The sequence below is a fragment of the Periophthalmus magnuspinnatus genome, chromosome 14 (assembly GCF_009829125.3).
Source record: "Periophthalmus magnuspinnatus isolate fPerMag1 chromosome 14, fPerMag1.2.pri, whole genome shotgun sequence".
Classification (NCBI taxonomy): Eukaryota; Metazoa; Chordata; class Actinopteri; order Gobiiformes; family Gobiidae; genus Periophthalmus; species Periophthalmus magnuspinnatus.
In genome coordinates, this window is record NC_047139.1 from 28,451,793 (window position 1) to 28,595,131 (window position 143,339).

General features: G+C 39.2%; 10 protein-coding genes across 11 annotated transcripts in view; 6 read left to right on the forward strand and 4 right to left on the reverse strand.

Moving 5' to 3' along the window:
* Positions 1 to 12,734: 12,734 nt before the first annotated feature.
* Positions 12,735 to 43,119, forward strand: zbtb20 (zinc finger and BTB domain containing 20). Of its 2 annotated transcripts, none has more exons than XM_033977914.2 (4): positions 12,735 to 13,426; positions 29,642 to 29,801; positions 30,653 to 32,134; positions 33,982 to 43,119. In XM_033977914.2, exons 3-4 carry the CDS (start codon positions 30,673 to 30,675, stop codon positions 34,521 to 34,523), a joined length of 2,004 nt encoding a protein of 667 aa, XP_033833805.1. In that variant the 5' UTR covers positions 12,735 to 13,426; positions 29,642 to 29,801; positions 30,653 to 30,672; the 3' UTR covers positions 34,524 to 43,119. The 2 variants fall into 2 exon arrangements, with proteins under 2 accessions (XP_033833805.1, XP_033833806.1); XM_033977915.2 differs by having other exon boundaries at positions 12,776 to 13,426; positions 29,650 to 29,801.
* Positions 43,120 to 45,071: 1,952 nt separating this feature from the next.
* Positions 45,072 to 47,312, reverse strand: si:dkey-251i10.1 (uncharacterized protein LOC100038774 homolog). The gene is made up of 4 exons (XM_033977916.2): positions 47,097 to 47,312; positions 45,830 to 46,316; positions 45,612 to 45,752; positions 45,072 to 45,509 (listed from the first exon to the last, which is right to left on the reverse strand). Exons 1-4 carry the CDS (start codon positions 47,205 to 47,207, stop codon positions 45,352 to 45,354), a joined length of 897 nt encoding a protein of 298 aa, XP_033833807.1. The 5' UTR covers positions 47,208 to 47,312; the 3' UTR covers positions 45,072 to 45,351.
* A 6,280-nt stretch (positions 47,313 to 53,592) lies between these two features.
* On the forward strand, positions 53,593 to 72,853 carry LOC117381458 (GDNF family receptor alpha-4-like). Its single transcript, XM_033978433.2, has 8 exons — positions 53,593 to 53,905; positions 62,824 to 63,090; positions 63,165 to 63,257; positions 63,325 to 63,694; positions 64,230 to 64,339; positions 64,752 to 64,886; positions 66,918 to 67,066; positions 70,661 to 72,853. The coding sequence occupies exons 1-8, from the start codon at positions 53,848 to 53,850 to the stop codon at positions 70,853 to 70,855; spliced, it is 1,377 nt and encodes a 458-aa protein (XP_033834324.1). The 5' UTR covers positions 53,593 to 53,847; the 3' UTR covers positions 70,856 to 72,853.
* Positions 72,854 to 98,002: 25,149 nt separating this feature from the next.
* Positions 98,003 to 101,177, forward strand: cdc23 (CDC23 (cell division cycle 23, yeast, homolog)). Its single transcript, XM_033978430.2, has 16 exons — positions 98,003 to 98,119; positions 98,421 to 98,493; positions 98,631 to 98,768; positions 98,841 to 98,883; positions 98,968 to 99,073; positions 99,158 to 99,290; positions 99,358 to 99,535; positions 99,604 to 99,701; positions 99,773 to 99,854; positions 99,943 to 100,096; positions 100,171 to 100,290; positions 100,362 to 100,437; positions 100,516 to 100,577; positions 100,667 to 100,745; positions 100,818 to 100,937; positions 101,016 to 101,177. The coding sequence occupies exons 1-16, from the start codon at positions 98,007 to 98,009 to the stop codon at positions 101,166 to 101,168; spliced, it is 1,728 nt and encodes a 575-aa protein (XP_033834321.1). The 5' UTR covers positions 98,003 to 98,006; the 3' UTR covers positions 101,169 to 101,177.
* A 472-nt stretch (positions 101,178 to 101,649) lies between these two features.
* On the reverse strand, positions 101,650 to 107,893 carry kif20a (kinesin family member 20A). Its single transcript, XM_033978448.2, has 19 exons — positions 107,673 to 107,893; positions 106,900 to 107,058; positions 106,706 to 106,831; positions 106,476 to 106,595; positions 106,217 to 106,355; positions 105,955 to 106,130; positions 105,544 to 105,643; positions 105,258 to 105,470; positions 105,001 to 105,112; positions 104,848 to 104,922; positions 104,624 to 104,767; positions 104,386 to 104,554; positions 104,155 to 104,307; positions 103,923 to 104,062; positions 103,125 to 103,227; positions 102,828 to 103,014; positions 102,620 to 102,711; positions 102,402 to 102,539; positions 101,650 to 102,030 (listed from the first exon to the last, which is right to left on the reverse strand). The coding sequence occupies exons 2-19, from the start codon at positions 107,056 to 107,058 to the stop codon at positions 101,662 to 101,664; spliced, it is 2,715 nt and encodes a 904-aa protein (XP_033834339.1). The 5' UTR covers positions 107,673 to 107,893; the 3' UTR covers positions 101,650 to 101,661.
* Positions 107,894 to 108,234: 341 nt separating this feature from the next.
* zgc:175280 (cationic amino acid transporter 2 family protein) lies at positions 108,235 to 111,068 on the reverse strand. The gene is made up of 11 exons (XM_055226901.1): positions 110,699 to 111,068; positions 110,457 to 110,612; positions 110,232 to 110,385; positions 110,001 to 110,134; positions 109,714 to 109,936; positions 109,271 to 109,407; positions 109,099 to 109,201; positions 108,875 to 109,008; positions 108,621 to 108,787; positions 108,455 to 108,563; positions 108,235 to 108,374 (listed from the first exon to the last, which is right to left on the reverse strand). The coding sequence occupies exons 1-11, from the start codon at positions 111,066 to 111,068 to the stop codon at positions 108,235 to 108,237; spliced, it is 1,827 nt and encodes a 608-aa protein (XP_055082876.1).
* Positions 111,069 to 113,495: 2,427 nt separating this feature from the next.
* On the forward strand, positions 113,496 to 116,765 carry casr (calcium-sensing receptor). The gene is made up of 6 exons (XM_033978424.2): positions 113,496 to 113,687; positions 113,753 to 114,059; positions 114,235 to 115,074; positions 115,146 to 115,376; positions 115,446 to 115,569; positions 115,639 to 116,765. The coding sequence occupies exons 1-6, from the start codon at positions 113,503 to 113,505 to the stop codon at positions 116,763 to 116,765; spliced, it is 2,814 nt and encodes a 937-aa protein (XP_033834315.1). The 5' UTR covers positions 113,496 to 113,502.
* Positions 116,766 to 119,533: 2,768 nt separating this feature from the next.
* On the forward strand, positions 119,534 to 122,116 carry b4galt4 (UDP-Gal:betaGlcNAc beta 1,4- galactosyltransferase, polypeptide 4). Its single transcript, XM_033978440.2, has 6 exons — positions 119,534 to 119,975; positions 120,808 to 121,040; positions 121,193 to 121,380; positions 121,464 to 121,586; positions 121,659 to 121,763; positions 121,840 to 122,116. Exons 1-6 carry the CDS (start codon positions 119,714 to 119,716, stop codon positions 121,970 to 121,972), a joined length of 1,044 nt encoding a protein of 347 aa, XP_033834331.1. The 5' UTR covers positions 119,534 to 119,713; the 3' UTR covers positions 121,973 to 122,116.
* Positions 122,117 to 127,842: 5,726 nt separating this feature from the next.
* arhgap31 (Rho GTPase activating protein 31) lies at positions 127,843 to 137,491 on the forward strand. Its single transcript, XM_033978422.2, has 12 exons — positions 127,843 to 128,242; positions 130,810 to 130,912; positions 131,880 to 132,024; positions 132,575 to 132,657; positions 132,765 to 132,872; positions 132,969 to 133,111; positions 133,190 to 133,388; positions 133,466 to 133,587; positions 133,792 to 133,848; positions 133,924 to 134,523; positions 134,593 to 134,720; positions 135,544 to 137,491. Exons 1-12 carry the CDS (start codon positions 128,143 to 128,145, stop codon positions 137,413 to 137,415), a joined length of 3,660 nt encoding a protein of 1,219 aa, XP_033834313.1. The 5' UTR covers positions 127,843 to 128,142; the 3' UTR covers positions 137,416 to 137,491.
* Positions 137,492 to 142,480: 4,989 nt separating this feature from the next.
* The window catches only part of gsx1 (GS homeobox 1), a 1,159-nt gene continuing 300 nt past the window's right edge, over positions 142,481 to 143,339 (reverse strand). The window contains exons 1-2 of the mRNA XM_033978443.2: positions 143,151 to 143,339; positions 142,481 to 143,040 (exon numbers count right to left, since the gene is read on the reverse strand). The exon at positions 143,151 to 143,339 is cut by the window's right edge and continues 300 nt beyond it. Coding sequence (XP_033834334.1) covers positions 142,697 to 143,040; positions 143,151 to 143,339 — 533 coding nt within the window. The 3' untranslated portion in view covers positions 142,481 to 142,696. The remainder of the gene's footprint in view (positions 143,041 to 143,150) is intronic.

Below are 143,339 nucleotides of genomic sequence, written 5' to 3' on the forward strand. Positions count from 1 at the left end.
AAAAAAAAACAACCTTCGGGTTATTTGCCAAATCAGTCATGACAACAAACTGTAAAACAGTCACCTTTCATTTCAACTCATCAAACTACATAATAATACAACAATACTGTAATTTAAAACAGTACAACTTGGAATCAGGCCATGAGCAAACTACAAGACAAATGTTTGATTGGAAAGGAGACCCTGCTTTTATTCATGGAAATAAATCAAACTGTGTTGGCAGTTTGGTGATACAATTTTATCTATTACAAAATTACAAACTAAATGCAGTTTTACCCAGTATGTAACAATAATACATTTCTCAGTGGATCTGTCTGTGGTCTAATGGTTTCAGGAAAAAATCGATGTGCTTTAGTTTTGTGTTTCTCATGGATGATAAATGATTTTCCCAAATGCAGTGTTACTGCAGAGTCCTGTTAGATTTGAGGACTGCATCATTTCTGAATGTTATTTGATTTGCACTTGTCCAGCTGCTGTTTCCTTCGCAAATGGTCGAGATAGTCGAATTAAATCAAATTGCTTTTTCTTTTTTTTTCTTTTTTTCTGGCAAGTATTGAGATTGTGATCAGATTTGGGGTTTATGTATAGAAATAAGGATTCAGAGTGTCCATTGTAAACAAGTACTGGGATATTAACAGTTGAGATATGCAAGAAGCCCATGCATTTCAGAACATGTTTGCAAAGGTCTAAACTACAGGTACAACAAGTTTTTTCAATACAAAGACAGGATATCTTGTTCTTTGAAGATGACTATCTACAAATAATTGCAGCCTTTGTGATTTGATTATTGCACTCAAATGTGAGTTTGATTCATTTGCAATAATACTGTGTATCGCCTGTGTAATCATATCAACTGTAATACAAATTCTGACAGTGAATGGGTGAGTCCACTTCTATTGTGCAGAGGAGATAGACTGTAGAGAGGAGGCTAAAACAAAGGTCTGTGTCTCCCAGGGGTGCTCTCTGATGGGGCAGACACACTCATTGACTCCTGCTATAGTTTTACAATGGCCGCATAGCACTGGCTCTACACACTAGTAATGTGGCACCATCAGATGTAGCTGTGTTGTTGAATCTGGCTTATGGCCCTGACTGGAAAATGTGAAGGCAATTTGAGCGCGCCTGCAGCTAGTGTTACAGCTGAGTGGCTCCGTGATGGTGGGGGCGCTGGAGAGCCGGGGCAGGATACTCACTGCCTCCCACCCCCCACTGCAGAGTCCTCACCAGCACCACGGCAACAGGAAGACTTCTAATGGGACTATGACTTTATTGACCATCATTAGTATATTTTAGAGTATGTAATCTTGTTACTACGGAAAGCAAAAAGAATAGGGCAATGTAGGGGCAGCTTGGTACTCAATAGTAAAAACACTCTTTACAAATTTAATGTCCTTTTCAATACAAAATACTAGTGGTTTATTTAATATTACTATGCAGTCCTGTAATGATTCTAATATGCTTTTTATGTAATTTGGTACGTATCAATACTTCAGATCTAGTTTTGATTCTGAGTTTAGTATCAATTACTATTTGGGTATTGGTTTTTGGACAACCGCAGGCTTACATATCATCATCTCTAATTTACTGTACACAATTGCTTTTATTAATAATACATTACATAAAATGAGATGCAGAGTAGCTGTTGAAATATTAGCACAGAAATAGTGCATATTTTCTTACTCCACCCTAATATACATCTCAGTATTTGTTGCAACTCTTCTTGCCTGAAACACTTAAATTATACATAGTAAAGTGTAGCAGCTTCATGCTAATGTGGCTGACCTGTAAAGATTATGTAATACTGCACTGGGGTTGGAAAGACAGCAGCGAACTACACTCAGTTATTCCCAAAGTAGGACTCGGATGCATGGACATGAGATATTGTCAGATTTGTGATTTTTACAGTGCACTGGCAGTGACAGGTAAAGCGTATACAGCAGAGATACAAAGAAGTGGAAACGTATTGATTATAATTATGTAAATGAGAGGAGAGTACATGATCATAAAGCTTGCCTCGGTGACACCCACACACACATGCTGTTAAAAATGCATCACATTCAGAGAGCTAAGAGAAGGCTCTCCCTGCGGACAGCACACAACATTTTCACCAATGTATAACTACACAACTCCATTATAATCATCTAGTAAAACTTCAAAAGGCACTTACCCACTGATATGCACTCTCCATCCCGTGTGCTGCTTTACATAAGAACTATAGACTTTGGCTTCTTCTAAGCTTCCCTCTGACCAGAAACTAGGCCAAGGACAAGTGCTGGTCATCTAAACAGGCTAAACCCAAGTGGAACAGATCAAGGGCTGAATACACACAGCAGGGCACATTTCAGCAACACTTCATAATAACAACAACTCTTAATAGCCTTAATAATGCATGAACAAAGACTGAATTCACAATGAAGAAATATTTTATTATGAATGATTCAGACAGTGACTACACTTAATTAATACCCTAACTCCTACCTCTTAATTACATAGTTACTAACCCTACATCATTCTTAATAACCTATGATCATTATGAATTAAGTCTAAAGCATTACTTAAATTTCTCTTCAATATTTATTCAATCTCAAGTAATTATTTTTTTGACACTATGAATGTAGTCATATTTATAAAAGGTGTGAATGGTGTTGTTTTTTAAATACATACACACCACGCTGCATTGTTTGTCACATATTCCAGGTGCTGCTAGTCGCGTTGGATTCTCTCTGTAGCCGAGACTCCCCTCTCGGGATCCAAATTTATTCTGCTGGCAAAGGTGCAAAGGCTTGAGGTTGTCAAGAATACCCACATTCTCTTGAGTAGGTGACACTTTATTTGCAGTTTTGGGACATGGTTATAAAAAAAAAAAAAAAAAACTAAAAAAAACTTGGTGGCTGCTCCATACAGTAACTGTCTCCCTGGTGCTTCACTCTTGCAGGGGAAGTTAATGCAGCTGCGCTTAACCAATGTGGGAACTTTAGCTTAGGCTTTAGTTTTATAAGGAATCACAGCACATTACCAAATATTCTTGTACATGAACACCCCTTTTAATATACTTGTAATATGCCTATTTTACATGTCAAACAAATATGCTTTAATTCACATTTTTTCCATGTAACCTGCCACTGCAGAGGACTGAAGGCTATTACTTGAGCTTTCTGTCTGTCCTTTAGTTGCAGGAGAGACAGAAATGGACATTGACAGACATTAAATAACTTCTGTATTAACTTTAGCTGTCAATGAATCACACAGAAGCAGATAGTGAAAGCCACAATAACGTGCCAGCTCTCCACACTGTCCTCCAATATGTTCTGTTGAACTGGACTAATCCTTTATTAATGTTTCTGTGTGGTACAATAGTCACTGAATCCTCCTTGTATGAAAGTGAATGAAAGGTATTTTTCTTGTACAGATGAAGTGTTATGTGCTATGTAGGCCATGTTCATGCAAACAGAGATGAGCTGGCAGTCCTGCTCTGTGCCACCACCGGACTGAAGGAGAGATGAAACTCATATTGGCCTGTGTCTCTCTGGCTCTCCACGTCACTGAACGGTAAACATCACAAAATCAGAGACTTGTGGGCGTTATGTCAGCATCGTGACTAATGCACAGAGCACAAATGTTCACATAACACAGGTAATTCTAGCTCTTTCTCAGGCTAATCTAATAATACCAACACATGAAGCACTTCTGCGTTTTCAAGGCTGTATACCACCTCTCTGCACTCTGTGGGCTATACTTAGCTCCTCTTCTCCACTCGCACCCGTCACGTCTCAGAGCGGCCTGTCTTCTTACAGGAGATAGAAAAATAACATTTGACATACTGATGAAGCCAGGCAACTTTACTGAATAAACAAGATCCTTCCCTCACAGCGCAAGCTATTTACCCTCCTGCTTGCAGTAACCTTATGATTATTCTCGACAGCACCCGGCCAGCTAATTAAAAAGCACCTTGGGACCTCCAGGCTTGGTAATGCATTCACTGGTTCACTGTAATGTGGGAAAATGCAGTGTTGCAGATCAGGCACAGTTATGGTAGAACTGATACAAAATAAATTCGTACCAAAAACCAGTCCTGAAAAAATATTTTTCTTTGACCAAAAATTTTAATCCTGGGTGGGAAACATCTCTAAACCAATGAGAGAGAAGGAAGGTAAAATGGTAATAAATGTAAATCTCAACACATGAGCAGATGATTTTCTGCGAAAAAGAAAAAAAATCTAAAAGAAATAATAAAAGAGAAATGTTAGACTAATCAGACTTACATAATGCAGGTCTGACATATCACATTTGGAAATTAAACACATTACACCTTCATTTACATAAAAGGCCACCACATCCTCTTTGATTACATAACTCAGTCTTGTTCTCTTGGTTTCACATTACATGGAGTTTACTGCCATCTCGTGGTCATATAATGTGTTACAGAAAATATGTAATATCAATTTTCAGCCCATTCAAGAGATCATCTTGTATTCTTTTGATTAATGTTAAAGTTGGGTTTGTGCCAACTTATCTGTTTTCAGTATTTGGTATTTGGTGATACCCGAACTCCCACTAAAAACACTGCTCAAGACTGTTGGTTTATTTATTTATTTTAATTTTTTTTAGCACTCAATCCACGTGTTTCATAAAGGTGAAAAAATATTGAATTTTGCTTAGATTTATTTGACAGGGACAGATATGTTTCATAAGCTCATACACCAACATTTTAGCCAAGGCAAACTCTCCATCCCTAGTTAAGCTTTTACATTAAACATAACATGGTAAAATATGCTCAGTGACACTACAAAAGGAAGTAAGGCAATACAGGTCAGACATGGTCATAAGTCTCACCTCTGTTTAAAAAGTCTAAGACTGTTGCCATAGCAATTAACAATTTAAAATAAAATATGATATATTTTAAATGTGTTTAACAGGACATCCATGAATATTTGTTTTACAATTGAGACATTTAACAGCAGAAGGGGGAAAGCAGACATGTTTTGTGATATACAGCAGTCTTTGACACAGTCAGAGTCTGCTCTTGATGGTTAGACACCTGCAGGGACTTGACAGATGTTGGTTCAACTTAACTGCCACTGTGAGTTCTTCATCTTCAGAGACATATGACAAAGATAGTTTAAAGTGTGTCAGCAGACGTAGTCTTTGTGTTTTTTTCCTGTACCCTAAATGGTGATAAATCAAGTGCCTCCTACACTGCAGTGCGAATGTAGTAGTTTTAAAAATAGTCAGTAAGTACTCTCTGCCTGGATAAAATATGCCCGCCACCTGCTAGGGCCTTGAATGCATGCCACTCACCTTTATGGTCATTCAAGGTCTTGGCTGAGCTTCTGATAGACCGTGTAATGAAGGATGAAGCCACTAACTGGGTAGAGCTGGTTGTGAAAATGGCTCAGATGGTTTTAACTGGCCCACTCCCAGAATACAGGCATGACGAGTCAAGTCATTGAGCAGACGATATATTCCCCAGGCTTTGGGACAAACCATCTGCTATTGGGTTAATATTGAGAAATGCTAATATTGATCTTTGTCTGCTTATTTCATGGTGTCATGGTGTCAAGAGTCTATCGCTGTATCAAAGGTTGGGTATATGATACGATATAATACAATAAATACACTTTATTGTACCCTTGTGAAATTTGTCTTGGACTTGTGCCAAATCTTAACATAGAAAAGCATCAGTAACAGTTCACTGTGCTGCCACTGGTGCCCTAGTACTTTCTAAGATCAGATGAAATGGGGCATTCTCAAGGTGGTTTGACCGGAAATGAGTTTTTTGGGCCTTTTCGGTTTACTTTGGGGGACCCTGTATCTCTTCCCTGAAGGTGGAGATCATTTGTATGCACTGGATAATCTACTCTCACAGGGCTGACACAAATGAACTGCCAAAAATATCCTCACATTCATGAACTATTTAACATTTACCAACTTACTGTATATTTGCACTTCTGTGGACAGTGGGAGTGAAGCTGTGGCACCTGATGAGAGCCCACCATAACAGGGAAAGGTCATGCCATGTGGACTCCACTCAGTCAGATTATGTGTCAGACCTCTGTACAAACTCTGTACAAACTCTGCACAACCAAGAAACACACTTTTGAGTATGAATATTGAAATAACAGCATTCAACAGGAGCTTTTTTTTTTGCTGTGGAGACCGACTGTAGAAAGAAATAACCCTATGGGCAGAAAAAATGTCTTTGTAATTCAAAGCATTTGCATGTAATTCTTGTGTATTTGCAAAGTTCAAAAGTGATTTAAATAAAATGAATGGTCATATTGTGTAGCTCTGAAAATAAAAGATAAGAACCTGAATGAGGCACAAACTGGGCAGCATGTTATTGTTATATCTGAATAGGAGGCTAACATAGGCTCGGGTCCTTATGGGGCTGAAAGACAAGTGGAGAGGCTTATTAATCATTCATAGGGCTGGAATGTGCTCCCAAAAAGACAGCAGAGATGACTCATTTATGTTACCTACAGTGGCTTCACATGGGGCTGGTACAAGGCAGAGACAGGGCTGAACTCACATTGCTCTCAGACACTATTACAGAATCCAGTTTGACTCCAAATGCTTTGATTTATTATTTAAAGTAGCGCTTTGAATGCCCCACATCTGAAACACCGTTTGAAACTGGCATTAATGAGACAACTTTATCTTCTGTATCAAAATAAAGTCACTGTGCAAAAATATGTGCACTGTGAAGGATACAGACTACACACATTATCAGAGCAGCAGCAATCTGATACATGTCACTATTGAACTTTTGGGCAGCATCAGGTTTTTGCCAATCAATGATTTTGGAGGAGTGTAATTTTAGCTTGGCTCATCCATAAAGAATCACATAATGTGCTATCAAACTGGATCTTGTACATTGTAGTTGAGGTCATTAGGATTGTGGTTGGACTCTACTCTGGTCAAATAAAACTGACATTATGCTATAATGAACTGCTATTGAACTTTTAATCAGGGTCACTAATACGTTTGACAAATTGTGTTTTGTTTCATTAGTGAATGTTAAGGTGATCTAACCAATTCAGGCTGTCTAGCTCTTCACAGCTCAAAACATCCAGGGTTAATACAGGAAGTCTTTTTTCCAATTTAAAGTCCATGAACATCCACTTGACTGTTTCTGATCATTGCAGTGCTCACATTTTCTTCACTGCTTGGCACTTTCAAAATCCAGGTCACGCTGTTTGTTATTTAGTTTTTATGTGTAATGTAGCTGTAGACATTATTGCACAGTAGTGCAGTATAAAAACAAGTCTAAAGTAATCAAAGTTTGTTTAGCAGCCTGAATAATGGCATGTTGCATGTGCCACTGCTTTACTAACTTGTGTAACTCAAAATATTAACCATATATAACACTCCTCTCCATATCCCAGTGTACACACTTGGCCTTTAGTAACCACTGATTCAGAATGAGCAGGAGATGAATTAATTTGTACCTTTGGTCATTGGTGTAGCTTTTATGGAACTAGTCCTTGGTCTATAGTTTTGATGGGCTGAAGCTGGGGCATAGTCCACTCCAAACTTTGACTGATATTATTTCATCACTGAACCTTGTGTGAGTGTTTGCTGGAGTAGTCACTGCTAATCTGCTCTGGTGTGGCAGAGCCAACTCCCTGACTGGTAGAAAGAGTCTTGTACTGGTGCCTGGTTTGAAAACGCTGGAGTTGCAGTCGTTGAGCCGGAGAGCTGAGAAAGCAACAGCTCTGTGTCGCCAACGGCAACTCGCTGCCCTCTGTTTACATCACCCTCAGCACTCCCTCCTCTTTCTCTCCTTAACCTCTGAGCGAGCATACGCTAACGTGGTGTGTGGAGTTAATGCTAGATAGCACACTAGATAGTGGTGCCAGTAATGCACTCACACGTTTGTAACAAAGAGCTAAAATAGAAGTGACTGTGTTATATAGTAAAGGCACTTGCTACAGCCCAGCCTCCATAAATTTCTTTGCTACTTAATTTTATCTTAATCTCAGTCGTGTGTGCAGTGTGTGGGTGTCATAGTATAAACCAAAATTTGGCTTGTAGATAATTGTGAATTACTAACCTAAACATTATATTCAGTTGTGCAAAATAAGATGCTATGATAATGTATAGGCTTAGTCCTATATCTAAGACATACAGTATGTACAGTGAGTGAGGACAGTAAGTACAGTAAGACATCCCAGCCTCACTGGGACATAGGGCATGTTCCATTTACTCCACTAGATGGTGTTGTGAGCACTCCACTCAATTGCCTTCAAAAAAGAGCACATCAAAAGCTACACCTCCCCTGTCTAGATTGTGTATCCTTAGAAATAACTTGCCCAAATATTCTTTTTATCTTCACCACTGTGTGATTTGTGAACAGATGACACCCTGTAGCAAACAGGAACTGAAGTTTTTGTCTAACCTCACAAAAAAAAATTAAGAAAAAAGTTCATTTTTACAGGTTGTGGATATTTGCTGCAATGATTCTGAGACAAAAAGGAGTCAATGCCCAAAAAGAAAAAGGGAGAAATGTGGCAGAAAGAGAAGGCTGCTGTCTTCTGTCACATCTCGTGTGGCTCTGATCACTTTTGGTGACTTCCAAAACAACATAATATTAATGTTGTCACTCACATACAGATACAGGGGACTAAAAGTTATTTAAAGACGAACAATTGACAAATTAAGAGCAAAGAACAAAAACTAAAAAGGAAAAGAAAAACAGCCGCTAAAGTCATGTTGCTGTCTGTACTTGTCATGTGTGTGTTTTGAAGCCGTCAGTGCTGCATACTTAAACTGTGCATTACTAAATGTTAGCACTTTACCTTTTGAATTGGCTGCATTTAGGTTTGTTTTTAACATCAAACACAAAGCAAAGACTTTTCACTGTAAAATGTGAAATTATTCCACAAAACTGGGACAGAGTACTTTACTTTGATTTGGACTAACTCACAGGCACCAGTGCATTTGTGGAATCGTCACCATAAATAATTCACAGAGCATGTATATATGTTATTTATGGTGTGCCACGTTGTCACCATTAGACCTGCCGGCACGTACGCTGAAATCATATCTACTTGTGAATCAGAGTAATGACGCGCCAAATTTAGTCTGTAGTATCAGGTTAGAGCTGGCTTTATTCATGCGTGCACAGTACACTATAGGGGATCTAGAGATGGGCTGTGGCTCTGCTGTGTGAATGTGTCCTCAGATACACTCTTTGTATACACGGCAACACATGCTCAAGGCATGGGCTGGTGTTATGTAAGTGACTGTCACCTCAGTGACCTCGTTCTGAGAGGCCTGGAGTCAACTCAGGTCAGATCTGCTGCACATACATGTCTGCTTTACTGATGAGATATGGGGCCAGGTATTTTTGTACATGTGTCAGTTCTTTTTTATTATACTATAGTTCTCATTCAGACTATATTATGTGCTTGTGATTTTTTTTCCTGTTCTTAGAAAAGCACCACTGATAATTGTTCATACCCAGGTCGTGGCATTGAACTAAAGTGCTTCAGTGTGCGAGGTAAGTCTGTTACCCGCTAATTATTACATATTTTGTCTTTAATAATTTTCTGATAAAGGTGTATTATATGCACTTACAAAAAAAGTGAAAATAACACATAAGTCATATGCGTAGAATAGACATTTAAACAAAACATTTGAGTCTGCTTCACAAATTATGATTACTGCCACAATTGTGTCCTTGCTTCTGTGACCAAACCTGAATGTGTGCAGCACATCTGCAAGTATTTACACAAAAAAAATAAAACATTCCAACATTTTTGCAATGCCCCTCTCTGCGGCTTTGTGGCAGGTGCATTTAAAGCAGAGCACAACTAACATTTTTAATTGCGCTGCAAATTGAATAAAAAGTCGTTTCTGCTGCCCCTCAACATTTGGTGCATTGTCAGTTGTCATCCAGACTGTAATGAGTTGTCTAGACGACAAAATGAATAAAGCGCCGTGGGCCATTCACTATTAGCACGAAATAATCAAACAGCCCAAGAAGGACAAGGACTCACAAGTGGATCTGCACAGTGTTACAGTATAGTACACCACAAACTATTCACAAACTTAATCTGTTTGGAGGATAATACTGCATTATTGAAAGCTCTGAGTCAGTCGTTATGTGTGCCTGGCCGTCTCCTGGTTGTAGTAATTAGTTTTAGTAAAATATTAAAATAATTAAAAAATATAAAGCACTATTCAAACATTTTGCTAAGGTGTGAATATGCTGTTTTCTTCAGCTTTAATAAATACAAAAATATATTTTTCAGTTTTGAAACGGTAATGGACCAAGGACAAATGTATTATGCATTGATGGATTCATTATGATTTTCTAATGTTTTATACTCTTCACTTAAAATTAAAGGAACACATTGTCCCTTGATTCATTTTTTGTTAGTTTATATATATATATATATATATATATATATATATATATATATATATATATATATATATATATATATATATATATATATATATATATATATATATATATATATATATATATATATAATAAACGCAGTATATTGTATTTATCATGTAAAGGTTTTGAAGTACAACTGGAAAACATGTACCCATTTGTATTTCTACTTTGTAAATTATACACAGTAGCATATGTTGGTTTTGTTTTTTGTTTTTTATGATTTAAAAGACATACACTTGACCAGGCTAGATAATGTATTGACCAACACGGTGTATGCCATACTGTAGCTCTTTCCCATGGGTACAGCAGGCGAGGAGCCACATAAAAAGACAGTTGACCCATTTATGAGTAAAAATACTAAAATTATTTCTGTTCTACAAAAGTCAAAATGCTGCCATCTGTTGGTTAGAGCTGTTGGGTGAGGAGGTGAAGAGGGTGCAGGCCATAGCTGACCTTTGACTGATCACAGTATTGTTTGTATTGTCACAGAATGATCTGTATATTTTTGAAAAGAAAAAAAAGACCTCAGATAAAAGTTGAGATCAGATGGGATCTTATTTAATTAAAATATTTTGTCAATAAACCAACTTCTGGGTTATTTTGACAATTCACAGTATTGAACTGCAATATGGTGTCAATAAGGCAGAACAAAATGTATAAATTAAACAAAACTGAAATAGAATTATGTGAAGAACTGGAGCAGATGAAAGACAACATTTGGAATTTAATATCACCCAAAGCCACAGAAGAAGAACACTTCTGATTCTGTGGCGTATTGTTCCTCCTTTAGCGCCTGAGTAACACAGGCTGTTAAAAAAAGAGACAATTGGCACAGCAGTCACTTTTAGGATTCAATGAAAAACAGTGTTAATAGTCGACAGAATGGGAGTTGTGCTGAGTCTGTACCAAGATTTTAAAAGTTCAAGTTTATGTATAACTCTCATTTGAGTTCTACTCCACTAGGCCCACTAACATTGACTAACATTCATGAATAATGTATTATCTGTAGTTACTTTTAAATTAAGTTCAGAATTAGATTTTAGACCATACTGTATGCCAGTAGTTTTCCACACAAGTGCTCCATGTGTTTTACGCACGTTTAAAACTGGTACATGACAAAGTGCTGGAGGCACATATTAAAGCCAACAGTTCTAAAGAAATCATAAATAAATCAGGCCTATTTGATGTATTTGTTCTATTCGTGGTGGCAGCATGAGCAGGCCGCGGCTCAGTGCAGCTCCTGTTACATATAAAGAGCCCTTCGTGCCACCCAACTCAAACAAAAAGCTTTGGTTGTACCCGCCCCGTGTGCGCACATGTGCCATCGGCTATGCATTCAACTCAAATATCCCATACAGGCCGCCCCAGCGCACAGGAGCTGAGCCTGTCCCTGAAAGAGCCGCGTTTCTCCCCGCTCAGCCTGTCTGCGAACAGCCGCGTGTGCAGCGGGCCTAGCCGGGTGCTTTAAGGCCGCCAGTGGTGTTCCTGGTTAATGTAGGTCAGAGTAGTGACGGAAGGGTGTCCTCCGTTGAACCCGCGGCTCTAATCCACAACACAGCCCTGCAGATGGCGCGCACAGGCAGCGCTCGGCTCAGTCCCTCTCACAAACACTAACGTATCCGTCCGAAACAACACTGGGAGAAGCTCACAGAGAGACGGCGAGTATTGTCTGAGGCGGTTTCGTGTCTCCTTATGAAAGCGGAGTTCAAGAGTGCAGTTACCCAAGGAGCCGTCCACGCAGCGCGCGCACTTGCTCACACATGATTTGTTGGGTTACAAAATACATTTTTGTGACAACAGCCCCGTATGAACCTCTGGCACAGTACGGCACATCATGGCACACACAGTAGCACCGTGCTTTATGATTATCCACTACTACAGACGAGCACACACCTGTCACTGTCTAGACGGGGAGGGGGCACTAAGGCGGTGGTGTGGGGGTCCCACATGACCCATTAGGTTTCATTCTATGCCAGCCAGGATATATCTCAAGGCGTTGGATAATAATGGCAAAAAATCAACAACAACACAAGAGAAAGGCAAACCCTCTCCTCATTCTGATTGGCCGCCTTGAACGACACCAATCCTTTCCCCCGCTCGCTAACTCGAGGTCAGCTCGGGACGATAAAAAATAAATAAATGAGAAAATAGAAATGCGTAGAAAGTAGAAGACACGGCAGACAATCTAGCATGTTGTTTGCCGGTGTTTGAGTGATGGCGACTGTGGCCAATGGGAAGCCGAGGAGAGGGGCGCGTGCAATAGTGGCAGCACGAACGTCCAATCAGAAGTTCACGTGTCTGACTGACACATAACTGACAATTCAGTGTGTGGCTTTGATCAGACGGTGCTTACAGTGAGTTCATTCACATTTATGGACGCTGTATTTTAAACTAAATACACAAAATTCACAGAGCAGAGTTGAGCAGCTCGCACTCAGAGCTCACTGACGGTGCTAATCTGCTGCTCCTCTCACAGTGAGCTTTATTTGTGAGCCTGTTATTACTCACACAGGGAGGTGAGTAGGAGAATTACTACTACTACTATCACAGGACTCCCACTAGAGCCATGATGGAGAGTGCGGCTTTCACCGTCCCAGTGAGCTCAGTGGGACTGGGGCACAGTGAGTGTTTGGCGGCGTGCTGATCCAAACCAAGACAGTGCACGGGCTCCTTCCAATAGCAGCTTTAAGTGAAAAGGCGTGCCTGTCCTCCCTGCCTTTTTGCCTGCTTCTCTGCCCCCCGTCCCTCGTCCTCCCCCCTCCACCCCTCAAAGTACTCGATGTATAGTTAAAAAATGGGAGGGCACACTTAAACCGAGCTGCTCTATGAAGGTAGGCTGCAGCGTGTGTTTATTGATGAGATGAAAAGAAGATGGAAGTGAGAAATGAAACAAAAGTAAGAGGAGCGTATTGAAATTGAAAAACTAGACGCGCAGTTTGACCAGGAGGAAAAACACACAGGAGGGAGTCTTGGAAACGCTGTCGCCACTTTTTTCAAAGCTTCGAAGAAGTGCAGGTAAGAAAAAATTAAAAAGTAGTAGCTAGAAAAGAGGATGGGTGCAAAAAATATTTTTTCGCTACTATATTTAATAAGGGGCTTTCCTAGGGCAGGGACTCACATGCTCGGAGGCTGACTTCAGGGTCAAATGCTAAAATGACTTCCATGTACAGTAGTTGTAGTTGCCTTTACCAAATCCAAATTATGAACTAAATCTCAAACTTCACGCCACACATAGGCTTAAAATAATAGTGATGCCGGTGCGTAACGAAAGGCAGCCCGTCGCGGAGTAGAGCCTACACATTTGGGGTTGTCAGTGCATTTTGTTGTCCATTTTATAATCGGGAATAAAATGCGCTGCTGGCCCTGGCATGACGCAATTTTCCCCATCTGTCATTATTCTCAGCGTGCCCCTTTTACCTTTAGCCCTTCACTTTGTGATCTGCGGCGGACACTTAAGGACAATGTGGCCAAAGTGTCTGTGCTGGTGAGCGATGTTCCCCCGGAACAACTGTGGCAGCCCGACGTGCGCATTTGGCTTTTAGGTCAGTTATGTGAATAAGGAGAAAACGCGGCGCTCTTATTACAATTAAATTACTCTACTGCTTTGGTGGAAAGGGTTTAGTTTGTTGAACTCAAAAGCTTAAACGTGTCAGCATAAGAGGCGACTCCTCCACAGGATCCTCCGCGCGTACAGCAGACAGATGTCTAGCCTACATTTTTTATGAATTAATATCAATACGGCGTGGCATTTTATGAGATGTGGCCATACGCAAGGATCGAGTCGCTGTCCTGTCTCACATTGTGTCCTGCTGAAAAACAACACCACAGCTTTAGTTTCACGGAGATAAATCTCTTCTCCATCCAGCGGGACTCGCTGCGCTCTGTGCCGTGTTTTTACTAAAAATGATTGATTACTTTCGTCGTCCTCACGCACTCCAGCGGTTCGCTGAAATTTAGGGGGTGTAGTGGCAAATGGTGGCATCTGGGCAACTGCTGAATGTAAACTTCCTTTAGAGGTTTTCTCTTTGCTTTTCAAACATTTTCGTTGCGAAGTATTTAGGGGACATCTCGTGATTTTCGTGCGCTTTTCTTATCGCACTTAACGGAGCTTGTTGTATAAAGTTAATATCTTAGTTATTTGCTAGAGCAAAAGGGCCCGTACACGGGCAGCTCATCCGGAGCAGCGTCAGTCCTTAGTTCTCCATATCTGTGCGTGCGCGTGGCTCAGAAGGGACAGAGACAGTGTGTGCCAACAGATGTTGTCCCAAAGCGACAGTAAACAGTGCGTCCGGTGACCACACACTGCACGTACCCTTTTCTCCTCGTGGATCTGGTAACAGGTTAGTCTTTATGGACGCACGGCACAGCTCTGCGTTAGTCATAGAGCCTATGTGGACTTGGATTTGACTTGTTCTGTGCATGTCTGTGTGCAGTGGATGCATGCGTAATGTTCCGTGCATGTAATGTTAAGGCCTTTTAGACAGTTTAAGTAAGATATCATTTCTATATTAAGTAATCTATAATATCTGGATAAATTAATCATAGAAAAATACCACTTTGTTTGACTTTTTCCAGTTTATTTGAGTTTCCATGTTCTTTGTGGTGTCTATTTTGGTGAGCTTTTGTTACTTTTAATACCAGTATTTCTGCCTTTTAATATCTGTTGTTGGTGTAATGTCCATATGCATTTTGAGAACACTCTGTTCTGTGGCCCCTACTTTGCTGGCCCCTCATTTGCTCTGTGTGTGGCGACACTCCTGTTAATGTCCCCTGTCTTTTTTCATGAAATAGTTGTATCAAATGCATGTAAGAGATATAGTAGACAGGTGGTTTATGTTGGAATGGAGTCATTTTCACTTTTCACTGTTACACATGTGAATTGTCCTCATGCAGGTTGAAAGGCTGATTTGGATTTTTGGGAACCTGGAGTGGATAGTGATTGACAGACTGATTGTGTGTGGGACCGAAGCAGTAAAGTCACATTATCACAAGTGGAAAGCTACCCATTTTAAAAAGCAACACGTGAAGTTCGCACCTATATTTTTGGGCACATCACTGTTGATGAGCCGAAAGATGCCCCTGAAAGCTATACAATTTACAGCCCTTTTTTCAAAATTCAAATTCTTTATTTAGATGAATATTAAGAGGGATTGAATCTCGTATTGCCCACTTTTTTTTTTTTCGTGCAAGCCTAAAAACCCACCCATGACTAATGAATATTTAAGAGCTTGTCTGCGGAATAGGGCAAGTCATTATTATATGAAGGAGAGCCAGCAGATAAAGGGGAGGGGTGGGGGCTGTAGAGGAGAGAGAGGGAGGGCGTGTGTGGTGGGGGGTAGGGGGGGCTGGTGCTCTAGACAGAAAGGTGTTCAATTAATCCATATCCAGCAATCAGACGTGCTTGTCACCCACCGCCTGTCCTCCCCTCTTTCACTTTCCAAATTTTTATTGTTGTTTGTTAAAAAATTCACAATTCTCCTCCAAAGTGTAACATGTGTCCAAATGTTTTGATGACCAATTCACACATCTCTCCCACCTTGGATTTCTCGGGACCAACGTGTATACAATATCCCCTTGTTGTTTTTCGATTATTTATTTATTTATTTTTTGGAAGTGAAATAAAAAAGAAGAAAAAAAAAAGATAAAACACAATCATCTCGTACTGTAAGCGCGACACACAGATGGTAGGTCACTTTTCCAAATAATTTTTTAAGCTGCCCAAGTAGACATGATAAGGGACATCTCTGTTGCCTCCGCATTGCCACATTTCACTAGTTTATTATTCACAGTCATTTTTTTCCAAACCAAATTTTAACTAGGTAGCACACTGTTTGAATTTTGAATTATTATAATGTGATTTTGTTTTCTCTGTGTCGGGCTCTGGAAATATTTTGTGTGTTGAAAACTGTGTACTGGAAAGAATTGGAAAAATACTGGAAATATAATATAGGACATGAGTGAATTCACATAATCCACTCAAGCATTGCGTTGGATTTATATTTTTGTCATGCACATTAGTCTTTTTTTTTTTTTTTTTAAGATGTATTAAGAAGCCTAATTTCATTTAGATTTATTTTTGGCATCAATTCTTGGTTTAAAACCCGTTGTACTATTCCCGAGATCCAGTTTTTCTGATGAAACTTCCCACACTTTGCAAATAGGATGTAAAATATGCAACAGAAAGCTACTTAGCAATACTTGACCAACGATTTTCAAGGTGCACAATCAAGACACGCACTTGAGCCCTTTTTCTGGCACTTCCTCCCAGCCCAGTTGAACATATTTGGCAGCCATTTTGGGATTGCAATAGAAATCCATCGATATAACGAGGAGGCACTTTGTGGATTGCGTCCAGAATGTCACGGTGCTTGTTAACTGCTTGGCCTTTTTGTCTCAGACACTGTTTATCCCCAGTTCCCCTCCCCTTGTTTTTTTGGTATTTTGCTCTATAATAGTAATTAGAAAGAATCAGCCCCTATGGAACCAGCCTAATCTTTGATGTGGCTGCCAGCAGAGAGGGCCTACATCTAAAAGTCATTGATAAGTTGTGTAATTAAGTTCCAAATGCCCTTTAAGCCCGTTATAGCTTTAGCTTTTATTGCAGAGCATAAAGTTTCTCACCTGATGCTCGGGACTGCTGTTGTAGACTGAGTCCCTCGTTTCCATAGCAACGTCCCCAAAAACTCAGCTACCTCGAAACCTCAATGCGAACTGTAAAAAATACCACGTGACACTCAGGCAACCTTGCTTTTAACTGTCCCTCCTTATTTTTTATCAGGTTGCACATTTTATATCACAATTTAATTATTTCAACAGTAATTTCTTTGCATATTTTTTTTTCTGTTTTACATTAGGTGTTTCTGTAGACCTTTACGCTGCGGCCATGAACTTTAATTGCTCAAAACGGAATGCTTTTTTTTTTCAATCTTGTACGGTATTTTTATCTGTATTAAATTAGCAGCTTTATAGTGTTGGTTCATTAGCACACAAGCTCGTCAACTAAGTACTGGCAAACTGACGACTCACTGGATCCAATTGCTCTACCCACGATGCACCTCTCTCTCACATAGCGCTTCTCCACATGCACAATATCATATTTTAATTCTGGGAAATGGTATGTGTCCGTGTTACCCGTTTAGCTGCAGTAAATGAAACGTAATGTGTTGTGATTTCTTGAATTGACAAAAATAAAATAATATCTCTTGATTCAGGTGAGAGGGGTCATATTACAAGAAAAAGTGTTTTGTAGCTAGTTTTCTACACTCAATATCCTTCACTCAAAAGATGATTTTAATAATACATGCTTAGTCCATTTACAAAACACTTTAAAGTTGTTGATTGCCTTGAAATTTTGACAACTTTTTTCTCGTTTGACACATTTATGGTGTTTTTTTGAGTAAAGTTAAGCTGTGAGTTCTGAAAGGAGTTTTGTTTTTTTGGAATCTCCCTCCTGTGTGGATCAGGAATGCATTGAGGCGGAATTAGTTTTTGTTTATGCGCCATGTTGCTGTCAGGGACCTTTTGTTCAATTGTAAAACTAGAAAGCAACATTTTTTTATTTTATCATGATGAAAATGGCTCCATTTGTACAATAATGAAATGCAAGTTTCAAAACAAGACCACAGAATTTTAGTTTGGTTTATTGAATTACACAAATAGTCTTTACTAATTGTGTGGCATACATTTGTTGCTAAGAAGATTAAGGGTTAACTTTGATTCTCATTTTTTCATGTCACCAGTGTCTGCGCTGGTGTGTATGTGCTACAGATTCCAGTTGTGGGTGCAACTGTGCATTTCCTCTATGTCAAAACGACAACTAAAACACATCACACCATTTCTTCATATTACTTGGCCAGGTTTAATTCTCTTCTGATCGCCGACCATTGGTGATTGTGGGAAAAAGATCTCTGCTTTAGTTTTTTAGTTTGTTCATGTGACTTATTCAGCCCTCTAGTGTGAAAGTGTAGTCTGATCAAACTTTTGTGTTGAAAGGAAACAAGCATGGTTATAATGTGTATTCTTTATCACACAGAATCGCAGGCCCAGGCATTCGACTGATGTGAAAAATGTATCCTGGATTCTAATAGCGCAGTTGTATGTTTGCCAAGGTGCATGCATGTCCTCACTTCACCCTGCTACCCATATGGTTTTCTACAAGTCATGGTGAGCTCACTTGCCGAGTTGAAGGGGGAAAAGAATCTAAAGAGGCTTTAAGAAAATCAAAAAATAACAGGCCTTAGAACTTTTCGAACTCTTCTCTGTGAATGTGAGCTGTGCGTTCTGGCTGGAGCTGGAGGTTTGAGCCCGGTGCCAGTAAGCAGAGCCACAGCAGCCAAAACACTCCCAGTGCACAGCCTCACTCAAGGTGCAGCGGGCGCTCTGCTAACTTATTGCCAGATATTTGCACAATACCCCTGTAGTGTGTTTTACTGCAAATGAACACGATTCAAACTCCACACAGACAATGACACTTTTTTGTTCAACAGTTCTTTTGAAATCCAGCTGCAAGAAATTATTGTCAGATATTTTTTATGTTTTTAAAGTCTTTCTTCTTTATTTTATCAAGAAATGAAAGCAAGATGTGCTCTGATACTGTCTGCATTGTTTATTGGCCCAATATTGACCTTGTTAAAAATCAATTTGAAAATAGCTTCATTCTGAAAGGTAGAAATCAGGATTAATTTGACTTTGTGGATAATTTGTGGACCAACCCGGAGTAGGCCAGCGTCGTTTTATCTCCACAGGCTGGTACACTTCTTTATGACAGTTGGTACGTGTGAAAAACACGCAAGCATGTGTAACCTGTTCATCAACAAACAAATGTTGGAGACGATTCAGATTTATCCAACTCGTCTGTCTCGTTCCATCCAATGTTTGACATTGGACTGATTAATGTAGGCCTATACTATTGAACCAGTGTATGGCCCCTACACGTTTGATACAGTCCCTGGCTGAACTACTCCACTCTCTGTGTGTACAGGATTCACTTTAGGAAGGCTTCATGCGTATCTTTGATAACAGATTTTATTTATATTTATCTCATGAAAAGGTTAACTAACAGTAACACCAGGCGTTTGGAAAGTACACTTTTACAACCTTTGGCTGCGGTGGCACTGCCACAGCGAGCGCCTCCTGTTAATTCATTTATTTATTCCTCGTATTTAATTTCACCTCATGCCGATCAGACAATAAGAGCCTCACCAGAAACCCAGTGCCCGAACGAAACTTGAAATTAAACTTTTAAAAATGTATTTAAACTAACACCAGCACTTGGCTCACAGCAGATGACATTTGGTATGTTCAGATCTGTGAATGCTGCTGTGACCTGACCATAACATGCAAGATGATATTACTGAAAAATAATTTTCTCTGTGTAACAACATTCTGTACACATCAAACACATAGACCATGAACACAGCTGATAAAATATTTTTAAACTAACTAAAACAAATTTATTATTTATTATCTCACATATTGCTAGCAATTTATTTCATTACCAAATGTAAAATTTGCCAAAGCATTTATTTCATATTATATCTAGATCCACACTGACCTGCTCATATTTCCAAGGCAGAGGAAGTATCTGGGCCACTCTTTCTTGGCATGTTAGGTCAAAATAAAAGATGTCTTATATGTGTGTTACGGCGATAAAGTCACTGTGTTTGGTAACACTTTAACCGGGACTTTTGCCTCTCTTGTATCTTTGCCATATCCGTGCGGCTCTTGTGTTGCCGTGGCGCTGGTTCATGATTAGTCAGGGAATCACTAAATGCCAGAGTCCGTGCCACGCCTTTGCCAGATCACTTCACATGCCAAATCTGACAACAACAAGTTTCACCAAACCCAGCACATAAAGAAGAACTATGCCAGATATGTGGCTGTAATCATGAGTGGTTAAAGCAAGAATTTACAAGTAGAAGGCATAAAACAGCAGTAAGGGTTTAAGTACCTACTGAGAAGTATTATATTATTTTTTTTGCATTATTAGCAGTAGATTTTTTCACATTGTGAGGCTCATTGGAAAGAGAATTTACCCCTGAACTTGAACAAGTATTGCTATACCTATACCTAGCTATACCTTTACCTTTGCAAGACAGAAATACATAGGTGTCTAAACTCAAATCTCTGTCTAAATGTATGTTTTAATAGTGCATAAACTGACAACGTGTGATGTTTACCAAGGCAGAGATAATTATTTCTGTAATTATCTGGTTTAAGGTGAGCTGTAAATATCAGTTTCAGATCACATATTTGTGTTGACGTTGGGTTGCTGCTTTAGTTGCACATTTCTTTGGAACTTTTCAGGTAACACATTGAGTTGAAACTGCACGGACAGGTAATAGTAAAATCAGGTCATTCGACTTTAACAGAAGATGTCCAGCCATGTAGCAAAGACATGTGCCTTTAAAGCGATAATATTTGAATAAGTTGTACACGCTATCTTCTGAATCATTTTGCTGTGTTTTCCCTGGGACGTTTCCAGACTGCATTCTTAAGTTCGCCGCTTCACTAAATAAATGTTGTTTTTGTCATAAACACACATTTTGTCGATGTCTGCCGCTTTCGCTGTAAACCAAACAGATTATGAACTTTATGTCGGAAAAATACTCTTTTCCGTGGAAGTGCCGGGAGAGGGATGTTTTGTCAGCTCCGACAATGGGAGCTGTAATACCACATTGGCACGTCATATAAAGGGGGTGAAATCTTGAATATTTGGCTAGGCTTGTGAAATAGCTGATTTACTTAACAACTTGCAACACTGTATATGGATAAACGGGTCCAATCTGGGCATATGGCAATAGCTCCCAATTGGATTAGAACAAAAAGCCTTATTTTGTGCCAGCTTCAGACCAAACACTGATGACCCTTACTCATATTTGGACTTGTTGGCAAATGTATAGGCCCTTATGTTACAGCGAGTCAGCAGCACAACTCGTTTTAGACGGTGTCAAATGAACTGGACTCATTATATACATATACAGTCTTTATTTACTACACAACAGCTTGCCGGGCTATTAATACAATCGAACTTTCATTATTTATTTTAGTCACTTGGGCTTAATACCATTTTCACACATTGAGCACAATCTGTTGAAGTTAGTTTACCTGGATAATGACTCGGGTTTCCTCCCTGCCTCATTGTTACAGCAATAGATACAAGCTGGAGCAATAAATCCATCATAAGAAACCGCTTTCCTTCAAGTTGCTGCAAATTTTTAACACGTGAAAAGTTAACCAATTCAGCCAAGGTCAATTTTTAAGTTCACAGATTTAAAAAGGTGAATGCAGAACCCAGCAGGCGCGAGGAGGGTGAGCTTGTACTTGTGCCTCTTGGTGCGAAGTAAAAACAGAGTTAGTGTGTGTTGCCGTGTGTGTTGCCGTGTGTGTTGCCGCGTGTGTTGCTGTGTGTGCCGCTGAAGATGCCCGGTACACGGTGTACATTAGTGAGAGTTCACCTTTGGGTGGGACCACCTGGGTGCAGCGTGTGCCCCTACAGCTGCAGCTTGAGCACTTTTTAGATTTACAGGCCTGTACGAGTTCAGAAAATAATTCACATGGGGTCTTATCTATCTGTGGTTTTATTTATTTTGACTTTTTTCAATTCAAAAACATTTAGGACAGTGTGTAAAGTAGTGGTAGAAATGAGAAGATTTTAACATTTATTCAACAACATTTCATGAGTTGAAAGGATAAGACATGTTAATTCCATAGCAGTAGGACGTCTTGAATTAAAATGGTGGGGCCACCTGGGTAAAAATAAAATAAAAAAAATCAGGAAACACTTTGTTCTTCTTTCATTGTGTAGCCTAAATGAATCTGTGTAAAACTGACTGGAGATGTCCCTTCTGTTTTAATATCAAGGACCCTAAAGATGAGTGTCGTATAGCAAAAAGATAAAACATTTAAAAAATTTTTTTTGTCAAAACTGACTGTTTATTCTTAAAATGGTATATTTTGTCTTTCAATATCATCATGAATATAAACTAGACAGACATCTATCCCTCCAAAGTTTGAATTCTGCTCCAAAGCCGATCATTGACAATAAAAAGTTATTGAATCTAAATGTGATTAAAATGTGACTAATTACCCAGCCCTACTGCAACAAATGTCTTAACGCCCTTTTGGCCCAGACATCTCATTGAAATGTTGCCAAATATTTTCATTTATTCTGCCTTTCTTTTTTTAGACATATAATTATCATTGAAATAGTTTTAAATGAAAAGTTACAATTTGTAACTTTCTACACCTGATATGCTGCCCATGATTTATAGTAGTTATAATAGCTGCACTGTACACGACTTTATCTGAATTGGAGTTTGAGTTGATCTAAAAGGCTCAAAACCATGACTTACTGGATCGACCTCCTCCATCGACCTTTATACGTCTTTTTCAAAGCAGCTAAAAACTGTACACGTTTAATCCACTCCATCAATAAATTGCCGGTACAGAAGCTATTTCCGAATGGACCTAAGCGGTTTCTATACACGTGAGACATGTATCCAAAAGACTGCGCAGATGTGCTGCTAATACGCGTTCACTCATTAGGACGGTGCCCTCTCGTAATTCGGCACAAAGCATCCTTGTTCTGGTTTATCTCTCAAGGACAGAAAATCAGGAGACACTTTCTTCTTCCGGAGATATAACGCCACTCATTGCCAAAATATGCTGGCCAAAATAAATAACTTTTCCTATGTAGCATCTATAATTTATGTAGTTTTATAAAAGATGTTTAAATGGCCATCAAGGCTTTTTTTGAGTGGCAAATGCCCTCCAGCATGGTGGAGAGGGGCGGCGTAATGTTGAGAGGCAGTTGCTGTGGACACTTGTGCCTAAATGATAACTCTTGAATGTAGCTTTATCTGCTTCGGGGGCTAGAGGTGTACGGCAGATCATATGAGTAGTCAGATGCTTGTATTCGGTCAAATGCTCATTAACAAAAGCACAGCGAGGGGGCCAATTGTACAGAGTCCTCCAAAAAAGGATGAAGAATAAGACACTGTCAGTGGTTCTGTTACAGTGAGTACACATAAGGAAAAATGAGGTCTGATATGACTACATTTTGTGATAAAGTATAGAAAGGCGTGGCATAAAGTCTGAGATTACTTACTAACTTGAATAAAAGTCAAAATGATTTGAAAAACCTTGGTCTGCGTTCTGGTGTAATCACGGCGTTTACCGGTATTATTCTTTTCTTTCTTGGTTTTCAAAAAAGTGTCTACACCACTAAAGATTGACGGGTTGGTTGGCTCAATAAAAAGCATTCACCCCTAAACTAGTATCTTTCATTATATAAGCCAAAATGCTGCTAAAAGAGCTGATTAATTAAGGAAAATGGAACAATCTTATGTTGTTAGTGGGTACATTTAAACTCCTTTCCAATTTTATAGCTCAACTAATACATTCAAAGGCATGTTTTAGCACATTTCTGTTGGATTGCCAAAATATCTTATTATTATTATCGGGATAGTAAAAAAAATATAAACAAATATTCATTTTTGTCTTTATCACCTGCCCCCACTTTGAGTTACAAGTCAGGGCACTTTTTTTTATCATTGCAAGGTAGAACCAGCGCCTTGGCAGGGGTCTTTGGTGTATTAAGTTCTTTTAGTCTAGATTTGACTCATTTTCTGTTGTACTTTTGTGTGTTCTTGTGGATGCAGCCTTTCGCTAACAGTAGTGTACATTGGGAGAGAGTTGGTGCTATGGATAACGGCTGTGTGACACTTAATGACGAAGTTGAACAAGCTGTCCTGTCAAAAAAAAGAGTTGGTTTGTCCCGTACTTGTGCCATAGCATTGTACCACTTATTGTTACTTGTTTGCTCGAGGAATTCATGTGAAAGTTGCACATCCTGCCGCCTCAAATGCTTCAGTGTTAGACATGAGTTTCTTTATACAATTGGCACCAGTATCGTTCTTTAAGTGGCGTGAGCAGTTTACATTTAGGGACTAATCGCAGCAGTCACTTTTGGGGACACAGAAATGCATGGGCAGTTATTTAGCAAACACAAGCCAAAGCAGTGGTCATAAGATAACACTGGTACTCTGTAATTATTACTGAGAGGGACAATGCACCAGCGAAAATAGTTTAGAATAATGGGAGGAGGCCACTCTTGGAGAGTTTGAAATGCATTTGTAGCATGGGCCTTTTTTTTGGGCCCAACCAGAGGACAGACAAGTACAATAGATAAAGGGCCGAGAGGTTCTCTACATAGATAGAAGCTGTGTAACTTCACAGTATAATTATACTCATTAAGAAGTAAAGGTAGGTAGTTATTCTTAATTCTCTCACTCAGCACTAACTATGCATGTTCATTATTATTACTCCCATGACTGCCACTACTACAACTGACAGTAATATTGTTACTACAACTATTGCCCACAACAAAGGCTACCACAAACTGTGATGATTGCTCTGGCCTGGATTAGATATGTTTTTTTTTTTTCACAGATTGATTGAAAATACATGTAAATGAGTAAATGAGAATGAGAATAAGTAAATGTAAAAAATAAATGGCGTATATTTAAATACAGTTTTGTCATACAGCACCACACCTAAACGAAAGTGAGTGAATCACTGGGAGGCAAGTGATATGTGGCAATCGCAAGAAAGAAAAAGGAAGGAAAAAGATATAAAACAGAGAAAATAAAAAAGTGGTTTGAATTGACTGTGGAAGCGGAGGTGAAAGATGAAAGTACCACATGTAGTCAAATATAACCAAGAAAAAGTAACATTTCGATTCAAATACACACCAAAGTCAAAAATGTGTTTCATGAAATCTTACAAGTACATTTTGTTCAAAGCAGTGTAACTAGTTGCTCTCCACCTCACGCGCAAGCCGCTCGAGCATTCTATTGTAAATGTTCTAAATGTTGAAATTCAAGTATCTTCAGGGAGCCTGCGGTAGATCCTTGAGATAGTTTTTAAACTCGTTCAAAGTTCAGTAACACCTCGTACTTAAGTCATCTTATAGACTATTTTACAAATGTTTGCTTCCTTGTTCCACGATGGTGAAGAAGAAAGCTTGTAGGGGGAAAAAATCCATCACAAGCAAAGTGAAAATCTTGGCACAACTTGTCAACAGCCTACGTTTGCTTGTTGATGATTTTCAGCGACTGCCATGAAAGCAAATCAATTAAATCTGCCATTCTGAGCAGGAGCGCAGTCTTCTGCCGCTAACTGCTAACTGTGTGTCATTTAGGTGCATTAGTTACATTACCTGTTAATTGCTTCATAACATTATAGGCGAACACTTATACGCAACAGGAGATGTGTCACTTCACATATCTTTGAATTCCATCATCGGATTGTCAACAAGACAGATATGTTCACAATATTTTAATTGTGCCAAAAACATAGAAACAAACTCTTTAACACATTTTCTAAGTTCATTCAGCTGGAAGTGTTACGCGGCACCTTGTCAGATCTTCCAAAGCTATACATTTTCAAAGCATAATAAGTGATATTAATACTCATAGCTGAACCATACCATTAAAGCATCATTTCTGCTAGTTTATATGCTAATGCAATTGGCGCTAAATGGATGATTGAAATTAATAATTACAGCGTTGGACAGTGATCGTTAAGAGGCAGAGGTTTCAAACAAACTCATAAATTACCATGAATTAGGTGCTATACAAAACAGTGCGCATCTTCATCAACATACTGTATGCACTTGCATGGACTTGAGCTTATGCCATTGCCCCGTGGCCCCTTTTGTCTCACATTCAAATCGGGCCCGGGCCTACGGTATATGCTTGCAGTGAGCATTGTAAGCACTATTTGCATATTCAAGATGTATATTATTCACATGGCTGTTTCTTTCATAAGCGCGCCTCTTATGTGCTCCTCAATACCCCCTGCCCCCATATATATACCCCCACCCCCCTCACCCCCCCATATCCACACTTGATTAACTAATGTTCTATTCGACGTGGCGTATTTCACCATCTCATCACCAAATACATGCGTCTGATTAACCTGGAGTCTACGTGTTGAAGTTGCTCTGCCTGTGTTCCCCCAGCGTCTTCATTTTTCTCCCCTCCTCTTTTTTTTTTTTTTTTTTTTTTTTTTTGGTACAGCACCCCCCTCTCCCCCTCCCTCTCCTCCTTAGACCCCTCCCTCACTGTCTTTGTTGTGGCGGCGGCAGCAGAGCATGCATTGCACTGGCGGTCTGAAGCATTGTGTCTGATTTCCAGCAGACAAACTGACCTCTGGGGATTTATTGACAGCGAACTCCACAGAGGCAGACGCAGAGCTGGAGCAGGAGGAGGAGGAGGAGAGGGGAGGAGAGGGGAGGAGGAGGGAGTAGGGGAGGTGCAAGGAGACAGGGGTGTGGGGGGACGGAGGGGGCCAGACAGACAGACAGATGGGAGGTAAGATGGGGAAAGAGGTGATGAAACAGGAAGCAGGTAGAAAGAAAGGCACGGACAAGGAGATCAATACTGCAAGGAAAAACACACACCCTGAATGTAGTTTGATTTAAAAATTTGTTTTAGTTGGAGCAATAAGTGAAAGAAAATGGCCGCCTCTTACAAGAACCTAATTAATTTTGAAGGATCATCAGCCCCTTTAGTCCGAGGCAGGGTACAGGAGGGAGAGAGGGAGGGGGAGGCAGACCCCTGGGCTGATTAGAATTCACTGCAGGTAGGCGCTGGCTGCTGCTCACCCACTGTGTCACGGCTAAAATGGAATCACTGTGGTGAGTGGCAGTCTGGGCCACCGGAGCCCGCTTGTCTTGGGCTGGTCCTTTGTGCCAGAGCTCACCTCACGTTACCCCTCGGGCAGGTGCATTTCCACACAGCACATATATGTCTGCATTGTCCCAGACACAGCTTGCTGTAAGGCCCAAGGCACCAGCCTCAATTACATCACGAGCCATCCCTGCAGCACAGAGAAAACAGCAAAAGGTCAAATATTTGCCATGCTGGTGGATTCAAGCGTTTTGGCAAATGTGTCTGTGCTCTCCTAATAAAATGGGAAATTTTACCTCTCTCTTGTTGAATATGTTTGTTTTAAATGTATTCTGCTATATTGGTTTGTGAAGAGTTTTTAGAGTGTGTCTAAAAAATACGCTCTGGATACAATTTGGGAGAGAGTTCAGAAATGTCTTATTTTAGCTTTTGACCTGGAGCAGGAAATGTGATCTAGTTGCAAATGTGTTTAGTCCCGAATCATATGTGAATAATAGAGAAGTACTTTTCTAAAGAACGGCCCGTCTCATCGCTGCATGATCTGTCTTTGCACGCTTTCACATGTCAGAACTGAATCATCATTTGTCATAAACACTACAAGAAAACAAAAGCGGTTTTTGCAATAAACAAGGAAACGTGGTCCGAACACAAAATGCAAGAACGAAAACTGCAGCTAGTGTCAGATCTACGACATCCTGTATGCCTATGATTGACACCTGAAAAGTACATCTTTATAATTCCATGTATGTTATTAAAATGTTCCAGTCACATTTCCGTAGCTACATTAAAGAATAAAAGAGCTGTGTATCTTAATGTATTGACTTTTTTAGATTTCAATCAATTATAAAAAAGTCCAGTAACCTTATAAAAACTAATTTTCCACTTTTCCTTAGTGGATGTTTCAAAGCAAATGGTGTTCACTCATTAAAAAAAAAAATATTTAAAAAGATTTAATGATTTACAGTTTAATTAAAAATATTGAGAATAAAATGTGTGAGAGTCTATTTATAGTTGGCGGTCTTAGGGCAACTTGTGCCACATTCTAAAATACGAATACTTGTTTTTGGCATTTACAAAAATACAAATGCAACTACCACTTCAAAGCTTTTTACAGTTGTACTTCATAGGCGTTATAGTAGTTTTATTATATCAAGAGTCAAAGCCCCTTAGCCTTAGCCTTCCTGAACAGCTTATAGTCCTACTGCTTCAACTTAGAAAGTCCAAAATGGTTCCTGCTTGGCCAGAGCATATGAGCTTATATAAAAGGACTGATTATATAATGCGGTGTCTGGTGACAGTACGTATGATTACGTTTATTGTCAACAGACTCACTATACAATTGTGTAACTCAGTGGCCAGTGTCTTTTGCTGTGTCATTGTTATTAACATGCAAAAGTGCAGACTGGGCATTTGAATTTTTTCTTCCTAGCGTCTAAGGACGTTAGTATTACTAGTTATTTCCTTTTTAAGTAAGTAAAGGTGTTGTATGTACATGCACACTAAATGTTGTCATTATACTTTCAGGAAGTAGTGAAAAATATATAATTAAATGGCTCTTGGCTCTGGCTCTAAATTCCTTTAAATGCATCATTTAAAACTTGACCTGAAAGACCTGTAGTATTTATTTTGGTGACCTATGAGTTATGTTGTTTGACTAAGAAGAATAGTATGTGCCAACATTTTGGTGCAGGTCTGGTCAAATCCTAAACGTGGCAGAGTTTTTATTTGGCAGATTGTCGGGGGTAGTAGTTAGGTGGGAAATGCAGGTGTGGACTGACTATTGACTTTTTTTTTTTGCAATACTTTCATAACAGTATTGATAGTTACCATGCCAAAAGAAGGCATTACCAACAGCGTGCAACTAATGAGAGTGTTACTGAATAGCACAAGGGCGTTTTACATGGCTTCTTCAGGGAGCATGACCTTAAATGACACCATGAGACTTTTAATGTGGTTTACATCATTTTGTCCCCAGCTGTGAGGTCAATTTTTTTTCCCAGTGTTTGGACGGGTATGGTATAAAAAAGATAACTCACCAAAATCGGCCCGTCACATGCTTGATGTTATTCAATGCCTTTCTTGTGCATTTAATGAATGACTTGTGTGTTAGAAATTCTATTATCTCTTGAGCAGATTGTAATTTGAAGAATGCAGCACTTTGACACAAAATTTGGGTTGCCAAAATTTTGAATCTTGTGCTTTTTTAAGTTAGAATTAAAAGTAATTTATTTAGACGGGCGTGGTTTTACTGCCCGTTCACAGAGATAACCAATGAACAACCCTAAACCATAAAAACAATCTTATTTCCACCCTTGCTTTGTAATTGGAGGTCATGTGTGCACAGGCCCGCCATTGGTCTGTGTGTAAAAAACTCCTCTTCTTCACGCATCTGTTGCAGCGTGTTGCGGGGTAGATATCTGGTGCTACCGTGATCGGGTTCATTAAGGGAGTGGCAATAACATTGAGTCTCTGTGTGTGTGTGCTATTAAGATTTGTCTTTGTCTTTTTTCTCCCTCTCTCTCTTCCCTCCAAAAAGCGTGGCAGAGTAACACATGATTTGGGCCGAGTGCAGTGACAGTAGAGCGAGCAGCGCCGGCCTCTGAAGTCGTCTCACTCACCAGCAGCAAACCTGACGCCTGACCCGCAGCACCCCCATCACCAGCTACAACTCCAACCACTCACCACGGCATCGGACTGTGAGTACGCTCCTGTACAACTTCGAATCTGCACCACTCCACATATTCATGTAATTAAACAGAAAATCTACCACATACATGTATATTTCTGTTACTATTTTTTGTTACATTGTTTTCTAAATTTATAATAGTTTAATACTTCAATTTACGTTGCGTATGGTATGTAAAGTTGGACTACTTTATGGATTGCATGAGATTTCATCATAAACAGGGTTTATAAATAGACTTTATATGTTACTGTCACTGAGGAAAGCAACGGTTACACATTTTTACACCAGTTCACCCTGCTTAAAAGAGAACAATTATTCAGTTCTTAAATGTATTTATTATAAAAGTTGCACAACTTCTACTGCAAAATCAACATATTTTAGTTGTCGTAATAAGAATGTTTTATAAATCTGTACTTAACAAGTGTAAAAGTGATTCAGTTTTGATCCTTTTTGTTTCACACCTAAAATAAATAAGTTGAAACTTATGGACTAGCGAGGTCACAGTGCAGTCTTATAGACAGAGCGCCATCACAGTGAACACATGGCTGACACAAAAGAGGCCCATGTCCTGTGAGCCCACTGCTCCATCTAATGGTGGAGTAGGGAATCTCGCCAAAACCAGCACACCCACTGCACCGGGACACTGCCACTGTCCTGTTTCCAGCATGTCAAAATCTAAAAGACGCATCACTGTAGCCAGAAAAGCCAGTCTTACATATGTAAAAAATGCAAATATGCAGAGTTCTAGGAAATATGAATATTTTTAAGTTATATTACAGAGCCAGGTTTCCAATATTTAAAAAACTTGTTGATGTTAATTTATCCATTGCTGATAGTGGGGTGTGTGTTTTGCTGCTGTAGGTGACCTCAGTTGCAAGGGGATGACCGAGCGCATTCATAACATCAACCTTCACAACTTCAGTAACTCTGTTCTCGAGACCCTCAATGAGCAACGCAATCGTGGGCACTTCTGTGACGTGACAGTTCGAATCCATGGAAGTATGCTGCGAGCTCACCGCTGCGTCCTGGCTGCTGGGAGCCCCTTCTTTCAAGACAAGCTGCTGTTGGGCTACAGCGACATCGAGATCCCGTCGGTGGTCTCCGTACAGTCCATCCAGAAGCTCATAGACTTTATGTACAGTGGGATCCTGCGTGTCTCTCAGTCTGAGGCCTTGCAGATCCTCACTGCTGCCAGCATCCTTCAGATCAAGACGGTCATCGATGAGTGCACGCGCATCGTGTCCCAGAACGTGGGCCTGGCCGGGCCAGGGGGCTTCCCTGTGATCCCCGGAGACTCGGGACAGGACACCCCCCGAGGAACACCTGAATCTGGCACCTCTGGACCCAGTAGTGATGCCGAATCCAGCTATATGCAAACATCATCACAGCAAAATGTGGAGCGCACCATCACATCGCTGTACGGCTACACCAACCTGTCCCAGCTGAATGGCAAACAGGACCGCTCCCACTACATCAGCTCTCTGTCCAGCTATGACCCAACTGTGGGGCCTCACAAAGACCAACAGGCCCAGGACCCCCCATGGATCAACCGACTGCAGGAGCGTTCAAATCAGGGGGACCGCTTCCCAGAGTCCACCACCCACTGTCGCAAACAGCCCAGACCCATCCGAGTGCAGATTAAGCAGGAGGATGTGGATGAGTATGGCTGCTACGAAACCCTGCCCGAGTGCCAGGACAACGGGGACAATGCGGTGGAGAGCGAGTCCAAAGGAGAGAGCTTCGACTCTGGGGTGAGCTCCACTCTAAGCAACGAGCCGGAAGCGGCGGAGCAACAGCCAGGCTACATGTCAGGCTATAGCCGAGAGGCGACAGGAGAGTCCCAGCACTCTGACGGCCCCTCTGTGCAAATAGAGGTCAATGACTCGTCCCCAGAACAAGCCCAGGACATGGAGGACATAGACACGTCCCACAGCACTACTGACAGTAGCATGATGCAACCCCTGCAAAATTCTGTCATGTCTCACCCCCTGCAAAGTGCCCCACACTACACCAGCAACCTGAGGATGCCGCTAAATGTGACCAGCAACCCCCAAGTCATGGGCGCTGGCAGCACCTTCCTGCCTACTCTCTTCCCCGGTCAGTCGCCCAGCAACAGCAAGCCTTTCCTGTACCTGCCCGGTCAGCAGCAGCCCCCGTTTGTGGCAGTGCCGCCGCCCTCCATGCCTTCATTCCCAAACCCTCTGCCTGTCCCACAGTCACCTGTGCAGCAGCCGACGGGCGCAGGCCTGACTCAGGGGGAGAAGAAGCCCTACGAATGCACTCTGTGCAGTAAGACCTTTACTGCCAAGCAGAACTACGTCAAACACATGTTTGTCCACACCGGTGAGTCTAGCGCTTTTACTGTGAAACGGCTTCCATTTTGTTTTACCACTACTGTAGAGTTTAACATTATGGACACTACTGTAGAGTGTAACATTATGTACACTACTGTAGAGTTTAACATTATGTACAAACATTAAGTATACGTGTATTCAGTGTCTACATTAGGTATATCTGCCTAAGGTACAAATTAGTAGTTGGCTGCTACTTACATCACTTGTATGTTTTATTCTTTATGTTGAAAAAGTCAAACTTCCTGAAGTACTTTCTCTGAAATAGTTAATTAAAAATGTCAAATTAATTAAAACAGCAAAGTGAAACTTTGTGAGGCGTGATGACACTCCTTTTAACATGTCTCAGGTGGCATATCAAAATTCAGACCTGTGCCACAAGTCGTAATAGTTATTATTTCAAAGTTAATTTTGGATGATTGTGTTCACGCTAAGAGGTGCGAGCATGGTGAAAAAATATTGAAAAATGTATTATAAACGTGCAGTCCCATGCAGATGATAATTCACAAAGGTTTCACATTTTAATATAAATTTAAAATAAACAGTGTTCACACACAGTCCTTAATTATATTTTTATAATGTGAAGAACATAGGAATATTGTAATGCACACTCAGATCTACCTAAACATAAATCTAAACATAAATCTCTAAAGTACCGAAAATGTCTTCTTTTTACATTTTTATTTTTAAATTGAATTTCTGTTATTTCTTGAGTAGGAGCCGCCCATAGTGTCAGGCATCTTAAGAGAGAATAAATTAGAACACACTCACATCAGTGCCTATTCAAGCAGTCATTATTATTCATATAAAGCCCACTGACTCTTCAAAACTACATTTAATTATTACAGCTATTCTGCACTTAATTACAAATCTCATCACACTTTTTACAAGAAGCCATGATCTGATGTCAGAAGTTAGTGAACATTTATTCTTTGGACTACACCAGGAAATAGTGTGGAGGGACATGCAAATAAAATAAAAGTTGATACATCTGGTAAACTATTCATTAATATCTTAATTATTATTTTTCAATGGGAAATAGTAAATTGTTCACCAAATAAATTAAAATGAAATAATGAGGACGACGGCTCACTCCAAGAATCACATGCGAGTGTTATTTCACATATTAAGTTATTAGCACAGACACACTGTGTGAGACATTAATGATGTAGCACTTGCCATGTGGTGACAGTAAAAAGCATCCAGCTATTCTGTTTTAATAAAAGAAATACTTCATATTTTATAGTGTCTTGCTTTTACGGAAAGGAAAAACAAGTCTTTAGTGCAGGACTTAACAGATCTTCTGGTGTAACAAGATGACACAGGTTTAAATAATTCTAGCCTGAGGTGAACGCCTCCGATGGCAAAGTAACATGTCTGGCTGCAGGCTGCGTGTTACTGCAAAAGTTTACAGTTAAAGCTGTTACATGGTTTATGTGGCGCCAACACCACTGGCAGGCCTCCAGTCGCTTTACCATTTGCCTTGAACCAAATCTCTATTGGCTGCTACATATGTCTGACTGTGATCATTAGATTAACACACCTGTGTTCTCACTTGCACCTTTGTATCCAAATGTAGAGGGATGCACCACTCACACATTGGAACAAAAGCTCACATTCTCCTGTTGGACGTGAATAAGACAATATCTACCTGGGATCTACTTTGTATATGTGTGTGTTTTTCTGGTCTGATTTACAGATTAACACACAAGGTTATTGTATAAGTGAATTTAGAGAGGAGAGCTGTGAACACAGAGATGTGACAAATGCACTTTGCTCCTAATTGTCCCTCTCAGTGTCCTCTATGCGGCCTTAACGCTGTGTCCTTGTTTACTCCAGGTGAGAAGCCCCATCAGTGCAGCATCTGCTGGCGCTCGTTCTCCCTGAAGGATTACCTAATCAAACACATGGTGACACACACAGGGGTGCGCGCCTACCAGTGCAGCATCTGCAACAAGCGCTTCACCCAGAAGAGCTCCCTCAACGTGCACATGCGCCTGCACCGCGGAGAGAAGTCCTACGAGTGCTACATCTGCAAGAAGAAGTTCTCACACAAAACGCTCCTGGAGCGTCACATGGCCCTGCACTGCGCCGGGGGGTCGGTGATGGGGATGGGCATAGCGGAGGCGGGCGGGACGCCTGGGCCCGTGTCCATTCCCATGCCCATGGCGGTACCCGAGCCCGGGGCGGGCGTGGTGGCGTTGGCCATGCCTGTGGAAGGAGGAGCGGGCGTGGGCACAGGCGTGGGGACGGGCGTGGGCGTTGCTGCTGAGGCCAGCTGCCAAGAAGGGACCAGCTATGTGTGCTCCGTCTGCCCTGTCAAGTTCGAGCAAATTGAAAACTTCAATGACCACATGCGAAAGCATGTCCCTGATGGATAAGTACAAATAGATAAACTTTTTTAGAAAGAATGACAAATAAATGGCACTAGATTTTCCTTTTCTTATTTTGATGTATGAAGAATAATGAGTATAGACACTGGCACATTAAGTTTCCCAATTTTTTTTCTGTTATTCTAAAAGAAAAAAATTGATGGTGGCCTTAAGGCTTAGTAGTTTGATAGTGATCTACTGGATGGATCCTAACTACAGGCCTCTAAATGTATGCTTTCCTAAAATCCTGATTTATGTGTTGAACACTACCGAAAGGCCTAGAGTGATCACAGACACACAGACACACTGTAGTGTGGGTGAGTGTGCGGTGTGCTGTGCGCGTCCTCTGTGTGTGTGTGTGTGTGTGTGTGTGTGTGAGAGAGAGAGAGAGAGCTGCCTGAAGTCAAACTCACGGCAGCAGAAAAATCCCATACTGACCAGTTTGGAGACTCGGTGTCCAAGCTTACTGTGGTATCATTTACAACAACAATAAGCAGATTTGTGGGTGGAGTTATTATTCCCTCTTAAAATACTGATGGTCACAAGATTGCCTTCTGTCAAATAAAATCAGAGTAGTTAATTTGACACTGGTTTAATGTATTCCCATGTTATTAAGGGATTACAATGCAACTTTTGAACAGTACTAACAGTCATCTTACTGAAGTGTCAGGGGGAGGCGACACTTCTCGTTATAATTGTTCTCCATGCATCTGATGCTTTTGTTTACTAAATTGAGGTGTGAAGATGAATATTTGAGCAAGAATTATTTTTGTCTGAGGTTTGAAGTTGAACTCATTGCATACACTGCCACTAATATCTTAAAAGACTGTTAAGGCTAGACCTCTTCCATTTTAGAATGAGAAAAAGACAAATTGTTTTGCTGACGTTAGCCTTTTCCATCCACAGTTATGGCAGGCTCAAATATGCGATTCTCCTTCATAACTGCTGCTCTTCACTTGCACCTGACTGTTATAGGATGTAGAGAAAAACTCCTCTAAAAGCATTGCTTTGGACTCAGCTCCATTGTTTTGATTTGATAATCTGATGATATAGAAAAGGAGGGGGATAGGCTACTTGTAGATTCAAATGGTGTTAAAGAGGGACTACTTCAATTTGAATCAAATTTGAATTGAAAATAAATGCCACCGTGATCCTGGCGCCGCTGTATAACCTGTTCATTACGATCACAGAGCCATTTTAGCAGCTGGCAGCTAATTGCGCCTGATGGATTGGCTCTCCCCGAGGCTCAAATGGCCTGCGACGTTGTGAGAGGAATTAGAGGCGCGAAGGAAAACAAGTAGCTTTGTTTCTGAAATACCACACGGTGTAGACATTAGACAGTTGTATACATTCCTATTTTCTACAGCCAAGTCACAGCACGTGCAGAGTAGACTGGACATTAAATGTCTCCATGCATGACATCATCTAAAGCTTTTGTGATAATCATTTTGTATCGTCTCTTCTCCACTTAGGACACACACAAACACACACATGCAACTGCAAAGGAGGAGCTCTATTGTGTGAGTGAACCCTTTCTCAGTTGTATTGTTTTAAAATAATTAACAGCAGAAGGTGGTCTTGAAAAGACTGCCGCACAGTCCGAAAAAAGTGCTCCTTTGCACATTTTACTGAAAAAATTAGATTTTTTTTTTTTTTTAATGGCCGTATATGATTTTCTATTATTCAATTTCAAAAGGAAAAAAAAAAAAAACATTTAAGTGGACTGCATTATTTTCTTGCATATATGTTGCACTGCTTAAACCAATAAGTGCACTACTGTAACAAAGATGTAGTTTTAGAAAATATTTGTTCAACTTTTGTTCATTCAACATTGGTTGTAGACTTCTTCAATACTCTGACAGTTCTTTATTTAGGGCTTGCAGTTACCTACAGTATATCTTGTTGTTATAATGCAAGCATTTGATTTTACCGTTAATTTGTGCTCATAATTGTCTAGATTCATTCTTTTATGGCATCACTTCCCTATAAACTTTTTGCTATATTTTTTAAAAACAGATTTTCCTTTGAAAACATCCAATCCAAACAACAGTTAATGCTACGTGAGTCCAGCTCAGTGGGCGGAGCTTATCCTGATGATATAAATAATACTTATACTATGTGTGTGTCACATACAGTTGTGTGTCTAGACCTCTGTAGTGTTGGAGGAATGCAGCTTCTTCAGTATCTGTCCCTTTGTGCACAGTCCTTAGTGTTTGTGTGTGAGTGTCCGTGTGTCGTCAGCCTAATCAAACTGTTGATAAGTGGTGTATCTCAACTGTAGGGCTTCCGTTGCTATATGCAGCACAGGTACTACATAGTACTCATATGAGAAGCAGCTCCCCAAAACCTTTTCCACGGGCTCATAGATCGCCTGGGACACTTGTGCTGAGGTCGTCCAACTGCTACTATAGACTGTATGTGTGCGAGGGAACAGTGGGCTGGTCCGCAGTATAAAAAGTAGCACATTGTTGAACATTTGATTGGGCCTGTCCTCTCTGGTCTGCATATAAACCTAAAAAAAGTGTATGGTTCTTGTTGTAGCTGTTGCCAGGACGGTGATATTGCTGCATGCTAGTAGTAGTGCTATATTTGTCTCTACACAGCACGTGGAGGGTGAATCTCTTGCCTTAACAGACAATGCACTAAATAGATTATACTATAAGCAACTGCCGAAATCTCTCTTTCCAACAGTATTGCCACATGTTTTTTCAGGCACACAGCTCATTGAAGTTGTCTGTTTCAAGTTTAACACTGCCAACACCATCAAAAAAAATGGAAAAAAATCGCAAAGGCAGAGAATTTTTCAGTGTGTTACCTAGCATTCCTTCATGGCACCGTAACTTTTTTGCATATTTTTTGTGTGAACACATATATCCAAAATGCACTATTGACTGTAGCTATAGTTCAACCAGCTTTGTTGTATCATTGGTCTAAATACAGTAGTAGGTTAAGTAGCTCAGTGTCATTATTTATAATTTCCAACGTTCACTACTCAATTGTACCACTTTTTTTTTTTCCTTTTTGTGTCAGAATATCAAAAGTAGCCAATTTGATCCGGATGAGCGTTAATAACTTGTCCGCTTGTCATGTTGTATCATAGTGGAGTTTTTGATAGCAGAGCGGGCTTTCGAAGTATAGAGGAGGAACTCTTGTCTAGTGTCAAAACTGTGCTATAGCAAAAAAATCCCAGGCTTTGTCCATGAATCCTTTTCTTTTGGCATCACACTCTTCATATAATATAATATCTTTCTGCTTCAGCTATTTGTCGTGGTCATCTTTTTACATTTTGCAAAAAAAAGTTAAAAAACATCCAGAAAATACTCTTTAATCGTGCTTCTTCTAGCTGTTAGTTTGACGAAAAAATAGTTTATGTTTGCAAACTGTACCATATTTTTCCAGAACAAAATACATATTGAGTAGATAATAGCCTTGAGCCTGCAGCTGTTTGTAATGTGTCTCCAATATATTACTGTTCTGTTTATCTTAGCGTAGAAACACAGGGTCTACAATACAATGTTGTCCTGCTTGCCGTATGTTTAATTCATATTTTATTTCCTGCTTCTTTTTTGATTTCTGGTGATAATAGTGGTGTTGTTTATACATAGCTTCACGCAACTGGATAGTAATATTTTCACAGTGTACTATAATATATGCATAATATACATAACAAAACAAGGAAATGGAAAAAAAAAAAAAAAAAAAAAAAAAAAACAGTAAAAGGGTTTAGGGCATGTTGGAACATTTTATTTAGAGAAACGTCCGTCTATACCTGTCTGCATATACATCTTTTACTTTGAAATACAGTTCACTGCATCTTTGTCCTTCTACAATACTACGCATTATAGTGAATACAGATATATATTTAAGTCATGGTGTCCACACAGAAAGATTACAGATAGTTTGAGAGTATACAATACCTTTTGGGATATAGGGAATATGCCTATCAAGTGCCTATCAGTACATATTACAGCAACTATAACAGGAGTCATAGTTTTTCTCTCCTATATTGCACAGCTATACAGATACAGATGGTAATATTTATACTACTATACTACAAACCTGCTGGTCATGATCCCCGTAGAACCCTTTAAGATATTCAGAGGATATATTCATACTAGTTTATGTCTACTATACAAACTGGAGGATTTTAAAAGTCATTTCTCATTGTGTGCATGGCTTTTACAAATTCCATTTTCGTTCAATCCGCAAAGAAGCCATATACTGTACTGTACTGTATCTGCGAGGGGGAGGAAGAGTCAGTGGCGCTTTATGACCACCAGAGGGAGCCAAACACATCCATAGCCTGTAATACACACACACACTGCCCTGGCAAAAATCCAGTATATTTTTGGGAATGAATATTTCCAAGTTTGCATGGCAACAAGTGATGTCAGCGGCTCCTCTGGTTCCTACTGTAACGGGAAGGTTTTTCTGCTGCAGTAACAGGTTCTGATTGGTCCTTGGATGACCTCTTGACCTTTGTAGTAAACCTCTCCACATGCAAGCCACTGGCCTCCTCCCCCTAACAATTCATATATTTTCAGATGATTGACAGCTTCTTTTTTTTTTTTTTTCAAATTTCTGTTCCATTTTTATTCTTATGGGATTTGTAAAAGACAAGCCTAGAGCAAGAAAAAAGTCATTATTATTTTTCTCCCAAAATTATTTGGAAGACATTTTGGCGAGCGATAAATGAATGCTACAGAAATGTTGTGCACAGAGGGACTTAAGTGATTGGTTTATTGGGACTTGAAAAGCTTGGAGAATATGGTGGAGAAATAGCCACACAATTTGGGTGGTTTCAAAAATGACTGAGATAAAAGGCTTTGCGATTGGCTTATTAAAACATCCCCTGCGGACCAATTACTAGAGCTGCAGCCTTCACCTTCTCCAGCCACTGTTCTCTGCCAAATTTATTTTTAATTAAAACAATAGCAAATAACCGCAAACTGGTGGGGAAAAAGAATTACTAGAATTTGCTTTTATTGTTTATTAATTTTGACTTTTCCAATCCTCCACACTTTTCATACTTTCAACCAATAGGAGAAAAGAGCTATGATTTAAAAAGACACACTCTTCAGCCATTTTGTTTCATATAGACTTAATAGAATACATTGAAAATATAGGCAAGGTGATATAGCGAGTCCCTTTCATCCTACTGTAATACACAACAGCATCAGTCTCTACATCACTCCACACAGCCAGATTGTAGTTCTCAATGAGCTTTACGCAGCTATCTAAGCTATAACATAACATAGTCTATGATATAGTGTGACGTCGCTTTCTCAAAACATGCAGTTCTTGCTATTTGCTGGTAACTTCTCTGCAGTCATGTCTGTACAACCTTTCTTTCTCTGCTACTTTATTTGAAGGCTTTTGTTTTTGAGGTGTATTTCTGCCTCAAGATTACACCTACAGTAGTCTACTATTGCCACCGTCGTCTCAGCTCAGTCCTGCACCCTGTATTGTAAAAACACATGCATTCCTGTCCAGAACATTCCAGCTTCTTGTCTGGCAATAATGTTTTTCCACATTTGAAAAGAAAAAGATCAAATTTTCCAGCATTTAATTGTACATCTTTAGTGGATTTGAAAGCGTGCATTGTCTATTATTGCATAGTTTACAATGCAGTGGAAATGGATTTTCTTGTCATGAGAGGGTCTCTGGGCTGAGCTCTAGGCGGGCTGGTATTCTTGGTGCTGTTGTTTAGGCAGGCACATCAGAGCAGTCAGAGTGAATGGGGCCATAGCAATGTGTAGACAGTGGACAAAAGTGTTTTAGACAATGTTTTTGTTCCCAAACCAAAGAAAGTGCAGATGTTTTAAGTTTTCCGGAGGACAGTTTTGCTCTTGTTGTGATCAGGCTAGAGGCGCTTTAGTCCGGTGAGTTTTTCATCATGCAGGGTGCTTGTCAAAGTCTATCCATGTGTTGTCACTTGATCACTATTGGTTGTGTTATAACTTGCCTGTTGTAGACCAAAATAGAATTTTATAAGAAATGCAGCAAAAATAGAAAATGAATGGGATAAATAAAAACGCATTGCTCCAGGAAAAATGAGGTTACATCAGTTGAATTTTCTACACACTTTTAGCACACGTTTAGTGTTGATGCCTATGTCTTTTTAGTTTGTGAAATGTCCTAGTGTTCTTAGACTCCCTAAATTTGTAATTTAACTTGGAACGCATTTAGCCATTTATATACTTGAGATGGACCAAGATTTTAAGTTTGCACATATTTGTAGTTTTTTTCTGAAGCCAAAAAAGAACGAATCATACACAACTTCTCAAAAAAGGAAAAAATATGACTTATCTCAGATCAAAAGCATTAATCAGTGCCAGCCACCACTACCATCTACTACAGTTTAATTTACTAAATAATGGAAACCAAACCGAAAACTACAATGAGGTCCAAATATGGTCATATGTATTTATCTATTTTTATAAAAGCAGCACAGTACTGCAAAGTGGATATAAATTGTTTGGAAGAATTTGACAATATTTCTAAGGTTGATCTGAGTAGATGAATCTGCTGTATAATCGTATCCGAAAATAGGATAAAAATCACATTGGACAATATTGGTCCCTCTGGTAGGTTGTTGTCAAGCTTATTGCTGCCATATCTTGTATGTAGATGCTTTTGTAAAGAAAAATGCACTTGAGTTGAATTGTGAGATGTGTATATTTTGTTAGTTTTTTTTTTTGTTTTTTTTTTTTTTCAGCTTATGTTAGCTTGCTATTTTTATTATTATCCTGGCAAAGCACTTGCCCTTTTCAAAACTTGGCGGAAGTGGAGCTGTTATAGTCACGGTATAGTTTTAACATCACAACTAAGCAGACCCTGAAATATATGCTGCAGTAACGTGTTGTCGGTTGTTTTTGAATAATTTATGCTCCAAGTTGCTTTGTATTTTATTATTATTATATTATTATTATTATTATGTTATTGTTATGAGACAAGCTTGTTTGAAATGTATTGACTGCTGTTTTGAAAAATGTGCAAGGAACGTTTTGTAATGTAATTTGTCAAACACTGGACTGGAGGGAGATTTGACAACATTTTCCAAGTTGAGAGATGTTTTTGATGGACAGAACTGCACAAAAAACATGGCCGCTCTAACACCAGTCTGCAGTTGGAAGACAATGGATTTTTTTTTTCTTTTGTGCTGGTTAATTGCATTGAGGGGTTACCCATAAATGGAATATTTTTCCTTCCAAATTCTTGCATATTCTAATCATTTTTGTACTGACAAAGGGATACCACTTGACAGCAATCCACTGATCCCAATCATCTGGTTGTTGCTAATAGAAAAAAAATGTATCTTTTTGCATCAACTGCCACTTCTCAAACCAGAAAAGAGATTTGCACTAGACTTATTTTGGTCTTCGTTCTTCAAAAAGCAATATAATTCACCGATATCATCCGACCGTCGCCTGCCCACAGTGGGAATGCTGAGTAAATGGTGATTAATTTTATTTTGTATTGAAAGGTACAGAATTGGTTTTTAGAAATGCACATTTGTGTGTTATTGTACGTAGCAGTTTTTGATATTATCCAGCACTTATCCCTTGAGTAATAGTGTCCAAAAATATATTGAGGGGCATTACATTAAAAAACTGTTGTTTCCTCCTTGTGGTTGTTTTGGACAAATCAAGCCGCTCTTGTAAATCAGAAAGACATTGGGATGCATGAGGGAAGATTCCCATTGGTCACGTTGTCATTTTGTCTTCATCACATAGCCGCCATTATTCCATCTTTCAGCAAACATACACACGTACTGTGCGTAACACCACCAAAAACCAAAATACAAACCAGCTGCCCACTATCACACACCTCTCCATGTTGTCCAGGATGCTTTAAAAAGTCTAATAATAAAACACACATCATCTGGAGTAAAAAACTAAATGCACCTTTATCTCATCTCCATCGGTCGAGAATCCTGTTTCCATTTTCACACAAGGTCACTTAACACCTGTCACTCTGACCGTCTGTCATTGGTGTAAATTTTGACAATAATTCAGTGAAATTTCACCATTATCTGGATGTAGTAGCTTTCCTGTTTTCACAGCTTTGTGGTGTTGTTGAAAGATGTTGCGGTTTGTCTAAATATGTTGCGTGTTAGAGGAAGCATAAGTATGTGCCTTCTTGTACTCTCCTTGGTGAGCTTGTAATTATTGAGAAGCTGAAGCCAGCCAATTGTGTTTGCACTAAAAACCAAATTGCTTTTCGTGATGTGGACTATTTAAGCAAGCTTGTTGCGTCACTTTAACCGTACAGTATGCATGAGGGTGAATTGGTAAGTTTTAGGGCTAGAGCTCTCATCTGTTGACCTGTAAACCAGTGCAGCTTAGAGGATCTTGTGAATATATCTTGGCTTAGTTCTGCATTCAGTTTTCAATCCCATCTCCTTATCAAGTTTGTCACAATTTCAACAGTAATAAAAAAATTTAAAAAATGATTTATAAAAAGTAAAAAAACACATACCATGATTACATACAATACAGCTTTTACTTTCACATACCACAGTTAGATGTAACACACCTGCAGGAGAGTCACGTTCTCTTCATGAAAATGCATGAATATACGAGGTCGCCTCGAGACTATTGGTCATAGTTGTTTTTCAAATCTGGTATTAATCACATCTTGTTAAAAACAAAAGTACATGCTTTTAGTCTTACAACTGCACCTTATTCATGTCCGGCCATAAGAGCAAAGAGGCTGGCATTGTAATATCTGATTTAGCACCTTACTACCCAGCATGTTTCACTGATGCTCTTCTTCCATTCAAAATAATTTCCAAACTCGTCACATATTTGTGAAGTTGTTTCATGGGATGTGCCAAAGTTTAGAGGCGATCTCCTGAGTGTTTTCTGCTTTTCATTTTCTTTTTCCTTCTTGTTCAGTTATAGCAATGGTATGTCAACACTTTCCTATAAATGCGTGTGGAATCAATTTATCTCAGCAAACAGTATCATTACTTGCCATTTTACAATAAGCCCTGTATTTCACATATATTTACCAGTGATGTGTATTTGTTATTATAAAGAAAATAGCCGTAAAAGCTTCATTATGTTACATAATATTGTGACTTTTTTCGAAAAACTGTGAAGACTTATCTTGCATATACTTTATACAGAAGTATTAAGCCTTAATACAAAAGACTAAAAAAAGTGTGGAAGAATAAACTGATTGTTGCTAAGTAAGGATGATTTTTGTAAATGTTACCAGCACTTTTTTTGTAATTTTCACTCTCTGAGGTATTGTACAAGTTCAAGCTGTTTGTGAAGTTTGATTATGAAGGAATAAAACTAGTACTTTCCTGTACTTCACAGAAAGTCTGGTGTCTCCTTTCTTTTACATGATGAGTCTTATGAGTTTTATGAGTCTTCCATGCATTTGGAAGAGGGCGGAAGGCAACATACTTCACCCCAGCACTAAACAGAAACTGACTAATGTACAAAATGAAATATACACTATACCCGTGGTAAATAAGCCTACATATAACAAAAAATAATAATAATAAAATAAATAAAATAGCTGTATCTACATAGAAGTTAAATTATGTATAGACACTGGCATAAATTTAAGTTTTTTGTGCAAATTATTTCTTCGATTCAGAGAAGGCTTTAGTCATTTAAAATATGGCATAGTTCAGATGTGTTACAGGCCAGTCTCATTTTATAGGGCCTCCCTCTCACAGGCCCGTCCAGCACGTGCCTTCATGTAGAATAACCTTCGCCTCTGAACCATTCAAAGCCCCGTGGGCATTGAACCAGCCACAGTTCCGGGTGCCACTTCTCATAAAGTGTGAGGGGTGTAAACTTGTGACAATAAGCCACTACACGAGGATAGGTGGGTGCTACTCGCAGTTATGATAAAACCCGCGGGTACACGCCTTTCACACTGTTGACAGGCACGTGCTTCATTTAAGGAAGCGCGGAAGTATAAAAATGTGAGACACTGGCGCCCCCTAGTGTACAATTTATTTTTTGCAAGTCACGGGCGTAGCGCCATGTCTTTCAAGTTTGCAGAGTACTAAGGTCTGTTCATGTTTAATTCAGCTTCATTTGACAGTGAGTGGTTGACACCTCGTGCAGAGTAATGCACACATTATGTTAAAGACAACAAAGGGTTCAGAAGAGTGACTAGTTGGGTCCTTCCGAGTTTATTCCAACTATGACAAGAATGGTGTAAAACCAGGGGAACACAAGATTTCAAGTTAGAGCAAGCAGCTACTGCAGAGGGCTACAGAAAATTAGTGAAGCATATATTAAAATGCACATCCAGAACTATGCAGATAAGAAGCATTCTTCATTGTGACAATTTAAGTTTAGTTTTTGAACAAGGAGCATCTAAATCAATCCCATGTTCACTATGGTTCTCCAAGATGCAAAAGCCATGCCAGTGAGGCCTAGACAGTGAGTCGTGAGCAAACTAACACCAGAGGCTAAAGGAGATAAGCACAGGTAAATATAGCAGTGAGTTGTAATCCACTTGGAGCATTTCATTAGCCAGTGAACGCCCTTCTTGTGCCATTAAGAGGAGACTTGAGATCAATGGTTAAGTTTTGTTCCCAGAATACATTTATTCAAGTTGGAACCATACAAATCTAATAAATGACAGGAGGTATCAGCTTTTTAATAGGAATGACATTGGTACAGAGGGTGTGGAACGTTTTCAAAATCATAGATTCACAACTTACAGCCAACGAACCGCCATCGCCAACAACTAGTGGTGACATACTTAAGTTTGTTCCCATAAATAAGGCAGAATGTAGAGTCCATAGAAATGGAAAGATATTACATTATAGCCAATTTGGACAGTGATGTGACAATAGGAATTAGATGACCTTCTTCAGCTCATCGTACAACACCAGCACAAAGGCTCCACCCATGCCTCTGAGGACGTTGGACCAGGCCCCCTTGAAGAAAGCCTTGCCACCCTCATCACGTGCAATCTTACGCCAGCAATCAATTGTGCCAGAGTACATGATGTCGGCTGAAAAAAACAAAAAACAAAATGTCAATGACAAAGGGCAATGCACAAATGCATTAAAACACTCAATAAGTAAAATCCATATTCTTTATGTATGCAACTGACCTCCTTTACGCCCAGACTGCATCATCATACGTCTTCGGACAGTGTCAAAGGGGTATGAAGTAAGACCGGCAACAGCTGTCACAGTCTGTGCAATCATCCAGCTCACCAATATGTGGGTGTTCTTGGGGTCTGGGAGCATACCTGCAGAAAAGAGGCACAGGTGCTTAGAGGTCAAGAAAAGACATTTTGAAAATTAAGTACAATGTGTGTATATCCACCCTTGGCTGTGTCGTAGATGCCGAAGTAAGCAGCTCTGTAGATGATGATACCCTGCACGGACACATTGAATCCCTGGTACAGTCCCCGCAAACCATCAGACTTGAAGATCTTTACCAGACAGTCACCCAAACCATTGAACTCTCTTCCGGCTCCGGCTTTTCCTACATCAGCAGCCAGACGGGTACGGGCGAAGTCGAGGGGGTACACAAAGCATAGGGAGGTGGCACCAGCGGCTCCACCAGAGGCCAAGTTACCGGCAAAGTATCTCCAGAACTGGGTGCGCTTGTCAACACCATCAAGGAAAATCTTCTTATACTTGTCCTTGAAGGCGAAGTTGAGGGCTTGGGTGGGAAAATATCTGATGACATTGGCAAGGTTACCTCTCCAGAAGGACAGGAATCCCTGCTCCTTGGGGATACGGACAACGCAGTCGACGATACCTTTGTACTGCTTGTCAGCGGTGATCTGCTTACTTGCGTGCTGGACCTAAAGAAGCAATTAGTAAAGGGTTAATGCAAGTCAGTTTCACAGGTGACCATTTGCTAAGCTATCATTGTCATGACCTTGGCATCACTAACCTGCAACTTTTCATAACTTGACAATATGAAAGTCGCATTGTTCCATTATAGAACAGTTAATGATCACTCACATACAACAGATGTGTAATAAAACTAAATAAATCCAAAAGACAATAAGAAACAAATTGATCAAAGTCATCAGCTTGTCCACTAAAACTGTTCTAAAACACCGCTGCCAGTCACAGTCATAGAAAAGTGAAAGTTCCTCCGGGAAGCAGAGGATTGTGCCGGGCCTCAGCAAAGCTCGTGAAGCTAGCTTCAGTAACATGTACTTCAGTCCTCAAATATTTTTACCATTAGTCAAGGGGCGTAAGATGGTTGATACTGCATCTATGCGGATATAACTGATAAATATCAGCAAACCAAATTATTAAAGGGTTTACAACATTAGAACACGGTGTCCCAAAGTTCGCTCAGGGTTTGTCCTTTGTTAGCTAGCTGGGCCGGCTAAGGTTAACGTGGGATGCTAACATTAGCTGTAAAGCTCCTGTAGGTCATGTACCATTCAATGATGACCTCAAGGTTTCGTTCATATCATTACCAAAGCTTAAAAGATACCCGAGACTACCAACAGAACTATAGACTGTGTTTCAGCTGTTACACACCTTGACTGTAACAATGCAGTTATAACATTATCCAACACAGATGGCTAGCCGGTTAGCCACAATGCTACATCCGGAAGAATTACCTGAAGGAGAAGCTTGACTCTCTCGATGGGGGCGACGGCTGTCTTAGAGATGGCAGCGGAGATGCCACCAGCCAAAAAGTCCTTGGCGAAAGAGATTGCCGTCTCATTCATTGTGCGGTTCTTCTTGGTGTTGCTTTCAGGTGACCAGTATAAGATATATCCCGCTGCCCTTTACAGCTGATGGCCTGCACCGACGAAATGGCCGATTGGAAAGCCTCGATGAGCATTTAAGTGAGACGATAACTCGCGAGAAACAGCGTGAAGAGAGATGAGACGTAGCACTTTTTCCACCAATCAGGATGCGACGACATTACGCTACGTAATCTACCCCCACGCGCATAAATATTCTACCAAATTACGAAACAAGTATCACGTGTATCACTACGCGCTTTTCATTCATTCAGCTGAGGCATTACAGCTCGTACTAGAAATGGAGATGTACGCCCACTTTACAGCGAAGGAACAAAGATGGTCTGGGTGTACAGTAGAGTGGCTATAGTGGAAAATAGCGTTTTTTCCTCATGTTTTAAGTGAACAACAGTTTTCCTACTTGCAGTAAAAATAAGTGGTGCCTACTTTTACCATCAGAGATCAAATGCTTCTAGTCTAATTAAAGTGTAATAAATGAATTCTGATTTAATGAGGGCATGCAGTCTTGACTGCCTTTATGTTGACAATGTATTTGTTTAAATATGAAAATGAAAACACCATTGGATTTACTAATGCGTAATCTATCAGTATTAGCCAATGAGGCAGTAGTTACAGAGTTACAGTCTTTGTAAACTGTGTGTTCAAAGGTTAAATAGACTTAACTGCTTCACTCAGTGGTGACAAATAAAACTTGATAACTGATAAGATGAAGGCATGAAGCGTAGCACTCTGTTATAGAGCAGACCTACTATATCCAAAAAGTAGCTTAAAACCTTCTCGTCCCAGACCCACATTTATACACAGAGAGTCCAGGCCCAGGTCAACAGGGATGCAAAAGCACACATTGCAAACTCATTTAAAATAGTTTGCACCTTCAATTTAGGTGTGTAAAAATAATTAGACTTAATGGAAAAGTGAAATATGGAATATTGTCTTGTACCCCTGATACTCAGATGCAGCCTCAGTCAATTTGGTCTGCACCTGGCCCTGAAAGATTCTTAGGGGGTCCCCAGGTGTACTGTGGTCATTTTAATGGAGGAATTGCAGTCTATAAAGTATTTATTATAATTACTGATCTATAACAGTTTTACTAACCAGAAAATAATTGTATTTTTTCTTATAATACAGAAGTTTCTCAGGTATAAGGGAAGAATGTTAGGGTCACAACAGGACAGCTGGGACAAAAGGGTTGGGAAGGTATAGGAATGGTTACAAAAAGAATTCAATTATATAGGGTCTATTTTAGTCACATAAAATATTCCACCTGAAATTTCCTGGTCTATAGACTGAAATCGATACTATAGTACTATATAGTATTAGTATTAGTATTAGTATTAGTATTAGTACTATATAATTTAGTTAACAGTAGTGGTTCCACTCAGACTCCTGCTGTTCATTCATTGGAAACAAAATGTTGTTTCTTTATCAAACAAACTCACATTAATGTGTGTTTCTCCACAAACTGGTCAAACTGGGAGAGGATGCTCTCACTTTGCATTCCTGGAACCCCGCCCGTGAGAGTAAAAGGGTGTAAACAGAGAAATAAACATTTGCATGTTCTCTTAGGGGCCATAAACTAACCAACTTTCACTATCAATGTGTAAATAAGAGTCACCTTCACAGACCTGGACCTAGAATGCAACATATAAATTATGCCTCATACAGTCAATGCTTATAATGCAAGCTTCATTTCTATGATGCAAGATATAAAGAATATATAATGAATGATATTGTTTATATACAAAACAAAGAGTGGGTGGTTACAGTACAGTGTCTGCTTATACAAGGCATGTTGGCGTGTTGTCATTAGAATAAACATTCTCTGGAAACAATTACTGTAGAGATTTGGCCTATAAAGTATACATAATTTTCATTTATGACAACTTAACAAAATCTTTGTCAAGTGTTCTAATCTGCATCATTAATTATGTAATTAAATGCTCAGAATGATCACGAGTAAAGGGAAGTCTGAATATTGATAATCAAATTGGCTGTGAATCTAAAACAAATGATTTCAATATTTCCTATAGGCTAGTGTATTTGTTACCAACATTATACCACTCATAGAGATGAGATCACACTGCCAATTTCCAGGCTGCCAATTCTGTACACTAAGAAGTGTACTATACTATACATACCTCGATACATAGACCACTATATGATACGTATTTCAAATTAATTCGACATGATTCAGTGGAAAATAAAGGCTTTTGGGACACTTAATAATAAACCCTATTTTCACAAAAAATAAATGTTAATTTTATTTATTTATTTTTATTTAGCCTCTATTTAATGAAGATGAATGAACATACCAGTGCAATTTGTTTTGTGCATTTGAGAAACTATAAAAACACATCAGACTGTTCCATTGGCCAGTATTCCTCATCCACAGCTTATATGAGCTCCACATTTACACGTAACAGGGACATGTGCAGTTTAACGGCTCTGAACAATCACAACATATTTACTAAATCACAACTGTGATACTAAAAGTCTTTGTTAAACCAAAGTTAATATGAAATAAACCTATTTTAATCATCAAAACAGTGGATCAAATGTCAAATGTTCTGCATAAACGAGTTTCTTTCCTCTAAACAAGTCACACAAATGTAACACTGTGACAGAATAATTTGATAAAATATTTAAAAAAAAATACTCTTGGTGATATATCGATAGAGTAGCCCACGATATCGATACTGTATCATTAAATAAAACAATATTTTTGCACACCCCTATTTACGACAAATTTCTACTCAAAACAACATTGTGGATAAACATCCATCAGCAGAACTGACAGTTTTAGACCAATGAGGTTTTGGAAAAAAGTTTTTACAAACTGCCCAAAAATCAAGTTTTCTGTGATCAGTGAAAAGTCTGAAAGAATTCTTAATTAAATTATTTTCCATTTCCTCAAATAATCCAATGAAGCTTTACTGGCAGACACAAAACACCAAAGAAACAACAACTTCCAAACTGCGTCCGTTTGTTTCCCTTTAGTTACTCCTGTCCAGCTGCTGTGTGTGAACCTGCTCCTGCACCGACACTGAGCCTCTGCATCACAAATGCAGCTAATGTCAACAAAAGCACAAATTCACTCTCGAACTTTACTAAATCAACCTAACTGGATCCTCGTTTTGGCTGATTTCAGCACTTTCCTTGTATTTAATATACTGGTCTTTGTTTTTCTGACTTGACTGGAACGGGCCGACGTTGAACTCTGAGATTACATCATTCTGAGATCTGAGTTCTGACCTGTGAGGTTTACGGGTTGTGACGGTGAAGGTTCTTAAAATAAAAGCTATTAAAGACTGAATTAAATATGTATTACTGTAGTATCTGAGCAGACGTATGTGTAAAGTAGTTCACTGTGTAACGACACTCAAAATATGAGAAGTAAGCTCATCTCCAAAATCTATTCTTATATTCATATTTTTATCACATTTATGACTCATTTCTACTCAGCTCGACATTGTGGATAAAACATCCAGCATAAACTTAAGATGATTCCCAAACTTTTAAGGCCTGGACTCCCAAAATCCCTGTGTGAACTCTGGACCCCTGCTGCAAAATGAAAATGACTCCAATTATACTTTAAAAACTGGTTTTGTGACATTTATGTGTTTATACAGTTTATTGTTTTATTAATGACCTAATGTTACAGAAAATATAGGATTTTCAATTTCAAATTAAAATAGAGATTCAGTTCATTGCCATTAGTGTAAAAATGACAGACAAACCATTGTGAGAAAACCTGATCTCTATTTGTGTCTATGTAACCATAGCAACTGTCATGTGGATACTTTCCAGCTGACGCCCTCAACATGACCTGGGAGGTGACGCTAACTGAAGCACTGCTCTGTCTGAAGATTTGTTACTCAAGTTAGACTTTAATCTGAGTTTTGTTTCAACACAATCTGACCATAAATGTGTGCTGTCCCTCTTAAATAATATTACAGTCACCTTTCCACACCCCGAGGACTACAGTAGGAGACTACAGCTTAAGGATGTCCAAAGAGCCCACCAAAAACAACTCCACATCAACGCCAAACAAAAGTGGAGATTGAGGGAACTAGAGGCTGCAAATCAGGTTCCAGTAGAAGTTCAAATCTCTTTAGAGGAGAACCCACTGGTGAATGACCTGATACGACAGCTTCAAGAGCAGAAATATGTGAACATCAAACAGCAAACAAGACTGAGAGAGCTGGAAAGTTGAGGAGCTCCAGAAACCGATGAATGAAGCTGGAGAGGAGAACGAAACAATCATGGAGTTTGGGAAAAATCTCCTCAAACAGAAAGATGAGGAGAGAGAACAAATGATAGAGCAGGATAGACAGATGGTAAATGAATATGTGCATAACCTCTACCAGGAGAACAATAATCTCAAGAGGTTCTCCCAAGAGCAGCAGACTCTTGCCCTGAGGTACCAAGCCAAGGTGAAGGAGCTCGAAGAACAACTGAAGACACGGAAGGCGAACAACCACTACTATAGCGCTGATGTCTTTGAGGAGCTGGAGTGCACCCGTGACACCACAGAGAAACCACCATGATGAAAATGTCCCAGAAAATAGAGCTGTATAAGGAAGAGAAAAGGGCTCTGGAGTCCACACTACATGAGACCACTGAGGTGGCAGAGAGCAAGGACAAGCTTCTGGTCAGCACCCAACAGGAGCTCCAGAAGGAACAGGAGGAGAAGCAGGTTCTGCAGAGGAAGATCACCGTCCTGGAGTCTGCCCTCACTGAGCAGAGGCAAACAGCTGAAGAAGCCCAGAACAAGTCACAGAAGCTGGATGAGAGCCTGAACACTGAACTCAGCAGAGTTCAAATACTCCAAAAGGACTTGGACTCACAGAACATGACTTTTACAGTTGTGCTGGAACAATGTCACTCCACCCAAAAGGCCATGGTGGAGGAGAACTCACTCCACCAGAAGACCATCAAGGAGCCTAGCACAGCTTTGAACCATAGTGAGGAGGAGAGGACATCTGCCTCTTCTGTATCCCAGCAGTTCAATAGTTGTGGTGAAGAGGTGCTTCTCATAGTGTCAGAGGTCAGTCTGTAATACTGCACTTTGTACACACTGAAAATATGAGCAGCACACTTAATCTCACAAATCTGTGTTCTCATATTTTGAACTAATTTATGACTAGGGCTGGATATCAATTAAGAAGTTGCTGATACGATACATATCTCGATACACAGGCCACAAAACAATACTTATCTTGATACAGTTATATATGAGCTCCACATTTACATGTAACAGGGACATGTGCAGTTTAACGGCTCTGAACAATCACAACATATTTACTAAACCACAACTGTGATACTAAAAGTCTTTGTTAAACCAAAGTTAATTTGAAATAAACCTATTTTAATCATCAAAACAGTGAATTAAATGTCAAATGTTCTGCATAAACGAGTTTCTTTCCTCTAAACAAGTCACACAAATGTAGCACTGTGACAGAATAATTTGGCAAAAAATATTAAAAAAAAAACCCTCTTGGTGATATATTGATTCAGCAGCTCACGATATCGATACTGTATCATTAAAAGAAACAATGCGATATATCAATATTTCAAAATTTTTGCACACCCCTGCTGTACACCATGCTTAGACAGATAAAACTTGTGTCTAGGATAACTATGACATGTTATAGACTGTTGCTCATATGTACTGTGCATGCAATATATAGCATACAATAAATAAATAAGTGAATACATATTCTCATCTTTTATACTTAAATACCAAAGGTTCAGAGTATTCCCGTATTTTATTTGATCATTTCAGTATATCTGGAGGAAGTCCGATGGTATTAAGTTGTACAGGTGCAGGGCAGTGTTCACATACGTTGTTTCAGGTATAGTCTTGCTTTAATGAAAAGTGCGCCTCGTTGTCATTTCAATGCCCACAAGGTGGAGCTGCTGCGTTTCGCAAGAATACATTTAAACTCGACTGGATAAGACAAACAGCCTCTGCTCTATGTGAATGTTAAACACTTCTAACAGCCGTTTGAGCGTTCACGAGGTCGCTGCTCTCTCTCATCTTTTAAAATACACTAGGTAAATATTTTTCCTATGCCACTATTTTCATTAGCAAATCTTCTCATCAACCTCCATATGAAAACCAAAAGCACAATGGCTGTTTTACTCAGAACTCAACCGAAAGATTGCATCTATCAGCAGATGTATTTTAAACAGGAGATTCTTATTACAAAAGTTTCAATCATCATTTGTTCATTCCTTTTTAAAAGAGTAGATTATGATCACAGCTTTGCGCTCGAGCCAATCATGAGGCGAGCGTAACAGCACGCGCCGCACTGTGCGCGCGCTCTGATCTCAGACTGGACAACTGTGGAGCTGCGGTCACACCAACTCCAAACACTCACCACGGTCAGACTGACCGCTTAGAGTGGAGCCAAACTCGTCTTTCCAAATGTGCGTTATTACAATATTAATGGGACGAGAAAAATCGCGACATTTTGCGGTGGGTCCAGATATGCGCAGGATTCAGTTTGGTTAACTTTGTGCCGGGAGGACATACAGGGGACTGGATGTGGACGGGCCAGTGAGCTGCACGCGACTTTCCTTATCCAAAATCTCCCCAATGACAGCGCGGGACTGCATTATGATCATTGGACTTCTGCTCTACATCTTCTGTGAGGGTAAGATCACTAGTTCCCCTGTACAACATGAAGAAGTCAGCCTTTAGGCTCCTACTAAGACTAAAGAATGGAAACATTTACGTCTGTGTCTCTGCTGTAGGTGCAGGCAGTCGAGGAAAGTTACATAAAAAAACAAAAAAACAATTCAATTAAAAGTTAAAATTACTAAAACTACTTTTTACTAAACATAAACCTACAATAATAACGGGCCTAAGTCTTTAATGTTGAGCTGTTTAAAACCACGATGTTTTAAACCACAGTGTTATTTTAAAGCACAAAGAGCTGAAGGTGATCAGACTAGGTGATGCAGTTAATAGAAAAATCTACTCAAAAATTACAATTTACAGTGATGCAGGTATTTTTTTTATAAGTTACTTTCCACGCCTGGCAGTAAGTTATCCTATAGCCTTATAGACAGCATTTTGGACTGATAAATAGTTATAGTTTATACTTTATCGTGCTCCAAAGCTCTATAAAAATGTACATCATCTACAAGTGGTGACCTCATTGGTTATGAAAGTAGTCTGCTTATACATTTTATAATGTTGATTAGAGTAGCTAATCACATTAGGCAGCTTTTTATGAAATGAACATTACATAGACCTAATAGTAATTTCATGTAGCACATTGACATGTTTTGTTTCTCTCTCTTCACTGTAGATAAAATTGGTATCTGGAATACAAATACAGTAAGCCTATGCCAAGAAAAAAATAAATAAAATAAGTGAATTTATGGCATCCTATATTTTTGCATGAATTGTTTTTCCCGAATTTGGAATATTGACAAGCTGTAAAACAATTGTACCATTGCATTAAACACTCGGTGCACTGCAGCTCTGTTGTTTTATTCGGGTGAGCTGAGTGCACTCAGTCAGGTAGACCTGCCCATTAGAGATTAGTATCCTAAAATGATGAATGCTTTCTTGTGACCGTCAGAAGCAGCCATAGTTCATCATTCTGTGTCAAACAGCTGACAGACGCACAGGTAGAGGCACAGAATGACAACCAATCATTTTCAAGCTCTATTTCACCCAAACGCACACCATTAGGAGAGCTTATTATACTGATTGTCTTAATGCTCTGACATTACGCCTAACTGCAAAAAATTGTTGGTTTTAATCTGTTATAATCATCATTAAGAAAAGCTGGGGGTGTAATATGCAGATATGATACATTTTCTCCTATAGCTGCCCATGTAAATAGTCCGTGGACAGTGTTCTATTTGAAGCCTGTTATTTTTACCATCTAATATGTCTGACCTTGTATGAGCTGATGACTTAAACAATAACAGTGCGAGATCAGTGACTGACAGGGCTCGCCTATAATCTGTCAGCAGGGATTCTCCAGAGGTCAAAGTTCACTCACGTGTTTACATAATGCTTTTTCTTATAAATGTTGCAGCTGCTGATATTAAATGATTGCACCAAGTAGGAATAACATGGCCACCTGCCTCATATGCAGACCTTCATACAACAACCTGTGATGCACTTATACAACTTATTTTGCCTTCTTCACATTTTGCTACACATTTTAAACCAACATGTCAAGCAGTTTTTCCCAATGACACTCATACTTGGTAATTGACTAGAAGATCATTGTTCACTTACAGCTTCTTGGTGGCATAGTGGTTAGTGCACCTGACTCAAAGCAAGATTTTGTTTTCTTCTCGGATGCTCCTTTTCCCCCTGTCTCAAAAATATGTACATTATAGAACCATGACCATGCCTCTACTTAGAAGACGCTCTGAATCCTACAGGAAAAAAGAGACTAAAAAGTTCTTTTTAGAAAACTTTTGACAGACATTGGAATCTTCAACCCTCGCATCACCTTCAGCATCATTACATTTTACATATTCCAATATAGGGCTCAACGATTTGGAAAAATATCAAATAGTGATTTTTCTGACAAGCATTGGAATTTATGTTTTAATAATAAGATTTTGGTCAAAGTTCACATTTTAAACACATCTAGAAGAATTGACAAATAGAATAAAATATGAAATAACAAATGAATATAAGAATCACATTTCAGAACATGTTTGTATGGATCTAAACTACAGGGTTAGCTCTTATTATGTAGAATAAAACAGCAACCTTTGATAATTGTGACTATTTAAATAGCAGTTTTCATTAATCTTACAGCCCTATCCTCCACCCACAAACAGATGCTAGGATGAGTGCTCACTCACTGTCAGTGGTCAAAATGTTATGCTTGATTAGAGCATGTGCCCAGATAAGTTGATTACCTTGATCAACTGAAGTAGCACCAGTTGCACTCTCTATCCCACATTAATAATCCATAACAGCAGATCATAGTTGCGTTTAATAAAGCCCAACAATAGCTCCTTTCCATTGATTTATGTAGCATTAGCAATAGTGCAGTGCCTTTCAAGATCTCATGCATTATTCCTGAGATGTCTTCCCTAAGAACTTGGGTTAATTTGGCAAATAGAACAGATCTGGCGGCACACTAAAAGAATACATTTAAATTTAGATGGAAGATTTCAACTGAATATCAGTGAAAATAAAATATATTGATGTGTTATTGAAAAGTACACTCAAATCAGGGTGACATGCTACAGGGCAAATAACCAAATCATACAACATATTTGCATAATTTTGTTTTAACATAATATAAATAGCTGCCTTGTTTGTTTTCAAAAAGTATCCCTGTGATAAAGCAAACCATTATGACCAATGAAGTATGTCTGGGCGATATGACAATAAAAATATAATTGTGATCTGATCTCTGCTATTTTGTGGATATTGTCATATATTCCACATTTCTTTGTTTATAGCTACTCTTATTGACCAGCCAGCCATGCTCTGAGTGAGTGTCAGGTGGATTTACCTAATCACAAGGAAGTGTTAACTCTCAGAAGAGGCAGACAGTTATAGTTACCTCTTGAAGACAGCATAAAGCTCAAATTAAACACAATCGAAACTGTGGTCTTGAAGTATTGTCATATTACAGGCCTATTTTTGGCAGATTGCTCACCCTTAAGTTGAAGTTAATTTAACTTTTTTCAGGAACATTTTAACAAGTGAAGATTTTCATAGGAGCAGGGAAATTGGACAAGTAAGGATTTGTGTAACGAGAGCCAATTTGTGATGGCTAGCAGGACAGTTGGATCGTGACATTTCGAAAACTGCACTATAACTCTTGTATTCCATTCTTGGTCTGCAGTGGTCATTATCTATTGGAGGTGGTCCATGGAAGAATCAGCAGTGAACCGGCAACAGGTGATGCACTCAGTAGTGAGGTTCAAATATGACCGCACAAATTGATGAACTAGTGAATGTTTGGTGATACAAACATTGCAGTACACAAAACACCCCATACTTTGTTACATATGGGCTTCATTGTCTCATCTCCAGTGTGTATAGGAGGTGTGTATTAGGGGAGCACTCCTACCTCAAACTCCCAGGTTGATCTAGTCTTCCTTATCTTGCCTCCAGACCTCGCTCTTCCTCTCTCTCATTTCTGCTGAGCCATTGTCTTCATGTACTGCTCCTAATTCAGTTTCGTTTAGGACGACAGCCCACAAAGATTAAACTGGCACTCCGCCCATTAGACATTACTCCGATAAAGAAGACGTAAAATATGCCTTCTGAACATGCAATTATTTCACATATTTGAAGTTTAAAGCCTGGATGTTAATTAAAATGTCCCCATAAAATTGAAGATGATGTTTTTTTTTCTGATTGACACCTTAGTAAATGCAGCAGTCTTTTGGCTATTGTCTCAAGCAATCTTATTTTATTTTGTTCTGGCATGCGCATTGGGCTTCAGTTTTTAGCTAGGGTTTATATGCGTGTTAACAGTATTATTCAGCACATTGTTGTATGAGGTAGAAGGGGAGGCAGAACTGTGAAATATTTACTGCAGTGGTGAGAAGTAGACACCTGATGTAACTGTGTTTTACCAGGGGAGAGAAAGTAGAGCCTGGTGGAGCATGGTGTGGGTACCAGATGGATATGCACTAAGTTCTTACAGAAGATTGATTAACTGGTCTCAAACTTACAGCTTATAAAGTGCAGTGTGGGTAGAGATAGTTAAGTCAGTTGGTGAGAGAAAAAGATGCAGAGGCAGGGCTAGGTGGACCCAGATGTTTGATCACTGAGAGCAAACAGCTGCTTGGAGGAAAACCATTTCGTCACAAATGTTAAAGACAGAAGAATAGAGTCATTAAAATATCAAATGAAAAGTGTTTTGTAACTTCATGCATCTGGCCATTTGTAAGTGGAAACGACTTGCTCATTTGCAGAATTATTATTCATTATGTGCCACAGACCATTCTGGCTAAATGAGAGCTACTATTTTGTTCTTGAAAAAAGCATATCTTGTTTTTTGTAATAGATGTCATACACTGCATTTGCATTTAAACCGTTGCATATGGAGGGGACACCCTCCAGCTGCGCTCCACAATAATACAAGGACAGTCACATGTCTGGACTCTGCCATAAGAGGGTTAAGGCCAGCGCTTCGTAGTTCTGCAGCACACTGATTTTCCGCCAGGCTATCTTGCAAAATTGCTTTTAAAGAAATTTGAGACAGTTTTGAGCTACAGTGTTTGCCACACCTGCAGAACAGAAATTCTCTGGGCGCCTATTGTAGTCAGCGTTATAGGCTCCAGGAAAATCACTGGTTTGGCTGAAACATTGTATGATAAAGAGGGAGGAAAGTCAGGAACCTACAAAAGATTTTATGGTTTGCTCTGGCTCACCTTATGAGATCCAGCAACTGTGTCCTTTCTGAAAATATGTCTGTAGTCTCTTGTCAGTCTGAGTAAGAACCCAACACCAACCACAGGCCATGGATGGGTATCCCGCATTCACAGTGGCTACACAGCATTATTTGAGAAATAGAAATACATATAAAGGATCAGTGCTTACATGGCTTATGTGGCCTGGAGCAATGGGTCTAAAAATTCTTCCTCTGCATTATCACAGTGATACTGAGCCTGCTGCTTCTTATGTAAAATGTTAATGATCGTGGGACTTACTGCTGATTGGATGAAAGTTAAAATGCTGAGTGTACAAGAAGGACTTCAGTGACATTGACTAAATGGATCTTTCTTGGACACATCTCTTTTGCCTTTTTACCCTTAAATAAGAACAATCATTCATCCATCCATTTTCTTCCGATTATCCGGGGCCGAGTCCTGGGGACAGCAGCCTAAACAGGGACTCCCAAACTTCCCTCACCCCAGACACATCCTACAGCTCCTACAATGAGCTCCTAAGGCGTTCCTAGACCAGCCGAGAGACTTAGTCCCTCCAGTGTGTCCTGGGTGTTCCCTGGGGCTTCCTCCAGGTGCGACACGCCCACCTCCCCAGGGAGGCGTCCAGGGGGCATTCTGAATAGATGCCTGAGCCACCTCAGCTGGCTCCTCTCAACGTGGAAGAGCAGCGGCTCTACTCTGAGCTCCTCCCCTGTGACTGAGCGCCTCATCCTATCTCTCAGGGAGCACACAGCCAAAAAACATTTAAACAGTCAAAATGGTTGATCTTGATTTGAAACAATCACGTGAGCTGAGCATCTGTTTTGTATGGCTTTTTATATTTTTGAATGTAGTTTGAAGAGTTCAACCAGTCCCTGTGCTGGGTTTACTAAACCACGCTCCTTTGGGCTTCTTAAACCACGCTTCACTCTGGGGGCATAAGATACAACTTAATTTCCATTTAGAAATGAGTAGACAAAAAGTGTAATAGACTCGTAATTTCAACTTTATTAGACTGTGGTGTTGCTGAAAACAAAGAATAGATTGGATTATTATTGAGCAGATTGGCAGCTCATGTTGGATGAATTCATAGAGGCCAGGTAGATATGATTGGGACATTTCTGAAAAAAAGAAAGACTGGTAGAAGGATGCTGAGTCCAGAGCCAAAGAGGAGTGCACCAAAGACCAAAGAAAGAGAGAAAGAAGCCATTAGTTGGAGAGAGGGGGTGGTCAAGGATAGAGTTGGATTGTATCAAAACTAGATAGTCATTTGAACATATAGACAGGGAGAGAAAATAACAAAATTTGACTATTCCTGAACAATACAATCCTTTCCTTATATAGTATAGAAAACAACTTTGAAGTTTCAATATTGTGACAGCCCTGTTCTGTGTAACATAATCAAATCCGAGAAAACTCTGTAAAAAGTACTATTATTACTACAACAACTACTACTTCTACTATTACTATTAGAACTATGGCTTATTCGTCATTTATTGCAGACCTGATCTAAAGAGTGTAAGTTTGGCTCTTCAACCCTAATATACCTGCATGCTTGTGACATTGACTCATGTACTTAAAAAGAAATCTTGTAATATATGGTGCTTTAGAGGAAGGCAAATGTAAAAAAAACAAAAATCCTGTCACTGTGAAGAAGGGTCATTGCAGCCCTGATTTACAAGATGAAACTCAAACAAACCGCGAGTCATCATGGGACATTGTGATTTATGTCCTGCTGCCATTTTGAAACAGAAGAATGGGTTCAGAGATGGGCAGTGACACTTTGCTTCGGCACTTTCACTTTCTCTGTCATTTCCTTGTGGGGTCTGTGACTTCCTCTCCTTCTGTGCTCATCCCTCTGAATGTATTTCACATATCGGGCTTACACCACTCTGCCATTACAAATGTCCTCTCAACTCAAATGACTGGCCAACAGGCTGCATGCTCTGCTGCCCCACTCCTGTGTAACGGAGAGGGAAATAAAATCCACCAGACCCTTCCACTCTGAGCGCTTGTACCAGTCTATGTGCTATTACCACCAGGCCTGTTGATAGAAATTTGAGGCCAAGGGCAGAAACCTGACATGGGCCCCCTGTGATATAAATGTACTACTCCCATAATTATCACACTTATATAGAGAACACCATACTCAATCTGCAGCACTGAATAATGCATTAATCAGACCAGTGTTAAATCCATAAGGTGAAATATAGTATTACTACTACTGGTAGTGCTGGTAACACTTTGCAGTACTGTCCACTCTTCTGAGCCACTGCACCAAATAAAGCATTAACAAGTACAATGTTTCTGCGATTATGTATTATTGAAAAAAGAATAAACACAATAGTGTAATATCCAAGCAATTATCCCACTGGTATAATTGATTTTTTTTCTGTTTAACAGTGCAACAATAAACACTTTTTCCAACTTGGGCTTATAATGTTGGTGTTTTAAATAGTACTTGTGTATGGTAATATGAAGTCCTTACACTATAAAATGTATGTCCTATTTTTATTCAAGCTGCACCCAAGTGTTTTGGCATTTACAAAAAAAAAAATCACTACCATCCATGATACTGCATGAGGATGAAGTAATAATAGTAGTGCGGTCAGTGTATGTAAGTATTTGAGTATATGGCATACACTGCATACAGAGGCGGAGCTGGCACTTTTCCTGCGGTGTCGCTGGAGCGTAGCCTGCGTTCATCGCAGGCTCGTGCCAGAGCAGACGTGGACCTCATGTGGTGTCTGAAATTGCGAAACATGCTGCAGCAGAATTTGATTTTAGGCTTTGCTTTTGACGCCAGTCAGCAGGAGCTTAATCGAAGAGCGGCCAATCAAACACAAAAGTATGTGTGTTTGAATATAATCTCTTTTATGTGGATTATCAGCATTGTTACAGTGAACTATCAAGTACAGGCAGACACACCCACAGGACAAAGGCTAGAGGAGGTACATGGAGATTAACTGGACTTACATGACTACTCTGTTGTCACTACTACGAATGAATAATTCTCTCTATATGACATATCTATAGAAATATGTGCACAAAATACAAAATCAGCCATTTTCTCACCAGGCTGAAATCACAGTCTCAAGTGTAATTTGTGGGGACAATTGTGTCACATTTGAAAATTAATTTTCTGATGATAAAAAATGTATTTTTGCAAAAGGCCATTGATTTCTCTCTCGGGCCTGCCAGCATTGTGCATCTCAACAGTAATAATGAGGATGAAAAATGTGTTGTGGTCCCTGCTTCATCCTATTCTCCACAAAATGCTGCCAATCATACTCCATTCTCTGTATTTTTAAAACTGCTCACTGAACAGGCCACCTGGTGAAAGACTGTAAGGGACAGTTTTTTATCTGGTGAATGTACTACCATTGATTTAGGTGAATAAATAAGTTAAACCACACTTAGGCAAATTTACTACCTAATGTAAATATTAAGATCAATTAAACATATGTGCACTTAATACATTATGATTTTTAAGATAGTTAAAAATACTATATTTTTATGTTGCTACTGCAGAATAGAGTAGGCCTATAATTGTTGCTGATTATATAGCACTTGGCATGGTGCACAACTGTATTCAGTTTTATGGGTTGAGCTTGTACAGTGGAGGCTCCAGATCAGGGCCACAGGCCAGAGCATTTTCAATTCAGGCAGTTCTGAGTCTCTACTGAAATATTCAACACAAAAGAATAGAGAGACATCATTGAAAAAGAAACCTAGACGTCCTTTTTTTTGTTGGTCCAGCCCAGCACCTATAGACAGTGGAGCTCCTTTTGTTCCCCTCTGACCATGTCCTCCTCTGATCATGTGACCTCCTCCATGTGACCTCTGACCATGTGACTTACTCTGATCATGTGACCTCATCCTGTGATCATGTGACCTCATTCTCTAATCATGTAACCTCCTCGTCTGATCATGTGACCTCGTCCTCTGATCATGTAACCTCTTCTGACCACATGACTTTCTCTGATCTTGTTAACTCCTCCATGTGACTTCCTCAGATCATTTGACCTCGTCCTCTCATCATGGGACCTCGTCCTCCGATCATGACAACTCCTGCGACCATGTGACCTCCTCTGATCATATGACCTTGTCCTCTGATCATGTGACCTCTTCTGATCATGTGATCTCGTCCTCTGATCTTGAGACCTCCTCTAACCATGTGACCTCCTCCATACAGGTGGCGCTCTGGTGTCAGCCTCTCTGGACTGTGTGTTGGCAGAGCAGGGCTGTGCACAGGACGCGTCCTGTATGGGACAGTACCGGCTGCTGGAGTACTGCGCAGCTGAGGAGGCCGTATCTCCTCTCGGGTCAGACGCGCGCCTTGAGTGCCTGGAGGCCCAGCATGCTTTGCAGTACTATCGCCCCCTACAGGTGTGCAAGTGTCAACGTGGCTCTAGGCGAGAGGAGCACTGCTTGAAGGTCTACTGGACGGTCCGGTTTGCAGGTGCAAACAGTCTCTAATTTGGGCCACAGAGATTTTCAGCCACATGATTTTAAATGGAGTGTTTCTTGTTTCAGCATATGAAGAGTATGACATATCTCCTTATGAAGAACTGAAGATCAACCTGGTGAGAAACATTGAGATGTCTCAAATGGCCTCTATAATGTCAGGTACAGCTGCTCTCACACAGTTCTCCCACTCACATGAATGATTTCTGACCCTGATGTTTCTCCACAGCCTCCTCTCTGTCAGTGGATGGACAGAACCAGTGTCTGAAGGCAGCGCAGGACTGTGGGCTGTATGAGAAGTGTGGCTCTCTGCGCTCAGAGTATGTGGTGGCCTGCACCAAGAGAGCAGGCCAGTCCGATAGCAGCTGTAACCGACAGAAGTGCCACAAAGCCCTGCGCCGCTTCCTGGAGCGTGTCCCGGAGGAATACAGCTTCGCTCTGCTTTTTTGCCCCTGCTCGGACACTCTGTGCGGCGAGCGGCGACGCAAAACCATCGTCCCCTCATGCTCTTATGAGGAGACAGTGAGAGGAGAGGAGAGAGTGGGCAAACCCAACTGTCTGAGCCTGCACACATATTGCACCAAAGACGAGCTGTGCAGGTAGGCCTCAAGACCTTTATGCACCACATGGATCCCCAAGAACTAGGCATTCAGCTTTAGCTCCTTACATTAGTTTTGTTCTTAAAATCTTCAGAAGGAATAAAGAAGCGTATCAGCTCTCAGTAAATAATAGTTACAAGTAAATGCAAATCAACCGCAAAAGCAAATCTTCAAAAACTTATTCATATATAGCTCGCTAGGAGTTTGAAAACTTTGTTGAAAGCCAGTATTTCAATGTAAAAGATAAAAGATGTGTTTACAAACATACAGAAAGTCAGTTTTTAACTAAATGCCTGTAATTGTCAATGTTTGTTTCAGAGATCTTAAGTGTAAGTGTATACTGGTGTATACAGAAACACAGTCAGTGTTGCACTTTAGTGTATGTGTGTGTGTGTGTGTGTGTGGGGGGGGGGGGGGGGGGGGGGGTGTTTGTGTGTGTTTTTGACTCAGTGGAAATCTCACAATGAAAAAGAAACTTTCTTTGTGACGCATTCAAATCATTGCCTTTCATGATAGTTTGTTTTTTATTTTTTAGATCACGTTTTGCAGATTTCCAGCAAAACTGCCAGCCCTCATCCCAGTCTCCCTCTGGATGTGTCCGCGAGAGCAGAGCCATGTGCCTCAAGGCCTACGCTGGACTCATTGGTGAGTTTCAAAAGTGAAAATACAACAAATCTGTGAAGAAACTTTTTCATAGCTTGGATTTGATCGTGCCAATATTTCTGTTGACTTTAATAAACGCTGAGTTGGCTAGTCTCAGATTCAGTTGCCTCCACTTTTAAAACTCGATTTGCCATTTCCAGCAAATGACCCGGAAGTCATGATTTCTTTTGTTTTCACATTACTTCAAAAACTGTAATATTGTGCACCTGCAATTATTAATATCAAGAGCCTGACGAGTGGACACAGTGCCTCCCTGGGGATCTAATATTGTTGTATCTTATCTCTGCGCAGGTGTGAGTTGGAAATGAAAAATTGTGGCACCTGAAAAAATTACGTTAACGTTTCTATAGTAGCCCCTGTAATATCTAGTGCTTTTGGTTTTGCTTATGTCTAGGTACTATTATGACTCCAAACTATGTGAGCAACAGCAGTACAGAGGTGTCCCAGTGGTGCACGTGTGAGGGCAGTGGGAATGAGTGGCAGGCCTGTCAGCGCATCCTCACCCTCTTCTCCTCCAACATCTGTCTACGTAAGTACACAAAATACATGGGACACATACTGGACTGACCAATATAATGCACAAGGGTCAAGAACAGGTCTGAAAATTAGAAGCCCAATCAGACAACGATAAAAGCTATAACAAAAGTGAGGACTATAGAAGAGATTAGCAGCTGTCATACCTGACATCTGGCATTGCAGTGCTATGAGCTGCACACCTCCGTTTAACTTTCTGAAGAAGGTCATCACCTACTTGTCTTCATGGTGATATCATTGTATTGGAATGTTTCCAATTAAATTTTTCTATCTCCATGGAGACAAACAGGTGATGCCACCAGACCAAGTTAGAAGTCAGATCTGTTGAGAGGTGAGGTTGCAAGTGTGCATTTGTGTCTGTGTCAGTCCCAGACCAGACAATATGTGTGAAGGCTCCATCCAACAGGAAACTCAGTGTTGTTCTACCTGTAAAAGCTCATTATCTCATGGGTGTGAAACAAAAGTCACTCTACTTTAAATGTATGTAGCTTCATCATTCTGGTATAACTACTTTGAGATGCTTGGGGAACGAAGGGAAACCAAGGACCGGGGGACGGAGTAGAAGAGACTTGGGACACCGAAACGCTACCAGTCTGTGGCCTGGGCCCTGTCCTGTCTGTATCTGCTGTAACAAATAATAAACCTTTTTCTGTATTCCAAAACTCACCGGGCTTCGCAAATGGATTACTTTTCACCTAGAATTGTAATTTTTCCACAACACCACCTACAATTGAAAAATATTGTGAAGCATGCTTGGAAAAGAAATAACATCTCCATGGAGATCAGCAGATTGCAGAGCCCCCACTAAGTTACATAGGGCAACTTTAAATATAAATGTATTTCTTCATTCACTCACGCATTTATCTGATTAAAATCGATATGTAAGTATTACATAGTAATTTGCTGATGTAACTGATACATTCCATGTGAAAGTACAGAGCCACTTATAGTTTAGACGCAAAACATTTAAACTAAAAGATTAAACTAAGAAAACCATATTGATTAAAACTTACAGCTTTGCTCACCCAGACATGAGAATCAGCTGAGACAGTGCCAAAGCCCTGATCATTTCCATGCATCCACAGTAATTGGAGTGGCAGACTTGGTGTCCCCGTGTGACAGTGACGAGGGAAGCGCTACCTTTCTGCTGTCATGCCATCAGTGTGAGACTAAACTGATCTGCTCTGAGTGTTTTATAATATGCATTAATACAGAATTCAAATGATGCAGACTATAATTAATAGAAAGTGCAAATCAGTGGACCGTTTATATTTTTTTCTGAATAAATAAATCAGAGATATTCCATCTTGTGTTTGGCCCAGTGCCAGTTGTGATTACGCCTTTCCAAGTCTCCAGAGTCGATAAATCCTTCATCTGAATCTGATAAACAGAAAATGACTTCATGTTGAGCTATGGCCAAAAAAGTAGCACAGCATTTAGAGATATACAAACAACTGAATGTGTATCAGGAAAAACAATTTAGTAATGGATTTTAAAGCAATGATGAATGAAAGAGACAGAAATGGGTTTGTTGTATCTGAAACGAGTATCAAGTTATATCAGTTTCATTTTCTGTAAAGTAGTTGCTGAGCGTGAGATAACTTAATGATTAACCACTTTCTTCATCTAAATCTGGTAAACATCTCTCTTATAATTTGACTGTTCTAATTATTTTATTCAAATCTGTACCTAAATGACCAGATACTTATACCTATGTTTTTATAATGTCAAGAGGTAAACTGACTCAATAGTTGCCCACAATAAAAAAGTGCTTTCAGTACCCATACTACTGTAAAAATCGTTGTCTGTAATTTGTATTACATGTTTGTCTCCTGAAGTGTACTTTGCATTTATTACGCATCTTGCATATTGTTTACTACGCAAAACAATGCTATACAACAATTGACCACCCACTGTCACTTGTTTTCAGACATTCATCTCTAAACCATCACTTCTGATATTTGCTGTAATGCCTTGAGGATAAATAATAACTTAATGAGCGTGACCCCTGCTGCTTGTGTTTCAGGGAGCGCCATCAGCTCTATGGGGGTCTCAGCCGTCCCCCCTCCTCCCCCCTCTGAGGAGAACACGGCAGCACCTGCCCCTCTTCCCTCTGAGCACGTACACCCAGAGAGACTCCACATCAGCCACAACACCGTCCCAGAATCCAACAGTGTAAGTGCCCTCTGTCACCCCCAGGTCTGCTCCTGTTCTCATTGTGCTGGAAGATAAGCAGGAGGTGTTTTTTTCTGTAGAGTAATGTGCTACAGCAGCATTCATGTTTGCACCCCCTGTGGCTTAGAATATCTTAAATCCTCTTTATTTCCTCACCTGTGTGTTATTATGCTGTCACTTTAACAGCACTAGGGCTTTTATGTGATATATTCAGTAGTTTATTTAAAAAGGACAGGGTTTGAAGGGACAATATGCAGGGTATTAACAGGTGAAAAGTAAATATAAACTTACTGTTTATAAAAATGGTTTATAAAAGGACTGTAATGCACGGCATTGACACACAGGTTTTAACCAAAAAGAGTTTTTCACTCAGACCAGGGTCTCATTTATAAATGTTAGATAAGTGACTTTCCATATTAAGTTGTCATCTACAAAAAGACAAGTTGATGTGGAAATTTGCAGTCCAGTCTAAAAACTCTGACCGTTTGTTGTTATGGTGTTCAGAGATGAGGCAAGGTGATGTGTGCTTAGAGAGATGAGAAGTAAGAAAGTCTGAGGAAGATTGTGAAGGTTTGTCTGTATGTATGTACACATTTAGAAAGAATTACATGTACAATTGTATAAATGAGACCCAGGTTCAGTATCTTTGAGCAATTAATGTTTTGCATAAGCCTTCAGTTGCCAGACTGAAGAAACTAACTTACTTTTGTTCGTAACTAAATCCATGTTACCTGCTGAATACCTCATTTGACGTTTGACCTTATTTGTGAGTTGATCTACAGTTGTCATAATGTCATAAAGATTCAGACTCAGGGTAAAAAGTTGGACAGAGTTTATTTACAAACATAGAAATATAAATGTAGATTGACGGAGCAGACAGCAGAGAGTGGGATCATAGGCTGACGTCTGAGGCTGGGGTGTTCACAGCGGCTGTGGAGAGCTGGGTCAGTGTCGGTGGTGGAGGTGCAGGGTAGTTCCAGGGAGCGGGATCACGGGGGATACGCAGACGATCTGGCGACATGTGTTGGATCCTCGGTCCCTCTGTGCTCCACAGGTGCAGGCTGATCGCTCATGGGCTGCAGGTGTGTAGTGGGTGGTGCCAGAGTCTCCACCCAGCTCCAGGCTCAGAATGGAGGGGAAAAGACAGCACAGAAACACAGGGACAGACTGGGATCTTAACAGTATTCTATACCAGTACAGGACATTATTCTATAGTAAGTAGGGGTGGGCCACATTGAGATTTCTGTGGATAATTCCAATCACAGTATCTTGTGACATCAGTAATGTGCTAAAATGTGCCTTAAATGCTCAAGTATGGCACAAAACATGAATGGACTATACAATAAACCACAAACATTAAGTAAATATCACTTCATGCTTGTATTTTGGAAGTAGACACAGGTTACAATATCTTAAATTTGTGAAGAAAAACGTTTGGTGGTCATTACTGGCAAAGGAAACAGCCCATCCTATAACACCACAGCTGGGCCGTGAGTGCAATGTGGTGACAGCTGCTTCCTGCGGCTCAGTGCTACTGTAGTATTGTTAGGCTGCAGTTCTTTCTGTCCACAGTACAGCCACATAAGCCACTAGAAATCAGTCTGGGTGTTCACTGAAATGATCAGATAATAAAGGCCATTCATGATTGACACTCGCCTGTGTACTCACGTTGTTTGTATTTTCAGCGGACATCACAAACTGACCAGGGAAGAAAACTGGCTTCAAGTCAAGAAAGTGTCCAATATATTTTATTGTGTTCTGGGGCAGATGCCAATATCTAGTTATTGTTGTGCATGCCTTTTTTCAGGTCAAAGAACAAGAGCAGTTTAAAAGTCTAAGAGATGAGTAGGGTCACATTAAAAGACAGATCATCGCTGACAGCTTCATTTCTACTGTTGCTCCAATTTTATGGAATTGCATTATGGATAACTGCTGATTCAAATCCGCTGGAGCATTTAATTATGACTGACCAATGCAAAACAAGAGCAGGGCTTTGATTTGCTGTTATAAATGTAATACTCGATGGCTGCACAAGTCTACACATTATGCAGAGATGAGGCTGTTTTGGATTATCCTGTCAATTTCAAATGGAGGTGTAAAATTATTGCTATATTGCAATTTTAAAAGTTTCCCAAATAAGAACATGGGCTATTTTAATGAAATTGCTCTGCCTAGTGGTGTGGTCCTATACCTTTTATTGATCATTTGGAATACAACAGTAATGACTGCACTTATGTACTCAGACTAAAAGTACAGGGTGTCCATAAAGTCTCTTTACAATTCAAAAATGTTATTACAAAGGCAAGTGATAAATTATATTAATTACATTTGTTCTTTTGTACTCAGTGGTTATAAAAGTTTGTAATCACATTGGGGTCTGCATGTTTGTGAGTTTCTCAACCAAAAATTTCCAGACTGCTGAATTGGAACGGCCAAGTCTGTGGCCACCACGTTCAAGAGATATCACACCTCTGGATTTCTTTCTATGGGGCTATGTTAAAGATTTTGTGTTTCAAAAAAAGACATTACTGAACTAAAGCTAACAATACAGATGCAATTGCAACCACTGATGAGGCTACGCTACAGCAAACATGGCAAGAAATGGAGGTCTTGATGTACTTCGTGTGACTAATGGAGCCCATATAGAGATGTATTAAATGAAGCCACTGATTACAATAGAACAAGTCTGATTAATCTTATCAATTGCCTTTGTAATAATTTTTTATTGTAAAAAGACTTTATGGACCCCCTGTATATTTCTATAACACTTCCAGTTTCCAGAGTATTGTAAATACAAATAAATATTGCAATGAAATTATACCATATTTGAATCTCATGATGTCTCCGATTTTAAAATTGCATATAATCCTGGCAGATTTATAGTCAAACAGACAGACAGTCCTGTACTTTTTTATTTAGGCTTTAGAATACAGACTAAATTTAAATGATTTATTTCTTCTTCCTGTGATCATAATAATTTATTATCACATATTATTATATTGTGACCTCAAGATATTGAGCTAATTGATAACTGATTATTCAGTTATCAATTAGCTCAATATCTTGACGTACCTTCTTCTGACAGAGTGTTGTCTTGCAGCCAGTATAGTCATTTGTGGATGCCATTGTAAGTAGGTCGCCTATGTAATTCACTTCTACTGACTGATATATACATTTCACATAGTAATTGTTGCTATGGTATGGAAAAGAGCTGTTTCTGCCACAGCTCCTCTGAGTCCCTATGCACAAAGAGAATACAAAAGCAGCTTTACTTTAATGCAATTCAAAACGGGTGGACAACAAAATAAGCTGATTCAGGACTTCTGCCTTTACCATTATAAAGCATTAGACTTCCATGAGTTATATCTGTTTTTAGGACCTGGTTGATTATTTCCCTGCCTTGTCTGAGAGCCCTTTTCTCCACAGCCACCAGTACTGGGTCAATCTGTGACCACATTCACGTAATATATCCTTTGTACAGAAGAATTAGCTTTAGTTGGTGTTTTAATGTAGTTAAACGTTTCCTTCTCTTCGCTCCACACTCCACTTCTTTGGCTAATTGGAAATAAAGTCACTGTGCTCTTTTTATTTCAGATGGACGATAGTGAGGAAGAGGAGGCAGAGCAAGAGCAAAGAAGTAAGGATTTCAACGTGATCCCTCCATATTCAGAGAAGGACTCCAACATGGACTCTGGAGCAAAGGGCAGCCAGCACGGAGCAGCTGAGCGCCCTCTGCCCATACTGCTGCTGCTGATGCTGCCACTGTGCGGGCTGCACTGGGACTGCTGATGCTTTTCAAGAGTCCTAACCACCAATGGAATAGATCACTTCTATTTAACTGTGTTGTGTTAAACTGTGCAGCTTCATTCCGTACATGCCACTGTATCATAATGATATCATAGTTTCCATTGGGAGGCTGCATAGTGTTTGGAGGCTATGCACTTTCCAATGCAACCGTCACCAACTGTCAAGACTTGAACTGGCACAAAGTGCGACTGAATTATTATCATAATCATATGTACATATGCATTTAGTATAGATAGACTGATGCCGTGGTGTAGTGGCAGGTGTACTGACACACTAATGTCAATGCCAGAGGAGGCACAATAGGTGAGCTGTTGCTCAAGGACAAAGACACATCTGCAGAATGAAATGGAAGGAGGAAGGATTTGACCAACAACTTTACATTATGTGGGCATTTACCGCAGTCTCAAAAACATGGAGGTGCCAAACGCTGGTACAGCTGAAAGCATCTGAAGTAAAAGTGCTGAAAGGACCATAGTGGCTCTAGTCTGCGTTGTCCCCATTTTAACAAGAGCACATGGCCTAGAGCCACACTTATGTGAACATGCTTAAAAAACAAGTTTGCTGCAGCTGGCTTGAGTGTGCACTTTTGATTTCTACATGACTCATGTCCCATCCGCCATTCTGTCGGCCCTTTGGCTCTTCCTCTCATCTCAAACTCTATGGTCGAGCAAGATAATCCACTTTACAACACTCTCATCAGAACACCACTTAACCTTCTTTGTGGCAGTTATAGAAGTTTGTTGTAGAAAAGTGATAAGTCAGGAAGAAGCAACAACAGTTTAGACTGATTGAGCATAGTTAACAGTAGCCACTTTTGTTAACCCACAATTCGACTATAGGCCAAAGTAATAGCAAACAACAAAATTCTTTTGTGTGAGTTATGTGTAGAAACGCAACATAAGCAATTACTGCACTGTACCGATTGTGAGTCTAGGAAGTCTAGTAAGTCTAGGAAAAGGCTCAGGGGAGCAAATAGCCAATTTACTGTTGTCAGCCCCTTTCACGATGTATCCGCTACAAGATGTGTTTTTAGTGCTGCTTCCATATCACAGAGAGAGAGATGCAGCAATACACAGGCGGACAGTAGCGTCTGTGGCACCACCACCTTTCTCTCTTTGTCCCTCGCTTTATCACCCTCTTTCTCTTAGCTTTAAATATATTTTGCTGATGTTAATAGTTTTTCTCTCATAGCTCGTTTTGGGGTGAAATTGCTCAGCTGCAGGGAAGTACTGTAGGTAATACACGGGAAGTTTGTTAAAGAGACAAATTATGCTCATTTTAAAACACTGGAGATGTTCCAAATGTTGCAATTCAAGTAGAAATGCAAGTATATACAAGTCAGCAATCCACTATATGTCCAAGTAACACATCCACAATATGGACATCTTATCACTCTGTTTTCTACTACAATGATAAAGAGGCACTGTTCATCATTCTCTGTAACTGTGAAAATAAAAAATAAATGAATAAAGCATTACTAAAATAAATATAGAATCAAAAATATTGTATAAACATGGTCCATAAACATGTTTTAAAATGCATAATGCTTTAAATTAAACATTTGCTCCAAACTCCCTTTGAGCCCTGCCATTGCTGAATACAGTCATTATAATCATAGACAGATGAACTGTTTTGCTGACCTCATGGCACTTTGTTATACTTCAGTAAGAAGGAGTTTCACTGATTATGTCAATGGCAAGAGTTATTACTGTGTCCAGTGTTTTGGCCTAAAAGAGTGTGTAATCCACATGTTTATAATTGTAAACTTTGTAAAATACATCATCTGTGTTTATGAGCACTTGTAATCCAAATATGTATTTCACAAATGTGAATACATTTTACATTAAAATGAATGACAGGGAGACCATGTAAAGATCTTTGTAAAGACATGCCACATACTGCAAATAGTTCACAATATGGTCGTAAGTGTGTGACATAAAACAATGTACCTGTTGAAACAATAAAAAACACAATTCAATGTCCTTCAAAAAAAAGTCCATGACAGTGTTGCATTTTGTTTTACTTTTACTGTTTGAATTCACACTGGTTTCATTTTTTCCCTTAATCTTTTTACACTAACTAAAATATTCTTAAGTCACATCTACTTAAGATGAAATATCATTTTGAACAATGCACCAGAAATAAGACAAATTGTGCTTTAAACAATACCTCATGGATGAAGAGTTGTCTTAATACGTTTAATGACAAAGGCAGAAGGAAATGGTCATGTGATTTTAAGTGCAAACTGGAGCTCATCTAATTTTCTGGCTTTTAGTTTCAGGCTCAAGTGGACAGCTTTGATATATTTAGTTTAACACAAATGGGCTCTAATTAAATTGGCACGAGCTAAAATAAGAATGTGAGTTTGGTGGCAGGTTGCCACTCTGCTGAGCCAAGCCTAGGAGTTTGTACTATATAGTGATTAGCACATACTCTCCATTAAAGGCGCATTATGTAACTTTTCTGGCAGTGAATCTGCTTACTTGTCTCTACAGAGATGTTAATAATTCATGCAAACATTTAGTGCCATCAGGCCCAGTTACAGGTCAAATCTATTGAGAGCCATGTCTGCTTACAGGATAAATGCATGTTTTTTCAGTTTTTTGCAAAAAAAAAAAAAAAAAAAAAAAAAAAAAAAAACTTGCCATACTGAACATTCCAGACAAAGAAATAACATCTCCATGGAGGCAAACAGACGGAGTATTTCTCCTCCAGAAACACAGAAAACAATAGTGGACCTTTAAACACGCTGAGGAAGAATCCTGGAGTAACTGTTAGCATTAGTACTCATACTCGTTCATGCTGCACCACCACACACCACATTTACTTATTTTATGTTGATCCAAAGCAAATTTAGATTTAAATTTTAAAATGATCTATGCATTAATGTCATAGGAAATCTTCCTTGTTGTAAAAGTTTGCAGCCATTTATGTACAGCAGCTTTAGTAGTGAGAGGAGAGTGACTCACAACTGAGAGCATGATCAGGTTTAGACTACGTACCTCTTTGCACAGCATCAGTAATCAGGACTAAGCCAGTGCTGCCTCAGGAGGAGCTGCCTCGCTCCTCTGCTGTACCCTGTAAAGCACAGAGATAAGCACAGACCATCACTCGGTTATTAATTAAGAAAATCAGAGTATTTCTTTAGCAGATAATCATATGTGAACCGCCTGGTTGACTCTTGTGTGAACTGAAACTTTGAAAACTTTAAAATAGGAGGCATACAGTTCCAGAAAAAAAAGAAATAAAAAAAAATGTGTAGCAACAGAAGAGTCTATGATTATACTAGCTAGACTTGTTTTTGTTTGGGAGAAAATGTAAAATTTGAACAAAAACATATCAGATCAAATATGCACAGTTTAGGGCTAAATCTATTGAGTTAGCATGCATCAGGATCATCAATGAACTCATATTTGTAAAACATTTGAAAGTCTAACAGATGATCATCAAGCAGAACACTATTACTTAGATAAAATATTTGACTGGCTTAACAAAACACACATTAATTGAAACCTATCCATAATTAAAGCAAATAGATTAAAAACAACCCTATATTTCTTTATAATCTAAAATGGCAATGTCAACTGTCCTGCAGTTGACATTGACATCTGGCAAAACAAGTTGGCAAGTCTAGGTATAAAAGATTAATATGTGAATCAGCTTGTTGACAGCTCACTGCATCTAAAAACCTCTGAATGATTAGCACAATTAGCAGCACATTAGCACATAGAAAGGCTAAACCAATCAGACAAAATAGGTGCAGGTGGCTCATTTCTGTATTTTGCTCCGTGTTGACTAGTTCGTCTTTTACAAAAAAAAATCTTGCACCAAAGGTTGTGCTCTGCTGGAGTTTTTAGATGGCTTAAACAAAAGCCATATCACCTGTTGATTTTTTTCATTATTTGCTATAAGAAGTTTAAAAAAAAAAAATCCAAGATGCAGTGATTTAGGTGTATGCTGCATGCAATCTTAATTTATAAAGTCTTAGGATCAGACTTTCAGTACCAAAGCTGTTAAAATGTTGTGTTAATGTGTTGAGTCAGTGTATGTATTGTGTCTCATGATAATCAAACTCAGAGGCCTTGAGCCTGTTGTTTGTTATTGACCTGATACTGCTGCACAGATCACTGAGCTACTGTGGTGTGATGCTATGTTAATAAAAGTAGCTATACAAGGTAATATAATGCAAGTTTTTATACAGCCTTGCGGGCACAGGCCTTTAAATGATTGTATCCAATATAATGTGTCCCTGTGGTTCTGAAGCTGAAGTCTCAAAGGCTTTTACTCGCCTGGTGGTTCTTTTGAATTGTGATTTTGTTTCATTTGATGGTTTTATCCAGACCTGGTTTATGCCCTATTATTTTTTAACCAATGTTTCATCTTTAATCCTTTTCAACCTTAATCCAGGCTCTTTTTGTCCGTGCAGCTCTGAAGATACTGATTTGAAAAACTGAACAGAGGAGTAGAGGGTCCACTCCTCTTCCCTGTGGCCTGTGTTATACTTTTACTGTTCCATCATGTTCTCTGAGCATGCTGGTTTTATAATCTTTGTGCTTCAGATGTCTCACTCACAATATTCTTCCTTTAAATGACAGTGTAATCTGATATAATGTGCCTCCCAAACGTTATTAAGAAACATTAGAGATTATATCTCTTCTTTTTACAGTGGTATAATAGCCACCATAGGATTTAATAAAGACATCTCTATTTCAGCGTAGACCAGAGACTGAATGAGCACTTTCATTTACAGATTACTTTATAAATACAGCTACGGCTATAAGATTAGACAGACTGATGCCACAAACTGCATGTTAAAGACAGCAGAAAATTTGTTTTAGTGAGAAGGGAAAACATCAAAGCTACTCTTTGTAATTACATTGGAAGACCCGGACCTGTTGTAATCTTACATGTCACCACTAGATGCTGTCTACATTACTTCTGATACTGTGCCAGCTTTGGCCTGACAGAAGAAGACCAGATACTACAGGTGATCCTGAAAAGGCCAGGTGACAGGAGTGGGAGGAACAGGTTTCACATCTGCCTTTTACAGTTAAAAAATCTAATATTCTTACAGATGGTAGCTTTAAACAGAGACATTGATTTTGAGCAGGCAAAATACAACATTTTAGTAATCATGAGGAATGCCCTGCTGTCTTAGAGACCTAGATGACCTCGGTTAGGTTACTACTAAAGCCGGTTCCATGTTTTTGCCAGTGCTGAGAGACATACAGCAACAGATGGAGGAGACCCTTCAGCCGTGATTCTGTGTCTCCAGAGTGAGGAGGCTGTTTTCTACAACACTGTTAAAAGGTTCTACGTTACACAAAATTGCGAGCTTTAAGCCATGTTATAATAATGTTACCTGAAGTTGTATTTTGTTTGAGTAATCCTCTGTAATTAGTTTGTCTAAGTCTCAAAATCTCAAAATGCTCTGTTCCACCTTGTGATGTCATGAAGTGGTAGTTTTCAATTTAACATCCACCATTTACCTTTAGTTCAGTAGAGATTGGCAGTTCCAGGGCTGAAATGATCCAAATGATTCTAGTGAATTTGTGTGGAGTTTAAAAACACAGTGGAGCACTTCCTGTATTACCACATGACATCACAAGGTGGAACAGAGTGTTTTGGGAAAAGAACTCAGCTTAAATATACAGGGTTTGTGTGTTAAACATGTGTGAATGAAACAAAACACAGCTCCAGGCATGTTTGTGATGAGGAAAACATTAGAACATAGACCAGAGTAATATGGGACTTAATTTGTAAACTATATAACAAAGAATTCGAATTGTTAAATGTGACTTTCCTAAATAAAATGCTGTGTGAATGAATGCTTGCTGTATGTATTTCAGAAGCAGAGTGGCCTCCATAATACAATGCCAGTAATGTGCTGCCAATGAACAGGGCAGAGCTGTCAGCGTAAGCACAAAAGGTGATGAGCGAGACGTTTGCCCTGTTAAACCCAGTGCACTGATACTCACACAGAGGGAGCCAACAGCAAAAAAAAAACACTTATATGATAATTCTTTGAAAGTCTGAAATGTACAGTTTGTATTCCATTATTAATGACTCTTGTATATTCTTCTCAACTTAAAGGCCCCAAACCATGAGTGCGGTCTGCCCTCTGAGTCCCTTCTCTCACTTTAATGTTGCACCATGATAGAGAAACATCTGTCTATTAAAGTCTCAGGCAGTTGCATCCAAATGGTTCTCATCCAAAATGCCTGAACAGTCAAATGGGAGAATCACACCTGCACGGTTAATACTATTTTAGTGACTTTTACCTAATAAAATGTAAAAAGGAGCGTGTCCACTTTGTTTCATTCACACATACATATTTAAGCCATCTGTTCCTTGGCAGCTCAGAACTCACTTACACCGTTGTGAGCTTTAGTGCCCTCTTTCTCCTAAGATGGGCTACTTTGTGTTTTTAAAGTCTGGTTATGATCATTTCAGCACTTTCCTCTTTCCTGACCTGAACAAAAAAAGAAATTAGCTTTTTTGTTATATGGATAATTCGATATGGGTCTATTTCAGTGGCCATCTTTCTACTGGTACCTTTGCACTTTATTTAACCCGCCATTTTTCCTATAGTAATTCCCTCTGGAGCCCATGCAAGAACATGATGCAACATATGTAATACTGACAATTTCATGCACTCTCAGAGCAGTTATTGAGAAAATTGCAGAGTTAGATCCAGTCAACTTTAGAATGTTCACAACAAACTCATTTAAATGTTTCAGAACAATCGGTGTAACATAAAAGAAAAGGTGTGCATTATAACGATGTGAACAGAGGAGAAACAGTGAGTACAATGTTGTAGTCATAGTTACCAGGAAGCCAAGTGGAACAATCAAAGGGTAAATTTTTGGTTCAAGTGACAGAGGACATGATGTTAGAGTGGGACAGACTCACTACTACAGTTTTTCATTCTGGTTTGAACAATAACACTTGTACTATGGCAAAGGCTCTTATTAAGGTCTGCATTATGTAACCTAATGGATTCATCTGTGCGTCTCTCCAGTGGGGCAGATAGTGAGCTCGGAAAGCACTGAAATGTCTGGGAATATGGAGAATTACGGAGGATAAAGGCTGTAAGAAAGGGAGCGAACGTGAGGCGATGGGATATCTCTCCGAGGTGAGGATACAGCCGTGGGCTTTAGAGCTCCAAATCCTCTTTCTTCTGGTGGAGACGCAGGTTTTCCTTCCTTTCATTTTTGATCTCTCACACACACAGAGATACACACTTCTTCATAAAATCTGCCCATTCACACAGAAGCCTGGAGTATTGGTGCAACTGAAAAAGCACTCTGTATAAAAATCTGAAAGACGCACTCAAGCTTATTATGTATATTTGTAACAATATTTTCAATTATTGAAAATACTAGCATTTTTTGGCCCTTAAATGTCCATAACCCACTCACTTAAAGTAAAGTATTATGTATGCAAGAGGCTTCTCTCATTTCCAGTGGTGGAAGGCAATGGAGTACAAGTAGTGAAGTACTGTACTTAAGTAGTCATTTTTACAGTGGGTATTTTTTACTTTTACTCCAGTACATTTGAAAGCAGATATCTATACTTTCTACTCCACAACATTTTTTAACTGGATTGAAAAGTAAAAGTACTTTTCATATGATTTGAGGAGCTGTTTGTACCATGCCCGTGGTAACATCCTGACTATAGTTTTCCAGCTCAAGCTTTGGCGTTGAGCAACAAAAACAAAAATAAACACATAACAAAAAATAAGAAATTGATTTGGATTGTTATCAATATCACTACATTTAACATTTTAGCAAATAAAGGGGTACTATAATGCTTTTACTTAAATCATTTTTTTCATATGATACTTTTACTTGAGTAACTTTTTATCTCTGTATCTGTACTTTTATTTAAGTAACAAAATTGCATACTTCATCCACCACTACAGAATGTGCCCCGTACTATGGAGGATGCTACTTGGTGCTGACTGAAGATCAAAATGCAAGACACATGTTTTAAAATACATCAAATTAATTAATTGGGCAGAGGAGTGGTGAACATATGCTGAGACCTTAGATCAGGGGTGGGCAAACTTTGACACATGGTCCACAATAGGTTCTAAAATATGAAATATATATATATATATATATATATATATATATATATATATATATATATATATATATATATATATATATATATATATATATATATATATATATATATATATATATATATATATATATACACACACACACACACACACACACACACACACACACACACACACACACACACACACACACATGTATCTACTTTAGACAGTACTACATCTGTGGACTGGCTATTCAAGTCTATTCAAGTCAGTCTATTTTATACTGTGGTCATTAATTAATCAAAAAAGGTTGATTATTATGTCTTTATGGAGGTATTAGTAACATAAAATGATCCACGCCTTCACTGCTGTTCAGTGGAGAGACAGCATGTTAATATTATGAATAAAGGGAATGTCTATGGGCCTCTGTTGAACTATGCAAATCTTTTAAAGAGGCAAAACTCTTGAGGTCTAATTCTTGGACAGAGTGCTCAAGCCTCCACTCCACGGAAGGTAAGACACAGAAAACATTGGGTGTCCGTGTGGGGAGAGGGGGAGAGAGTTCAGATTAAGAGCTGTACTAATTGTGAGCTGTAATCTGTGACAGTGTAATTGAGGTCGCACACTGAGGGACCACTGAGTTTATGAAGGGACCGCTGCCATTTAAATGCTCCAACCTGAGAATGAACAGAACATACACGGAAGTAAAGTGAGAGAAGCAGCCCTGCTCAGAGCCTGGGAGACCAGAGAGATTCAATCAAAGTAATAACACAAAATTAGTCTTAATTAAAGCTAATTACCACAGATAGAACATGTTTATTCATGGTCTTGTTTGTTCTCTATAAGGTATAAAGTTAAGACTTACCGTTATGTTTATTTTTAATTTATACAATTATTGACAATTATTACATTTCTCTTTCTCTTTTTAGCCAAATATTACATCATTAATAGAGCGACGGAACTGGCAACTTGGTGGTAGAGCGTTTGCCCACATACCACCAGGCCAATTTACAGGTCAGATTTGTGGAGAAGAGAGGTCAATCACAATATGAATGCATTTATTTCTGAACAACAAAAACACCAGTAATTGAATACAAGAAAGAAAAATGTAACGTCATACTGTGGAATATTCTAGACAAAGCAATAATTTTTGTGAGATCAAACAAGTGCTGTACCCCACACCAGAAAAGTTGCATAGTGCACCTTTAATACACACAAAACATGATATCCATATCCTTTCCTTTTACAGATCCACACACTGTAAAATCTCTTGCTGAATTCTTGCATTTTCGTTTGCTTTAGACACATTTCTTCACCGAAAAGTTCACCCCTCTATTCAGCATTCTCCTGCATCTGTGCAGGATCAATATTGTAATACCCAGAGAGGAGTGTGCTCATCATAATCGATAATAGCAGCATAAAGCCGGGCAGAGGTACACAAAGAAATCATTTTGCCCAGTGGCCCAACTGAACACTTCTGACACCTCATTCATTTAACTATTGAATAACCTCTAAGCTCAGCCACAGCCCAGAGCATCATCAGGGTCTGGTGGGTCACATCAGCTGCACAAAAACTTAAGATATGAATTTGAATGGTTGATAATACTGAGTTTGACCTATGGATTTCAGCAAATATCTGGTAAATTGAGTTGTCAGTCCACTGGTCAATCTTTGATCAAAGTTATAATGTAAAGCAACAGATCTTAGAATGCACAGACCATGAGGGAATACTTGGCACTTTACAATATAATAAAAAACAAAAAATAAATGGTAATTCAATAAAAAATAAAATAAATAAATATCAAGGTTTCATATGGTTCATGTCAAAATAGCTAGATATTTGGAGCTTTTCACACCAAGTATTAAGAAAAGATTTGGCTTTCTAAGTACCATCAGATCTAAACCTGCAGTAGTACTAACCTATAATGTGGTGTGCAACTTCTCTCTCAATGTCTGTGTACATTGTCACTTCAAATAAAAAATCTAATCTAAACTAATTAAAGTGACTCTGTAAATATTAGAACTGTAGAGGACTTGGCATACATTGGTACACCCACCACAGTTTAGGAAACACTGTTGTCTTGATAATTATATTCACTTATTGTTCAATACATCAGAGCTATAACAATATATTTAAGGGCTCAGTATTTATCGTGTGTACTATTTCTTTGTAAATATTGTGAGATTTTAGGTAATACTGTAAGATTTGAGCTGAAGGTTGAATAAATAAGTTCTGTGGTTACTTATTGCTTCATTCTGGAGTGTCTTTGTTGCAGCTCAGGGTTTTAATTATACTGTCTATTTTAAAAAACTGGTATTATCTGCTTTGTGTCTGTGGAAAAAAAATATTTAAATTTGATCTTTTATGACAATATTTCTCTGTACCAATATATCGTGCTTCAAAATGTGTTATCTGGACAGGTCTATTTGTACTGTGCACGTTACGTTGAGTCTGGTCTGGACTGTTACAGTTGTCTTACTGTCTTACTTTTTTCCACTGTCTGCTGTAGACACAGAGAAGCAGGAGAAGTCTCCCATGTGCATGGTTCTGCAGACTGAATGAACAGTCTCTCACTCTGTTGACTTTGGTGCCACTTTAAACTCAGGGCTAATAAGGATGTGCTGTTGGGAATTTGTGTTCATGACAGCTAAAGCAGAAAGGGAGAAGACTTTGATTAGCTCGGGGCCTATGGTAAAGGGATTCACAGCCAAGCACCGCCAACCTGAATGGAAAGGAAAAAAGATCCAAGAGTTGTTTTGAATAAAATAAGTCATTGCAAAGTCATTCAGAGGACACATAAGCCAGGGATGTGAAAGCTAGTCACATTAGATAGAACAAACGAACAAATTGAGAGCTTGGGGGCCCATCAGATGGTATGAATTAGATAATGAGCCTTCAAAATGGCAGAACAATACCATGATTATTATTATAAACAGAGGATCGTCGAAGTAAAGCACTGTGTATAAAGTCTTGATTTGTTGCTATAATAAGTGGGACGTGACAGAAAATGATCTATAGAGCAGCAGCGGCAGCAGTGATGGTCTATTTCACACCAAGAGGAGCTCATTAGATGGATTATATCTGATCTGATTGGAGCGTCGGTATGAAACGATTTGAGGAAATAAATGGAGATAATGATTCAAATTAACAACGGTGATATAGAACAACATAGCAACACAAAACACAAAATCATTACATTTGGATTGGTCAGTTCACCTCTGTTTATGGTCAATGTTTATATTTTTCTAAATTACACACAACTGACTCCTGTGAGCTTTTAGCTATGTTATAATGCTGTTACCGCTCAAAAACAAACCTGGAGTTGTGTTTTGTTTCATTCACACATGTCCTGGATTATTAGTCTGTTACATCTCCAAAACTCAAAATTCTCTGTTCCACTTGTGATGTCATTAAGTAGTAGTTTTTTTAAGTTAACAGCTCCTTTTACCTTTAGTTCAGTAAAGATTGGCGATTCTAGGGCTGAAATGATCTAGTGAAGGTAAATATGCAGAGTTTGTGTGTTAAACATGTGAAAAACAACAAAAAACACACAACTCCAGGTCTGTTTGTAATGAGGAAACAACAATATAACAGAGAAAATAGTGTAAAATGGGCCCTTTAAAAGTGCTTGATGCAGTTTTTTGTAATGCCAAAATGGCTCCTCAATCAGGGCTGCTATGGAGGTGAGGGACAAAAAAAAAAAAAAAAAGATAATTCTTCAACATTCTCAGTACCTTCCCTTAAGGTTTTCAGGGTTACATTTATATAGATACAAAAAAGCAAGTAAATGTCAGTGAGCAGCTGTGAATTGCTTCAGTGAAATTGTGTAGATGTACAAATAACACAAGCGCAGACCAGACCAGTAAGTGCAGAAAGATAACAACATCTCCAAACACAAATGGAAAATAAGATGAGACCTCAGCTACATGATGCAATGCTGACACTAGAGAGAAAAAGGCGCCACCATGAAGGCAAGATCGATGTGAGCAAAACTTAAAATCAGGGAAAATGTTTTTGGATGGCAAGTACTTTTTCAAGATAGAGGAGACATGAAATGATACACAACACCAGAAGACATAAGTGGGCCCAAGCAATCTGGCCGCTGGCGAGGAAACATTATGGCGGCAAAATGAAGATGGTTCTGCTCGGTCACACTGTGCATTAGCCCAGAGTCATGGCGACCCTGCAGAGGCAACAAGTTAATAGACCTGCTATCACTGCCACAGACGCTAAATGATTTACACGAATTACACGTATAAATAAAACATACAACAAAATGAATAGAAGAAGAATGAGCCAACAGTGTAAATGTGGATTGCTGATTGTGCCCTCAGAGTCAACATTACATTGAAGGTGTTTGTGAAACTGAGAGAGGAGCAGGAGCAATTCTCAGACAATGATTTGAAGGCATGCTTGTGTTTCTGCACATCACAGTAAAGTAAAACAACAATAGTTCTTGTTATTACATGTACATGAATTTTTGATAGAAATCTTTACAGTATTGTATCTATTAAAGAAAGTGGTCACAAGTCTTTGTCGTGCCAGTCTCAAGAGTGGATAAATTGACCAACAAAAGAAGGGCTTTTGAGGTAAAGATGTAATTCAATATGTAAAGAAAGGTACACTGTTGCTGGCAATTATTATATCATTTTCTCTACTTGTGTAAATCCTGGAAATATGACCATTTACACCATATCAGCTTTGATACAAGTCTGAATGTGTCCATTCACTTTGGGATGCTCAGTCACCTCATACTGACAAAGCCTAAAAAGTAGAAGCTTGAATGAATGACTATTCAGTGCATTCTATGTGAGTAGTCAGGCTTTCTCTCACATCCATACACATTCATGTCTTAGTTGAAATGGTCCGCTGACATTTTTCATAGCTAAGAAATACAACAGAATGGCATGCCAGTGTGTGTCAGCTCTGCAGCATCTGGTCACTTCTCATGATTTGACTCGCCTTATGCCCATTGCTACACCAAAGGGTTTTCTGTTGTTTTGCTGTTTTTTTGTTTTGTTTGTTTGTTTGTTTTTAAATTGCAAAACCAAATCATATTTCCACCAGTTCATGGTACATGTGCTTTGATGTGACAGAGAGTGTTACATTTTGTGTAACTGATACACTAAATAGACAACAAATATTCACAAAACTAAAAATCTTTATGGAGCATTTCAGATGCCTGTGAAGTTCCTGAACAGAAAAGATTTTTTGTCAGGACCAGAATGAACAATTATTCCCCATAATTCCTGCAAGATGTCAAGCACAATGAAAGCAATTTAGCAGGATGCATTCCAAAGACATTACGATAAGGACAAGTTGATACGTAATACAGCTCTTTTAGGCACTTTTAACCCAGAGCCTTGAAGCTATGAATTTTAATTCAAAGAACCAATGAAATATAGCATTCATTTAGTGTGGCTTTGGTCGTGAACAATGACAGAGTTTGTTGGTGGATGAAGAGACTTCTGACAGCTTTTTATCAATCCCTATTGATGTGACCTATAAAATATAATGCATTTGAATGAAGGAAAAATGGGGACATGGGAAGTGGACCGTGGGATCCTTGCATGATAAAGATGCTCGTATAGCTCTGATTTGAGTCTGGGAGTGGGTGCTTTTCTGTTCATCATGTCAGTATATAGGACTACTAAGTCTTTAACTTATAGTCCAAATCTACACAAATCTAACTTTCACATCGCTGACATTTGTGAATGCACAGGGCTCGTGGTTGTAATTCTGTGCAGGGGAGACTCGAGTTGCAGCGATGTGAAAAGAAATCCCTCTCTCTCCAATGAGCTGCACCAGCACTAAGCTAACTCAACTATAACTTAGACCAGACCAGCTATGATTATGTTGCTTATTAATTCAGCCAGTCTGCTATGGACGACTGCTCTTTCATTAAACAAATCTTTAGCACTCAAAATCTATATGACTAAATCTAGCAAAAGAAAATCATGACAGACTTTGGAAGCTCCTCAGTAATTGCAATGAGCCATTTAAGAAGAAACATTGATCCCTGGTCTATTTAATCAAACCCTGTCCTTTCAAATAGTTCGGGCTATGGACAAGGTTGTAATATAAAATGTATTTTACTTTTTGTACATTCAGACCTGCAGTAATGGACTACATCAGAAACAGGGTCAAACTGAGTAGGTTTTTCATCATCAAACTCACTGTCATGATCAGGTGATGAATTTGAAAACTATCCCTGTACACTCTGGGAAAAAGTAGGTTGACCATTGCTATCTGTCAGAACAACACTGTATAAAATGTATTTATAAGGGAGTACAACAATAGACTGACGCAATATCTCACTTGTTTGTTGGACATTGATATGGGAACATTTAATACCAGATCACATGACTGTATAAGTCTGAGGACGAGCCGCACCAGAACTGAGATGGGAAAAAGGGTTTTTGGCTGTTTTGCTTCAGAAAGATTAATTATGTTTCAAGGGCAAGCATTTTTTTTTTACGTTGGTGCTACAAATGCACTTTAATAATCTGGTGATAAACATTTATACTCACACTTGCACCTGGACTTAAAAAACAAAAAAATAAATAAAAAAAACAAGAAAATAAAGCATTTTCTGTGAAGCTTTCTTTAAAAGCAAAATAATGCATTTACTTAAAGGCACATGTCTCCATAGAGTTAATCCTTTGCCAGAGATGTTAAACAATATGGCATTGAATCTATCTTGATGGACAAGCAAGTATGAATGCATGTTTTTCAAGGTATTTCCTATCAATAGTGAATACATAATAAATACTGCGGAACATTCCAGGTAAAGCAATGACATCGCCTTTAAGTTCACCTTTTTGCTGCAATACTTGAACAGTTTTTAATTTGCTAAAGCAGAGTAATACTAACTAACAGTATAGTAAGTTATACTTTGTCCCTGTATGGGTGTGCTTATATCTGTCACTGTTTTGTGGAATGTAAATTTTATGCACATTAAAAATACAGACTCCAGCTCATGTTGAAAAATGTATTTCTCCTCTGTCACACTGGCATCATGTCAGAATCTGCCCCTGCAACACTGAGGAGCTGGACAAATCATCACTGCCAGAAACACCTCACCTTTTCACTCGGGTCACCTATAATTGTATTTATATCATGTCTTGGCTATAAATAAGATAAATCTATCCAAAAATATAAATCTTACTTATGGCCATGAAATTGTCGTGGAAATAAGACTCCTTTTGCAGGCTCTGATGAATGTTGAAGCAAAGACAAAGAGTTTATTTCTTGCAAGAAATAGGTCCAACAGCATCTCCCCCTTATGTCAGAGACCGAATGCTGGAAAGCACCCAGTTTATATAGTTTGAGATGACCAGAGGACATACATTTCAAAGTAAGCATGTGACACTCCCATTTAGAGGTGGTCAGTCCAGCTCCTGGAGACATTCAGGACCCAGTTCCCCTCAGGAGGTAACATTTGGAGTAGAGACAATACAAGGTGTGAAGTAGCATGTGGAGTAGAAACAATACGAGATGTGAAACACTTCAGGGGAGGGAGTGTGGTACTTCTGCTGAGGTGTGGTCAGATCAGCTCCTGAAGACATTCATGAGCTGGGTCCCCTCAGGGGATCAATAGGGAGGGATTGAAGGCCGACTGTATGGTCTGGTTGCATCTACTTTCACTTGCATTACAACACATCTTAACAAGTCTAGCCACCAAGAGGGAACAAAAGGGTTGACATGAGAAAGGTTTTTCTAACACTGTGTTTGATGACCAAACCAAATGAGTTTTAGTTACGAGACCATGTGATTTCTAAAAGGTAAAATAATGGCACAATATTTTAATTTCCATTACAAAATACTTAGCAAAAAACAAACAAACAAGGAATTTCACTTTAGATGAATACAGTTCATTTAGGTGTGTGCTTCATTCAATAGCTTAAAAAAAACAACAACTTTAAATACAAGCAGTAAAAAATAATGAAGGTAAAAGAACTGTTGTGTTTTTTGACTTTGTTAAACACAAGCTACAACTACAGCTTTTATTACTGTTACATCATTATATTTGATAGTTTCCAAAACGAAACATGAAAAATAAATCATTTTATGAACCTAACTTCAGAGTTACATTTATAGCAAAGAAAAATGTTGCTTGAATCTTTGAAAACTGCAGCATCGTTAGCACTATAGCAACACTGTGTAAAAGCACATTATTACAGAACTCTTGTTCACTTGTATTAATGAGACACTGGTTCATGTTTTTGAATGACAGGTAGCACTTCAATAGATTCATCAGAACAGTGTGTGCGGTCCACTGAGTCTGCAGTCATTAATAGGAAATAATTAAAAGTGAATCAGAAACAAAAGCTGCTCACGATGCTCTAAGCCCCGCTTCATTAAATTTAAAACATCACAGAACAATGTATTAATGATAATGACTATGTATATCCAATGCCATCCACTTTAATATAGCCAAGGATTTTTTAAAATATAGAAACAATGAGTCTCAAAACAACACTTTTAATTATAATTTTCTAGTTCAGTTATTCTGCTTTAATTAATTTTCTTTCAAAGTGTGTGCAATTTAAGGTCAATAGAGAGGATGTGGTAGAATAGATTGAATGAGTGAAGTTTTAGCTTGATAGGAGTTGGTCTCTGGATGCTAAAAGTGGAGCCGTGAACAAGAGAGGAGCCCAGCCAGAATAGTGGTTCATAATGTTCTGCTTCTTTGGTCTCAGAGGGTGTTTTCAGCTTCTGCTTTATCTGATCTACATAATGGAGCAGTCACTGTTTACAACTTTGCAAGATTGAAAACATGCTAGACTTAAGACCCAAGAGGTACCACTTCCACAGCCACCCATACCTTTGCTCATGTGGGCACCAGGGATTAGCTGCTAGCCTTTAGCAATCTCCCTGACATTTCCAGAAAACTACACGGAGACAAAGTTATTATTGAGGAGTGTATCGACAAGATAGAAGTAAACATTGCGGAAACATTATGGCCAATTTTGAACTGATGCTACTCTACAATAATAAAACAGGCAGAGACTACAGCGTTCCACCAGTACTTGACAAATGTGAGATTTATACTGTGATTTGCAGTTAAGTATTGATCAATGCCCTGTTGATTCAAGACGAAGATTTTGTAGTTGAGGGGTAAATGCTCTTCTAAAAAAGCTAGAAGAGTTTATATGCAAACATGTGCGATCACAGAGTAACTGAAATTCCACTAACTATGTTGTTTCTTCTTTCTTCACACAGAAATCCTTCTTTGCACAACCACACAGCACTTACTCAGGCTGGCATTTAAGAAGCCGGTCACAGTAATTACTATGTTGACCAATTACTTAATGAAACAATATTTTGAGGGCCTAAGTATTTATCATGTGTACCTTAGGAGAACTTTTTCTTATTACTCAAAGTACACCATAGAATTTGAAATATAGAAGATCAAATGAGTATCTTCTCATTATAAATACTAAAATAGCATTACATTCATTCTGCTGTTATAGCTCAAGGTTTACGGGGATTATCCTGCATTTGGAGTTTCAATATTATTGTGATTTTCTATTTTTTAGTTCAATTTTCTGTATTGCACTTCAAAATCTATTATAACGACAGGCCAATTGAAGAGTCCTTTGCCCCACAAACCATCTCGAAAGATAATCTCCCTGGTTGAGATGTGCATTACTATAAAAAACACAGCGTCCATGTTGTCCTTGTGTCATTAAGTCCACTTAAAACTTTCCTACGGTGCTGTCGTGTTTATCCCAAAGAGGGGCGCCCTTATGGGGTCAGTCCCAGCAGAGCCTTCATCAGCAGCAGGTGACGCGCATCAACATTTCACACAACAATCGCCCTGAGACTTGTATTTTCACCACAGGGAGGAGAAGTTATCAGATGCTCTGGAGCAAGTTTACTGTGTGGTTAGAAGTACCAAAGCCCAGCGTGAGAAACTTGCTTTGATGACATGCACAAAAGAAGGCAGAGGTTCCCCGTCAGAGGTAAACAGTATTGCCACAATGGAGCAAGAATGGACTCAATGGATTCAAATAGCATAAAAGAGAAGTGTTTGAATATGGTAATGCATAAAATGACGGCCGATACGCTCACGTTTGAATGTAAAGGGTATTTGAGTTCAAAGCTGTCACTATGAGAAATGGGATGGTCCATGAGGGGTCGTTGCCGGCCTGTCTCAAGATTATTGCCTTTGGTCCATGCCGTTTGCAAGAGCTCATTTTCTACCTCAGCAGGTAGACATTTGAAGTACACTTTTATTTTTTTTCATAAGAGTTTTTTTTTTCTTTTTTTCAAATCCCACTGCTCACAGCTATTTTGATTTATATTGCATTAGTATTAGTGAAATCTTCAATTATATCATTCACTTTAACATGGCACGTTCGAAGGACATTCAAATTGTTATATATTGTTTTTTAATCTCTGATAGAAACTGCAGAGGAGTTGGGCTGAACAGTGTGGTGTAGGCTGGTGTAATGAGTTGCACTGCAGGGCATTGAGTGAAGGGTCAAAGGTTAGAGTAACAGAGTCAGCTGCAAGGCTCCAGAGGTCAGACGTTTAACCTCACTGTTGACTGATGTGTGTTTCGAAGAGAGACAACATTCAGTACATACATTTACCCACTCATTCTGGTATTTATAAGGATAGTATTAGGGCAGTCCCATATGGCCTACTATTTTTTACCACAATATAGGAAAAACTAGATAATTGGTAATATACCTAAGACTGGTATGTTCTATAGGTGTGTTCTATAGTATTTGTACTTAGTTGTTTAGGGCAATCTACAAATAATCTGCTTTCAATTCAAACATTTATCTATTTTTTATTTTTCCAATTTTAATCCTTTTTAGAGCATCCATAGCCAGTGACTGTGGTTACATATGCACTCAAAATTGCATTCATTAAAAGATTTTTGGAGGTATAAGATTATTAAATGAATATGTGAACAGCAAAATCATCAGCTCTCTTACTGATCACGGTCTCTCATACTCACATCAGATTTAGCAGTTTACATGTACTAAAAATAAATAAATAAAAAAGCCACTGTTTAAGATGCTGTAGACTTTAGCAGGAGCAATTAGCCATAATCTCTGTCCCCTCGCAAACAGCTCAAAATTTCACATAATTTCCATATATATTATAATATATCACTGGAACTAAGTCAGAAGCAACCTTAAATGACCTGAATGGCAAAGACAGTCTCAGGCCTGACGTCAAACCAAAAAATGTTTCAGTTCAGGGGATTCTCAAACTCTGAATCGAATGAATAGTCTGCAATCAATAATAATATTTTGTTCTTAATAACTTCTTCCTTAATAACCCTTTTGTGTCTTTCGTTCTTGTAATCCTCAAATGTATTTTTAAAATATCTAAAAACTATTACAAAGGCACGCTTTAGTGGTTCTTGTCAGCGTGCCACAACAGAAAGCCCTGATCAGAAAACAAATTAAACTGCCATCTCTTTGGTTAGTTGGCTGGTTGCACTTCTGTCATATAGAGGTTCATAACAATGTAAGATTCAACATCAGGTAGTATATATTTTAAAAAAGAAAGAACAAAAACTGCATATTTATACTTGCCATGTTTGCTTCCATCTTGTTACATATCAGAGGTTAGTTTTTAATTCCCATCACGTAGGAGCCGTGATAGAGTAGTAACAAAGCCATGACATGTTGATATATTTTATTAATTATCTGAGAGCATTGCATCATGTGGTGTACAGTATATGTAGACCTGTCATGAATAAATCATACACTGGGCTTCACCAAGGAAGAAAATGATCATCAGAGTCATGTATAAAGTCATGAATGATGAAATATTCAACATGTATTTACATAGCCACGGGTGCAGCTGCCCAATCATCTCACTCTGCTGCTATTCCTGACCTTCACAGTCCAACCACAACTGCTGATATTTAACTAGTGGCCTGAGTTCATTCATTTCACTACAACTTCTGCAGCTGAACAGGTCACACAAAAAAGATTAAGGTGGGATCAATTTTTTCCTTAAACTTGAGATGGAAAAGATTTTGTACCACAGTAACAACTTCTTGACAGTTGTGTAATAATTACTCATTCTACTGCTCAAGCAATGTTACTTCTAAATTGTACTCCCTGAATACAGTGTGTATCACTTGTGAAGTTTTCCTTCTTAATTTTACATTCTACTATGAGTATTACAGCAAACTCATTAGTGTCCACAAATCATTACTATTGCTGGACTTGCTATAGTCCACTACCTGCTTGTCTACATCCAGATGTTACTGCTCTACAATCCACAATGTTCCACAATATGACAATAAACTCTATCTCCTTGGAGACAAGCAAGTGATCTCACCAGGTCAAGTTACAGTAAGATTGCATGTTTTTCAAGGTTTTATGGAGTAATAAAACACAGGTGGAAACAAATGCAGGATATAAATTACTATGCAGGTACCAGCATCCATGAAAAGTTAAAGGATTTTGCTCTTCTTAGCTATTGGGGCATTTTGTAACCCATTTGATATGCAAACAACCACCAATCTAATACTGAAGAACACTCACTTGTGCTTTATAGGCCAAGGTATAACATTTTTCAGCTTGTTTCTACTAAAAGTAAATATTATTAACAAATATTAGCAAACCTTTTCTGCTTTTGATTATGACGCAACATCTGGCTTGAATTCACCCTTCCCTCTTAATTTGTCTCCAGCTGCACGAGTCACACAAGTCCTAGCACCAACTCCATAAGCTCCCACAACTTCACATCCCTCAAAGCCCTCTGCAGTAAAAGCACTTTTACATTACACTACATTGCAGGATATGATAGCAATGTATGAGCTTTATGCTGACAGACACTTTGCATCTGAATTAGTGCGTTACATGCTCCCAGTATCCTGTGGAGTTGGGACATGGGGTTTTGGCTGTAACATAAGATTTATTGTGTCTGCTCTCGCTCCCCTCAGCACCTGTCCCGAAAGGCAAATTAATCCTGAGAAAGCCCTCCTGGTGCTTACAGACATGTCACATCTGTCTCTGCCTTTCTACATGTTTGGGACACACACTTTTGAGTTTTAAAAGAAGATTTTTGGTCTATTTTGCTTTCACAAACTTCTTTCCTTACATAACATCAATCATAGGTAAGGTGAAGTCAACAAATGGGAAATGTCAGAGCATAACAAAAAGGTTTGTTTTGGATAAATAATGAGGTTAGTTTAAATATGTATCAACGTTTACTCCACTCCAATGTTAGGTGCAATATGTATCTTTTCTGATAGAAGTTCTTCCACCTGCTTGGACATGTTATTTACATATAATATTCTCAGTAATACTGCATGTTTTTCAATGTATTTTGTAGCATTAAAACACCTTTATAAACACAAGATAGATAGTTTAATGCAAAACTGTAACATTCTAGATAAAATAATACCATCTCCACTGAGAAAAGCAGGTGGCGAATTCTCCACCAATAAGTGTGTGCCACTATGAACATATGTATGTTCCCACATGTATGTTCCCTCATGTGTGTTCCCTCATGTGCGTTCCCTCATGTGTGTTCCCTCATGTGCGTTCCCTCATGTATGTTCCCTCATCTATGTTCCCCCATGTATGTTCCCTCATGTATGTTCCCTTGTGTATGTTCACTCGTGTACGTTCAGTCATGTATGTTCGCTCATGTATGTTCCCTCATGTATGTTTCCCCATGTTTGTTCGCGCATGTATGTCCCCACATGCATGTTCCCTCATGTATGTTTCCCCTTATATGTTCCCTCATGTATGTTCCTCCATGTTTGTTCCCCCATGTATGTTCCCCATGTATGTTCCCTTATACATGTTCCTGCATGTATGTTCTCTCATATATGTTCCACCACATATGTTTCCTCATGTACGATCCCCGATATATGTTCCCCCATGTTTGTTCCCTCATTTATGTTACTTCATGCATGTTCCCTTATGTACGTTCCATCATGTATGTTTCCCCATGCTTCTGTACAGTCCAGTTCATGTTAGTCAGCAATGCCCAGTGCTCAGGTGGTGGTTGTCCTCAGGATTTTTTCCTTCATGTATGTTTAGTCATGAATGTTCCTTCATGTTTCTGTGAAGTCCAGTTCATGTTAGCCAGCAATACCCAGTGCTCAGGTGGTGGTTGTCCTCAGGATTTTTTATTTTTTTTGGTCAACAACAACATCAACCAATCACAGTGTCCACAGCCAGGCCCCCAAGATCCAAACCACAGGGACCGGGCCAAAGCAGCTTTTTCACGCTTACTTACACCAATGTGGCAGACGCACCAATGTTGTGCTTCCTGTTGGTTATATATTGCTTAGCCCTCAGACATTTTGCTCTATATTACTAGCAAACTTTGTTCTCCTTCCTACTGCTGTACTTTTAGAGGCAAATCAGCAGCAGCAGTAAATAAACACAAATCAAACAATGTTGATGCATGATGTACTCATGACTTTGGCCAAGATCACATGTAAGAGTAAAGATTACATATAAGACTACAAACACTTTGCCTTTGATTCGAGGGTCAAGAAACTATACGACTTTACAGCCTCACACAAGACGTTTGACATTTATGACAGTTCATGATATTAATTAATCATCAGTGCACTTTTTCAAAACAGTAGAAACATTGTGATTGGTTAACATTGAGCTGATACATATTTTGATGGTCATAAATTGTCAATTTTGAACAAACCCATAAGGGTTGATTAATATTTAGTAACTTATAAAACTTTTATAGATAAGATAGAAAATATTATCAGATGTAAACTGAGACAAGCTTATCACCGAATTTCAGATGTTCTTGTCCAGGGGTCAACTTTGAAAATGAGGCAACAAACACATTACATACAGTATGGTTGCTGTAGAAACTAGTCTTACTAAGAATATTGCTCTAAATTGATTATTGTACTTAATAACATTGTGTTGCTTTAATACTTTTTCTTCAGTTTGATCTCCACAAAAACATATTTGTTTGTTTCCTTGGGTGATTACTGACCTTTGCTTTTGAAAATGATTAAAATTCTACAATTTCTTTTAATTTTTCATATTATGTTAAAGAAGCATAATGTCTTTGGCTGAGAAAGTGTATTGAATGGGTCAAACTGACTGAAATAATGGGAATTGTGCAATGAGTGTAAAGTGCAATTAAGGGAACTGTGCAATGAGTGTAATGTGCAATTAAGGGAACTGTGCACTGAGTGTAATGTGCAATTAAGGGAACTGTGCACTGAGTGTAATGTGCAATTATGGGAACTGTGCAATGAGTGTAATGTGCAATTAAGGGAACTGTGCAATGAGTGTAATGTGCAATTATGGGAACTGTGCAATGAGTGTAATGTGCAATTAAGGGAACTGTGCAATGAGTGTAATGTGCAATTATGGGAACTGTGCAATGAGTGTAATGTGCAATTATGGGAACTGTGCAATGAGTGTAATGTGCAATTAAGGGAACTGTGCAATTATGGGAACTGTGCAATGAGTGTAATGTGCAATTAAGGGAACTGTGCTATGAGTGAAATGTGCAATTAAGGGAACTGTGCAATGAGTGTAATGTGCAATTAAGGGAACTGTGCAATGAGTGTAATGTGCAATTAAGGGAACTGCGCAATGAGTGTAATGTGCAATTAAGGGAACTGTGCAATGAGTGTAATGTGCAATGAGTGTAGTGTGCAATTAAGGGAACTGTGCAATTAGTGTAATGTGCAATTATGGGAACTGTGCAATGAGTGTAATGTGCAATTAAGGGAACTGTGCAATGAGTGTAATGTGCAATTATGGGAACTGTGCAATGAGTGTAATGTGCAATTAAGGGAACTGTGCAATGAGTGTAATGTGCAATTATGGGAACTGTGCAATGAGTGTAATGTGCAATTATGGGAACTGTGCAATGAGTGTAATGTGCAATTAAGGGAACTGTGCAATTATGGGAACTGTGCAATGAGTGTAATGTGCAATTAAGGGAACTGTGCTATGAGTGAAATGTGCAATTAAGGGAACTGTGCAATGAGTGTAATGTGCAATTAAGGGAACTGTGCAATGAGTGTAATGTGCAATTAAGGGAACTGCGCAATGAGTGTAATGTGCAATTAAGGGAACTGTGCAATGAGTGTAATGTGCAATGAGTGTAGTGTGCAATTAAGGGAACTGTGCAATGAGTGTAATGTGCAATTAAGGGAACTGTGCAATGAGTGTAATGTGCAATTTTTGTTTTGCCCTTTTGTGACCCCAGCCCGTGGGACAATGGCTGGAAATTAGCCAGTATACTTACATTAATGACAATTAATGCATTGTCCCAATTAAATAAATACATAAATAAAAATAAACCAATAATAGAAAGATTTCCTTTACAATTGACAGTAGCTCAGTTGGAAGAGTGCGTGTCTTCTGATCTGAAGATTGATGGTTCATACCCCCCTCTCCATTGGTACCATCAAATTCACTGACCCACAGGTTGCCGGTGTGATTCCCACAGAATACTGTCATTGTGTCCTTGGGCAAGTCACTTAACCCACCTTGCCCCCAGTGTCAGAGCACACTGGTGTGTCAATGGGTGAGTGGTTCCTTGATGTAAAGCATTTTGAGTGCCCTGAAGGTGGAAAAGTGCTAAATAAAAATGTGATCATTGACAGCTGCCTGTCTCAGCCACTCATCCTACAGCCCACTGCTCTGTATCTGCAGAATATGTGTGTTATAAAATAAGGCTGAGAAGTGAACAATTTGAATCATCACTATTGGCAAATCATGAACACTGCAACATAATTTCCTCCACAAACCACAAAATATCCTGAATTATAGATAATCGCATATCGAACCTCAATCATGTTTGTTAGAAAAATTGCAATTAAACATTTTTCCACATTTGTTCAGCCCTTGTAAAAAAGGGTTTGAGAGAGTCAGATATGTACAAATAAGAAAACACCACACAGAGGAGCATGTGTGATAGGGATGCACTGTGCGGCCTGTTGTTTCAACCTGCTCACTCAGCCATTGAGCCAGGCCTTGTAAACTGCACTGAACTTGATTACTTTGTCAGTCTTCTTAAGTGGATTTTTTTCTGTCTGTGTAGGAAAAAGTCAGACATGTCCAAGATACTGTGCCCAACAGAGGGTAAGGACAAGAAATTATGGTCTGTCAAAGTAAAAGAATGACAATGTTTAATGAAGTATCATGTAGGTCTTGTCATTTGTTTCTGTTATACTTTGATGAGTTTATAGGGAAGCCTGAAGCTACTTTTTACAATTTTCAACATTATAACAACGTTAGAAGAAAAAGTGATTTTCATGAAAGACCATTGTATGAAAAGTTTGTACAAGAAACATGCTCTTCAGCCAAAATGCTCAAATGTCAGTAGAGGTTAGAGGAAGATGGTTCAACACTGCCTCCTGTTGGCACAAAAGAGACCATTTGTGCATTTTCTTCAAAAATAATAAACACATTTTAAACATTAGGCAAGGCAAGTTTATTTGTAAAGCAGAATTTGTACACAAATTTCTTGGAGTAATTTTCAGACACTTCACTCCTGTTTTAATACAACTTTACATCACTCTTACTCAAATAAATGTTTGGTGGCAAAAGCTTTATGTTGACAATATTAAATGATTTAAACTAGAGCTGGGGGTAATATATCAATGCTGTTTAGAAGAAGGGAGGAGGTCCCGGGGAAGACCCAGGACACGCTGGAGGGACTATGTCTCTCGGCTGGCCTAGGAACACCTTGGGGTCCCACCGGAGGAGCTGGAGGAGGTGTCCGCGGTGAGGGAAGTCTGGGAGTCCCTGCTTAGACTGCTGCCCCCGTGACCCGGCCCCGGATAAGCGGAAGAAATTGGATGGATGGATGGATGTTTAGAAGAAATGCAAAAATGCAGCAAAAACAAAACACCTTGACATGTGATTCTGTCTAAGTAACTTAACCCACTCTCAATTGGCTATCTTCCAGGCCTACAATGTGACATGACAAAATGATATGATGCTAAGGTGTTTGTAAACAGAATGCCTGCAGAGTACACCGGATGGAATTACAGGGTTGTTTGGCACTAAGGCCATTCTCTACACAGTGTGGTGAACAGATCCTTATTTCATGCAGTGAGGTGCTGAAGCAGAGATGATGCTGATGTTGACAGACAGCTACATGATGAGCCGTATCATCTCTGCTCCACTGAAGCAAGGGGAAGCAATGGGGATGGTGACAAGAAGTACAATTATTCATAAAAAATATACAAGCTATAACCTGCCTTTGCTCCAAAAAACTCTTTATAAGCAAAAACATCCACATTTCGAGTGATACGGTAATTAAGAAATGATGAAAAACAAAGCCTGTTATGGGCTTATTGCTATTTTTAAAGGTGTATAACTTTTCTGAGGGTCCACCACTTGCTTGTCTCCATGGAGATGACATTGCTTTGCCTGGATGTGCCACCATTTGGCATTCAATTACAAATGTTTTAATTGCTCAAAATGTAAGAATGTTCGTTTGTGGTGTAAACGTCAAAGAGGACCAAGAATCTGAAACATAAAGTCAGGCGGGTGTAGGGTGTAAGGTGTAAGGCGGGTCCTCTTCTGGTCTGTTACACATTAAGAAATTTGTGCAAGGTGAGTGTTTTAGAACCCTCTCAGAGTGGGGGGTCACACATTCCTTAGTGAGAAGGGCTACAGATATGAAATGGCCAGAACATAGCATTAACATTATCTTATTTTCCACATGTCCTTGTAAGCCCCCACACAGGTCTGCATGGCATCTTGGTGATCCCCCACGTATTCCATATCCACTGCTGGGCACATGTTATTTACCTTAGCATAAGTAAATCAAGATACCAGTTTGATGTAGTGCTGCACTGCTAGAAAATATTTTACAAAATCCATTGAAAAATATTCATTCTTACTATGAGCTGGGTCACCTCTCCACAGATCTGACCTGCAACTTGGCCTGGCACTATCAACTGCTTGCCTTCATGGAGAAAAGTCTTTAATGGAGTATTGTGGGACATTCCAAGTGAAGACATGAAGGTGTCATGTCCCCCAGAAAAAGTTACATATAGGGCGGGACTTCCGGTGTCTCCATTGAAACTGACCAATCGCGTGCGCTTACAGTCAAATATGAAAATGGCGGCTTTGTGCAGTGAGTTTCGGGATCTGGCAGAAATAAAAAAACAGCTCATATCTGTGATTTTATTATGTAAAGAGAGAGGACTTCTACACAGTGCGAAGTGGTACGACTCACGGTGACTGCTGTGTCATTATTCCCTGGCTGTCGTCTTTGTTTTTGACTTTACATGGCGGTTTATCTGTGTTAGCATTAGCGAGATGTGCCCTCCTGTTTCATTTAGTAAACACCACTCTTTTTATGCGACTGTATTGTATGTTTGTATTGTAATGTATGTTATTATTGTTAGATTTACCTGTTAAAATACGTTAAATATATAGTGTGGCTCACCTTCAGTAACAAGCTGAAGTAATAAAGACTTCAAATGGGCTAGCAGTGTGGTTCGTAAGTGTTGTGTTTTCTTCTAGGGCTTCTGAACTCGCATTTGCCTTGAAACCACTTCCCAAAGAGAAAGTGCCACCTGCGCCTGAGTTTACTGAGGTTTGTGCTGCCTTCTCTGGTTTATTTATTGTTGTATTCGCCTTTCCCAACGTTCCTTCAAGAAACAGCAAGGCTCTACTGACCTCTGCTGGGAAAACCTTTCTACAGCATTGTCCTTTTTATGTGTGTAATTACAGGAAGATGCTGAGGACCTAGATGCACTGACTCTGGCCAAATCCTACTTTGACTTGAAAGAGTATGACCGTGCAGCTTATTTTCTAAAAGCTTGCCGCAGTAACAAGGCCTATTTTCTCTATATGTATTCTCGTTACCTGGTAGGATCTTTATTACTTTTGATATGAGTTAATAATGACATGATGTGAACACTTTTTGTTATTTGTTTTAAGTCTGGTGAAAAAAAGAAAGACGATGAGACAGTTGACAGCCTAGGTGAGAATATATTACAAGCACAAGCAAATGTAAATATAAAATGTTACTCAACAGAACTAAGGATTATCTACTTTGGGCTGGCAGGTCCTTTGGAAAAGGGTCAGGTGCGCAATGAAGCCCTACGTGAACTTCGGGTTGAGCTTAGCAAGAAGCACACAGCATCTGAACTTGATGGCTTTACATTGTATTTGTAAGTTTTACAATTCTCTTGATAGACTTTGTTATAACTGTTATAAGAATTTATATCTTATATTTAATATGTGCAACATAACAGGTATGGAGTGGTACTGAGGAAGCTGGATCTGCTGAAAGAAGCTGTAGATGTATTCGTAGAGGCCATTCATGCACTTCCTCTTCATTGGGGAGCATGGCTTGAGCTCAGTAACTTGGTCACCAGTACAGAAATGGTAGATTGATTTAGTTACCACTGTAAATGAATTGCAATGATACTTAAATCATTGTCTTTGCCCTCAGTTAAAGTCACTGTCCCTGCCTGACTGCTGGATCCGAGAGTTCTTTATGGCGCACATGTACACAGAGCTGCAGATGATCAAAGAGGCACTGCAGAAATACCAGAGTCTGATCGACGCCGGTTTCGCCAAAAGCACTTACATCATCTCACAGATTGCTGTCGCCTACCACAATATCAGAGGTGCCCATTTGACTTTAATAATTGTTTTATATCATAACAATCTGTTGACCTCAGTATTTCCATTTCAGATATTGATCAAGCCTTGGCCTTGTTTTACGAGTTAAGAGCTCAGGATCCTTTCCGTATTGACAACATGGACACATTTTCTAATCTGCTCTATGTTAAAGTCAGTTAATATAAACGACAAACATATTTAATAGTATCATTACATACTGTACATCTTGTGCTTCTTTGTAGGGAATGAAGCCAGAGTTGAGCTTCCTGGCGCACAACTTAGTGGAGATTGACAAGTACAGAGTAGAAACATGTTGTGTAATTGGTAAGCTTGAGCTGTACTCGTAAATTAAACTTTGCAGCCAAACCTTTACTTTGTTCAGAAAGTTTAGTCTCATATTTTCCCATTACAGGCAATTACTACAGTTTGCGCTCTCAGCATGAGAAGGCAGCCTTGTATTTCCAACGAGCTCTGAAGCTCAACCCTCGATGCCTTGGCGCCTGGACCCTGATGGGACATGAGTATATGGAAATGAAGAACACATCTGCAGCTATTCAGGCCTACAGGTCAGATTTAAAGTGTGCTGTACTATACAAATGGAAAGTCTAGGCTGTTATAAATGTAATCTTGTTTACAATAGGCACGCCATTGAAGTGAACAAAAGAGACTACCGAGCTTGGTATGGATTAGGCCAGACATATGAAATTCTGAAGATGCCCTTTTATTGTTTGTACTATTATAGAAAAGCTCATCAACTCAGGTACTAAATTGAAAAAATATTCCCATCTGATTTGTTCATGTATTTCGGCATGATAATATATATTTTTTCAGACCAAATGATTCACGCATGTTGGTTGCCCTTGGTGAAAGCTATGAAAGACTGTCACAACAAGTAGAAGCCAAAAAGGTACAAACATTAAAACTAAAATGTTTTCACGGTTTCCTGGGCTTCCATGTTTTAGTATTCACTTTTTAACTGTTGCAGTGTTACTGGAGAGCATATTCTGTGGGAGATGTTGAGAAAATGGCTTTACTCAAATTGGCAAAGTAAGTAAATTTTAATGGTCATTTTCCATTTGCTAAAGGGTTAGTGTCTCTGAAGCAGTTAATGTTTAAATATAATCACCTCATTACAGGCTTCATGAACAGTTGAATGAGTCTGATGATGCTGCGCAGTGTTACATGCTGTACATCCAGGACATTTTCTCCTGTGGGGTAAGCATTTAAAATACTTTGTTTTTCAGTTTGACATACTTTTAACTCTTAACTCCATTGATTATTTGACAGGAGCAATTAGAGCATGCAGAGGTTAGCACAGCCCTGCGGTACCTGGGCCAGTATTATTTTAAGAATAAACTTTATGACGAGGCATCCCTGTGTGCTCAGCGCTGCTGCGACTACAATGACGTAAGCGTGCATATAATATTTCACTTTGTATCTGTTCTTACTGCTGTGACGTGGATGCTCTCATTGACTTTTTTTTAGGCTCGAGAGGAAGGAAAGGCTTTGCTGAGACAGATTTCACAGGTCAGAGATCAGATTGAAACTCCATCTGCAGATCTATTTGCTCCACTGTCAAACAACAACACACCTGTGAGGAGGCTGTCCCCCCTAAACCTCATCTCTTTCACTCCCTGACATTAAACATCACACTATGCTCAAAGACTAAGATTTTAAACCGCTCACACAATAGTACGAATTTCTACTTGCATGAGCCATTTTCATTTTACTGGCAGTGAATTGTAGTTCTTGGATAAGAAGAACAAGTCAGGTTTTAACTTCTATTATGTAAATTTACTCTTACTCCCATCTGTGCTGTTTATTTGTACATAAAGTATATGCACATGCTTCTTAGAAAAGTAAAAAAATATTTGTCAAATAAAATGACCATGTATCCATTCTTCACAACACAAGGGTACATTTTTAATGTATATAAAATGTACAACAGACATACATGTAAAAAATATAGAAAAATGTATCCAATGCCATTATAAATCAGTAAAAGCCCATGTTTTTCTTTTAGTATAGAAGCGTACATCAATAAAAATGTGTTATACAAAATACACACACAACTGAATATACTCGATGTCATGAATTTGAAGTAAGAAAAGTAATATAAATACTTAGCAGCTCAGTATTTGCCTCTGATGCGGCGCGGTGTTGGGACAGGGCTGGGGGGTGGAGACTGCTGCCGTGAGCGCAGAATACGGGAATAAGGAGTGGCACTAGCTTCCTCAGCAGTGCGTGTGTTGTATTTTCGATTTGGGGTACGTGTGGGGAACAAACTATGGAAAAATTGTCGTTTCTCTGGAGGTCTGTTTTCAGTGTCAACTGCTGCTGCACACCCTCGTTTCGTACAAGAGCCTGGCATGGCAGAGGGGTATCCGGAAGGGGGCGGTAGTGGTCTGGTGGGCTGTGTTTGGACCAGAGTCTCAGCTTTACGTCTCAGGTCTGCTTTGACCAACAGTAGGTTATTCTGCAACTCCACCAGGATCTGGTCCTAAGAGAATGTCAGTGAACAGGGTTAGTCAAGCCACAGCTGTGAATGTGCACAAGTCACAGTAATGTCAAACAGACTCAGAAATAATTGTGCAGATATTAGATTATCTAATAGTTAAAGGCTCGCTATGCATTAATTGCATTAGTATGAGAGGAAAGAGGAGGGAAAAAAAGATAAGTTTAATAGCAAAAAAGGGATGTAAGTATACATGTATACAATTTCATTACCAAATCTTGGTTTGTTGAATGTGCGTCTATGAATTTATCATTTTCTGCAGTTATTAACTACTATTAAGCTGCCATATATCAGTTAGAGATTTTTGTATGTGTAAAAATATCAAAATTAAATGGTCCTTTCTGTAGTAGTTGTACCTGTTTGGCCAGTGTCTCATCAGCGGTGGTTAAAGCTTGGCGCAGACGCTCTCCTCCTGTGTTACGACAGCACGCCCTTTCACCAGACTGGAGGTCCATCCCTAGTCTATGCAAGTCCTGACGCAGCTGCCAGAGGTTCTAAAAATAAATGTATATCAAACATTTGTTGTTTTTATGCCAATTCATAAATCATTTCAACACAGAAATGGGTTACTTACTCTTTGGCCCTCCTCCAGTTTACGATCAGCAGCATTAGTCAGTGCACCTGCTGATCCAGGGACTTCCAGCTGTGTCTTCAGCTTGGCCAATTCTGCACAAACATTATTAGACACAAGATGAAAACAACTGTGACAGTGCCTTTATATAATGTAACTAAACCAAGTGATATGTCAACTTATAATTATTGAATCCTTCTATTAATCCTACCTTCTGTTTTGGTGAGCAGCTCAACCCGGCACTGGTCCAGCTCATAGCGTAGACTGCTCAGTTGTGAGTTAACAGTGAGTCTCTGCGATCGCCGTGGTACCTCACCAAATGTGTCTGGCACGGTTGATGATTGTGTTTTTTGTTTTTCCAAGGCAGCAGATAAAGCTTCAATCTCTTGATCTCGTTCCTGACAAAGGGAACACACAATTTCATGTTCAATGTTGCATCACAGTACAGTTGAGACCAAACACCATCACATCCGTTATATTAGTACATTTTCACTGTTCTGGGCAGTACCTTGAGCTCCTGGCTATAGAAGCGTTTCAAATGTTTCTGTAGATTGTTAATCTTGTCCTCATATCGCTCTTCAAGCAGAGCCTTCTCTGTCTCCAGACTCTCACTAAAAAGGCAGAGATTACATTTATAGTTGATAATTTTAATGTTTTAATTTAAATTTAAATATTGTTGTAAACAGGACCAAACACAGGGAATCAGCATTATACTTAAGCAGCTATAATCTGTAACAGTCGTCCTGAAGATACAAGAGAGGTCTCTACTCTGACAATTTTCAAAACCTAGCTCAAAACAGTTCTGTTTTTGCCTGGCAAAATTATTTTCAGTAACACACGTGACAACAAAGGAACTCATGGGTCACCTTTCATTTAAAAATGCCATCAAATTTATCTCACCTCAGACTGAGAGTCTGAGTGCTTGGAATAGAATTTAGTGCTTGGCTTGTTGATTCTGTAGAAATCCGCAATGTTTTTCAGCCCCCTGACTGGCTAATGCACCTGTCAATCACGATCAGTTGAAAATGGGAAATCCACTGGTGGCCACTCACATCTTGTAAAGTATTAAAAAAGTATGTGTTCCAAGGAAAGTTTTGTTTAGCTGTGCATATGACTGAAAGGGATTTATCTGCACTCTTCTCTCGTTTAAGTTAACTTTATTACAATTTTTCTGTCTTTGTACTGTCGTTTTAATGCCTTTCTTATTCGGTAAAACACTTTGAATGATTTTCTATACAAATTGTGCTCTGAAATGCAGCAAGACGGGCTAAATTACAATAAAATCATCTAGAAATAAACCTGTCACCTGAAACCGTCCTGCATTCCTGTGATGACCTCCATCATCTCTGAGACCACTTGCTCTCGCACATTTGCCTCCAAGACTTCCTTTTCCTCCCACTGACGCTGCACCTCTTTTTTCAGGATGTCGATGGCCTGCAGCAGGGCCTAAATCAACACAAGTCATCATGATTTGAACAGGCCTTATCATAAATATAAAGACAAAATATAAAGACAAAAGGCCTAGTATTAAAGGTTACCTCAGTATTTAACATAGTGATATCGCCATCTTCCACGTCACTGTCATCTTCCTCTTCTTCAATTACAGTACTGTCATTACTGTTAGCTGCAGGTTCACGCAGCAGAGACAGAATATAAGCCACTCTGGTCTTGGTTGATGGGCCATGCACCAGCTAAAATATAGAGTAACGCTTTAGACATGCCAAGACAAAAAAAAAAATCATCAATACCAAAGTAAATATTAAAATTACTTGAGTAGCAATTGCAGAGAACTTGAGAGCTTGTAAAGTCTCATCATAAATTGAAGCACAGGGGTTGATGTTGACCACCATGCTGGAGGTTCCCTTACCGCAGAAGAACCCTTGCAGCACACGAGTTAGCTTACTGTCACGAAAAGGCACAACCTGTGGAGGACGGGACCTGAAAACACATAAAAATTATAATTACATTTTTCTTACACAAAAATTACATCTCTAATTATAACCTTACCTATTGTTCTGGTTGTGACGCAACGCAGCAATGCATCGCCCCAATGTCAGCAGAGAAGTGTTGATGTTGTTAGCCTCCTTCATTCTTTCACCATTGCGCTGCTCTTTGCACCGTTCAGATCCAGCCAAATCACATATGGTTAATCTAGAAAATAAACCAGGCAAATATTAATAAAGTGAAGAAAAAAAAGCATAGAAAGAAAACCTAAATAACTGAACACATACTCGCTGATGCGCATGGCTTGGTCTGAAACACTCTCTGGGTGAACATGCAGGATGCGGATGGAAAAGATGCTGTGACTACAGTGGACAAATAGTTAACATCAACTATGTCACACAAACTAAAATCTTCAATAAAAGTATAGCAAATAAAAATACCTGCGGCTAGAGTTTTGATTAAGATGAGTACAAGCAAAACTTTGGTTACGACGGCCAACTGTGAGAACCCTCCATGCCTCCTCAGCACTGCAAACCTGAATCCATGTCAAGTCTAAAGTAAATCACAAAAGAGAAAATCAAATTTCACCCAACTAATAACACCCCAGTTTGGAAATAGTTCATCTAAATTGTTGTGTAATTGGGCATTATTGCAGTATATTTCATTCATATATTTAATATATATTTAATTAATTTACCTTTTACATATGGATTGCCCTGCTTGTCATCACCAAGTCTCAGAGTAACCCTTTTTCTGGGCTGCATTGAGGGCGAAGCATCCAGTAAGTCGTACAGGAACTCATTGTAGATTTCATAATAGGACACCCAGATAGAAAACTGCACCCCATCCTTCAGATCATCCCCTCCACTGTTGGACAGGCTGTCTGGCTCCAGACAGACACTGTCAACATCTGAATAAAAGTTAGGACTGTCAAAAGTTAATAAATGTTTTGAGGGCAACATAGCCAAAGCTCTTCAACAAACCTTCAAGTTGAGTGGCCAAGTTACTTGTGACTGAGAGTCCTCCGATGCCACTATCCCACACAGTGGTTGTCCCAACGCGATGAGACATGTGACCATCACCCTATTATAATCAGATAAATAAATTAACAATAAAAACGCTGTGAAAAAATATTGCTGCCACTAATAATTTAGAGTTCTACCGATTTAAAAAAAACTACATAGTCTGTTAACTAATTTATGGTATATACACATTTATAGCTTTGTTTCTCTGCGATTTAAAATTACAATTCATTTTTTCAAATTTATGCTTAGAAAAACGTCCTTTAATTTGACAATAAAAAATCCAAGCACCCTTTGGTAATGGATAATACTTTGAAATATTTATTGTTAAATTTTACAACTGAGCCAGACATATACTGACTGTTGGTATACCTCTTTGAGCAGTGAGTTTCTGCGACTTTCCTCCACTTTAACCTCCGTGGGGTCTAGTTGTTTTATATCCTGGTACATGATGGGCTTCAGGTCCATGCCTCCATACAGACGGCCCTTCAGCTTCATGAACATGGAAGCCAGTGCTCGAGGTAAAATACCTGCTTCTCGGCCACTTCCTGCAGAGTGTAAGCCCAAAATAAACATCACCTACTTAACTTATTACATGATTAATGATGTTGGTATAGTGTGAAGTGATACACACCCTGAACAGTGTAGGTCTTCCCAGAGTTGGTGACTCCATATGTGTACAAGAGTCTGTTCTCTCCTTGAAGCACATCCTTGACCATTGTTTTCATTGTGTGCTCATAAAACTGCTGCTGAGTAGTATCTGGTCCAAAAATCTTGAAAGAAATAGAGTGAAACACATAGTCTTAAAAGACCATTCTCTGTGATATGAATATGGCTAAACATGGTGCAATAATATATTAAAATAAGCTATAATGTATCTATTTGCAAATTACCTTTGAAAAGCTGAACTTGTGCATGCTCTGAGTGATGCCTCGCTCAGCATTTCTCATGTTCTGAGACTCTTTTGGAGCTTTTAGGAGAAGAGATTTTTCATCCTGCACAAGCACACAGCCCTAAAATGAAGAAACACATTAGTGGATTGTATTATAATAATAATGGATTATTGTTTGTATTATAACTAAGCTATATACGTGTAGTTAAAACTTGTACACCAAAGTCTTACTTGTTCTTCCCCTCTGTCCTTTTCCATTTCAGTTAGAGGTCTGATGCGCAGATAGACCTTCACTTTCTCAGGATTTACTTGATCATGAATGCCTGGTCTGCAGAGTGACTGCTTCATGGTTAGTAACTGTAAGAATTATAATGTTAAAGTAGCTCACTCAAACACAGCTTCTTGAATGATTGCGTAAGACTAACAGTGGTGGATGGATGTCTATCGAGGCCTGGAGAAATCACAGAGATTTCAGGTAGCCGAGGTCTACCTAGCCCCCCATGCTCCGCAGCAGTAGACTCAAAAACAGCCATTTCATCCTCTTCATCAGAACGAAAACCAGGAGACAGCAGAGTCAGAGCCATCTTAACCAGACAAGAGAAAAGGGGTCATGTTAAATGTTCAGGCACTAAATGCAAGTCCATATTTGTATTTAGTCAATCAATCAGATGTAAAACTTGTATAGATATGCATGGTTACATTGTTTGTGACAGCAAATCTGACATACTGGACTGTCTTGTGCTGGAGGAGAGGATTAGGAAAAGTAAGGTGTGTCAAAGACAAGCTGAGTCAACACTAAAATCGACACTGTAAGGATAAGGCACATTATTTTAAGAGAATTAAACTAAATCAGCTTTTTAAAATCAAAATGTTACGAGACAAGAATTCTATATGTGAGCATGTATTCATCTTAATGTTTCCATCATGTAGTTTTATTTATTTGGCAAAGCACATTCACTGAGCAAGCTGAGCAGAAAACAGGGACTCAGATCTAGCAAAAAGGCCTTCATAATAATTAACATCAGGATTGTTAGGTTTGTCTATAATACAATAATTTAGTCAGTAATCCTTTTTGACTCTACTATTTTGAATAACCTTCCACAGTGCCAGTAGCTAAACCTGGAGACAACTGAGCGACTAGATTTATAACGTAAATGCTAGGTTAGCTTGAGCAGGACAAGATTCAAGTTTCACTCACCGTGTCCGCCGAATGTCCTAGTGCACTGTTTGACTAAATCTAAACAGGTAATTGTATTGAAAGTCTGCAGGCTGTTTATAACCTATTAGGTACCCATCTACAACAGGCTTTTCTCTCGGTGTTTTGTTGCTTGCTCAAACAGCTGAGTTGTTTTTCCAGTCCACACGTCTATCTTCTGGTTTTTGAACAACGCGGCTCCCTCCCAAAGCCGGACGCTGATTGGCTCACGGAGTTTAATCACTGTGCTCTTATTGGCTGTTCACTGTGCTCTAATTGGCTGTTCTAAGTCCGACATAAAACCAGTTCCCGCAAACAAAGCGTTCTTTTATTAGTTCCATTTACTCTTGTATGGGCAGGTATCATGGCTCTATTAAAAAATAACCGACAGTGTGGGGGCAGGATATAATAGCTTATTTAAAAACAGACATTTAATACAGCATAACATTTTCATACATAATTTTATTTCTAGAGTACTAATACTTGAATAATATATGAAACAGACAATATGCTTTGTCCTATATCTTAACTACAAAATTTAAAAGCACAAATGGAGGACAAAAAATTAAGTCTTAAACTCATATCCATGCTCCATGGGCTCATTATTTGCAGCGATGTTATGAATTGTAATTTCATGACGTGATCTTTGAAGTCTTTCTTTCTGAACACTGTGCTGAACTCCATAGCAGAAGTAGATAATTAAACCTGTTAAAACATAAGTGTCAGTGTTATGCCCAAATGAGTTACTTAGGTGTTATATGTATTAAATATTAATTACTACAAACCTATGGCCATCCACACTGCATATCGAATCCATGTGTCTGATCCTAGCTGAACCATTAGGTAGACATTTACAAAGGTGCTCAGTATTGGTAGAAAAGGGACGAATGGAACCTACACAAAAAAAATACTGCATCACAATTTTAATGTGTGTTTAGAATCAAGACATACCATGAACGCAGCTTTGGTTTGGCTCTGAGGTTGTCTCCAGATGATGAGTATGATTAAAAAAAGCATCAATAAATTCACAGAGACACAGAGAAGAATCCACCACTGGTGCGCATGCAGGGCCTCAATACCACCAGATATGAAGAGGCTTAGACTGATTACTAAAAAGACTGGGACATATGGGATTGAAGTCAATATTATAGGAGCCTATTCATACAAATTATTAAAATAAATTATTAAAATAATTGAACACCTACTAATGAAAACAGCAGAAACTGAAACATTTTTAGATGTCCTTGCTGTGGGCTGCATAGGAGGACAGAGCAGTCCATGTACTGTCAAAGGCTCTGGTTTGTTTGATGTTGAGTCATCACTATCATCTGGCTGGTATCTGAAAAATAGTTGGGTAGAATTGACATATGCAAACAATCTTCACCACAGCCTAGAGCTTTAAGGATAATGCAGTAGACCTTTGCTGTACCTTAATTTGAGGATACATATTGCCACAAGGGTGTAAGCAAAAAGAGTCCCAATTGACATCATGTCAACCAGAGCTTTCAAGTCAAACAACAATGCCATGATCGCTGCAAAAACACGACAGCAGAATACTGGTCATAATGTTCAAAAGAAATAAAGGTGGAGGAATGCATTACCTGCAACAATCCCTGAAGCCAATGTTGCTATAACAGGACTTTGTCTGTCACTCATTTTACTGAGGGGCTTAAAAAGAAGTCCATCCCTGGACATTGCAAAAAGCACCCGAGGCATGGGGAACATAGACCCCAAGAGGCTGTTAGGCACAGGTGGATAATGAGTTACTCACAGCACATGATTTTGTGTACATCTGGTAATATTACTCCCAAATGTTGACTTCTGTTTGAGTAATATCATTTGAAGAATGAGTAATTTTTGCCTAGTGATCAAACTATGTGCAGTATGTGACAAAAGTTTAATATTAAAAAATTCTGTTTTCCTCTATTTCACATTTAGTCTGAAATAATGTTGCCTAATATTTTGCCTACTCTAGCCACAGCTGCTATTAGGATATAAGATTAGGAATAGTTTGAACTCTTTTTCCGGTTTAAAGAGTGTGTACCTTGTTGAGAGCGCACAGAGAGATCCCACTGCCACAACATATTTAGCAGGGCTCCAGCCGATGAACGTGAAGGCAACGGGTAAAGGACTGTGAACACTGAGTAAAAAGTATGGCATCATTAAAGTAAGGGCAGCAGACACACCAAAATATGCCAAGAAACAAATAAGTAGAGAGGACACGATGCCCAACGGAATAGATTTCTGAGGGTTTTGCACCTCCTCTCCTAAAAAAAGTGAAATAAATTAACATTTTAGAATACTGACATAACACAGCAAGTGGCAATTTACCTGTTGTCGCTATACAGTCAAATCCCACAAATGCATAGAAACAAGTGGCTGCTCCAGCTAAAGTCCCTTCTAATCCAAATGGAAAAAAGCCCCCAGAACCATAGTTGGTGGTCACATTGAAAGATATATTTTTTCTGTAAAAAGAGTATTTTTGTAAACTGAAAACAAGATTAACATCACTGAGCTTTTTACAATTATGTCTGCGCATTTTACAGTTATGTAAGCACATGCCTAAATTCATTCAGCTCCTCTTCCCCAATGTACCAGTTGTTAATATCTCCTTTAATGAATCCAGAAAGGATGACAAACAGCAACACTAGTACATTCACTGCTGTAAAAATTTTATTAACAATGGCCGACTCCTTGACACCAAAGGCAAGGATTCCTATAGAAAAACAGGATGCATGATCATTTAATACATTTACTTACTCTGTCTGATATGAAATAGTATTTTACCTGCTAGAAGCATAATGAGGGCTGCAGCAAAGAAATCTGGGTAAGGCGCTAATCCTGGTAAGTTCATAGCAGCATGTTTCCCCAGAGAATTGGCAATAACTTTTCCAATCAGGTCATCAAAGGTCCCACTCCAAGCTCTAGCTACGCTGGAAGTCCCTAAATATGACATTATACCAATATAAATATACCTAGGTGTATCATTAGTCAAGGTAAACATGCATTATACACTCCAGATACTTTACCAATGACATATGACAAGAGGAGGTTCCAGCCTGTTATAAAGGCCCATATTTCCCCCACTGTCACGTAGCTGTACAGATAAGCAGAGCCAGTCTTGGGGACCCGAGCTCCAAACTCAGCATAGCAAAGTCCAGCAAATACAGATGCTATGGCTGCGATGAGAAAGGAGATGATGATGCTAGGACCAGCCACAGTACGAGCCACTTCTCCAGACAGGACGTAGACCCCAGCCCCCAAAGTGCTGCCCACCCCAAGAGCCACCAGGTCCAGAGTGGTCAGACAGCGCTTAAAATTGGACACCTCTCCTTCAGGCTCCAATGGCTTTCTACGGGACAGGCTTTGAAGGAATAACAAGGCTTTTACACCAGACATCCTGTACAAAAAATACATTAGCTTAATAGTGGTATATTTACCAGATTTCGGAATTTGGTGGAACAGTGTCCATAAAAACAATAAAGACTTAATTATAAAACTATAGCATCAAAAACAAGATAAGGCAAGCCAATTTAACCATATCATGGTCATACAAATATGCTTCTTCACAGAACAGTCTATGGTATGTAGTTTATTCATGGATTCTGTGTTATATGCAACATTTTGAGGGTTTTCCCCCATTTAAAAGATATAAAATTTTGTTTTAAATTGTTCATTGCTATGGCAACAGTCCTATTTTTTCATCATTCTGAAACCCATGGATAGAATTGAGTCCGAGCACAGAGCAACGATCAAATACAACATATGCTTTGTGCCAAACTGTCGTGCCTATGTAGCAGCATTTGACAAACCAACTTTAAGTTAAAAAAGAACACATACCATGCATAATGCACATTATAACAATGTTTTGAAGGTAAAATATTGAATGAAAGTCGATATTTTCAGATTTGCCCTTGAAAGATATTGTCACTGAAACAAAGCCTATACAATTTTATATCAAAGTCAAGCATAACTAGAGACCCTTACCTCTTGATGTGTAGAAATGCTTTTTGATCCTTCTTCAACCTTGCTCTTCGCCAGGACGCATCCATTCACTGAGAAGGCGACTCAACCCAACATTTTTTACACATTATGTTACATTTTGGAGGTGTGTGCTAGTTTTGAAAAAGGTCAGGATTTGAAAGATTTGTGACAGGAGGTGTTTCGGATGTGTCGAGCAAGGACACAGTTAAGTGATTTGTTCATCTCCTTCAAAATGTTTTTGAGAAAGATATGTGATCATTTGACATAACCTTTGGATGCATTACATTTTTATCATTACTTTGGCTTCTTTGGATTGTCTTTGGTTATAACCTGTTGGCTTTTCTTTACAAAATAATAATTGGGACAGCATACCACAAACATCTACTTTTTGTCAAGCTTTCATCCATGTTTGAAAACAGAATGTTTTTAGCCAGTTCATATTGTCCTTCAAAAACACTCTAAACATACTTGCTCTCAAAGATGACTGCTTTGTATCCTTGCTATTCTTGATCATTGCTGAAATTCTCTGTCTGCATTAAAATAAATTAGACTTGTAGCTTTAAAATGGGAGCTACAAAGGTAAGCATGTTGTAAATTGTAATTGTTCTGTCTTTTGCTCAGCAACCAACTGGATCATGGTTCAACAGAGCAGAAGAAGACACATCTCTGTTTGATGAACATAATGGTGCGATTCACTGCTTCCAAGACCTTTCGGCATCAAACTCAGTAAAAGTACAGAAGAAAATCTACAACAATTTGAAAAATATTACTCAACAAAATGTGTGTATTGAGTGCAGATGTATAAAAATTCTAAATTCTAAATCTTGCATGATTGAGGCCCTCGCTTCATTAGTAGAAGGAAATTGCCCTCCCCTTTTGGGTTAATAATTGATCCACAGGTACAAACTCGGGCGCTCACACCAATGTGCACTGCATTTAGCCCCTGGGATATTTTGGGAAAATCTAAAACTTGGATGTGACTTAAAAATGTAAGTGTTTATGTTCTCTTGAATATAATTTGTTTGTTGCAGATATTTTTTTAATTATTGGCATGATCTAAAATTGTGTTCATTTATCTTTCGCTTGTTGCACATTGGCTCTTGTGCAGTTTTCTTAGACCAGTACGAATTTAGCTAGCAAATTTAGACATGATTTGTTCTGATTGTGTTAAATATTTTAAGTCCTCAGAAAAAATTATTTAATGCCAACTTATTTTAAACTTCCTGTTTGATTTGGTATTATATGTGGTTCTTTCTTTACACTAGTGCTGCCTAATATCATTAGTGCTGTTCAGATTCAGCGCACGGCTGCAGTGACTTTCTCCATGGAGACGGGGTTGACCAAACCCAAGCAAGAAGCGACTCAGTAGACTGTGACTTGACTTTTCACTATTTCTGTTCACATGAGCATGGATGACACTGTAAAATTAGACTAAAATAAAAGCATTCATTTTGGTTGTTTTTATTGCATTGAAAAACCTGATGGAAGCAGGCATCGCCACAAGTCTCTTATTTGACCTAGAGGAGGGCACTTTGGAAATAATGGTCCTTTGGCTATAAACTTCTACAGTGTGGCATAAAACATTTATCTTTATGGAAAATGTTTGTGGCATGACCACCTCTAAGAAGGTTACACACTATACCTTTAAATAGGTCTTGGATTTAAGGGATTTCAGATATTATTGGAGAGACATCATAGAAAACAATTAACTAATAAAGTGGTGTTGTTATTTAATTTCTTTGCAGTGCCAGAGGTAAATAATAACATGATCAGCAGGACACAGGAGGGAAGTTAATGGCGGAGCAACTTGTTGAGAGTAATACTGAGTTGTAAAGGAGGAAGCACAAAGATGAGGCTGGTCCTGTATTTTCTGACACTGCTGAGTTTCAGTTGTGTCATTTCAACATATGGACCCCATCAAAGAGCTCAGATGACAGGGGACATTCTCCTTGGTGGACTATTCCCAATACATTTTGGGGTCACGTCCAAAGACCAAGACCTAGCAGCTCGGCCTCAGTCTACACAATGTGTCAGGTAATATGAAATGACCTCAAGTAACAAAAAGCCTGGATATGGTTCATGATTGGTTGTTGTTACAGGTTTAATTTCCGGGGTTTTCGCTGGCTCCAGGCCATGATTTTTGCCATTGAAGAGATAAACAACAGTAGCAGCCTGTTGCCCAACATCACACTGGGATACAGAATCTTTGACACATGCAACGCCGTGTCTAAAGCTTTGGAGGCAACTTTGAGCTTTGTAGCGCAAAACAAGATCGACTCCCTCAATCTAGATGAATTCTGCAACTGTACAGACCACATACCATCGACCATTGCAGTGGTGGGAGCAGCAGGCTCAGCTGTTTCCACTGCAGTTGCTAACCTTCTAGGCTTGTTTTATATTCCTCAGGTGAGACACAACAATTATATACATCATAATTACAGTATAACATTTTCCAGTATTCTAGTGACCATAACTGTATATTCTTAATATTCAGCCTTTACATACATAACCGTAACTTTAAAAGTCACAATCATCAACCAGAATAAGATTGATGTGTCTTATTTTGGCTGCTCCATTATAGATCAGCTATGCCTCCTCCAGCCGTTTGTTGAGTAACAAAAACCAGTACAAGTCATTCATGCGAACCATTCCCAATGACGAGTACCAGGCCACAGCCATGGCTGACATCATCGAGGACTTTGAGTGGAACTGGGTCATTGCTGTGGCCTCAGATGACGACTATGGACGGCCAGGCATTGAGAAGTTTGAGAAGGAGATGGAGGAGCGGGACATCTGCATACATCTGAATGAACTCATCTCACAGTATTTTGAGGAGCATGAGATCAAGGCTCTGGCAGACAGAATAGAGAACTCCACAGCTAAAGTGATTGTTGTGTTTGCCAGTGGGCCGGACATTGAACCTTTAATCAAAGAAATGGTGAGAAGAAACATTACAGACAGGACATGGCTGGCCAGTGAGGCATGGGCAAGCTCCTCTCTCATCGCTAAACAGGAGTACCTAAATGTTGTAGCAGGAACTATTGGATTTGTCCTGAAGGCAGGGCCCATTCCTAGATTCAGAGAATTCTTACAACAGGTCCAACCAAAGAAGGACAGCCACAATGAGTTTGTGAGAGAGTTCTGGGAGGAGACGTTTAACTGTTACCTGGAGGACAGCCCCAGACTGCAGGAGAATGAGAATGGCAGCACCAGCTTTAGGCCTCTGTGCACTGGGGACGAAGACGTCACACATGTGGAGACACCATACCTGGACTTCACTCACCTTCGCATCTCATACAATGTGTATATGGCAGTCTATGCCATAGCACAGGCCTTACAGGACATCCTCACCTGCACGCCTGGACATGGGCTGTTTGCCAATAATTCATGTGCAGATATTAAGAAAATTGAGGCATGGCAGGTAGGTTAACCAATATTTTCAAATTTTACATATATCAAATAATGATCTAAAAAGGTGGTGTCCATTGCCAGGTGCTTAAACAACTGAGACATCTGAACTACACCAACAGTGTGGGGGACAAGGTGCACTTTGACGAAAACACAGACATAGCTGCAAACTACACCATTATAAACTGGCACCGGTCAGCAGAAGATAACTCAGTCCTGTTTGAGGAGGTGGGCTATTACAATGTGCACGCCAAAAAAGGAGCCAAATTGTTCATCAACAAGGCAAAGATCTTATGGAACGGACACAGTTCTGAGGTAAGTCACATGAAGTTCAACAATGAAAATAAAAAGAATGTAAACCGATATGTATTGTGTATGTCACAGGTGCCGTTTTCAAACTGCAGTGAGGACTGTGAACCTGGGACAAGGAAGGGCATTATTGACAGCATGCCCACCTGCTGCTTTGAATGCACCGAATGTTCAGATGGAGAGTACAGCAATCAGAAAGGTAGAAAATCATTCAGGTTTACAGTGTGTTTTGTTGCATTCAAAAACATCTTCTATTATTCCTTTGCAGATGCCAGTGTTTGCACCAAGTGCCCCAATAATTCCTGGTCCACTGGTAATCACACGTTCTGTTTCTTGAAGGAAATTGAGTTCCTGTCTTGGAGTGAGCCCTTTGGAATAGCCTTGACTATATGTGCAGTTCTAGGCATCGTCCTGACAACCTTTGTCCTGGGAGTGTTTGTCAAATACAGAAACACTCCAATAGTGAAGGCTACAAACCGAGAGATGTCTTATGTCCTGCTCTTTTCTCTCATCTGCTGCTTCTCCAGCAGCCTCATCTTCATCGGGGAGCCTCAGGACTGGACATGCCGCTTACGCCAGCCTGCCTTCGGCATCAGTTTTGTCCTGTGCATTTCTTGCATTCTGGTTAAAACCAACAGAGTGCTTCTAGTATTTGAAGCTAAGATCCCCACAAGCCTCCATCGAAAATGGTGGGGCCTGAACCTGCAGTTTCTCCTGGTGTTTCTCTTCACCTTTGTCCAGGTGATGATCTGTGTGGTGTGGTTGTACAATGCACCTCCATCCAGCTACAGAAACCATGACATTGATGAGATTATTTTCATCACTTGTAACGAAGGCTCCATGATGGCTCTGGGCTTTCTTATTGGTTACACATGTTTCTTGGCGGCCATCTGTTTCTTCTTTGCCTTCAAGTCACGCAAACTTCCTGAAAACTTCACAGAGGCCAAGTTCATCACATTTAGCATGCTGATCTTCTTCATAGTGTGGATCTCCTTCATCCCTGCCTATTTCAGCACTTATGGCAAGTTTGTGTCGGCTGTGGAGGTCATTGCTATTCTGGCATCCAGCTTTGGGCTGTTGGCCTGCATTTTCTTCACCAAAGTCTACATCATCCTTTTCAAACCCTCCAGAAACACCATTGAAGAGGTCCGGTGCAGGACCGCAGCCCATGCATTCAAAGTGGCAGCAAAAGCGACCCTAAAACATGAAGCTGTTTCTAGAAAAAAATCCAACAGCATTGGAGGGTCATCCACCCCGTCTCCCTCCTCCTCCTTCAGCCTCCCGACCAATGGCCGCGACAGTGCATCCAGCTCCAGGCCCAGAGTGAGCCTGGGCAGTGGTACGGTCACTCTGTCTTTGAGCTTTGAGGAGTCACGCAGGAGCTCTATCATGTAAACAGAGCGCACTTTACATTTAACATTTTGTGAGTAGCAGTGTCAAAACAAATAGCACTCATGTGCCGAAAAACAAACAAAAACATAATAATAAAAGGAGCTACAGTATTTTAGTTTGTATGATGCAAAAATCTACAGATACTTAGAGGCATCAGAAATCTAATTAAATCAGTGCATTATACTTTCAGATGAACCAATTCATTTTTTTCTCCCGTTCATTTGTAAATGAAACATCGTCCTGATTTGTGTCAGCTGCATGTGAAGTCTTAAAGAATGTGATATGCTTACCTATCACAGGTTTCTGACAACTGCAAACACAGTGGGCCGGTCTCACATGCTAACACTAACTCTACTATGGACATAGGGTGCTGCGCCTACATATAAACATTTAGCTTTATGGGGGCGAGGGCTTCAGGCTCCTGGTTTGTGACACAGCCTTCAGACATTTGTTAGGGGAATCAGAAACATTTTATTTATGTGACACTGCATATTGTCAGATTTCATAAAGCTGTTGCCTATATTTTTCTGTATCTTGCTTTCCACTGACATTTGAATACCACTTTCTTTTAAATTTATACTGTTATTACTTTGTGTGGTGTGTTACTGTTACTCATTTAGTATGTACAGCATACAACAGAGGTACAAATGCACAAAATTTGCCAAATAAATAAACATTGATTGACAGTGATTGGACTCGGTTTCCCTCGAAACCTAATAAATAAAAGGGTATATCTAGTGGTAGCACTAGATATACATTACATGTCTAATACTTCACACCAGTTTACCCAAAATCTGCAAATATACAGCAATGAAATGTTTGACTATACAAATATTTAATGCTCCACATGAAAATGATTGATGAAACATTAAGTTTTTGTTTTTTTTTATTCTCAACAAGTCCTCTAAGTTAATTTGTATTTCAAAACTAAAGGGGCCAGAAGCCAGTCCCACAGGCTCCCACAGGATAAATGTGGACGCCTGCTGAAATGAGGTGAACTCAGCCCCACACTGGTCTGAGCAGCTGGACAATCTCAGACTACACTGAGCACAGCGTGAGACCAAACACTGAGCCCTGGCCAAGTAAAATGGACCTAAGCCAAGTTTAGGCTACTCTAAATAGCCTGTTTATTCCCCATTTTTGAACATAAAGAGCGGTGATTTTTATTAAATGTTTTAATGACGTACTAACAATTATGGCTAGTGATTTAAAAGCCTGGAAAGTGGAGGATCATAGATTTCTAACGATTCCACAGTGTTGTGTTCATGGGTGAGAAACAGATCCCACACAAGTAAATGACAGAAGTAAAGTATGGAGGGTATAAAAACGTAAATAAGAATATTTATTCATATACAGTATTTTACATTGTACATTATGTTATAAAAATGTAAAAATGTAAGTATTTATTTATTTACTTATTTATTTATCATTATAGGACAGATGCTATTATTGTGAAAGGCTCAACCCGGACATTGTTATGTAATGTTGTGGGGTTGAGCCAGAGCAGCAGCCACTGCCTTTTCAAAGGTAAGAAAATCAGCTCTGTTTGTGAAGTTACGGGAAGGACTGAGCCGCTTGACACACACAAAAAAATCCTTTGTTATGTTTCGCGAAAGCAACAGCGACACATTCATCACGGATAATAGTGATCTTAAACAGCACTCATTAAAGTCGCATCTGTAGTTGTCGCTAGCATTGAGCTAACGGTGAGGAGAGGAGCTGCACGTCTGGATCCACACCCTGTGAACAGTTATTTTACTGTTACGAGCCGACAGTGACACGGAGTATGTTCACTCTTTAACCTTCTTTTATGATGATCTAACTTGTAATAACAATGTTGATTCAGAATACTGATTCTGAAATGTGTTTATATTTTGATGGTTATTTTTTAATTTCAATTATGTCCTAATTTTTGAGCTGGGTTTAGTTAATCTGATGAATCAAATATAATATAATATTTGATTTTAGTCATTAGCTAATGTAATTTATTATTTCTGGTGTACACCTAGCATTAGCTGTATTTTAATCATGTGAGTTTGTGTCAAGAGTTTGTGGACACTAGCTGCAGTTGCATACACAAAATCTGGTTTTCATCAGATTTCAGGAGTTACAAGACTAGTAAACAGCAAAATTATGTGAATCGTTTCTGATTATGGTCTCTCTGATACGCACATCAGAAATCCCTTAAAAATACTTAAATCAAGATTATAATCAGATTATTGTCTGAACGTAAACATAGCCACTTTTTGGCTGCTGAAATTTGTATGTTTTAAAAAAGTGGCGTACTTGTATTTCTGTTGTATAATACCCCATTTTCAATAGGCAATGTTACATTTGAAATAATGGACCTCACTTTGTTAGTTTATACATCCCATACTAAACGTTAAATTCATAAAATCTATGCTGTATCAGTATCTGCCCATGTTATTCCATTCCAATTTTCCATGTAACAATGACAGCTTAATGTAAACCACTGGGCAAGACAATTGTCCCGTAATGTGAGTGAACACGTGGGGTGTAACATTACCAAGCTCCAATGGCCTCTTCAGTTGTGTGTGTCCCTGAATGAAAGGTGAGACTAACTGTGAGATTAAGTTCAAATGTTTACATTTTATGTGTTGTTTAGATAACATCTCAGTTTTACTAGAGGCTATTGTCTGTCAAGTATCAAATGTACTGCAGCCTATTGATGGGAATTTGTGTTAATGTGTCTGTGGCAATGTTGACACCTATTTCTGGTAATAACTTTCTTTTCTCTTTTACAGACATCCTGAAGTGAATTTGGCCTTTCCGTGATGTTCTTAAAGTAATCTGTCCGCTGGTGAAACATGCTTTATTCCAGAGGAGTAAAATATTTGAAAAGACTTGAATGACAGTTGATGACATGTCTTGTGCTGAAGACATTTCATAAACAATAAGTGACAGTGCTAGTATCAGCACTTTTCTCTGCCATGGCTCTCTGCACATCTATCTGTAAGATATTGCGTCGTGGGAAATATTTTTTGCTTCTATTTCTGACGTTATCAGTGCTGGCCTGGATAGCAACCTTTTCAGGTGACACTTTTAAAAGTATCCAGTTTTCCTCTGCCACTCCACAGACCAGTGTGAAAGATGACACTCTGAGAGAGAAACTAATAGTTGCTACAGTGCTAGCAAAAAATGTGCCAACAGTCCCTCCAAAGCATGACTGCCCAAAAGAGTCTCCACTTCTAAGTAAGTTACCTACAGCCTTTTACTCTACTTTGTATTTCTAATTAAATTTAAGGTAATAGAGCTCGGGGTCAAATGTTGAAAACTTTACATTTCTGAGCAGGCAAACAAAATATCCATACCATATTACATTTGCAAACATGTTAAAATGTTATGATGTAATGTTAAAAACTAAACCGTTTTATTGTTCAGTGTTAGAAAATGTTTTGGTGTGCAATTAAAAGCAGTCAAAGAAGTAATAGTGATCTAAAATGCCATGCATTTGGCGACATCTTGTGGTCACTTTGGAGCATTTTAAAGTTCCTCAACAAACAGAACTTAAAAAAGTGCCCTGTCAAATTTGCTAGACAACTGAGAGAAATGTGATATAACACCCAAACACAAGCTGACTTAGGCAACACATGAGGTTGGCTGCAGAATTACGCAATTCACCTGGTAGTTATTTGTTGCCTCGTCTGCTAATGTTTTGAACAGAACATAATGTCTTTTTCCTAAGTGGGATGGAAAACATACAAGACACATCCAAATTTTATGTAATGTAATGTATTGTGGTGTTCAGCAATTTATATAACACTAGAAAAAAGTGAGTCTCCTCAGTTTACACGGGTATTGATCAAACTATGGGTTATCTAACTAGGTCAAACAATTATTCATTTTGTGAACTGTAATCCTATTAACTATAATTGCTAGAATAAAACCATTTTAAGTCAGATAATGTTATTAAGGTTGTGCACAATGCTACAGGTAAACAATTGTTTTGAGCAGTAGAACCCCCTCCTCCTCAAACACCATTATATATTGTGCTTATGTTTTAATGTGTTATCATGTGATATAGAGGGACCCATGAAGTTGACCTTTGAGTCCTCTCTGACGCTAAAGGAAGTAGAAAGTGAGAACAAAGCAGTGGAGGAGGGCGAGTTTGAGCCCAAAGAGTGTAACGCGAGACAGAGCGTGGCCATCCTCATCCCTCACAGACACAGAGAGAGACATCTGCTTTACCTCCTGCACCACCTCCACCCTTTTCTACAGCGCCAGCAGCTTCACTACGCTGTTTATGTCATCCAGCAGGTAAGGCTACAATGGACTGCATGTTTTTATCAATATGGTCACTAAGGCTTCAAAAATGCCCTTTCTATAACAGCCCTCTGCCAGTATCTTATGTTTTTTAGCTCAAAGTCTCAAATGGATCATTATTGTACTGTATGTTTTTTTTTCTGCAGGCTGGAGGTGCGACCTTTAACCGAGCTAAGTTGCTAAATGTTGGCTATCTGGAGGCTTTGAAGGACTACAGTTGGGACTGCTTCATTTTTCACGATGTTGACCTTGTGCCTGAAAACGATCATAATTTATATTTGTGTGACAAGCAGCCTAAACACTTGGTGGTCGGTCGGAATGCAACAGGATACAAGTAAGTCATACAGAACTAGAACCTTCCACATTGCTCCATCCAATATTATTAATAACCAAGTGAATTTTCTTCCTTGTTTTCAGGTTGCGTTATAAAGGATATTTTGGTGGCGTCACAGCCCTGACTAAAGACCAGTTTCTTCAAGTGAATGGATTCTCAAACACTTACTGGGGCTGGGGTGGAGAGGATGATGATCTTCGTATTAGGTAAGGAAAATCATTATTGTTAAACAATGGTGATAATTATGACCGTTGATGATTAAAGTATTGTGTATTCAGGGTGGAGCTGCAGAAGTTGAAAATTGTGCGACCTCCTGCTGACATAGCTCGCTACACCATGGTTTTCCACAAGCGGGACAGTGGAAATGAAATAAATAAAGACAGGTGTGACAAACTAGTGCTCTATACCATATCTGAGTTTTAGAGACATTCGCTGTAACTGTTCGTCTTTGTTTTTTAGGATGAGGTTGTTGGGCCGAACTCCACGAGTGTGGAAAAAGGACGGACTGAATAGCTGCTCGTATAAGACGCTGTCTATTGAGAGGATGCCTCTTTATGTGAATGTAACTGTGGACATCGGGAAGCCAAGCTGACGTTTGTTTAGCCTGGAATGGCTGCTGTGACCAAACCTTATTTTGTATGTTTTAAATTGAGCTTGCAAAAAGTGAACCCCAATGCCGCATTTTGTACCTAAACACTCAAGCGTTTTCTGTTTTAGTGTTACCTGTAGAAGCAGGTAGAAGAGTTAACACATATGTTGGCACTGTATGCCTGTTTTTCTATAAAAACTGCATACATTTTAGACAAATCACTATATATATATATATATATATATATATATATATATACATACACACACACACACACACTCACCTGAAGGATTATTAGGAACACCATACTAATACGGTGTTTGACCCCCTTTCACCTTCAGAACTGCCTTAATTCTACGTGGCATTGATTCAACAAGGTGCTGATTCATTCTTTAGAAATGTTAGCCCATATTGAGAGGAGCATCTTGCTGTTGGTGGAGATTTGTGGGATGCACATCCAGGGCATGAAGCTCCCGTTCCACCACATCCCAAAGATGCTCTATCAGGTTGAGATCTGGTGACTGTGGGGGCCATTGTAGTACAGTGAACTCATTGTCATGTTGAAGAAACCAATTTGAAATGACTCGAGCTTTATGACATGGTGCATTATCCTGCTGGAAGTAGTCATCAGAGGATGGGTACATGGTGGTCATGAAGGGATGGACATGGTCAGAAACAATGTTCAGGTAGCCCGTGGCATTTAAACGATGCCCAATTGGCACTAAGGGACCTAAAGTGTGCCAAGAAAACACCCCCCACACCATTACACCACCACCAGCCTGCACAGTGGTAACAAGGCATGATGGATCCATGTTCTCATTCTGTTTACGCCAAATTCTGACTCTACCATTTGAATGTCTCAACAGAAATCGAGACTCATCAGACCAGGCAACATTTTTCCAGTCTTCAACTGTCCAATTTTGGTGAGCTCGTGCAAATTGTAGCCTCTTTTTCCTATTTGTAGTGGAGATGAGTAGTACCCGGTGGGGTCTTCTGCTGTTGTAGCCCATCCGCCTCAAGGTTGTGCGTGTTGTGGCTTCACAAATGCTTTGCTGCAGTCTTCGGTTGACGAGTGGTTATTTCAGTCAACATTGCTCTTCTATCAGCTTGAATCACTCGGCCCATTCTCCTCTGACCTCTAGCATCAACAAGGCATTTTTGCCCACAGGACTGCCGCATACTGGATGTTTTTCCCTTTTCACATCATTCTTTGTAAACCCTAGAAATGGTTGTGCGTGAAAATCCCAGTAACTAAGCAGATTGTGAAATACTCAGACCGGCCCGTCTGGCACCAACAAACATGCCACGCTCAAAATTGCTTAAATCACCTTTCTTTCCCATTCTGAAATTCAGTTTGGAGTTCAGGAGATTGTCCTGACCAGGACCACACCCCTAAATGCATTGAAGCAACTGCCATGTGATTGGTTGATTAGATAATTGCATTAAGGAGAAATTGAACAGGTGTTCCTAATAATCCTTTAGGCGTGTGTGTGTGTGTATATATATATATATATATATATATATATATATATATATATATATATATATATATATATATATATACACACATACTCATTTTAATATAGGTTCAAAATCTATGCCTTATTTTTTTGTTTACATTCTTTTATATATATTTTTACACATTTCACCTTTACTAATTAACAAATGCTAAATGAGATGAATTAACATTCTGCCTTTTTGTTCTTACTGTTATATATGCCACAGTGTGATTTAAAATGCACCTTTTAATAACTGACTGAAGAGGGACATGTAGAGCCAGAATCAAGGGGCATCTGGTTGTGATCATCTGGAATGTTACATAACTCTACTGAACTCCATGTGTTATTTGTATGTTTCAAGAGCCTTATGTGTGATGGGAGTACGTTTATTATTTAATGCTAAAATGACAATGATCTAGGACCATTTTTTGTTACTTTTACGCAAAAGAATGCATAAAATTTACATTATCATTCCTTTGATCATTGCATGCCTAAGAAATGCCTAAATATATGAAAATCAATTTATTATATTTTATCTAACACACAGTAGCTGCTGAATGTCTTATTATTTATATTTGTTTAAAAAAACATTTCTAAAAACTTGAATCTTCAACAGTTAACTCACTGACTGTAAACTGTAGTGTATTTATGTCATTTATACTACAAGCATTTATACAGGATGACCCTGACTGAATACTTTTTTACGTGAAAAGGTGACCTTTGGTTCCAATCAAATAGTATGTGCCATTGTTTGCTTGTTTCTGTACTATAAGAATTCCACAATGTGATTTTAAAACTATACCATGTAGCTTCGTGAGAGTAGACGTTAGTATGCAAGTTTGGGTGTTGGGTTTCAGGATTGCTATTGATTTTTCTTTTTTGTTTTCTTTGTATAAAAAAAAAAAAAAAAAAAAAAAAAGACTGATCAAAGGGAATTGTAAAATACAGATTTCACTAATAAGAACTCTTTTCACAAAATGTGAAAAAATAAATTGTATTTTCCTATGAGACGTGTCTGCTTCCATTGACATTATACACTATGGATGAATACATGTCAGCATCAAACTCTTTATCTTAACCGGTACTTAACCTTTGTGGATTTGTTTATTGTTGGAGTTATTCTGTAAAGCACTCAGCATTTAAAACCAATTACTAACGCTGATCTTTGTTGCAAATTTAAAAACTCCAATACACAGGCTGCTCTTAGCTGGACCAGTTGCCTGTCAGACTGACTTAATTCTATTCTGCACAAAATAAACGTGGCTCAAGCAACTGTACACAAATGAATTTCAGATCAAAACAGTAAAACAACCTGCACGCTGCATGTGAAGAAATTTAGCTGAGTGACTATTTAAAACCACTAAGGGGAGCTAATGAGCCTTTTCCAAAGTGATGCAATTGAATTAGAGATGCATTTCTGTTTTTACAGTTGGGCACATTTTTAATTATTAACACTAAATAAAACACACACACACACACACAAAAAGACATAACATACTATATATGTTAGGTCATTATCTTTTACTCCATTCCATGAATTTCCACATTTAGTCACAGCAAATCTTAAAGATTACATAAGGCGGAAGACATGCAGGACATGTACTAGCATGGGAGCATAAAAACTCTTATTATCCAGATACAATGAGACTTGTTCTGAGCTCAGGCATTTCTTTAACCAGTGCAGAGAAAGAGCAGGGTGTCTGAGTGTTTGTATGGACAGAATGATGTCACCTCCTCTTCCTATGGAGCAGAATACAGCCCTTTGTCCCACCAAGGCCCGGCCCGGTCATCGTGTTCACATGTGACATTCACAAAACACTCGGGGCACTCAAATATCTACAAATCTGCACAAAACAGAACAGACTCTACTCCACAATCTCACCCATTCAGATATGACAAATGCCAGTAGTGCATTGCTTGATATAGTAAGTCGCAGAGGGATGTGTAATGCTTTATAAGAGTAGGAGACAACAAGTAAGGAATCCTGCCATTAGCTTAGTCCATATATCAAATTTTTGTCTTGTTGATGCCAGAAAACTACAGCTACACAAGAGATAAAGTGGTATTCCTGTGTGTAAATCCACTTAATGAATTCTTAACTGACAGACAGTGCAAAAACCCAGTATTGTACATTTAGATGTGACGAAATAATAATAACAGTATTGTACAATGTGGTCAAATGCCAATATGTTTTATTAATACATTAAGCACACTTGCACCATCTGTAACGGAAGCGCCATAAAGTTATATTTGTATCTAGTCCTAACTTCTAATAGTTCAGGATTGACTAGACCATACAAAACATGTACAAAGACAAAAAATAAAGTGTTTCTGGTTGGTTCAGGTCTCACCACAGCAGACAAAAAGATTTTTTTGTATGGAAGGGTGTAGCAACGTTTCCCATGATCTTTTTGCATGTATTTGGATCTAAATCTTAAAAAAGAGAAATGGTATGGAGTAGGACAGCGGATGATAATGTTTTGTTTCAGCTTTAAATGCAATGGACATAATCTGTCCCAAACAAAATGTGCATATGTGATAGTGATAAACAGGACTTTGTGTAGCCTTCTGTGGCATGTTGTTTTAGCCTGATAAAACTGTTGTTGGTGTGATGTTAAAGTGATCTAACTAAATGTTTGACAGAGTTGTTTCTTGACAGTGGTCCCGACCACCACTGATCTCTATGCTGAAGTTACAGTTACATGTTGGTCACATGTGAAATGTGTCTCAATGAAGCTACATGGGCTTGGGGTTAGGGCTGTACCATTTCTGAGGAAAAAAATAATAATTATGATGTTTCCAACAAGCATTGCAGTTGCAATTAGATTTGCAATTTATGTATAAAGAGTAGGATTCTGTTCAAATTGCTCATTTCTTACACATTGCATGCATTTTAGAACATAATCTAAAAGTCAGACAGGATTTAGTCATTTACAGAGGACATTCTATCGCCTATAATGCACCCTTTGTGATGTGATCTTTACACCTACTCTACACCTACATCTCTAGTGGTTACATATGCATGATTATTGTTTAAAACCAGGACAAGCAAGATTTTCAAATGTACACATCTTTAGCATACCAGGGGTACAGAAAATAACACAATAGCAATGTACCTCTTAAAAGAGTGTAACAGAAGCTGTTTACAATTTATCTAGCTAATAAAACTATTTTGGTTTTGTTTAAATGGCTGGGAGTATATTACTTTACAGTGCTTTTTAGTTGGGCCAAGTTGTTTTTCATGACATTGATTAACTTTTGATGAGATTAAACTCTGTGGCCTTCTAGAAAACTTTGCAAGAAATGATCTGACTAATCATTTCAGCTTGTGGCTCCTTTGAGAATGGTCCAGTCTATTAAAGAGCCAGTTACACCCAAAATGAGTCTCAAACCTGTAACACTGATTCATTACCCTCGCTTGCACCCTAAAATAGTCTGGCTAATGACGTCATGCCTTCAAAAATGTACAAACGCATAGCTCTTCCTAACAAGAACCATGTGGTGCGGGTCTCCTCACCCTCGCCCCCCTCTCACGACTGCCCTCCCCCCATTTCCCCTCTGTGCCCTTCAGCCTGCTGCTCCAGCCGCCTCCCACTTCCCTCTTCCCCTCCGAACCTCCGTGTGTTTTTGTTTTTGGCTCCCAACAGGAAACCATACACATAGGGAGCATTCAGGAAAGGCACCTTAGGATTTTGACTTTCCCATCAAAAGTTTGGGCAACGTAGCTTCAGTAGATGATGTACAAGGGTCAGCAGTTTGTAGAGTTGGATCATTCACTACTATAGTAACATTAAAGTAAAAGTTCACTGGAAATATATGTGATATTATTAGAATTTGAATATATTTTATAGTTCAACATATTATCTACACACCACGTGATTTAAAAACACACGCACACACACACATCATACTACATTTGACAGTGTATTTTGTATAAGTAAAAGCTAAAATAAATAAAACTCCTTAACAGCTAAATAGTTTATTAAGAATGACTTAGGGTTAGTACTTAATTAATGGGTTAGTGTTAGGAGTTCGGGGTAAGGTATTAATTAATTAGTCTTTGTTTAAGTGTAGTTATTATAGTGTTGTACGTGTCACCCATATTTTCTCATGTTGTTAATGGAAATATAGAGAGAACCATTAGCATGCAGAACAAATGTAATACATAAAACTCATTTTACAAAAAAAGAAAAAAAAGAAAAAATCCTAGAACATTTTATTCCATGCTGCCATAATAAAACCGTTAGCCCTGAGTAGAGCTATGGAGCTGCTGCAGTGTGTGTGGTGGCTCTGTGCAGCTGTGAAAGGCGCTTATGTGTCTGGGAGAGAGAAGGGAAAGAGGAGGAGATAAAACTGAGCAGGGCGACTGAACTGGGGCTAAAAAAACAACAGGAAACTCAGACCCAGTCCAATGTTGTTTCTGCTCAAGCCTTCGGAGGAACAGCACTGCCACGTCCTATACTACCAAACTACCATCAAAAGATCATGATCACAACTATCTCCAAGTAAAGCTGGCACCGTGACGTCACTTTTGAAGACAGATTGGGAGCGGATGAAAGCTTTTCGGGAGTCCAATGCTGAAGTTTCCAATTCTTACGACAGATTCATTTTAACATATGGATCCGTGGAAGGGATATACAGGTTTTTGCCGTTGGGAGCGCTAAGAGAAGACACATGAGGAATAAAGCATCCAAGCAGAAGTCTAAGAAGAAGGCTATTGACAATGTGTTCGGCTGTGACTTGATCGAGCATCTACAAAGCACAGGACAAGATGGTAAAGATTTTGGAGACTAAGAAATATATGTTAGATCCTGAAAAACTACGTAGACAAACCAGTTTAGAAGAACATACAACAGCTCATTCAAAGTTGATCGTTATATGTGTGTATATTGGGTTCAACATAAAGAAGAAGAAAGTCCAGTGGAAATGCTTGTAGTGCATAGAAATACATGTGTTTTAGCTTACGCACGCTCATTCATTCTCCTAGTGGCAGGATTAAAAGTTCATGTATCTCTGGGTGGGGCTCGCTCACTTTTTAAATCAGTATATTGACTACTATGTATTAGTGACAGAAGACTGGGCGGCGACTATGGATGAAAAGAAGTTGTGCAAAAGTATGACCAAAAAAAAAAAAAAAAAGACTGATTTCAAATGAGACCCTCTAAAGCGTACAATAGCTGGTACCTTTTTAACGTTGACAGCATTTCCTGAAAACAATAAAATAACAATGTGCAGTGACAGGCTGAATGAATAGGGTTGAAAATAACTTAAGGAAGAGGCCGCTGGACCTGGTGGACATGAGGCAGAGAGAGAGGCAGGGCGACTGGGACAGGAAGTCAGGGAGGAGGTGTCCCATTGTGCTCCAGTGCGGTGGATGTCCAGCAGACATGCAGTCCCTTCACCACTGATACTGATATGCAGTATCTATAAAACACATACAGATGAGACAATAGAACCTCAGCCTTGGCTATCAGAGACAAAACTAGATATTAATTTGATATAAACTGCTACGTACCAAGTATGAAAGCTATATCTTATTTTGCATTTTATTTTACATTTTTGTTTTGTATAAAAAACAAAGAACCACAAATTGTATGACAAACTGTATACAACTCTAAGATATATGTGCAGGTATGTTTTCTATATACTTATTTTTCTCTTTTTTGCAGTTAGAACATCTCCACACGTTTTGTCTGAACACAGGAAAATGTCCTTTATTTCTGTAATTAAGAACATTCAGTTAATACATAGAATTGTCAAAGTTTTCTGACAGTCTTTCCTACAACAACAAATGGAAACCTTTGCTGATGACATGTTATTGTTATTGTCAAATCTATTATACCATTTTCCAAATATATCTGTGTGTAGATTTAAGTGGTTCTACTGTAGTGGTTTGCCAATTAAAAAACCCTTACTATGTTATCTGCTTAATAGGGACGCTCAAAGTATTATACTATTAACACCCGCTGACATTCTCTGATCTAAGCAGTTTTATGATAAATATGGCCTTACATTGAACCTGAGTTCCTAATGCTTCAACACATTCGCTGATGTTAAAACAAACAACTCTATTCTCTCATTTATAGGAATGCAAATAAAGCCAGACAAGAGGAGAGTTCTTGTAAAGTCAGCCACTGAGAAGTAGCTGCAACCTCTCCATTCACCATCATGAACTCACAAACAGCTTCTATCTGTCCCACATTGTTCACTTTGTACAGAGCAGCAGTCCATCTCAGTTCAAACAACAAACAGAGACAGTAAAAGTCGTCTCTGGGACTGCTCATTGGGGTTAGACCACAGGCACGTCACCAAAACTCTTAATTAAACCTAATTCACGAGAATGTCAGCGCTGTAGATTCCCTGCAGTTATTATGGAGAAATTACACTGGCTTTAAATGACTTGCTTAGGTTTTGAAAATGATCCCTTTTACTGTTGTATGTGGATTTACAGTCTACAGTAAATTAGTCTCCAACTACATGCAGCTTATTTAAAAAGGAGTTAACAGCTATTGTGCATGTGTTATAGCAATTTGTCTTCTATATGAGTCAGCTATACTTGAGAATGTTTCAAGAGAAGGAATAAACAATCTTTTTTTTTCTTTTGAGGAAAAAATATGTATACAGCACCTGATAAAACATTCATTCATTTAGCAAAAGTAAGAATTACCAGGTGAGAGCGGCTAGTTTAGAGGTTAAATGCTTTCTATTGAGCTACAAACCCCAAACTATTTCAACATGGTAATGAAATGAACATAGCTGCATTAAAGTGACAATCTGAAGTCATTTAGGTTTCAAGATCTCTATGACATCACCATGACACCCATTGTCTGTGTCAGCATTGTTTTCACTGTCAGTGATTCACACTTTCAACATCCTCCTGCCTTCCCATATTTAGTAATACATGATCATTACTTTGGGGGCTAGAATGAGGAAGCTGTGGCCAGACCAGAATCAGTGTGTAAATCACTTGCTGAATCTAAACAAACTTGAGTGCTAAATCAGATATATGGAGGGGGGCTGTTGTGTGGCCAGTGGTTAAGATTTCAAAAGCACTTTTCTATTAGAGGAAATGTCGTAAGTAATACCGGCTACAAGAACTGGGTGTGTCAGCCTTCCTCTGAAACAAACAAACCATTTTTAACTTCCTGCCAATGTCCACCTACAATCACGGGCCCTCAGGAATAGAGAGCAAGACAACCTCATAGACGCAAAGTACAATTACATGTGCAATAGTTTCCTAATTGTGCAAAGGAGAACTGAAGGCTGGCCAAAGAAATGAAAACCTCATCTGTTGAATAGTTATATTTGCTACAGTATTAATGTGTTTGTATTTGCCTTTAGTTCCTCAAGTCCTGAAGAAGTGTGCAGAGTTCATAGAGAAACATGGCATTGTGGATGGGATCTACAGACTGTCAGGCATCACATCAAACATCCAGCGTCTCAGGTAAAATCCAGGAGCATGTCACTTATTGCACTGCTAGTATCACAATTACAATGAAAAAGAAATAATCAATAGTTACACAAAAACTGTTGCACTGTTATTTCTGTTATAAATGAAGTTGTGACCTCCACATATTATGCGGTGTGGATGTCATCAGAATGGGCTGACTTTCTCACTTGCATTTTTCAAGCTTAACAGCTTAACTGGATAGGTACCTCCTACATCTCTAATAATTCCAGGAATGAACCAAACAGCTAGACCTTCCCATGGTCGCAGATTGCATTTAATGTGTATCTCACACCGCAATCACAAAATTCAGGTGTATTGCTTATTAAACAAAAGCAAATACTATAGGTAACAACTTTTGAATGGCCCATATTACACTATTTTCTATTTCTATTTTCTGGAGTTGTGTTTTGTTTCATTCACACATGTTTAACACACAAATCCTGCATATTTAGTTTTAGTTCTACTCACAAACAGAACGCACTCTCCGCGTTGTGATGTCATGTGGTAAAACAGGAAGTGCTCCACTGTGTTTTTAAACTCCATGCACCTTCACTAGAATCATTTGGATCATTTCAACACTGGGATTCCCAGTCTCTACTGAACAAAAGGTAAAAGGAGCTGTTATTTTGAAAACTACAGGTGGAACAGAGGATTTTGAGCTTTGGAGATGTAGACAGAGTAATGAGGGTTACTCAGACATGTGTGAATGAAACAAAACACAACTCTGCTTATGTTTTTGATGAGGTAACATTCTAACATGACTTATTCTTCAAATTTAACTTCAGTGTTTTCTAAATGACTAATAGCTCTAATGTCTGGTGATTTAGTTTGGATTCTGTATGGTTAATGACAGATTGAACAATAATTTTCCATTTTTTTTCTTTAATAAGCCAATGTTTGTGGTTTGATGTATTAAATCGGCAAATCTTTGATGCTTCTGTGTGTGTTTGTGTGGATATAGGCAGGAATTCTGCTCGGAGGCTTGCCCTGACCTTACTAAGGAAGTGTACCTCCAGGACATCCACTGTGTGGGCTCCTTATGTAAGCTGTACTTCAGGGAGCTTCCCAATCCTCTGCTCACATATGAGCTTTACACCAAATTCACCGTGAGTATCCAAATCATATAGTAAATTTATTACATCCATGCACTGTAACAATATGAGGTCTGTGGATGCAGTGCATAAGAAAATATTTCTTTTGTAACTTGTACTGAGCTTCAATAAATTTGGACTTAATACATTGGCCTGGTTTCATAGTGTACCTGCAGATGTGAAAGGGCCCACAGAGGGAGAGCAACAGGAATGCTCCACTGTGGAGCGCTCTGTTTACTTACCCGGGTCATTTGCATATCTGGGCATTTATACAGTATTTCTCATGCTACTCGTGCCTGCCTCCTGCCTGAGAACAGTACTGCAGTGTTGGAGGAAACGACAGGCAGTGCTAAGGAGTAAACAGAAGAGAGAGCTGATAAAACTATTTGCCTCGTATCTCTTCCATCCCTAAAGGTTGACTGTGTACAGATGAAAGTCGAATCAATACGGTATATTCTGATGAAAATCAAATGTGATGTGACGTATGCTTTTACATGCTAACTTTATATGGGTTATTGGTCCCAACGTTTAATGTTTAAAATGTATGTGGGTGTATTTGTCACAGGAAGCGGTTTCAGTCCCGGGGGATCATGAAAAACTTGCCGGCATCCAGATGGTCATCAAAGAACTGCCACATGCTCATTTCAGGTACACTTCACATATTACAGTTTACATGTGTCACTATTAACATGTAGTGCCTTTGTAAAGATTTTGTTAAGACTATGATATAAAGAAGAACTGTGACTGATCTACAGAACCCTGGAGTACCTTACCAAGCACCTGACCCGCCTCGCCACCTTAAGCTCAAAGACGAACATGCACACAAGAAACCTGGCTTTAGTGTGGGCCCCCAACCTGCTCAGGTAAAAACGAATATCTCGCTGATCTCTACTGAAACATACAGTGTTATGTCCAAGTTTAGTGACTGACCAAACCTCTCATAATTGTGTATAATTTAGGTCAAAAGATATTGAGGTTTCTTCTGGTAATGGGGACATGGCATTCCAAGAAGTCAGAGTTCAACAGTCAGTCATTGAATTCATCCTTAACCACACAGAGCAGATCTTCAACGGTGTTTCTCTCCAAATGAAACCCAAAGAAGGTAAAGTTCATAACATTATACCATCTGTAACTTATACAATTATGGAAAAGATCATCAATATAAATGAATATTCTCTAGGTTTAATGTGTGGGGAGAAGTATGCCACTCTGCCCATCAGTGGAACCTCAGGACCCATGAAACTGATGAGTCTGGAGGAGGCCCAGGCGCGATCCTTAAGTCCAAACCACCCTGTGCACAAAGAGCGTCAGAGAGAAAACAGCCTGCCAGACCCCACCACTGCCCAGCTCTACCACACTGTCATCGACCTAGACAGCAAGTATGGGCATGAGACATTTGTGTAGTTCATTTTGTATTCCACATTAGATGTTTAACATGTACCATTTCGCTCTTCAGGAGGAAATACTCAGGAAAATCAAAAAAGTGGAAATCCATTTTTAATTTGGGAAGATCTGTGGAATCGAAGGGAAAACTGAGCCGCAATGGCAGTGTGTTCATCAGAGCACAAGGGATCACAGGTAAGAACATGATAATATCACTGCTCTCATGTATGTCACAAACATCAAGGCTCTAGTGGTGCAATGATAAAGATCTTCTGTCATACACATAAGTATTTGTATAGTTTATTAAAAACATAAGACATGTTTCGAACCCAGTGAAAATGCCATTATACATATAATCTAAATACGATATAATTAAAATAGCCATTATTCTAATTACAGAAAAGGCAAAAGGCAGAAAATCCAGAAGTATGGAGTCGCTGTGCTCTTTACCAACAGGTAAAACAAATTTGAGATACATTTATATCTTAAGTCTTTCAAACATATGATTCACATCTGCTCTATTATGACCAGAGGATGACAGAGCTGGAGGCCGTGTGCCTGTTGGACCAGGCAGCCTTTTTGCTCCAGATGTTAAGTCTCGGACTCTGGGCTCAGATTCTCTGTTTGACCTGAGCGAAGATGAACCCACCTGGGAGATTAAAGGGATCAGAGCCAGTGGAGCCACAGCAGGATGGAACACTCACATAGACCAGGACAGCCCACTAGGGACTTCACTGCCTGCACAGAGGACACTGCCAGAGCAGCTCAAGGTGTTCAAAGGAGAGGACATGAGAGGGTTCAAACCCACATCTCCTAAAAGCAGGAGGACGCTGTACTCCTCCCACAGCTCCTCCTCACGGCCCTCGTTCCCTGGGAGCTTTTTCCCTTTGGAATCCTCTCCACGGCACCAGCGAAGGGCCCTCAACATCTCTGAACCTTTCGCTGTGTCCGTGCCTCTGCGCGTTTCTGCTGTCATCAGCTCCAACAGCACTCCCTGCAGGACTCTGGCCAAAAAGATCCCTGAGCCGAGCATCAGCGGAAAGAGCAGCACTGTCACACCACAAGAATCCAAGAGGCAGGAAGAGACGGAGAAGATCAACAGAGAAGAGGGCAGCTCCATCCAGTCAGAGGGTCAGCACTGTAAAACTAATAACCTTCTAACACTGCAGCAAAAACTAATGAAGCCTTTTTGTTACTCAGATTCAAGAAATGATGGATCGCATCGGAGTCAAAGAAGTGAATCTGAAGACTCCTTCAGTGGGAGTGCAGGGCAGAGGGCGCCCTCTTGTGGAGAAGATCTGCATATTCAATCTACTCCTAAAAAACTGGTAAAAAACTGGCTATGTTTTATGTTTACATGCACACCAAAACTCAGATATTCATCCGATTGCCTAAAGTCATCAGGTTATTGAAATATCACATGAATGTTACACCTGATGAGAGTAATCAGATTTTTGAGTGTTTACACCTGTGCAGGTTTTGACAAGAAAATTGTGTAAAAAAAAAGGTCAGAATAGTGTGGCAAAGACAAAAAAGAAACAGAAAAGAAAATAGAAAGATTGGAACCAATATTTTAAAATAAATTTGATTTAGTCCTCCAAGTGGATTAGGCAATCGAGGACACACGGCCCACCTGTATCAGAAAAAAATAAAGGAAAAGAATATCACAGGGGCCTGAAAAACATTGCGGATTTCTGCAGAATCAATTGGTGAAGCACCAAACTCTGTTAATCTGAGGTGAGATACAATGAGCTCCTTTGTTTCACATGTGTCACAGAAAAAAAACGGATCTGAGTGCACGATCACATTTGAGCAGGCATGAGACGCAACAGAGGACATGGGGACCAGGCTGATATCAATCTGTATGCAGAGAGATATCATTCTGGATTTGCCAGTCAATCCAAATACAACAGTTACTCTGACATTACAACACAACAACAGTTACTCTTGATTAGCTGGTATATGTCACCAGATTCCTTTGTGCATGTAAACACACACAAAAAATCTGATCTAACTATTCTGATTATTCACATTTTCTGATTTTTCCTGGTCATGTAAATATACCCAGTAATGCCTGTGTATTAATATACAAGGTGTAAGGTACAAATAACAGCACACAGATGCTCTGATCTGAACTTATTCTTTTTACAGGAAATTGTATCTTCTGTTGGGAAAGGAGTTTTGGCTGACATCACTCCAGAGCTAAAGATAAGTGAACCAGAAATCAAGCTACTGGATGAAACTTTTAAGCCTGTTTTTGGGACACAGAAGTCATTTGATTGTTTGAAACTGACCCCTGATGTCAAGTCCAAACGCAGCCAAAGCTCTCCATCTCTGACGCTTTTATGTAAAGAAATGTCTTCACTGTCAGCACTGAACCATCAGAAGACCGGATCAGAATCGGCCAAGAAACAGCCCTCGGAATCGGATCTATTGTTTTCTTTGCGTAAAGACTTTGATGTAGTTGTAGGTGGTAGCACAGAAAACATACAGCAATCTAAAATTAATAATGGAACAGAGAAACCCAATCAACCACCTCCAAAGATAACAGCTGTAAACAATAGCGTAACAGAAAACCCACCTCCTTTATGTCAAGATGATATTACAAATCACAAATCTTTGGAAATACCTGCAGTGCCTCCTCCCAAAAACAACAGTCTATCACAAGAGTCACTGAGGAAAAACCTTGTTCTTGAACTTGATAGTGTGCCAAGACTTTCTGTATGTGTGGAAGAGAGGAGGAGTATTTTGGAGTTGGAGGATGAAGATGGACATACAGAAGAGCTGGATCTGGTGGAGCCTTGGGATGATCTGAACTCAGCCCAACAATGGGTGACCAGTCCACTGCACTCCCCAGATGTCGAGGAGCTGTTCAAACAACTGTCAACAACGTCCTGGTCAGAGGGGGTCGCTAAAGTCTCAGAGGAAAGCAATAGTTCATCAGTACAATCAGACATCAACAAATTCTCCACAAAACCCATTCTGACAAAGAGCTTCTCTGGGAATATTCCTCCAGCCACTAAACCAGAGGCTAAATGGATGTATGTGCCCACACCTATAGGTAACACAGCACAAGCTCACAAGTCTCACTGCTTAAATAAACACAAGAATACAGCATCATGTCAAAGGTTTCACAGGCAAATGTCTCATGATGCTGCTGCTTTGGACAAAAAAGAGGAAAACACTACTTCACGACACAGACCTTACTCACTTAATCTAGATTTGAGACATCGCTGCATCAGGGACATTTCAAACCAGCAAAACCTTGGTTCATCAGAGTTTTGCCCAAAGGGGATACAGCCAGGGATTGTACATAACTGCTTATCTGAGCTGGATTTATTTCTGAACGATAACGAGGCACCATTGCGCAGAAACTCGGCTCCTGTCAGCGTGTCCTCAGTGCGCACAGCCTTCATGATAAAAACCTGTCAGGCCAAAGCTGTACCCGTGGTCCCTCCCAAAGTGCAGTACAGCCAGATACCTCACTCCAGACTTGAGAAAGACACAGTGAATGAAGAAGATAAGGAATGTGCAAAAGAGAAAAGCAATGCACTGCCTCCACCTGTCATGTCCGAACTCAAAGAGGAACTGGAAAACAAAGAGCCTAAGCCTGTCAAAGCTGCTCATGTGGAAAAGACAGTGGAGCCCGCAGTGGAGTTACCGGTCATTAGGCGGCGAAACGCACCCAGTCTGGAGGTGTTTGTGGACGCTCCTCGACCAAACAAGTCCAACCTTTTACAGCGATCCTCCTTTAGGAACAGACAGAGACCTCAAAGTCTGATCCTGCTGAGCCCTCCGTTCCCCATCATGGACTACCCCTCTTCTGGTGATGACGGGAAACTCTCCTCCATCAAAAGTCTCAATGACACCTCAGCCGAGAGCTACAGGGCGACCGAACAAGTGCAAAACAAAATGACTATTCCAAAAAGTGGACAGAGACTAGAGACCTCAACCAGCTGCTTCTACCAACCACAGAGGAGGTCCATGATCTTTGACAGCAGGAGTCATAGGCAGATTGAGTAACTGCACAATTACATCGTAAACAATTTGTATCAGGAAAAACTGGCGCATTGGGAGGAGCTGCAGAACTATATACGTCATTGGATCTGCACATTCTATTTTTATCAGTTTGTTAATTTGAGTAGTGAACATATCAAGTTCAACAATGTCTGGACTTGAAATAATCAAAAACAACAATGGTTTAATACATATGTATACTATTTGAAAAAGTGAATGACCTACAATACATATTTTGAAAACAAACACATATTAAAAATTACTTTATATGAACAGTTTTATAACATGCCCCCCACCTACACCCTAAAAAGTGTTTAGTTTAGTTCAGTATTTTGTAGAAAAGGACTAGGTTCCCACAGAGGAAAATTGGTTGTATTGAATAATCATTGTGATCCTAGTGATACTGATGATCAAAGCAAAATATTCTAGGATCACCCATGGCTATATTAATATCCAGATGAAGTTACACAGGCATCATGTCCATTAGATTAATTATTTATACAGCTACATGAATCATTATTTGATTGTTGGCCAGTGAGCTACTTAAAAGTATAAGTAATACTGATACTATGATGATGCCTAAGCTAAAGCTACACATGAGTTAGACATGAGTCAGTATCTTTCAACACTGGGAACATGTTTGTTGAGTCCACTGTATTTAACGTAACTCCATAATTGTAATTTGTCATTCACAAAAACTGAAAATGAGCCCAGTAACTGCCAGTTAAGTTTAAAGGTTTAACATATGAACTAAATATGTGCTGACCATAAATGTAGTATTTATTCCTAAAATAAATTCAATATGAAAGATAAATTGATGATATATATTGTCTTACGGAGAGTGGTTTATGGAGAGTTTACTGTGGGTTTTAAGATATTTTTTGATTATATTTGTCACTCAACACAGTATTTGTGAATTTGTGTGTCAGAACATATAGGCCTATTTATGGTGCTCAGTGAAGTGTGTGCTTGTGTGCTTTTTAAAAGATGTATCAACTCTCAAAATGAGATGTAATGCAAAGAGTTAAAGGACCAAATGTGTTACGGATGACACCGTAATTAATACCAGTGTTTATTACACGTTTTAAGCTTTGTTCATACTGTAAATTATGTTGTAGAGCAATTTTAAATGACTTGCAAACAGATATGACTATATCAACTTGTTTAAATACATAAGAAGATTGTTGGAAAGATTAAAATAAAACTGAACTTGAACACTATATTATAATCTTAAAAATATTCATACAATAGGCCCACCCTTTACCATATTATTATTATCTTTTTTTTTCAATGCCTTCCACAGTAGACTCGAGGTGAAGCGCTACTGTTGTTATAGTTTGTTACCAACAGATGGCGCTCCCGTTCTACACTGCTTGAGGCTGTAGTTCACGAATCGACAAGGACCAACTTTCCAAAAAACTCTGTTGTTGATATATCCAGTATCTAGCGAGAAGGATACATAATAGTAAAACCCTTACACTGTTACTGTGTGACCTTCTCTGTGAGATTTGCCCTTTTCGGTGAAGAAATGGTGATATTTGAGTAGGTCTTTTAATCTGTATAGGCCATGGAAATAACTAACACATCACACACTGCTGAACTGATATGTGACGTTGCACTTCAAAAGCCTATTTAAACATTACAATTTATTAGGCTATATTATAATGTCTTTATTCAAATCGACTGTTTAAAATAGGCACATATGACCTCAAGACGCATCCAAAGCTCATTAACACGCACAGACTGTTTTCCAAATTTAACAATCGCGAACAAAACTTTGTGAAATGTACGCCAAAGCCAACGTTGTGCGCTGTTATATGATACTATATTAGAACAGTGTGCGCAAACAGGTCCATTCAGATACGTTTGGTGACGGATGAGGTCACTTCCATGTGCGCGCAGTTCATTATTTCTCGACCTCTGACACTGCAATGTATGGGCCGAGAATTAAAAGGCCTATTCTGTGCACACACTGAAAAAGGCACGCAGAGGCGAGGCACGGTGCGCGCATTGAATATGCAATTAGAAGAAGACGAAGAGGGGGAAAGCAGCGTGCCACTCCATCTCCCATCACTGATGACCTGTTTAACACATTACACAGCTTTAAGTTCCTCAATTTAAAGAAATGATACACTAACGCATTTGTAATGAGACTTGGTTTACAGTTCACAGTTAAAGTTGGATTAGTAAAGGCTTGTGTCTATTCTCTGATTTTACAGTAGGTTTGCAGCGGAAAGATATGGACATGAAACAAGCATGCATTGTAATAAATTCATTTTTGACAGATGCGCACAAGAGAATTTTCTAAAACATTTTACCAAAAAAAAACAACAACAACAAAAAAACAAAAAAACAGATAAAGAAAAAAAAAGGAAATTGTTGGCCACAAAGTTTAAGTAACGTCCTTCCAAGAATGGAAAGTTGGAGCATATGCCTTTTGTGGGTTAGATTTAGGCCTACCAAAATTAAAAATAAAACTATTCAAAGGTGGTTAAAATATGTACACATTTTGATAATGCAAATGGTTAACAAGTAAGGAGTCTTTACTGGGCAGGACAAGTTTAAACTGAGTGAATGTGCAGTGCCACAGAAAGCCACGCGGATCCAAAAGAGCTCTCATTGAGAAGCCACGTGTCCGTTTCCAAAGCCTCTCCAACTTAACCACCTCCTTTGTACCACTAACCCACATCGGCAGCGTCCCTCCACATAAAGGGATTTGCAATTTCAAGATATTTCAGCTTAAATGTTTTTGACAGTTCCCTCGCTTTTACTTCGGCTTGGTTATTTTAACTGTGCCAAATGGGTCACCTTGGGTTGCTGTCTGCGCGCAAAGGGCTTTTGCGCGCATTCAGTCTGAATTTTTTCCAACTTTCCTTGACGGGGAAACCAGCTGCTGGTCGTGAAAAGACGGCTTATTAATTGTCCTTTGTCATGCAGAATTGCTTGATTTCTAAAGAAACGTACAAAGGCTCTTTTTCAGGATTCAAGTATTTTGTTTCGTGCGTATTTTCAAACCATCGAATCAGCTGCAGCGCCGAGCCGTCTACCAGACTCTCAGGTACTGACTGCCTGCTCCCTTTGTCCCCTTTTAATGCTGTTGTAAATCGTGCAGACTGATTTGTTACAAGCTGTTCTTTTAATCTGATAGATAAGAGACATGTCAAAGAAAAGCCGTAAATAAAAAATTAGGGCGAATAAAGACAAGGGCGAGTCTGCTAGATGGGCGCCTGTTGACTCAAGCGGCTCTCCAGCGTCAGGGGAGCCCTTCTCTGCTCCGTCAAGGTTACGTCCACAATCCCCCTTTCTTCTTTTTTAAAAGACACCGTAGTCCTTTTTGCTTCAATGAATTGATCGGCACAAAATTAAGAATAAATAATTTGAGCATTTGGAGCAGGAGCGTATAAGCTCCCCCAGGGCGCATACCCCCAGGCTATTGAGCGGATAAAGGGCGCTTTGCACAGTGCGCTCTGAGCAAAATGGAGCTTTATGGTGCAATTTAAAAAATGGTCTAATCCCATATATCTAATCAGATGCAAATATTAGAGGTTTGTAAAAATCGTTTAGTTGACATTAAATGGAAACTTGCAAATGGAATCGGGCGTCAAGAAAAGACGCTAATGCCAAGAGTATGTTCAACACATAACGGTCTTATTCCATCTTTTCATATAATTCATCCAAAAACTTTGGGATATAAACAGTGTTTAGAGCATTCTGGTCCAAATAAATACTATTCTGAGTAAAAAGTGTTACTCATGGAGCAGCAGGGGCAGTGCGTAAAATACAAGTACAAATGAACGATGCGCGTCTGTGATAACGTTTTAAACAACACTGCAGTCAACATCAACATAAATGTACATTTTATTGAAAGTGCTATCTGAAAATTGTAAGCGTATGAACACATTTTTTTCATACATATCGCAGTATTTTATGAAAATCACTTTTAAAAGTGATATGGAACAAGCATTTTTGTCTCTGCATTTGTATGTGGATGGGATCAGTGACGAGATTAATAATCTTGTTTTGTCCTTTGTATCTTTAAAGATATGGTCGTATTTGTGAAAATGTCTTCTCGGCAGAGTTCACTTAAGTATCAATAAAGTGGAGCATCGAGCTGAGAGTCGAACTGACAGCAGAACAATGCAGGGCATTGACACCAAACCGTTTCTGTCCCTACTTTTTTCATGTTAGATCAATATCTAGAGATGCACTCAACATTATACAAGCTTATAGTCATTATGAGGCCAGTCACACGAGACGGGTCACTTCAACAGAGTGGTCTCTATATAAGATAGCCTTGGTGTCCCGGTGGGAAACGCGCGTAACGACCCCGCTGCCTTTATGTGCCCTGACTTTTACGCATTGAATGCGTTAAGATCCAGCCTGCGTCTTGGTCCTGTGGTTAAACCTAATTCTAAACTTTTATGAACACCTGTAATAAATATCATTTTCATCATCATCATCCTGTTTATTCGGTCTCCGTGGATTTTTACTGAACCTAATTAAGATAAGATAAGATAAACTTTATCGTCTCACCAGGAGAAATTTGTCTTGGGCACGAAGTGCAAGGTGCAGAGACATCAAATAGACAGATGCAGAACAGATAACAGAATAAAAATAGAAATTAATGCATTGCAGTTAGAATAGGTGCAGCTGATATGCATTTGATGCATATGCACACAAACCCATCTACTTAGGGACTTAATGTTTACATTTATCAATAGTATCTATATTGTCACTATTAATATTGTATATTACATTTTTTCCTCAGAGACATTTTTTTTGCAGCGTCAATACGCATGGTTTTACGCGCACAAGAGTGCCACATAGTGCGTAAAGACTCAGACCAGATTGTTTACAGCTCAGAAATATTTTATTCATCAACATTAAATAAATAAATATTATTCCATCACATTGAAGATATAATTTGAGATTTTTCTCGTTGACAGCATGGGCAGGCTCTACTTTTTAGTCAGAGCCTTTTAACGCAAAACTCTCCGCTTTACAAAACACATGTCTAACCCATAATATTCACAACACTGTTGTCTCTATCATTTGGGTTAGTTTGTTGTTTTTTTTTATACAAATCTGCCTTACACTTGGATTGGCAACAACAATTTGACTGTTTTCAGAAAAAAACTACATACAAAACGTACAACATGTATACAGCTATACAATATTCAGGACAAGGCCTGATTAGAAAAATCTCTGTTTATATACAGGCGACTGGCCACAGATGAGCAGTCTTTTTTGGTACTTTAAAAACAAGTGCTGGGGTTTAAAGAGACGCTCAAGGGGACACAGACAAGTCCACGTCGTCTTTCTCTGAAGAGGATGGAGAGATGGGCATGTCGTCCTCTTCCTCCTCTGAGCATCTTGCCGCGGAGCACTTGCAGTTATGAGAACCAGTCCGTGGGCCACTGCTCTTGCCCTCTTTTTTGTGCTTAACTCTACGGTTCTGGAACCAAATCTTCACCTGTTTTTCAGACAGATTCAGGTACGTGGCGATCTCGATGCGTCTCAGTCTGGATAGGTACATGTTGGAAGTAAACTCGCGCTCCAGCTCCAGAAGTTGTGTACTGGTGAAGGCTGTGCGCATGCGCTTGCTGCTCTGAAGTTTTCCGTTACTGCTTTCTGTGGAAAAAAAACAAACAAAAAAAAAACACGGACTTTGAGCCATACTGACAAACAAACAACACTGGAAAAGTCACAGTGTTTTTGGAAAGTGCTGAGGCTTTACTTACCGATTGAGATGCAGTGGAACTGGCGAGGGTCTGGTACCGAGTAGGTCGCCTGGTAGAGGCCGGGCGCGTGGCTCAGATTGACGCTGTTACTCGTGGAGTGGCGGGACAGTGCAGAGGGGCAATACTGGGAGCCGAACGGAGAAAAGGACGCTTTCAGCAGCGGCAGTGCGGGCGGTGATGGGTGCAGCT

Excerpts from the sequence above, each read along its gene's own strand:
- arhgap31 (XM_033978422.2), top strand. The coding sequence starts at position 128,143 with ATGAGGAATAAAGCATCCAAGCAGAAGTCTAAGAAGAAGGCTATTGAC. Across the intron at positions 133,588-133,791 it reads CAGAGCACAAGGGATCACAG|AAAAGGCAAAAGGCAGAAAA; the intron begins GTAAGAACATGA and ends TTCTAATTACAG. Across the intron at positions 133,849-133,923 it reads GCTGTGCTCTTTACCAACAG|AGGATGACAGAGCTGGAGGC; the intron begins GTAAAACAAATT and ends TATTATGACCAG.
- LOC117381458 (XM_033978433.2), top strand. The coding sequence starts at position 53,848 with ATGACAGCGCGGGACTGCATTATGATCATTGGACTTCTGCTCTACATC. Across the intron at positions 53,906-62,823 it reads GCTCTACATCTTCTGTGAGG|GTGGCGCTCTGGTGTCAGCC; the intron begins GTAAGATCACTA and ends TCCTCCATACAG. Across the intron at positions 63,258-63,324 it reads AATGGCCTCTATAATGTCAG|CCTCCTCTCTGTCAGTGGAT; the intron begins GTACAGCTGCTC and ends GTTTCTCCACAG.
- si:dkey-251i10.1 (XM_033977916.2), bottom strand. The coding sequence starts at position 47,207 with ATGAATGAGACGGCAATCTCTTTCGCCAAGGACTTTTTGGCTGGTGGC. Across the intron at positions 46,317-47,096 it reads GAGTCAAGCTTCTCCTTCAG|GTCCAGCACGCAAGTAAGCA; the intron begins GTAATTCTTCCG and ends TTGCTTCTTTAG. Across the intron at positions 45,753-45,829 it reads CATCTACGACACAGCCAAGG|GTATGCTCCCAGACCCCAAG; the intron begins GTGGATATACAC and ends TCTTTTCTGCAG.
- zgc:175280 (XM_055226901.1), bottom strand. The coding sequence starts at position 111,068 with ATGTCTGGTGTAAAAGCCTTGTTATTCCTTCAAAGCCTGTCCCGTAGA. Across the intron at positions 110,135-110,231 it reads GAGGAGCTGAATGAATTTAG|AAAAAATATATCTTTCAATG; the intron begins GCATGTGCTTAC and ends CTCTTTTTACAG. Across the intron at positions 108,375-108,454 it reads TGCAGTGTGGATGGCCATAG|GTTTAATTATCTACTTCTGC; the intron begins GTTTGTAGTAAT and ends ATGTTTTAACAG.
- b4galt4 (XM_033978440.2), top strand. The coding sequence starts at position 119,714 with ATGGCTCTCTGCACATCTATCTGTAAGATATTGCGTCGTGGGAAATAT. Across the intron at positions 121,041-121,192 it reads CTGTTTATGTCATCCAGCAG|GCTGGAGGTGCGACCTTTAA; the intron begins GTAAGGCTACAA and ends TTTTTTCTGCAG. Across the intron at positions 121,587-121,658 it reads GATGATGATCTTCGTATTAG|GGTGGAGCTGCAGAAGTTGA; the intron begins GTAAGGAAAATC and ends TTGTGTATTCAG.
- zbtb20 (XM_033977914.2), top strand. The coding sequence starts at position 30,673 with ATGACCGAGCGCATTCATAACATCAACCTTCACAACTTCAGTAACTCT. Across the intron at positions 32,135-33,981 it reads ACACATGTTTGTCCACACCG|GTGAGAAGCCCCATCAGTGC; the intron begins GTGAGTCTAGCG and ends TGTTTACTCCAG.
- cdc23 (XM_033978430.2), top strand. The coding sequence starts at position 98,007 with ATGAAAATGGCGGCTTTGTGCAGTGAGTTTCGGGATCTGGCAGAAATA. Across the intron at positions 99,291-99,357 it reads TGGTCACCAGTACAGAAATG|TTAAAGTCACTGTCCCTGCC; the intron begins GTAGATTGATTT and ends CTTTGCCCTCAG. Across the intron at positions 100,438-100,515 it reads AACAAGTAGAAGCCAAAAAG|TGTTACTGGAGAGCATATTC; the intron begins GTACAAACATTA and ends TAACTGTTGCAG.
- kif20a (XM_033978448.2), bottom strand. The coding sequence starts at position 107,058 with ATGGCTCTGACTCTGCTGTCTCCTGGTTTTCGTTCTGATGAAGAGGAT. Across the intron at positions 106,131-106,216 it reads GAAGACCTACACTGTTCAGG|GAAGTGGCCGAGAAGCAGGT; the intron begins GTGTGTATCACT and ends TACACTCTGCAG. Across the intron at positions 102,540-102,619 it reads AACTGGAGGAGGGCCAAAGA|AACCTCTGGCAGCTGCGTCA; the intron begins GTAAGTAACCCA and ends ATTTATTTTTAG.
- casr (XM_033978424.2), top strand. The coding sequence starts at position 113,503 with ATGAGGCTGGTCCTGTATTTTCTGACACTGCTGAGTTTCAGTTGTGTC. Across the intron at positions 115,075-115,145 it reads AGAAAATTGAGGCATGGCAG|GTGCTTAAACAACTGAGACA; the intron begins GTAGGTTAACCA and ends GTCCATTGCCAG. Across the intron at positions 115,377-115,445 it reads GGAACGGACACAGTTCTGAG|GTGCCGTTTTCAAACTGCAG; the intron begins GTAAGTCACATG and ends TGTATGTCACAG.